The following is a 120346-nucleotide window of genomic DNA, read 5'->3' on the forward strand; positions in this document are numbered from 1 at the left end:
AAACCCGATTTTTTTAATTTTAAAATTAAATCTCGATACTCTTAAAATGAAAAATCGATTGTTAAATTTAACATATATTGTTAATTAGTTTCTTTGTTTGAAAAAGTACAAAGTTTAACGATAGATATTGTTAGAAAAATAAGTGATAACGGCGTCATATATTTATGTCTAAAGTTTTGAATTCCAATTAATATTTTCCGTATTATTAATAGAGAGGAAAAAAGGGTTTTTTTTCTTGTCTTATCAAAGAAATTCAAGACGTGTAGTTTTTTCACTCGTTTTGTCAAGAATTCACATTTTAAATAGCATAAACGAAAAATCATCGAGACTGAAATTTTCCAAATCTTTTACAATCGAAACAAGTAAACTAATGAAATGAGAAGAATAAACAATTATTTAAAGTAAAAAATGAAATATATATTTTTATTTAAAAAAATACAAAATTTTATGATAAGTGATAACCCCCGTCTTACATTTATGTCAAAATTTTGAATTCAAATCAATATTCTCCTTATTATAAAAAATGCAAAATTTCATTTTATCACATTTAAATAAAATTTTTTATTTCAGTCAAAGAAATCTAAGATAGATAAGCCACTTCACCTCCTAGATCGATTTCTGACCGTCAATGTACAGGAGACTAGAACTCACGAGTTTGACATTAAATATAACCGTTGTATTAAATTCATTGAATTGGCCCGCTGTACATCATATACGGTGATTATCGTAAAGGTGAGGGTCAAGAGGTTCATGAATAGATTGATAACGAAGAGTCACAAATCTTTGAATTCAAAACATTTTACAATTTAGAAGTACAAATTAATCGATTGAATCAATTTATTCGTTGCCGAGAAAGGCCAAAGTTGTTAAATCGATTTAGGTATTTGATAGTTTGACGAAGGAGGTTGCCTTGAAGGCGACGCCTTGGGTGCGTATAACGCAGCAAACGCAACCACCCACCAGGCCACCACCCCCACCCCAACCTATCTATCTTCTCTTGCGAAACCCACACGGTATCTAATGAGGAATGCAGCAGCGTGCACACTGCTCATCAACACACCCTTTCTCTTTCTTTCTTCTTTTTTGCTTTGTTTTCTTCTATTTTGTTTGGTTTTGGTACTGTTGAGAGAGAGAGAGAGAGAGAGGGAAAGTGATAGCTTTGGATTGTGATTTCTCATTTCTTCTTTTTACGCAAACAAAAATAAAAACAAAAAATAAAATAAAATTTTATCAACTTTAAAAATATCTAAACATATTTGCAAGTCTTCATCATGTCAATGGAATTTTTTTTAACTAAAGGGTGTGGGCATGGGGTCCCATGCTTGATTTTTCTAAGAAGAAAAACCTATACCCATTTTGTTGATTAATTAATCTGAGGTAAGTTTGGGTCGATGGGGATGATTCTGAAACGTATAGAATATGCTATACCAATGGGCATATCGATTTGTAATTTAATATGTTCTTTTTTTAAAAAATGATTTAATTTATAATTGTTAAATCAAAATATGTATTTTATATTAGAATCTGATAAGTGTCGTATATTGAATGATTAATTTTTTATATTTAATCAAATTCAATATAACGTATCGGCTTACTGCACAATTTGAGAGGTTAAGTTGCATGTTGAACTCATTGACATTATTCATTTGATTTGAGCCAATGGACCCCTAAGCTAACTTTTTGGCATCTTATTTCACAGTGATTGTCTTTATTAGGTACAAAGCATAACTAAAGAAACAAAAACAACATATACAATTGCATACATGGGCTCAAACATACTTGAAATATATCCTACAACAATAATAACTTAAGCTCGAAAGACAATTGTTCTTACAATTAAGATTAAATGAACCAAACATGTGATTAACTTGATAAATAAAAAGTGCAAAACCGATTAATAGCTTCAATTAACCAAAGCATGAGGATCGGTCAAACTATAAATACTCTACATGCCTGTTAATTGTATTTACAAAATTATATATATATATATATACACATGCATATATTAGGGTAACGATCATCACAAGTTTGGGAGATTGCCCTTTTAGCCCAGTTTGATTAGACTTGGAGCCCAAATGCTGACTTTCATCTTGGGTTAATCTTAGACCTTAAATCAAGAGCCCATTAACCTTATCAGATATGGAGAAAATTTCCTGCTCAAGCTCAATGAGCCCAAGGTGAAATTAGGCTAATTGCACATACCCCAACTTGAAAAAGATAACCATATTTTATGCTGGAGACAAAGGGATAAGGAGACAAAAGTCCTTCCCTAACACCTCATTTTTTTAGTATCTAACCTTATAAAATGAATATTATATATATATAATAATCCATAAAATAAAATAAATACAAATAGAGACATGAATTATAGACAAAAAAGAGTCAAACCCAACTGACAACAACTCCACCTACTCATCCTTTTCCATGTAATAAGAATAGATACAAAGAATTGCTAAATCTCAATCCCCCCCAACCCAGTCTGTACTGCTGAAAGTTCACCAAAGTCTTCCCCCCCTTTGCATGTTTTCCCATTGCTTCAGTACCCTGTTGGAAACTCACAGTTCCCATATCCTGCAATGCAAAGAAAGAAAAAAAAAAAGGAGGTTTTAATGGCAGGCAATGAATGAGATTAGCCCCACATTTTAATGGCTACAGATAGGCAATATTGGGACAAAAAGATGAGACAAGTTGCAGATATTTATGATGAATTTCTGCCCTAATTGTTCCCTAGTGTTCAATTTGCAACCAGGAAAGTTTTCCAACTTTCCCCAATGGGTATATATCCTAACTTTCTCTCAATTTTAAATGGGAAAAAACCCAAATCTACTTAGAGCTTAGGGTAGGCAAATGGGCATTATTCATTTGTACTACAAGATTAGCCAAATCAAGGTACAAGCCTAGAAATAATGTTGGTGATCATTTAAAATGGGACTAAAAATTCAAATGAACCATATGATATTTATTTTAGTTGTTGGATATGAAATTTATTATGGAGAGAAAAAGAATAAAAATACGTACTAGGAGGTTGCGAGACTACGTAAGCAGCACCGCCGAAGTCGCACGTGCCGGTCCCACGCGTCTTCTTTTGATAGTAACTATTGAAAGCATAGGAGGCATGTGCATCGAGGGTGTTAGGACTATAACATGTTGCACCTGGTTGAATAGGCTTGCAATCAGCCCCTCCCTCACCACAAGCATAGTCCAACGCCGCCTGCAGCGTCTTCTCGCCGGCATTCTTGTTGGCCACGCACCACGTCTGTCCTACCGACGTCTTCGACACCTCGCCGGTCGCCGGAACCTGACTCGTGTTCCCGTTGACCGGTGTTGACTGGCCACTTTCGAGCTCCTCTTTTGTTAGTGGTATGTTATATACCTTTTGTTCGTTAGGGTAAAATAACCCATAATTTCTTTCTGACGTAGGACCTGATTTCTGATTCTCATTGAACAAAGCAAACAGGTAAACGTTAAGTGGGTCCTGGGGCCTCAAAGGGGTCCCATTTCCACTCAAAACTCTTCGTACCAAGTTACCATTATACGACGCCGCATTGGCTTCGCTTGCACCAATTTCGTTCTCGTCTCCCATTGAGGGCCACCCTGTTTCAGTGACCACCATCTTCACGTCATCGTATTTGAGAGCCGACATGGCAGCGAAAACGGCGTCGATTTGAGCTTCGAAAAGGCTGTTGTACTTCAACCCGCTGCCGGAATCAACCACACCGGGGTTCCCCTTGAACAAAGCGTAGTCGAGTGAGATTTGATCGGAGTTAGCCGAGTATGCAAAGAAGGGATACGCATTGACCATGAGGTAGGAGTCGGTTTGTTTCAAGAAATCCAACATGGGTTTGATCACAGGTTCGACCAAGTCCGGTTTGAATGATCCGGCTGAAGAAGGGTATGAGTTTTGCAAGGCGCTGAGGGCTATGGGGGAAGAGATTTTGATGTTGGAATCCAAGTTGAATTTCACCAAGGAAGCATGAACGTTTTTCATGGCTGGTACGACGTAGCTTGTCGTGTTTTTGGGGTCGACGAAGACTTCGTTCCCGACAGCGATGGCTTCGATCTTCGTTGCCGGGTAGAACTTGGAGATGTTGGATTGAACCCAATTGTCAGCGAAGGACTGGTCGGCCGCGGCTGAGGCGAGAAGCTCGTTGGGAAGAGCAGCCATCACGCTGATCCCGGAGTTCGCCAAAGCTGTCAGGACCGTGGCGTCGGTGTCGTAGAGCTTCACTTTCTCTACCCCAATAGATTTCAAGAGTTCCACAACTTTGTCTGGCGAAGGCAAGTCGTTGGCCACACGACCATAATTAATCCCGATCGAACCAGCATCTGCAACAAAAAAAATGTATAACAAAACGTTAAAAGACAAAAGCAAGTTTCGAGTTTCCATGTTAGTGTTCAGAGACATGGAGAAACATGTCTTGTAAAGATGGAAAGTACTGTTTTTCGTTGGTACCTGAAAACCCTATGGCTGAAAGGAGAAGAACAAGAAGAGAGAAAGCCTGATAAGCCATGCTCTGAACCTGGAAGAAGCAGAGCATGAGAAGAAACAATGCCAGAAAATGGAGATTAGCAGAGAAATTAATTTCAGAGGTGGGGGGATTATCATGTAGTTATATAGAGGGAGTGGGTTAGTGGGAAACAAGAGAGTGGGGTCATGGGTTAACATGTGGGGGGGACCCACTTAGGGAGCTTGGCGTTAGCCAAAAAGTGGGTCGAAGCCCACCAACTCGACCGTTTTTCTTCACTGTTTCTTAGGTTTTGATTTTAGATTTGCAGTGGGACATCCCATCGTTGTCAAACACGTGTCCTCCATGGACATGGATCAGCCAATCAGTAGGTTCAAAATTGATGATCAAGAGATGCTTTCATTGTCTTTTATGTCGATGGATGATTGATGGCTGGAAATTTTGCTTAGGCTTCTGTTTCTTTTCCCTAAATTCGAACGTTGGGTTGGGGTTTGACAGCTAATTGTTGGTTTGGTTTATTCTTGGATCATAATTTATGCTTCAATTGGTTGCACATGTATTTGATATTCTTTTCATAATATCACACAGCATTAGAATATTTTATTATTAATATAAAAATAAATACGTGATGTAAAATTATAAGTAAAAAATAAAAAATTTCTATTCATATTTGATCGACAAAAATTCTTGACTTGATTCGATCTTTCATTTGATGTTCTTTTGGTAATATCATGCAACAACTAAATCTAGATACGTGATATAACAGGTTGGTCCCATATCTACTAAAACATTTGAGGTCCACTCTTCCATAGATCTTGCTCAAGTCTTTTTCTTAAATTGAGGGAGCATTTGTGATCTTAACATGTTGCTTCCTTAGCTAGAGACTTCACTTTCATTAAAACTAAATCATGTTTATATTTCACTTTACGTTATTTTCGATTTTGGTTAAAGTGTAAATACGCGATTAATGAAAAGTCTAACCAAAGTTTCATCATGTTTAAAATATGTGTTGGATGGTGTTTATGATAACCAAAAAAACTTGGGCAATCCCATACCAAAATCATAAATAATTATCTTAAAATACTAGGTAGGGAACAACATGATTCATTGTCCATTGATAAATAACCCCATTAGCAATTTTCTTATGGACTTTTGTCTCCATTATTAGGGTTCACACTTTCAACCCTTAGCTAACAAGTTTCTCATTCTGATTTGCTTGATTGAACCATTTTCTTTGGCAATATTTACAAATGATTATCAATATTTTATCATATTTGAATGAGAACAATGTAAAAATGAATGTAAAATTTTTTTTCCATCAATAGAATTGAACCTGTTGACTCAGAGAAATTGTTTTAGGCCTTTTAAAAGGAGATAAGTGCAATGAAGAGATATATGCAACTTGCAAGTAGCTATCCAAACTTCCAATGTGAAAATGTTCAAAGGCTTTGAAGTTGGATAACAACATCAGCACTCGAATGAAGAAAAGACAAGACTAAAGAAAAAGGCTGGTTATACGTATTAATCTTAAACCCTATTAATCATAATTTATACCCAAAATTGACCATTTACCCACTCACTCAACTTAATTAATTATTAATCAGATAATTAAATCTAATCAATTCCTTTCCTTCTTGAACTTGAAAACAATTATCAATAATAAAAGCTTGTGTGGTTTAGATAAAAACTGAATATACACCACAACAGTTCATTAAACCTTTTCAAAACAAGATAACTCTTGTTTTTTAGTACAAGGATTCGATTTAAAATCAATTGATGATAAGTATAGTGATCATTGTTATATTTAAATTCTTAATATTTTAATATAATTGATGTGTGATTTTTTATCATTATTCGCATGCAGGGACAACGAATTTATCACCAGAATAATTTATAAAAGAACCAACGAATAGAGATAACAACTGCTATAAAACTACGTTGAACTTTTTCGTGCAAACTTTCTCTTGCAAAGAATTTATTGTCAAAGAAATCTTTGGTCTGAAATCAATCTGGTCGCCTCACACTCACCTGCTTGGAGAACTTTGTAGAATTTGTCAATGGTGATATCATATTTTGAGATAGAGGGAGGCTCGTGCATGCTTGTTGGCCAGGGGATAGAGACAGGGAATCGATGGCATCACCAATTTGAAGCAGCTGTTGTTGACGAAGAAACAAAACAAAAAATTAACATTAAGATAGTGTTGGGAATTTGTATGTTGGGTCTCAAAGGGTCATTGGGTTCACATCTGTTCACCAGAAATCTCAGAGAATATCATGGCTACCGAGGTAAAATGTTAGTTCTATTTTATTTTATTTTGAGCACAAATCCTAATCAAAGGCAACACAAAAGATCCAAGTTATCATGCTCACCACCACTCATGTGCTAAAGTATATTCAACGTGGTAGTAGAGCAAAGTATCGATAGAATTTCATTTGGAGACGTCTTGGAAAGAAAAGATGAATAAAGAAAACGAATTCGTAGTTTAATACTGATAATGAATGAATGGGAATTAATTAATTTTAAGATATAAGTTTATTATATAAATTATAGGATATTTTACCATAAATTTAAAAGTGTAAGGATATTTTACCATAAATTATATACTACTAACTTAAAAGTCAAGGTAAGTAACATAATAAACCCAAATTCTATGTATAGGTAAGCAATGAAGTATTTGGAATTTAAAAGAAGTATGAACTACAATTTTCTTAATAGCTAAAGAATATAGCTTTTATGTAAGCAATTTGGACTTCACTCAAGGGCTAAAGGGAGGAGGAAATCAAGAACAAAACCTCACCAAAATTGAAGGAAAAGTCCAAAGTCCCAACCCATTAGATGCACCTTTCCTTAGTGTAAACGTTAGAATTTGGTGAATTTCAGTTGGGAAAAAAAGGACATGGAACCACAGATTTAATTTTTCCTTGACTTGTTTTGTTTGAAGGAGTGTCCTATCATCAAGTGACCCCTGTGACCTTTACCCTTTTGAGGCTTAATAAGAAAGAAAATTTTCATGTGCTTGGTTAGTTGGGGAGAGTTTTTTTAGTGTAGGAAAAGGGCAGGTGAGGATTGGGCAAGTTTTCCTTTTGGTCCCCAACATGCAAGGCTTTTTTGAATACCTGGCCTTGATTTTACGAGCTTTGATGATAACTTCAATGTGAATGAACAAGTCGGCAGGTTTCTGTTCACCAAGATTGTCTTCATGGGGGTTGGCTTTGTTGCTTAGGTCGGTAGCCCTTCTTTTCTATAAAAATCTTTTATAACGTCCAAAGTCCACATCTGCTCGTCTATAATTACAAAATTCTTCCTTATCCGATGTAAGATTTCATAACATTTACTTCCACCCGAATTCATAATTCCCTTATTACATATCGAGTCATGCTGCATACCCCATCCATTGACATTGAAATCGGGTTCAAATCCCCTTCAATTGAAAGCCTTAAGAAAGAGTACACTAGCAATTTGTTCTTTCTTAAGGGCTGTTGTTGGATGTGTAAATACCACCTCTTTCGACAAATAGTGTACTTAAAAGGCCTAAACAAAGTCCTACAAATTTCAATGTTTGTACAATTTGCTCCCATGAGAAGCAACCACAATTTTGGTGTATGGGAAATTTCTATGGTATTAAGAAAGCTTTTATTTGCCCCATTAATATTTGCTAGCCTAAGCACATCTCACTTGTTCTTGTGAAAGAAGGAAATTAAATGGAAGGATTGACATTTCTGATTTGACATATGTGAAAAGAAGGAAATTGTTGACTAAAGTTATTGCATATAGCTTTCATTGTTTTGAATTTTTTTTTGTGATTAATTTTTTTGTAAATTTATTTTTTTATACTCTATTAAATGGATTAATGTTGTCACTTTATAAATGTGTAAAATTTTTTTCGAAATAAATATTTTTAAAATTACTAGTAGTTATTGCTTAGATTTTTAAATCTAACTTATTAACAATGTGATAATATTTGATTCATTGATATGTGTAGAATTTATACACCGATACAGTGTCCAATATAATTTTTTTTTTATTCTCAAATTTACCCTCAAAAAGCTCAATTATGTCTAAAAATCCAAAATAGATTTTGGGCTAAGGATTGGGCTTGGGCTTTTGTTGTTTTAACGACTGAACTGAGTTTAAACTAGATTTGGACTCCAAGTCATAAAACCTTTCAAAACGACATCGTATGCTTGCAAGCATTAATCATAGTTATTTTTCATGCAAAATTATGAATTCATCATTAACAAAGAAATTACTGAAAATTGTGCAGTCAAAAAATAAATTTTAACTGCTTACTGTAGATTGCTATCTTGGAAGAACAATTCTTTGATTAGTCCCCAACATTATTTATGGACTGTTGACAATAATTCAAAACATTAATGAAAGAGATGCAAACCCAGGGAATCCTACTAATACAAAGACTTTTAGTTTAAGGGGACGCAACCTATATGTAACCAGAACATTCAACTGGACTTCAACTTATTATTGGTGGCTCATCACCCTCTGGGGGCTTAGGTACACCTGGAGGGAAAATACTAGGGAGGTCTATGAGGGTGATGCCCGGGTTGGTCTCTCAGGACAAGGAGGGTGAGGTGGGTGAGGTGGATGAGGAGGATGAGGCGGGTGAGGAGGGAATGGTCGTGGCGGTGGCCGTGGTGGTGGAGGCTCTGCATAGCCACACATCCCATACAGGCATCGGACTCTCCAAGGGCATCTGTTACCACATCTACCGCAGTTAAAGGGACTAAGGTTGGTATTGGTGCAGATCCCCCTGCAGCATTGCCGAGTAAAGGGACATCTAATCCCACACAAGCCGCAGTGAGCAACATCACTGGCAACATCAACACATTGGTCCCTGCAACATCGCATCCGAGCTGTGGCTGGATGTTTTCCCTGCTCACACACCCATGGCCTAAACCTGCACCCACCTGGTCTCGGCCTTGGGTTCGCTACATTCCTCATCAGCCAAGGTGATGAGCCACCCACAGTTGAATTTTGTTGCACCCATTTCGGTTTTGCATCAGTTTCTACCACCAAAAGTGGCAGCAGGATAGCAATAAAAGCATTGGCTAGTCGGTTCATCATGCAGATACACAAAAGTCAGTAGGAAGCTGTCAATATTTATATATCTAGGAAAAGGTGGTTAGTTGTTCATGTTTTTCTTACACTATTTTATGTATCAAGCAAGGTGTGTAAGGGCGTGAAGCAAGCTGTTTCCCTCATGCATAAAATAATAAGTAAATTGAAAGATTAAAAAAGGGGCTTCTTTTCCTGGTGAACAGGGTCTTTCATAGGCTAAACCTGGGGCTGAGTGCATCATTACAATTCCATGGACATAAAAGCATGTTTACAGCCTCCTAAACCCCCTGTCACATGCTTTTGCAGAGTTCGGCCGTGATTATTATCAATTGGTTTTTTGGTTTTAAGTTGAATGTCGTTCTTAAAAATTTAAGAGATGTTCATATAAAATGCATTTTGGAGAAGAAATATTCACTTTTCCATAACTAAAAACCAAAACCATGACATTTTCAGCTAGCAAACATAATTAATTACCCAACTTATACCTTTAAGGATCTCAAGCTTAAGTTCATATGTGAATAAATAATCTAATAATAGTAAACATAATTTATTCTTAATAACTGCATTAAGTCATGACATGGAACATTTAGAAAAATAGAAGTCCACTTTGGCAAGTGAAACAAAACCAGCAAATCAAATCGGGGCACAACATCAAATGCTAATATATGTGTATGTGAGGAGAGAAATATGAGAGGGGGACAAAGAAAGAAGAGAGGAAGCAAGGGAAGGGAGGGCAGGGGAAGAAGGAGAGAATAATTTGGCCAAGCAAATGGAGGAGAAAAGGCAACACAACTCAAGTGTGAGTCAACACAAGTTCCTTCAACAATGGTTGCACTTCTTTTTTGATCTCTTTCTTGGCCATTGTACCTTCAAGTCCAGCTTCCTCCTTCTTCTTCACCTCCAAGAGAGCAACAAGTCTACCCATTTTTGGTTTCTCTGGGTAATCCTGGCTCTCGGAAATTATCTCATGGTAGAGGATCACATTGCAGATAGTATGGATAAAAGGGTAGGCAATGCTAACAATTTTGGATTACAGAAGTTGCATTTCCATGGCAGTCAGACGTTTGAGTGGTACTTTTTTATTCATTCTAATGTTTTTCATTGCTCTTCCTATAACACTAGAATGAAAATTTTAATTTAATATATTCTGTAACATAAACTATAAATTATATATTCTCAATCGTCTACTTAAAAAAAAAAAATCAAGTATACAAGATATTGAATAAACTTTAATACTTTATTTAAATATGTATCTTTATTACAAAAATACCACAAAATTTTCATGGTTCAATAAATATTGATAAAATTTTGTGTATAATTATTATTTTTAATTAATTATTAACATGCTATTGATTTTCTCATTGAATTTTACCATAAAAAATTAATTATCTCGAAATTATATATTAAGAATTCTATTAGGATTAGTAATTCACGGTTATTTAAAATTCTATGATGAATATTCCTCTAATTTTCTTCTCCCACTATATTAATAGGTTTTCTTTTTCTTCTTTGGATTAGGACTTCATGGTTTTTAAGGAACAAGCTTTTTCTTTGGAATTTATTGAAGAAAATCCCTCCTCGGAAAAGCCAATGAACATGGTGGTTTCTGCATTGGGTAATTCTCGTTCTTCCTTAATTCTCTTTCATGTTAATGTGTTGATGCTAAATGGCTATTCTCAATGGGGGAAACTAATCGTTATCATGAACAGGTATTGAACAGAAGATGGAAGCTATGAATAAAAACGAAGGGGAAGAAAAGGAGGAATCATATTGCCTTTGCAATCTCCCTGATGATCTCTTGAGAATTATCTTGAGTTACTTATCAGTTCTCGATTACATCAACTTTCGTGCTGTTTGCAAGTGTTGGCGTCTAGCTTTCTCCAAGTTTGCTGCTGTTTTATCACAAGAAAAACCAGGAAGGGAGCTTCCATGTTTTCTGGTCTTGAAGAGAGAACATTCAGTAGACAAGTCAATAATGTCTGATTACCACCGCCCGGTATTACACACGACAGGCATGTTGGGGAGTTTGTGTTCTTCTTCTTCGTCCAGGCGTATTTACAGAACCAACATGCCAGAACTATGCGGAACAAGAATCCTGTTGTCCAAGTACGGATGGTTGCTGCTCTTCAGGTCTGGAGGGATCGATTCTTCAGAACTTTACTTCTTCAATCCCTTCTCCAGGGCAAAGATTCTACTCCCCTTTTTGGATGTATCAATGTTACTTAACCCTGTTTTCGCCATATCTGCTCCACCAACATCACCAGATTGCATGGTTTTCATCATAAGTTATGTGGAACCCAATCAAGATTACATTCATCTGTGCAGCCGAGGAGATTCTGCTTGGAACTGCGTCAGTGCTGGGCACAATGGTCCGGCTCTTAATGTAGTCTTCGCCAAGGGAATATGGTATTGCTTACATGCACTTGGAGATCTGGTTGCATATGATCCTGCTCACCTTTGTTACAATCTTCTTGACATAAAAGACTACTCTCCTGGTCATTTTACATTCGTTTCGTATCCTGTCAGTCGCGGGGAACAAATTTTTCTTCGCGTTCATGGCCTGCGGTGTTTCGAAGTTCCATTAGTGCATTATTCCGAACCATTGGTGGCTAAAGAAATAGTTTGCCAAGCTGATGGAAAGCTGAACTACCAGGATTGTGAGTACTTGTTCCGCACAGATGTCAAGGAAGCAATTGTTCAGGAAAAGGGTCTGGTCTCAGTTGATTCTTTCAATGTGGATGCATGGTGTGCCGGGCTTGATGCAGATGATGATGATGCTATAGAGTTCCGGTGGCATTGGTTTACAAACAAACGCACAGCGCTGTATCGTTTGCATGGAACAAGTTGCCATTACAACCATGATTGCTCGACATTTGTGATGTGGGTCGAACCTGTTTGGGTTCAACCTTCCCCCAACTTGAGCTGGAATCTCTGATTTTCTTATATGCAGTTCTGTCTTTGTCTTTGAAATCATTCTAACAAGAAATGAAACACATGCAATTATTTATAATATAATGAATTCTTGTTTTAAAGAGAAAAAGATTGCCAACCTAGCTACCTGTTCATCTGTTTGGGCAACCTGTAGGAAGAGGAATGCTTGATATTCTAAGCAAAAACATATATATATATATATATCTGTTATCTTGTTCGTTTCTTTATGGCTAATCTCAGTAGAAAACTCGAATGTCACCCAAGATGGAGGCTGAGGAAATAATTAAAACTGAAGAGAAGAAACCCTACTGTCTTTGCCGTCTCCCGGAAGATGTTCTGACAATTATATTGAGGTATTTATCAGTCCTTGATTACATCCAATTCCGTGCTGTTTCCAAGTGTTGGCGTCTGGCCTTCTCCAGTAGTGCTTCTTCTACTACATCACAACAACATCCAGAAAGAGAGCTTCCATGGTTTGTGGTCTTGAAGACAGAGCCAGTACTAGGGATGTTTCATTGGGTCTGCATGCCCGGTATTCCACACAGCAGGCTTGTTGGCGAACCTGTCTTCTAGCCTTGCTTACAGGATCCACATGCCAGAACTATGCCGAAACACGAATCCTGTTGTCCAAGTACGGGTAGCTGCTTCTTTTTGGTTCTGATCAAGGCAATAAATTCTTCTCCAAGGCCAAAATTGTGCTTCCCTTCATGGACGTAACCAAGTTACTTAGCCCTCTGTTTGACATATCTGCTCCACCTACATCACCAGATTGCATGGTTTTCATCGCACATTGTGTCAAGCGCTTACATGTTGGGATTGATCTGTGCAGAAAAGGAGAATCTAATTGGACTAGCTATGGAGGTGGGTGTGAAGGGGCCGATTATCAATGCAGTCTTTGCTAAGGGAATATTGTACTATTTGCATTCTAATGGACAACTTAACGCATTCGATGCTGTTCATCACAACTACATCCATATTGCTCATATACAAGGCCTTGGTTCTGACTTTTACACTTTCTCTAGACTCGTTTCATATACTTTCAAGCTTGGAGAATTAGTTCTTCTTCGCATTCATGCTTGTTTTGGGTGTTATGAAATTGCATTATCTTCTCCTCATGCATTGGTGGCGACAATAATAGACTGCATACGAGGATTCAGAATATTTGTTCCCCACAGATGTTAAAGAGGCTATTGAACGTGAAAGAGAAGTGACATCTGTTGATTCTTTTAATCCGGGTGCATGGTGCCTAGTGTATCGTTCTGGTGGCACTTTTGAGTGTAGGTGGCATCAATTTACAAGCGACCGAACAGTGTACTATGATTTGGAGGAACTAAGCTGTCATGTAAGAAACGAGTGCTCGACATTTTTGATGTGGTTTGATCCTCTTGGGGTTGAACCCTCTGACCCTCTCCTAACTTGACTTGGACTTGATTGCTCTGTGAAAAGCAATGTCAACTGTTATCAAGAGATCGAAACAAATGGAAAGAAGAAAATGGAATGCAAAGGGAAAGCACACACAGATAGATTGGCTGCCATAGAAAGTGCCCAAACCAGCCATTCGACCTTTTGTTAGCCCAAAATGGAGGACAAAATTCTTGGCCATATTATCTATTTTTTGAGAATTTCTTTGTTATGGAGTATGGAACCCAGTTCTCAACTTGTTTCATGGGCTAGGCATTTGGGTTTTATGGCAGTGTAGCCTTCTTCATTGCTTTTTGGGCCTTTTCTTATCATTTACTTGGATTCTAATCAGCCTTCATTTCTCACTCTCGTCCAATTCTTTCTTTCCTTATCCTTCTTCTTCCCAAACTACTTCCATTTCTTTTTCTGCCATGTACCTATTTGGAATATAGTATATGCTATGTAGTTTGATGGGTGTAGTTTCAATGATTTCCAAGTGAAAGTGCTACGCAATGCAAGAATTGCTATCCAAAAATTATCAAAGAGCTTATATATTTGTATCTCACTCGAACTTTAAACGAATTGTTAATTTCATATTCAAATTCGTTTCAAATTTGAATGTAAAATTTTTTAACCTTACATAATCAGTCAGATAAATCCAAATGCCCAAAAATTAAATACCCATTAATGCCACCTCTATTCCTTTTGTTTTGAAATCATCCTAACAAGAATCTTAATAAATAAGAAGGACAGACATGCACTAAGCCTACCTTTAAAGGATCTGAAGCTTAAGTTCACATTTAAATAAATAATCTAATAATAGTAAACATAACATGTTCTTAATAAATGCATGAAGTCATGACATGGAACATTTATAAAAGTAATATGTGAGGAGAGAAACATGAGAGAGGGACAAAGGGAGAAGAGAGGAAGGAAGGGAAGGGAGGGAAGGGGAAGAAGGAGAGAATAATCTGGCCAAGAAAATGGAGGAGAAAAGGCAACACAACTCAAGTCTAAGTCAACACAAGTTCCCTCAACAATGGTGCACTTCTCTTTTGATCTCTTTCTTGGCCATTGTACCTTCAAGTCAAGCTTTCGACTATGGCAAAGCCCTCTCTCAAAGCCTCCTCTACTTTGAATCCCAACGCTCCGGCCGGTTACCCTACAATCAAAGAGTCACCTGGCGCCACCATTCTGGCCTCACCGACGGCCTAGAACAAGGGGTAAGGATCCCATTTTCACCACCACCTCCATGTAGACTAAGAACCCAATGTTTCTTTAGCATCAAATTTTTCATTTTTTCCGTAAGAAAAATGGTTGGATTTCGCCATGTTAGCAAGTAGAGCTATTGTTTTACGTTGAGACATGATTGCAATGTATAAGGTATCTTGTTGTGTATGAAAAGGTGGACTTGGTGGGAGGGTACTACGACGCCGGAGACAATGTGAAGTTCGGCCTGCCGATGGCATTCACCATCACAATGCTGTCATGGGGTGTCATCGAATATGGAGATGAAATCGCGGGAGCCGGAGAGTATAGTCACGCGCTTGAGGCAATAAAATGGGGAACCGATTATTTCATCAAAGCTCACACGCGCCCAAATGTCTTGTGGGCTGAGGTAATAATAAGAACCAAGTACTCTTTGCACACACTTCCCTTGCAAATGCAAGTTTGTCAATTACTGTTGGCCATTGATGTAATTCCATGATGTTAACTATAGGTTGGCGATGGTGACACTGATCATTACTGTTGGCAGCGGCCGGAGGACATGACAACTTCCCGGCAAGCCTACAAGGTGGATGAAAACAACCCAGGGTCGGACATCGCCGGTGAGACGGCGGCGGCAATGGCGTCAGCCTCCATTGTGTTTAGGAAAACAAACCCACATTACTCTCACCTACTGTTGCAACATGCACAACAGGTAAGCTAAGTTTTAATCAAGTTGCCAAGTACAGGTTTGCACTATTCACCAAAACCACTATGCTTTGGTTACCATAACCAAAATTAAAGGAAGGGTTTTAACTAATCCCTCATTTCAATTAATTTCTTGCTTTAATTAATATATTTGAATGAACTAAAAAAAGGGTCTTCTTTTTTCTTTCTTTTTTTCTTGAATTTGGGGCAGTTGTTTGAGTTTGGAGACAAGTTTAGAGGGAAGTATGATGAAAGTAGTGTTAAGGTGGTGAAAGGATACTATCCGTCGGTGAGTGGGTTCAAAGATGAGCTGTTGTGGGCAGCTTTGTGGCTATACAAGGCCACCAACAAGGAGGATTATTTGAGGTATGCTTTGGAGATGGCAGATGAATTTGGTGGGATCACTTGGGCAATTACTGAGTTTAGCTGGGATGTCAAGTTTGCTGGTCTTCAGATCATTGCTTCTATGGTAACTATCTACACCTGTACGTGTACATACACATAAACACATAAACTTTTCGTGTACAAATATAAAATTTTCACATTTTGATTTAAAAGAATTGTTATAACATTGGGTTCAATGCTAAAATTGCTAACACTCACTGTTCCAATGTCAAATGTAATGTTGCCGCAGTTGCTGATGGAAGAGAGGCATAGGACGATGAAGCACAAGGATGTATTGGAACAGTATCGTTCAAAGGCTGAATATTATATCTGTGCTTGCCTTAACAAGAACAGCAATGTGACTGATAATGTGGAGCGCACCCCAAGAGGTTTATTGTACACCCGCCAGTGGAACAACATGCAATATGTGTCCAATGCAGCATTCCTTCTCAGTGTCTACTCTGATCATCTCCGAGCCTCGAATCAGCGGCTGAGATGCGACGTTGGCGAGGTGGGTCCGGAAGAAGTCTTTGCATTTGCTAAATCTCAGGTTGATTACATCTTGGGAGCTAATCCTATGGCCATGAGCTACTTGGTTGGGTATGGTTCGAGGTACCCTCAAAGGATGCACCACAGAGGGGGGTCCATCGAATCTTACAGAGAGAACAAGGGCTTTATTGGGTGCACTCAGGGGTATGATGATTGGTTTCAGAGAGATGATCCAAATCCTAATGTTGTTGTCGGGGCCCTGGTTGGTGGGCCAGATAAGATGGATCAGTTCAGTGATGATAGGAAGAATTTCATGCAGACAGAGGCCTGTACCTATAACACTGCAAGCCTGGTTGGGGTTTTGGCTAAAATGCATGGCCTGAAAGAGGACAGAGATTTTGACATTCCTTTAGTTGCTTCAAGCTAGGCCAAAAAGTGAGGTTCTTAGTTCTCACATTCTTATACAAACAGAAAAAGAAGAACAAAAAGAAGTTTAAACAGAATGAAAAAGAGAATTGATTTATTTATCAAGCTGAATAAAGGTTCCAATTTCCTCATTGAAGCACCTTTTTCCATGTGAAACTATATTTGAAATGTTTGTGCTAAGGCAAAAATAGACCCCTTTTTTCTTAATTTGAAGTGAAAGCATTGAACTTTATTCAGTCTTATCACAACCGAAACTTATAACGGGAAAGACTCGAACCTAATTGCACATGCATCAATCGTTGAGTCAAATGCAAATCAAATATAATGTTGATTATCCATGGATTTGGATGTATCTCGTTAGCTCTGCACCGACCAACATAGTTTGTCAATTTTTGTGGCTCATATTCATTGTCAAAAAAGTACCATAAGTCAACAAAGCCATTGGAGTGTCTTCTCTCTCTCTCTCTCTATATATATATAATATTAATTTTGGAACCATATGAATCAACCAATCTTATCCCTACTGCTGGTTTCCTTTAATCAAGGATGCAACTAGACTCCAAAACTGAAAAGCTCAACATCAATGTTCTCACAGCCAAATTTGCTATGTCATCGGCTACAAATTTGCCACATGAATGGTAAACCAGACAACAATCAAGCAAAGATTCAATGTCCCTGATAAATGAAACACAAGCAAAGACTTGACTCTGATTTTGAGCAAGGCACACGTGCCTTTTATGGTGTGTGTTTGTGCTTTTAAACAATTGTTAGATAGAGTTTGGACCTTTGCTAGAAAGTCAGGAACTGACCTTATCATGCATGCAGGCTTTTTATGTCAAACAGGAAAACAACAGACAACGTTTTTCCACTGGAAGGCTGATCTGAAGCAGACATGATCTTGCAGCCTGTAATAATGGTGTATCGAGGACAAAGCCCAAAGCCATTGATGAAGATATAGACAGCTCAAACAGCACAAATGAAAGTTAGTTATCAAGTTAAAAAGGTACCACAGTAAAGCGCCTCAAGTAAACCAAGTACTGATGCCATGTAAATATTCACCAAGTGTAAGACATAAAAACAAATCAGCAGCATCAAATAGAAGATGCTGTAACCGGATTGGGCTGTTTACGACCAAGGGAGATAAGCATGCTGCAGCAAACCAATGCTACCGAATAACTCTTTTCAGGGTAAGATGTTAAAATGTTATGGCCATTTTTGCCATTAATGTGTTTGAACAAAACACAAAGAGCCTAAGAGTAAAAGAATTCATCACCTAATATTCATAAGCTTAATCTCTGCCAAGCACTGATGATATTTTATTGCTTTGACTTGAACCAATCTCAAAAGCTTTACTGGTAAGTATGCAAAACAACAAGACATAAACACATAATTTCAAATATCTATGCGTTAAGAATCTATAAACAAAAGGAGTATAACTTATTATTAGTAAAGCACTTGCATATGAAAACAAACAAGTTCGATACACTGAAATTACATACTTCACCATTTCTACCACATTAATTTTTTGAAACAGGAACATATCCCTACCAAAAAAAGGTGGAAAACCTAGCATTGTAGTAATTCTAAGTCTACTTAGAGGAGTCAGTCGCAGAAGCTGGGAGATGACTAATGACAATAGGGGGCCGTAGAGCTTGGTGGTTGGCCTCGTTCTGTTTTCGTGCCTTAAACATTTCTTCTGTCTCAACCACAACCAATCTTTTCACCTAGCCATAAGGCACTTCAAATCAAAAACCAAACTTTAAACAGCACAATGCTAAAACTAATGTACCAGTATTTCTCTTATTCAAGTATACCAAACACTTTACAGAGGAAAAAGGAATCAAACAAAGGGTCTTATACCTGCTGAAGCATTCCCCTGACAGTGGGTGTGTTCCATCTCATGACAGTGCGGTTACATTTGCGCAGGCGTAGTGCCTCCAAGGTGCGCCTATGAAGCCTCCTAGTGCCCGGAATTCCCCTCACAAGGGTTATATAAAGGTTAGGGCTCCACGCAATGGGAACACTAGCTTTGAACTTATTGAAAGCACTCATTTCTTCCTCGCTATGCTAAGCGCTCCCTACAGAGCACCAAACCAACATCAACACAAAAAAAAAATTGTAATGACAAGAAGTTCAACCAAAAACAACAAGCATGTTAATATGATCTCCACAGTTCAGAATTCACACCCCCATTGAGATCAACATCATCACATTCCAAAATTTTTGGTATATGCAATCCAAAGCTTCAAACACTTACAAAGTAATCAATCAATTACAGTTTGACAAAGTACTAACTGATCAGAATTGCACAGACAATAAAAACGAAAATTAAACAAAACCCAGATCCCAAAACCTATAATTATACGCACCCAACCTTTAAAATCAATGACTGGTAAACAAAAAAAAAATCAGCTTAGTTCCTAACTCATATAACTTCGGTTAAAAACAGAAGAAAAAAATTGAAAATTCCTAAAATAGTTCAAATTTAAGGTGCCAAGTTGCAGAGTGATGAAGAAATGAATGGAAAAGAGTTACCTTTATGAAGAGGATGTGCTCAAAACCCAGTTGGGAAGCTGTGTGTTACAGTGTAGAACCCTAGAAGAATGGGGAAAGAGGAGGATTTTCATGGTTATGGACCGAGCTTTAGCTTTTCATTTTATTTTATTGGCCCAGCCCATTTCCGGCCTTCTCTTTTTCAGCTATTTTCCTCTCTTTTTAAATCATTTTTTCTTTTTTTAATTATAAGCACTATTTAACAAATGAATATTCATTTAATTAACAACATCAAATATAAAATAAATTGTCCAATTATTTTTTCCCATTTATTATTTTCATAAACAAAAATAATTGGAAGTTTTTTTCTCTTTTTCTTTTAATCTTTTGCTTGAATTTTGTCTTTTTTTTATTCAGATATCTCAATATGAAACAATTTTTCATTTTTAAACACTTAATACTCATATTTTTTTCATTATAAATCTATTTTCCATAAATTTTTTAATTAAATATATTATACAAATTCAATTTTATATAAAATACATTATAATAAAAAAAAATTCTTAATTTTTGTGAAAGTTAAAAAAAAACAAATATTTAGTCATTTTTTTAGTTTTTCTATTCATTTGCCTCCTTGGCCCCATGATCCCATTGAAGAAGACTTTGAAAGACACATTTTTTCACCTATTCAAATGCTCCACAAACTCTTACAAGTTACAAAACCATCATATTACTATATAGCTGCTTTAACTTAAGTGACCAGTCTTGTGGTAGTTAGCCCTTGGTACATGTTCCTTGTACCTACTCTTAACAGGATCAACCTTGTAATCACTGCTGAGGGCCTCTGCAGCGCCATCATGTATTTTCTCAAGTGTCTGGCTGGCGACCCGTTGGTCACCGGACTTCGCTTCCTCCTCTGCTCTACCCTTCTGCTTGGAAACTCTCTCGAACTTGCCTTCTGCTGCTCCTGCTTTCTCCTCTGCTACAGGGTCATTGTTCCGGGCTAAATGAAGAAAATCTTCGTGGTTTTCCTTACTATTGGCTTGGTGGCTATATCTCTGAGATTGATATATCAAGTTGAGACATCAGCTTCAACAAAATGGTAAATAAACAAAACATTAACAAGATGTTATAGCATCTAAATATGAGCTCATAATGACAATGGGTATTCACCAAGTATCGCCTATCTATTCCAATTACTTCAAGAATTAGATACATACCCTGTAATCAGGTTCAGGTTTGAGATGAGTTCGGATAACTTTACTTTGTAATCGAATTCGGGTTGGGACAAGTTTGGATAACAAAGTTAGCCCATAGGGCATATGGCACTTAATTAGATTTGTTATCCCATAGGGCCTTTGGCACTTAATTAGATATGGCATATGGCATATGGTACATAAACAAAACATTAACAAGATGTTATAGCATCTAAATTTTAGCTCCCAATAGGGATGACAATGGGTATTCACTAAGTATCCTAGGCCTATCTGTCCCAATTACTTCTAGAATTAGATACATACTCTGTAACCGGATTCAGGTTTGAGACGAGTTTGAGATAACTTTACCCTGTATTAAAGTTTGGGTTTGGGACGAGTTTGGATAACAAAGTTAGCCCATAGGCCGTATGGCACTTAATTTAATAGTTAACAAGATAAAGTAGTTGGTAATCCTGACAGGAAACCACACCAGCCATGGGCAAATGGTTCCAGCTGATGATGCGAAAACAAAGGAGAGTTAGCCATATGCTAAAGCCTCAAACAACATAGTCCAGGACTCACACATTCAAGTTGACATATATCTTGTCATGGAGATAGATATGTGTTACTAAGATCAGATTGTAGTGCTATGAATTCCCCATGACAGAAACTGTCATCTCTACCATTACATATAGAACAAGCAGATTTATCTCTCAAGTTCTACTCTTAAAACAAGATAAACCACTTGATTCTCTTGCATGTCCATCAGTTCCAGTACAAAATGAAAAGAAATGAAATCAAGCAAATTGCTAGGTCTATATCAAGCAAAAGAAAAAAGGAGAGAAAGTTCAATACATCAACTTGATGAAATTGCAGATGCGTGCAGTGGTTGAAGACTTGGAAAAGGAGAAAGAGATTGCTACCCTTACCCATGTTTAAGAAACTTCCCCCAGGGAGAAAATAATGGAAGTAATACTACAGAGGATTTAGCAGAACTGCATGTGTACTTTGTTGTTGTATCCACATGAACATGAACAGAGAGTGAAAGAGGTGGCCAAAGAGAGAAGATTGAAGCAGGTGAACGTGTCTCTTTAGGCAGGGCTTAGCTATGGCACGTGGTGGTGTAGGGGTCTGCCATGTAGATTCTGCGCATGCAAAAGTCAATGTTGCTAGGCTGTAGATTGATCCAGGAATAGGTGCTAAACCGAGTGTAGGAGAAACCGCCCGCATGTTATTATTTCAGTGGAACTCAAACTCGAGTTTAACTTGACAAAACTACCCTTGGTCGGTCAAACGTAGTTGAAGTGGAACTAAGCTGCTTCCAGTTTAGGGTTCCTCTTGTTCTTTTTGATTCTGTCTGTTCTTTGGGTCGTCGGAGCTCGAAAGATGGAACCAAACGGCGATGACGTGGCAAGAATCCGACGTGAAATCGAAGCCTTAAAGGACACGAAAGCCAGCATAGAACACAAGATTGCTGTCCTCGAAGCTCAGCTCCAGCAGCATCAAAGCGACGACGTTTGCAATGGTTCTTGTCCTCCAATCTCCGCCATCGATGCTAACCTGGCAAACGGATTGTCGGCGGATAGTGTTTACCGTTACAGCCGCCATCTTTTGCTCCCTTCTTTTGGAGTCGAAGGTAAATGAAAGAAGAAACAATTTCGCGCCTTTTTTTTTCTTTTAGATTTTTATGTTAATTTTGTTTAATTATGTAAAGTTTTGATTGATTATGGCTAATTAAGTGATTGAAGTGAAGAAAGTCAATAAATTTGTATGAGAAATTGGTTAAAGTGAATGCTTTTATGCTAAGCTGTATTCAAAGAAGGTTATTTGAAAAGAAATTGGCTTTTTCATTATGGGCAAGAGAAGAAATTTATGGGTTATTTTTGTTCTTTGTTTTTTGTTTAATTTGTTGACTAATTTAGTTTCTTTGTGTGGTTTGTAGCGCAATCAAATCTCTTGAAGTCTTCAATATTGGTCGTTGGAGCTGGAGGGTTGGGCTCGCCGGCTCTGTTATATCTTGCAGCTTGTGGTGTTGGTAAGAATAAGATGCTGCATTTTTTGGGGCATACCCGAGATTGCATTACTTCTTTTGGTGGCTGATCGAGATGGGATTAATTCGTTGTTCGTTTTCTTTGATTTTCTAGGTCGCTTGGGTATTGTCGATCACGACGTGGTTGAGCTTAATAATATGCATAGGCAGGTATAAGTTGTAGATTCTGCAGTTGAAAGTAGCTACTCATGTTATTATTTGTGGTGTAAAGGCACTGTTCCGGATCAGTAATATCCGGTTAAGTTCTAATCATGTTGTACTCATGAATCATTCGATTTCAATGTACGCACAGCAGATTTTTAGTCCTTTATTTTCCTAGATCCTCAAACTTTATAGTTCTAATTTTTTTCATCTATTAAAATCGAATGGTAACGCTAAGTTAAAGGGCTAAATTGCATGCAGGTACTCCCTTTGTTTTATTGATCCATTAATTTTGAGCTTCAATTGTTTTGATTGATCGATGTTTTTGCTCTGATGTATCATGCCTCCTTAGTTTTCTTCCCTGCCGTCTTGAATTGTGACCATGAATATTCTGCTACTCCCTTGTTTTTTATTATCTTTTATTTGCTGCACTTCAGGTTATTCACACTGAAGCATATATAGGTCAGCCAAAAGTGAAGTCTGCTGCTGCTGCTTGTTGCGCGTATGTTACAAATATGGGATCCAGTTCTGTTACAATAGCTTAAATATTAAGTTGCAGTGTTGAATAAAGCTTGTTACTTGTAGTCTCTTGTAATTTCTTCTGTGATTTAGTGTGCTTGCTTTTATCTAATATAGCATCGAATTTCAGGATCAACTCCACCATACAGATTGTTGAACACAAAGAAGCTTTGCGCACATCTAACGCTTTGGAAATTTTGAGCCAGTATCCTTGATGACATAGAAATGTTATTCTTTCAATTTTTTTTCGTCCTTTTATTGTTAGTTAATTCATGTGAGGGGTGATTTCCCTGACAGCTGACATTTCATAGATATGACATAATAATAGATGCAACCGACAATGCTCCTAGTCGTTACATGATCAGTGATTGCTGTGTTGTGCTAGGAAAGGTAAAGATTTGAGTGCTTTGTCCTCAATTCATTCAATATTTGTAGTGCTAATATGCTTCTCCAAGTAGTAAGCTTCTTCAGTTGATAATGCCACTGCATTTCTTTTTTGTGCATGCACACTCATTGACTCAAGTATTAATTGCTTCCATGTCTACATGCAGCCTCTAGTATCAGGTGCTGCACTAGGACTGGAAGGGCAGGTAAGCTATATAAGTCATACTCCGTAATTTATAGTGTATAAGTTTGCATCTGTTAAGTGTTTTTGAAACATCTATCTTGCTCAAACTTCAAAGCATAACTACATTGATTTCTTGTGTAGCTGACAGTTTACAATTACAAAGGAGGTCCTTGCTATCGATGCCTATTTCCAACTCCACCTCCTACAACTGCTTGTCAAAGATGCTCAGATAGTGGAGTCCTAGGAGTGGGTATGTTAAGATATCATTTCGATTTTCCAATCCATCTCTAAACTATTAGTCCATTATTCTGCAATATACTTGCAAATGATGAAAAGGAGGTTCAAAGAAACTTCTTCTATGTCAAATTAATTACTGGCAGTAAACCTGCTCTATTCTTTTCTTTTTTCAGATAGTTGTTGGTTTTACCTCATTAATTTGCATGTTTTTAGCTCCCATGCTTATTGATCTACATATTTTCAGTTCCTGGAATTATTGGCTGTCTTCAAGCGCTAGAAGCCATTAAAATAGCAAGTGCTGTTGGTGAACCTCTTTCAGGGCGGATGCTTCTATTTGATGCATTGTCAGCTCGAATTCGTATTGTATGATCCATGATCCGCCCATTGATTCCTCTTTTGGTGCCATTTGTTCTTTGCAATATTAATTCTGGATATATATTCTTTTCTGATAGCAAATATTCTTATTTCTTAGGTGAAAATAAGGGGCAGGTCATTGCAGTGTGAAGTTTGTGGAGAAAATACAACATTCAACCAACAGTATTTCAAAGATTTTGATTATGAGAAGTTCACTCAATCTCCATTGTCAACGGTAATTTTGCTCTGAAGTTTGTATTTTATTTGTCAAATTTTTGAGGTTTCGGCTTTTCTTCTTATGTTATCTCACTTTGCCTTCATGCTTCATGAAGTTCTATAATTACTTATAAATATTCATTCCAAGCATGAATTTGGATTAGCTGATGATACCAAAAACTTTTGTCACTTAACAAAGCATGTTATTTGGTGCTAGTACAATTTAATAACTTTGAAGATCCTACTGCATGCAGTCTCCCCCAAAGCTGAACCTGCTTGCAGCAGACTCTAGAATAACCAGTAAGGAGTACAAAGAGAGGATCACCAATGGAGAAGCACACGTTCTGGTCGATGTGCGACCAGAACACCACTACAGGATTGTTTCTATCCCTAATTCATTAAACATTCCACTTGCAAGCTTGGAGACTAGGTTGCCTGAAGTTTCATCTGCACTGAAGGAAGAGCAAGAGCACAATGGCACTGTATCAGGTGCTAACCTGTATGTGATCTGCAGAAGAGGTAATGATTCACAAAGGGCTGTGCAATGCCTCCACAAGATGGGTTTCGATTTAGCCAAGGATATTGTGGGGGGCTTGGAATCGTGGGCACATGATGTGGATCCCAACTTCCCTATGTATTAGTACCAAAGTTATACCTGCGACATGTTTGGTCCTTTGTTACCTATCTCATAAATTTGAATGCCAATTTTGCCAGTTATTAGAGTTTGGTTGTGTTATTATCTCTTAAATGTTCAGTGACTGTACATCACTTCATTAAATTCAAGTGAACCTTCTACATGCAAATTAAGACTCTTCATTTCCTTTCTGCCTGCAACTGGAGAAATCCCTGCAAGGCTGGTTCCATGGAATTACTTCGTCCTATTTTTTCACATTTTATTTGAAATTTTATGGGTTTTTTTTTTTTTGTTTCTTTTTAAATTTAAATAGCAAGATGCAGCCTATATTCAACCTCATTGTCATGCCAGCCAGGCTAATCCAAACAAACAGAATGTCAAACTATGGCAACAACAAAGCCGATCATTTTATGATCTTAACATTTGGAAACTAGCAAAAATACAAAAAATCTTTGGAAATTCAAGCCAAACTTTTCATTTTACTTGTCAAATGTTGTTCATAGATTCACATGAAGGAACCAAGCAAGCTGCGATAATAGATGGCAAAATTTGGAGGGGAAAAAATAGCACTTCCGTCACCACCCAACAAGTAATAGTTTTAAAAGAGCCATCCGGATATAAAGACCATTCTTTGCCTGTCTAAAATAGGCAGCCCTTGGATCTGCATCAACATCCACGGTGATCTCATCGAGCCTTGGGAGAGGATGCATGACCACAGCATGCTTCTGCATCACCTTTAGCACTTCCTTGTCCACTATATACTTACCTCGCGCTTCTTCGTAAAGATCAATTCTCTCTCCGAACCGTTCTCGTTGAATACGAGTTTGATACACCACATCACACTTAGAGGCCACTTCCATTAAGTCAGCACTTTCTTCCCACTCCACACCCATTGATGTCAAATAATCTTTAATGTCATCCTTTAAAAAGCAGGAATTACAAGTGAGAGAAAGTAATTGGGACTTCCCATTCACTAACTAACAGGTTAATTCAGCAATCTAATGAAAGGTAATCTAACTTTTATATTTGAAGTTTGAGCATAAATACAGGTCATGCATTGCTCATAAGCAGAGTTTGTCAAATACTAACCTTCATTTTAACAACATCAGGGGAGACAAAGTAGATCTTCACATCTTGGTACTTTGCCAGCAAGTAGGCAAGAGAACGAACTGTTCTTCCATTGGCGAGATCTCCTACAAGCCCAACTCTGATGCCATCCAGTTTTCCTATCTCTCTTTCTATGGTGTAGACATCTAAAAGGGCCTATACGACATCAAAAAGAAACAATCTTTGAACCTAAGAGTGCATGAAACTTGTTGGGGATAAAGATATCCTTCTGTCACATCTAAAGAAGCATACCAGAACATCACTAACGTCACAAACGGAGGTCATAAAATGCAAGAAGAGAGGGAATGAAAGAGGGTGGGTTGTTGAAGTGAGTGATGGCTCATTTTTTCTATAGCTTAGACATCATGTATTTACATTAAGCAAGAACAAAGTCGAAACTGCCCAATACAGAATTTACTTCAAAGTACCAGAAAAAGATAATGCTCAAGACAAACAATATCCTGAAATCACATAAGTTACACACTAAAGGACTGTTAGTTTTTCTTCTACAAATTTGTTTTTTCAGTATTCTATTCTTTCCCAGTCATAATATGTTTTACCACTGTTTGAAGGATTTAAAGGAGATCTTGTGAAATAATAAAATTACAAGTTTCCCACACTAAACAAAAGCTCTGAACACACCTGGGTGGGATGTTGTCCAGGACCATCACCAGCATTGATAATAGGAATGCCTGCAGTAGCTGCTGCTCTTCTAGCAGCACCGCTTTCAAAGTGTCGCATCACAATTATATCAGAGTACCCTTCAATCGTTCTTATAGTATCTGCAAATCAAGCTACTTGATTAAAAGAGCACCAGAATGGAACCACTTCTAAGAATCATAACGAAAAGGTAAAGAAAATTGCCTTCAAGTGTCTCTCCTTTTGCCGCTGACGAAAACTCTCGTGCATTTTCGGTTGTCAGAACTTCACCACCTAGCCGCTTCATGGCAGACTCAAATGAAAGTCTAGTTCTAGTTGAGGGCTCATAGAAAAGGGTGGCCATCAGGTAACCTTTGAGAATTTGACTTCCAGGCGATTTCTTCTCAATATTCTCCATCTCACGTGCAACTTCAAATATAGCATTTAGAATATCTCTATCAAATTGTTGAGCTTCAATCACATCATCAAGTTGAAACTTCTTCCCCACCAAAAATGTAGGTACATCCTCGACTTCCAACGCACAGCACTGCATCCCATTCCTTGAAAGCCTTTGGCTTTGATCCAATTTCAGAGATTTCTCACTGGTTAACAACCTTGAACAGGTAAAGTCAGCAGATAACTTAGCACTAACAGGGAGTCTATTAGGGAGACTTGAGAAATTGCACTTGAACACTTTATTGAAATTTATTGCTTTTGTAGCAAACGAGCCCCTATTCAGTGTGCATGTAGAAAATGATGATGAAGATGCCATTCTACTCGAATAAAAGCAGCTTCAGAGTCCCTGAAACAAAATATACCAATAGTTAAACCTATCTCTGATCAAATAACAACATAACTTCACAATAATTTCAACAGAAAACAGGAAAAAAAATTTATGAATCAAAAAGCATGAATTATGCAAATGAGAGTTTATTGGGTTTACTAAAAAACCAACAATCTCATTATGCTGAATCAAGATTAACACCTTTGAATAATCAAAACCAACCACAACAAAACAATCAAAACCCACCATTTTTATTAGCTTAGTAATACAGACCATGATTTTTTCCATAGTAAGCTTATGAATATCACAACTTTTCTTTTAACCAATCGTCAAAAGAAATACCCCCAGTAATCAAAATTCACATAACAACGCAGAAAAGAAAGTAATATACAAATCAAACATAAAAAAACAAAAGTAAATTTACAGAACCACTGACTCTCAGTTCAATATCCACTTCAAAATTTCCATTTTTTTCCCACTTTTTCTCATCAACCAAACAAACAAAAAGTACCCAATAACATAAAAACGGGTAAACATCACAGAACTTCTAAAGAGAAAGAGAAAGAAACAAGATTGAGAAGAAAGATACCTGGGAAATTTTCCAGGAATGGAGAGAGAAAGAAAAAGTTGGTGTTTGGATGCTGGGAAAAAGGAGAGAAAGATAGCGTTTTTTATTTTTGTTGTTGCCTTTTGAAGATATTAAATAGTGAAAAGTGATGAAAGTGAAAGGAAGAAGAAATGGGATCTTTGGGATGAGTGAAAACTCAGGGCTGAGTTTGTGTCTTGTTATGCGTCCTAAAACAATCTCAAGATCTTTGGCGGAAAATATGTACTTAAAAGAGTTTGTCTTCTGGGTCCGGGTGAAAATTAAGAGTTTGCAATGTGAGGCCAGTTCAAATGATCCGACGGTTGAGATTAAGTTGATCAGTAATTCTCACCTTCTTTTCTAATTTGTTTCTCACCTTCTTTTCTAATATATTTTGTTTATTTTTTATTTGAATTCTGTTCTTTGAATAAAATAATCAAACACCGATTACTGAATCAAATACTTTGAGGTTGCTCTTCTATGGACGCTAAAGCCAGTGACTAGGCAATACTTCCAGGCTGCTCTTCGATGGACGCTGAGGCCGGTGACTAGGCAGTCTAGGAGGGGAAGGCAATGGTGGTGGCCGAGGGGGTCATGGAAAAGGCCATGGTGGCAAAGGTTGTGCAAATGCAGACATGCCATAGAATTAGAAGCACAGGCTCCCCCAAGGAAATCTATTTCTGAATCTGCCACAGTTGAAGGGACTAATGTTTGTACTAATACAGAATCCCCAACAGCATTGCCAGCTAAATTGGCATCTAATCCCACATAAACCATGGTGATTAACATCAGAGGCAACATCAACACAATGGTTCCTACAGCACCACATTGGAGCTGTTGGTTGGATGCTGTCCCTGTCTGCATATCCATACCCTAAACCTGCATCCGGTTGGTCACGATGGTGAGGAAGATGATGATGAGCCAGCAGTTGCCCGTTGTGGCTGCTCTTTGGCTATGTTATCGGCTCCCTCCATCACAATTACTAACAGAGGTACTAGCAGCAATGTACAGATCAAACCATTGGCTAATCAGTTCATTTCATGATGCAGAAAACCAAAATGAACAAGGATACAAAAAGAAGATAAAAAGCAGTTCTGTTTTGCTGAAGCTTAAGGGCCTTGGGTGTTCATGCTGCTAAACTATCAAGGACTGGTCAGCGGATGGCCTTGCTTCGATTAGGTTTTAGATGCCCTTTGCTTTTAGAATGACAGGCTCTTTTCCTGAATGTAAAATGATTTTTCCAAATGCACTACAAGTACAAACCAGTAATTGATCAGTCAGGTAGTTTCAACTTTCAATCATAAACCAAATCACATGCATTAGCAAAGTTCAACTTGAGGCATTAACAAACTTGTAACCATCTGAAAGATTTCAGGTACATTCAAGACAGCATACACTAAACAGATAGTAGCAAAATGCATATTACAAAACATTACCAGCTTCCCACCAATCAAAGTTCCAAAGTATAGTACATGATTCAAAAGGTCCAAGAACTTGATGTGCAAAACTACAGATAGATAAAACTCAGGTATTAATCAGAGCAAAAGAGGAATTAAAAACTCAACTCATCCGAAACATGAAACAAGGATGAAGAAGTTAATCAACCACAGACCCAATGTACCATAATAGCAGCTATTCCCTTACTGGCATCAAGTCCTCACAAGTCATCAACACTGATAAATCAATTCATGGGAATATACGACTGGATAATATTCAACTACATTAACCTTCAAGTTCCAATCAATATATAAAATGCTAAGTATGCAACACTGAAAATGAGGAACGGATATCTGAGAATAAGAACTGTTGCATGCTATGTTATAGCCACAAAGCCTCAAAAGAATGGTGGAAACACTCAAACAACTCCGTAACCACTATTTTATCAAAACAGAACTGTTCTAAAATTCAACCATTTGTAAAAAGCAAAACAAATTCGCTTCATTTCACTAATGACACTCACATTTATTCCACAACATAAATATTTAAATCTAACAACAGATACCCAATCTTCCTTGGCATCCTTAGTTCATTTCTCATTGTTCTCTGTGTTCTCTGGCTTCTCCAGCCCATAACGACGGTTAAACTTAGCAATCTGTCCTAAACTTGCAGCCATTTGGCGTTTCGCCCTCAAGTGATAAACTTTATCAACACTATGTATTTTTGTCATCATAACATTTATCAATCGACCACTCTGGGTCACGTAAGATATCCATTGCATCTGAGGGTGCAATCCTTTCTTCATTTTCCACAAAACTACAATTCAAAAACAAGCTTATTAGAGTAGAACTATGAACACTAACAAAAAAAAAAATCAGTGTCCAAATTAAAAAGAATTAGACTCCTTGGCAACAAGAACTTGTCAAAAACAACACTGAAAATTCTCATTGCAAACATCTAATTGAGCAACTTTTTGATTATGAATATAATTATAAGAACAAAAAAAAAATGATATAGAACCCAAAAAAATGATCTTCTAACTCAGAATCAAAGGTAAATACACTGAAGTTAGATGGAATCACAGAAAAGAGGTTAATCAGATTATGATTTATAATTATTCAATGTCATTCAAGGTGCAAAAAGAAACCCAACAGCTTTCTGAACAAAACTTAACTGAAATCATATCCTAAGTCCTAACACTGTAAGAAGTTTACAACCCAGATTCTCAAGCTATCTTACTTATCTCATTATCCAAATTTGGGAATCTGGCTACTTGAAAATAAAGGGAAAAATTAAATTTTCAAGCAAGTCTCAAGCAAAATAAAAGCAAAGAAAAACATATTGGATTAACAAGAAAATTATGATTAAAAAGGGAAAAAGAAAGAACCGCACCTTAGGTGGTCTCTGCGGCGATGAGTGAACTCTATGGTGGCAACACCAGCGAAGCCGAAATGCGGCGGCGGAGCAAAACCGACTGGCAGTCGAGACAGGAAAGAGCAAGCAGGCCAACAATGTTTCGTGGGGAGAGACTGGATTTCGCACAAAATTGTAAATAAATATTTTTGGGCAGGGCCCAAATATATTTTACAGAGGCCCAATCCAAAATTTTTATTTATAAACAGCCCATGGCTCGTTTGAAGAAAGGAATGCAAAAAATAAAATGATATAATACTTTAAAAAGCTCCTCAATTATTTAAAAATTTTAAATAAATTTTTATTTTTTATTACATTCAATCAAATTCTTATACTTTTATTTTGAATCAAATAGGTTTTATAATTAGTGATAAACTAATTATCATTAGTTCAAAGGTAAAATACTTAAATCCTCTTAAATTTTAATCGAAATTTAAAATGGATCCATTAGTTTTCAAAATAAACACTTTATCTTAAAAAAATATATTTCGCTAAACACATAGGTTCAACCATTAGTTAATCATTAATATTTTCATTAATTTGATGACATAATAATATTAGAAAAACAATTTTACCTTTTATTACTTCAAAAAATAACCATACTATAAATTTTTTATTTTTGCAAAAAAAAAATCAGGGGAGCATCAACATGGGGTGGTTGGTCAACGAATGGGAACGTCCCGTCCAACCACATTGTTTGAGAAAAAAAAATGAAAGAAAGAAGAAATGTCATTTTAGTTTCTATTAATGGTGTTTACATTTTTAAAACAAAATATTCATTTCAAAAACTAATGAACTTGCGCAGAATCATAACTAAAAGTGAAGGGGTCTAGGTATTTTACCCTTAGTTAAAACTTATCTTTTTTAACTCAAATGACATTAAAATAAAAAGGTGAAAATATCAAATGACCTTATCATCATGATATATCAACATGTAATGTCATTATTCACTATAACATATCTACATATCACATCAACACTTTGTGACTGGGCTCCATCAGCTTCAGGAGTTTGTACTGTAGCATCAACGTATGAGGTGTTGCGGGAAGATTATCCAAATTACATAGGACAACAAAGCAGAAAATGGGCTATTGCGTGGAAATGGGATGACCCCCAACGGATTCGCACCTTTCTAGTGCAATGTCTTCATGGAAAGTTATTGACTAATTTAGAGCACTAGAGAAGGAACATGTGGTCTTCGGCTACTTGTGCATTATGCTCAGTATCAAATGAATTAGTATTACACCTCTTAAGAGATTGCCCACACTCAAAAGAGGTATGGTTGAAATTGGGGTCACGAATAGGCTATGGGAACTTCTTTGATTTACTTCTGTCAGATTGGTTGTTAACTAATCTAAAAAATTATAATGTTTGTGTTGATGGTATCCCCTGGGCTATTTTTATTTGGTTTTACTTGCTGATATATTTGGAAGTGGAGAAATGTGAAAGTTTTTAAAGGAAAGTTGATACCCATGGATAGGAAGTTATCGATGATAAAAGGCTTAGCTGTGGCATCATATCATGCTGTCCAAATTCCCTGCACACATAGTAGGCTGAATGAATATAAAAGAGAAATGCTGGTTGGATGGCAAAACCCTCCACAAGGTTGCGTGGTTGTAAACACTGATGGTGCATTACGTCATAATACAAACATGGCTGCTGCAGGTGGTGTTTTCGGGACTACAATGGATATTGGTTAGGTGGCTTTGCTGCAAAATTGGGGAAGTGTTCTTCCTATAGGGTCGAGTTATGGAGAGTCCTACATAGCCTTCGTATAGCAAAGGAGAAAGGATTTAGTAGGATATGGCTGCAGGTGGATAATAAAATCGTGGTTCAGGTAATTACCTCTAGTGCATTGCATCCATGTGCGAATTCTGATTTACTAAATGCTATTCATGGATTGTTACAACTCGATTGGGAGGTAAAAAATTTTCATATTTATCGAGAACGAAATATGGTAGCTGATGGTATGACCAACATTGGTTTTAATTTAGATAGTAACTTTATTCTGTTTGATGTACCACCTTCAGAAATTAGTTCAAGAATGTTCAATGATGTATTGGGAGTTTGTTTCCCAAAAATGGTTAGAAATTAATAAAAATTTCCTTTCATAAAAAAAAAAAAGTAAATAAGCTGTTTAGAAGATGGAAATCAAACTGTAACCCATGATTTTTGCTTTGAAAAAAGAACTAAAAATTGATGTTAGGTAAGAAATCGCATGATCCATGAAAGCCACGTGATATTTCTATGATTTAGACCCCACCTATGACCTAACTTGATGTGATAATAAATGTGTTTGTTACTTGTTTCTTTCATTTGTGACATGAAGAATAATAACAAAAGGTAGGTTCTTATCAACTATATTTATGTTTAAATTATTGATCCAACCTACCATTATCATACTTCAGGTGTCACCTTTATCATCTGATTTTTTTACTAATAATGGGGGAAAAATTTAAAAAAATATATATGGTTTGTTCATTCTTATCATATCATGATCCTACTGTGGTTTGGGATCCTTACATATCTGTGAACTTACATGTGCAGTGTAGGGTCCTTTGTAGTACAAAACCAGTTACCTAGCTCCGCAAGAGCCCTGCAGCAAACAGAAATGTACTACTAGCACATAATAACATGCATTTATAAGCTCATAACAGCAAACATTACATTGTATTTTACATGATCCAATAAAGTACATCATGAAGCCAATAAGCAGAGATAGCAGTTTACACAAAGTTGAATATCCTTTACATCAGTGGCAAACTAAGTTTGCTTATTTAGGCTACCAGTGCCATAATCCATAGAAGGTCTAACACAATCCAAGATACCAAACTGACATAATAGAAACAGAACCCGGAAGGAACAGGGTTTCTATTACTGAATGCCGATTCTCACTGCAGAACAAGGCATTCATGCGTCCCAGCCACCATAGGGCGGTGGGAGCTTTTGGTGATAGCATTCTCTATTTCAAGAGACTGGGTTTTAGTATCAGGCTCGTCTAGCAGAGTCTCAGCAATGGTTTCGCCAATGGCAATGGCTTCAAAGATAAGTGCATTCACCTCACGGAACCTCTCCTCAGAGAGAGAAACCTCTGCAAGGAGCCTCCAAGCATTTTCATCAGATGCCTCGTCGTAGTCCTTCCTCCTTTTTAACACCATATGACCACTAATTTCCCACACAGCTGGGTTCACCTGGGTGTCCAATAGCTCTGGACTCACTTCCCCAAGAGCTTGTTTCTCAGCATAACACTGTTTGTTCAATTCACAAATTGCAAATTCAATTGTAAGCACTAGCAGCATCATGGAGATAATAACAATGCGTCAATCATGGTTCTAGTTTGTTACCTGTGGAAGGAGAAAGATCCGCTTTCCACAGTCAGAGATGAGGACATTGTATGGTATGTTGTTATCTTGAAGGCAAATGCAGGCATCAGAGACTGTGTCAGACAAGTCCTGGATAGTGTTACCACCCTCAAAGACTAGGCCTCTGACTGGATACTTTAAAAGCTCTGAGATGATCACTCCATCACTCAAAGTGGTTATCTTCCTGGTGGGAGCTTTCTCAATGGGAAAGGGCACAGCCAAGTAGTAAGCCTGCAGCCATTGGAATAATTAAATCACCTTCTCTTTCCCGATTGTACATAACTATATCTAACAGATGTCATGGTGGCACAAAGTACATCAAGTACCAAATTGGGAAGTTAGGTACCTGGAAGTGCAGGTGGTTGATTGTAGCAAATGCACCCAAGCTGTTGTAACCCAATCTGAAGTACGGATTCCCAGCTTCAGCTGCCATACAAAGTGCAAGCAAGAAGCTCTGACGGTCGATCCTCTGGGGCAAGCATTCGAGAATTCGAGGGATCAACAGCACATGTCCATATTCGATAGGACTAACCTGTTGAATCGTATATAAACAATGTTAATCTTATGAGTCTAGCAGTCTTGCTCAACTAGTTATTCTATAGTTTGAAGTAGAACTAACATACATTTATGGCAACAACACTTGGAGAATTCTCCACATCGATTGGAGCATTTGGAAAGAACTGAACTTCACCATCTTCACTTGCTGCAAACTGGAAAAGCACCTCTTCTTGCCCGACTTTGGTGAAGTTGAATTTGTTCCCGTCAAAGGGCTGGAGGACCTTATCAACACGGAACTCAGTTGGCCTCTTCTTAAGGTGGCGCCCTTCATTCAGCTGGGCAATGAAGCCATATTCACCAGGAATCACCTAAACCAAGATAAACACAGAAAGTTTTGATGTTACCAACAACTCAATCAACCATAAAATTTCTGGGTTTTCACAATTTGCAGATAAACAAGTAAAGCAAGGGAATAGAAAAGGAGCCCAAAATCAGACCTTGGTTTCACAGGCAGTGACATCATATCGAAAGAGCCCTCTTTGCATGCGATCCTCCCACTACCATAAAACCATAAAGTATTTCTTAACCTCACAATTAGTAAACACAACAATTATTACCATAACAATGATCTTTAATCTTATTAACCACAAGCTTGATATCAAAATTTACCTCTCCAAGAACGAGTGAGTCAAGAAAAGCAACGGGAGGCTCTTTGTTCTCATTTCCACGCACCCCTTTTTCACTCTGGGTATTGGTCACCTTCTTGAAAGCATATAAAGGAAGCTTTGCTCCTGTAAACCAAAACCCAGTTCCAGTTACACCTCATTTTTATCAAAAACCACAAAACTTACTATATCTAACCAGAGAAGGTTACAAAGCAAATTCAACAAATACCTGGAATGCAACAGCTTCTAAGGCAATTCTTTCCACACCCACCGCTACGGCGAGCAGTCTCTTCCGCCTCATCCTTTTGGTAGTTCGAAAGAACGGTGGGAACCCTCTTAATCCTGAGCATCATCTTTGCTACTACTTCTTCCTTTTTCTTTCTTTATCCAATACAAATCAAATAAAGATAACCCACAAAGAACGACTACGTAGACGAACGAAAACAACAGCCTTCTTATTCTTCTTCTTACGAGCGATCTAAAACAGCTTTCTTCGATAGGATTCTTTGCTTTTTTTTTCTATATATATAGACTAAAAGCTATCTACACTAGACTGCTGAAACTCTTAAAAGACAAGACCGCCACCAGCAAGGAAGAGGAGATCGGAAGGACTACCGCCTTCAGAAGGCAAAGCTCCACGCCCGCCGTGCGGCGAAGGGTTGCTCTCGATCACACAACCCTTCCGTCGTACAGTTCGGACATGAATAAGAGGCCGAGAAACTTTGTATATAGCCGTGATGTCCACAATTTGTCTACCCTGGGTGTTACCCCCTAAACCAAAGCCCCAAGAAACCCTTTAAACTATTTCAACCAAAGACTCCCCTCTCTCCTCTCTCCCTCTCTCCAGCAGACCACTCTCACAATTGCTTTGCTTATGAAGAACAACAAAGAAGAAAAATAAAGCTTGAACCTGTTTTTCCCTGATTTTCTTTCTGGGTGGTGTGAAGCGAAAGAAGAGGGTGAGATATATAGATAAGAGGGGAGTGAAGGACAAGGCAGGAATTGGGTGGTTATGGTTGTGAGAAGTAGGTACAAAACAAAGCTAGTGGCCCTCGTGCCTTCTTAATTTTCAGAGCTTTGCTTTTGTGGGCTTAAAAGGACAAACGTCTTTGACAAAGAGCCATGAAAACGAGAGAGAGAGGGGGTATGCATGTGTAACACTGTAAGAGTTTTGTTGGGTTTTTCCTTCTTCACCCGTACGCCTAAAGGGTGGTGCGCGCCGGAGATGGGAAGCCTGGGGGCCCACCGGTCAGGCCGTACTGATTGGGCAAAAGGAGGATATTGCTTGAAGAAATTTATAGGCGTCTAATCTTAATAGAATACCTCTTAAAATAATATCCATAAAACTATTCCATTTTATATATTTTATTAATTTTAAAAATTTTATTTCTCAAACTAAACGTGTCATAAATTTATATATAATCTGAGTTCCGTTTCTTAATTCCATTTTCTATCTTATTTTTATTAATTATTTTGTTATTTTACATTTTATTCTGAAAATTTAAAATATCAATGAATTTATATTCAATTTGAGTTTCTGGGTTTTGTTTGTTTAATTAAAAATTTAAATCGATGAATTTAATTTGAATTTTTGAATTTTATTTGCTTAATTAAAAAGTTAAACGTTATCGATAAATTATAGTCTAATGATGTGAAAGAAAAGGTCCAAATCCCAATTTATTAGGAAAGGGGATGGCTAATTATAGTCTAAACCACAAACCGGTCGGTGCTGTTGTCCTCTTTCTTGACCATGCAATTTCTTTTGGTTGGTATGATTTTGAATTTTTATATATATAAATAAATTTATAAAAATGATTGATTTGACAATTAGAAGATTAAATGTCAAATTTGATGTCTCATACTGTTCTTTTAACCTATGGTTTGAAATCATTTTTTATTCCATAATAATTTAATTGGATTATGAATTGCCTTTTCTTCACCTTTTTTGACCAATTGTTGCTTTCCCTTCTAAAGAATTTATCCATTCATTTTTAACAATAAGAAACACGTGTTTCTTTTTACAAGTGCAAATTACTCTTTTATCGTTTAAAAGGAAAGAAACTTGGGGTAGTAAAATCATGATTTATTATTTTATATTTATATAATATTTTAATATATAAAATTATAATATTATATTATATAAATATATCACATCATTATTTATTATTTTCTATTAACAACATATCGTATTAACATCATATAGTATAAAAATTATTATTATTTGAATTAATTCTACCGTCTCTATTTAACTTTTACCAAATTTAAGATAAAAACTTTAATTTTTATGTAATATAGAAATAAAAAAAAAGATGGAAGAATATTATACTCTTATTCCATGAAGACTTATGGTGTCACGGCATTTTCCAAGCATTTTCATATGTCGTTTGTGGGTCCAATGTCCTAAGCAAGGGTACATACTAGGAAATTTCGTCTGAGTAAATGACAAAATTATCTTTCAATCTTACATAGATGTAAGCAATATTCTCTGTCTACCCCTTGTCCGTGACTATAGATATATGAAGATATTACATTTGGTATATCATTTAAGTGAAATTTATAAAAATTTTATTTTCGGTATAATGTGTGGTTGTTATTATAGCAGATTTAACGGTTAGGAATTTTTTTCATAAAATTAATGATAAAATTAAAATGTTTGTTGATTTATTGTACGAATATTATTATATTGAAATTTATTTTTTGGGTTTTTGACAATAGCTAAATTTAAAAATTCAATTAATAAAATTAAATTTACTATTAAAACAAATAAATAAATAAGTAGGAATTGCAATTTTGAGTTTTCAACTTTGTAACTAAATATATCTTTCTATTAAGTTTTGAATTTGAGTGTCAAAAAGGCAATTGATGGGTACGGCCAAAATTGATGTATGTGGGCCGATGAAAGGAATTGTGAGACCAATAATTTCTTTTAAGTAATTTTTTGAATTAATCAGTGGAGAAGAATAAAAGAAGAAAAAACTCAATTTGGGTTTTATAAAAAAAATTCAAAAAAATTTAAAGATGTTCAATTTCGCAAATGATTTACCAATAAATTCCACCCACATTTCTCGTAATTTCAATTTTAGTACACAGCATCATAAGTTTTTTTTTTTTAATTTCTCAATTAACTCCATATAAATAAGTTTTAATTGAAATTATATCGCTAATTTCATACTTAAAGGTAATTCAATAAATTTACCTAATAAAATTAATGATAAAGACTAACCTGAGAAAACTTGGAACCACGTGAGATATAAACGAAATGTACCGATGATTTAATAAGATATAGTTTCAAAAAAAGTTAATGTCATCCTAGTTTAAATGTTACTTTCTTTTGCTGATTTTAAGATGAACATGTCATATACTATTAAGGAAGGAAGGTGGATCCTATTTTCTTTCCCCACCATAATTGTAAGTCTTGCTTAATCAAGCATTTCCTATTTAGTGAAAGATTAAAATTACAACCCAAAAAATGTAAATTTTCTGTTTTTATATCTATAATGGAAAGTTTTTTCCTTAAAAACTCTCCTTATATATATTTATATATTAATATTTAATTCACATAGTCGAAACTGAATTAACTCAATCGCCATATACATCTAATAATTTTTTTGAAATTAAATTATCTTTTATCATAAGTTTTGATTAGCTTTTTTTACTTTTTGGACTTTCTTTTATAGGTTCCCATTTATTATTCACTTATTTATAACTTGTAGACAAAATCATATTCTTACAAGGCAAGATTCACCTTACAAATTGATTGAAAGCACAATCACCCTTTTTCAAAAGAATCTCAAGTGGTAGAAGAAAAAACAAAAGAAACCATTGGTGATAGGTTAGGCTAGGTCCCAAATTTTCATGGATTGCTTTTTCTAAGGAAAAAAAAAACAAAGGATGAGAGGAAAAACCACACGGGTTTATTAACTTGGATGGGATATTTTGGATGCTTCCAAGGAGAGATGCAAGTGTGACACCGCCATGACAATGATATTGGAAATTTCTTGCCCATTTAAATGTTTGCAGCATATAAGGCAAATTGAGCATTCTTTTGAAAGAAGAAAAATTAATGAAGGCAATGGTGGAGCGAAATTGGTGGAGGGGTGACGGTCGTCATTTTTTAGTTTTAATTTTTTTGTTATGTGTATAAAATTTGATATATATAACACATAATTTTATATAATTACCTTTAATCATTTTTTATGTAAGATTCTAAATTCATCATTGAATGAAAAGAGAATAAAAGTCACAAATGTAATGATTTAAATCATGTTTTTATAAGTAAAATAGAAAAATTCAATCAATCTTCATAATTATTAAAATAACAAAATTTCATTTTTTTTGATAATAAAAACTTAGATTATATGTATAAAGATAGATTATTTTAATCATTTTTTATTCTCACATCAACAGTAACACAACAATAACTCTGTTTGGTTATAATCAGGAGCGGTCTCCACCTGCGACAAAGAACGATAACTCTGTGCAGATAACAAGTTTCCCTAAAACCACTTTCCATCACCATCTTTTCTTTTATTTAACAAGTTTCCCTAAATCCGCCTTTCACCTTCCATTTTCTCTTTCATTTTTAGAATTAATAATTGGATTTGTGGAATCGATAATTGGAGATTAAAAGAAGAGCGCTTTCAACCTTCCACTCAGAGTTTTGACAAACAGAGATTTCTTAGACCAGTAAATAGAATGATCAATAACATTTTTTTGAATAATTAAAATTTTACTATCAAAAAAGCATGTATATTTTGTTAAAAAAATAATAAATTTAATTCACTAATTTTTAATATTTTTTAAAAATGAAAAAACATGAAAGTAAGTTTTCTTCAATAACTCAAAATGTAGTTAAATTATAATAATTTTTTTTGTTTTTCATAATATCAAAAACAAGAACATGATATCGTTGATTACTAATGTATACAGTATTAGTATATATAGGGTAATATTCACAAAATTCATATGCATCGTATAGTGATATTTTTTTTCATTTAACTTACATGGAGTAAATTGTGAGTGAGAAAATTAAAATGTAAATATCATGACATTATTATTTAAATATAAAATATGAATTTTATATATTTTCATTATATTTATTTTATTAATTAATAAACATTAGTAATATAATAATATAAACTTTAAGGACGTCGCTGGTTTCTCGATGGACGAAGTAATGACAGCCGCAGGTGCATCGGCAAGGTTTCGATCGGCGTCATCTCCGACGTCCATTGTCCCTTCCAACGTCCCTCTCCTCTCAGCTGTCCTTGCCTTTGCTCTCGCTCGGTTCCTCAATCTCTTCACCACCTGGTATTTTCCCCTTATCCTTTTTTTTTCCTCGTTATTTTTTTCTGTTTGATCGATTAAAAACGAGGTGAAAGAACAAAAACAGGACAACCCATTTCTTAAAATGCAGTTTTAACTTTGAATTATCATTTTTTTTTGTGTTGGTTGTGGGTTGGATTGGAATGGATAACTTTTAGTTTGCATAAAGGTATGAATGTTTTAATATCTTTTTTAATTGGTTTAGACTGTTATTTGTAGATTCATGAGTGATCAAAGTAAAGAAAAAATGTTTACTATAGGCTGCTAATAGATTGTAAATGACTAATTGTTCTATTAGGGATTTTTATTGACAGGTTAAAGATGAATGCAATGTTCTTTATATTGCTTTCCAGCCATTTTTGTATTGCCTTGACAGCATTGCTGCTTCACTTTTTGGATTAGCTCCAATGGAAATTGGAAATATTAAGTAATTGAGAATCATTAATGATTGTTGAAATACAAGTAATCTTCTGTCCTGACGTTTGCATCTTGCCTTTATGATCGGGATGACCTTATAATTTTAGAAAAAAATGTCTCATCTACTCATTTGTCAGTGTCAGTCTTTTTGTTCGTGTGCATTTTCTCGCTTTCAATATATTCTCTTAGACATGCTGGCTCAAGGAGAAGAGATAGGATACTAGAAGGATGTCAGACATTAGATGGGATACTAATGTTCTTATTCCTCTGCCCTGGTCCATGATAACATTAGAAGTTCTGCAGTTCTACGAACTTCTAAGTAACCTCTTATGACTACAGGTAGCTAATGTGATTTGTTTGATGGTGCTTTTCATTAGTACCTATTGACCCCTTTATGTTGTTTTAATTGATGATATAACCATGCATGTTTCTGCAGTTAATCAAATTGTGTGTGAGCTACCTCCTGAGCATCCTGTCTTCAATGTCTGACCCCTATGAGATTCACTTGGTCACACACCCCTTCAGCTATGAGGCTTTCAACAATATACATTGTGCTATGAAGCGTGGGATCTATCTGCTAGTTTGAAATGATGTTCATTAAAAAGAGGGGTGGGCTTTATATTATTGATGTTGTACGGTGAACAGATGATATAATTGTTTCAAACATAAGAACAAATGGTTATGGTCATCTGGTATAACTTGCTACATAGTGAATCTTGTTTGATCTAAAAGGAGTTTGATGTTGTTTCTTTGTTTACCTACCTTGTTCCTTTGATTTCGGGTTTAGGTTCTTTCCAGGTCCATATTAGGATGTATTGTAGCATTCCTCATGAGAACTTCAAGTTAGGATTCGACATGGAAAATTGCAGTTACTGATAATTATGTCGCGAGTGCTCATACTTATGCCAAGAAGAATCGGACAGGACGATTTCGTGACGTTCAACCAGTGTGGAAGTTCTAGTGTTGTAATTGCTTGGGATTTTTGCCTTGTAGCTTAAGCAATTGTAAATTATACTACCATACTTATTAGTTTCCCCTATCCTCTCAAGTCTAATGCCATGACAATGACATTGGAAATTTCTTGCCTACTTAAATTTTTGTAGCATATAATGCAAATTGAAAAGACAGAAAAAAGGTTAAGGAGGTCCTCAATTTTAATTTTATTATTATATTATATAAAATTTGAAATATATAGTACATAATTTTGTATGATTCGCTTTTAGACATTTTTTATTCAAAATTCTGAATTTGTAACTTTTTATTCAATTCTTATTTAAAACAAAATTCTAAATCTGTATAAATGTAATGATAGGAAAATTAAAATTCTGGATCCGTATAAATGTAATGATTTGGATCATGTATTTATGAGTGAAATAGGAAAATTTCACCCATCTTCATAATTATTAAAATAATAAAATTTCTTTTTTTGGTAATTTGATCTTAGATAGATTAAAAATATATTATTTTGTATTAATCATATAGTAATTAAAAATTTTCAATTAATATTATTATATGATTAAAAGAAAATTAAAAAAAGATCGAAATTGGTGAATTTTTTCAAGTTCTTGAGGAAACTATTAAAACGATTTAAGCAAGAGCAGAAAGCAAGATTTACTATTAAAAATATTAAAAATATTAAAATACTTTATTGTTAATTTTATTTGGTAAATTTATCAAAATATTTTTAAGTATGTAATTAAAATATAATTTTGAACAAAACTTATCAACATGGGGTTAATTGAGAAATAAAAAAAAACATACGATGCTGTATACGAAAAATTGAAATTATGGGAAGTGTGGGTGGAATTTATTGGTAAATCATTTGCAAAATTAAAAACAAATTATTCTCCACTCATTAATTCAAAATAGCGATTACTTATTTATTTATTTGTTTTAATTATACATTTAATTTCATTAATTAATTTTTTTAAATTTAGTTATTGTCAAAAACCAAAAAACAATTTTTTTTTTTGAGTAATGGCTAATCTAAGAAAAGTCAGAATCACGTGAGGTATAGATAAAGGTTTACTGTGGTTTAATAAGATATAGTTTGGTAAAAAGTTAATGTCATTGCTTTCTTTAGCTGATTTTTACATTAACATATCATACACTATTAAGAAGGAAGGTGGATGTTATTTTCCTTTCCTAGCATAATTATAAGTTTTGCTTAATCAAGGATTTTCTATGTAGTGAAAGATTAAAATTACAACAACAAAAATAAATTTTCTGTTTTTATATCTATAATAAAAAGTTTTTTCCTTAAAAACTTCTCTATATATATTTATATCATTCAGATAGTCAAAACTGAGTTAACTTGATTGAATTAACCCTAACATTATCTTGTGTGATTAGTTACGTAATAGAAAAAGATACATCTAATATATTTTTTTTAAATTAAATTATCTTTGATTAGCTTTTTCTATTTTTTGGACTTTCTTTTATAAAGTCATATGATTCACATTTAACATATTCTTATAAGGCAAGATTCACGTTACAAATTGATTAAAAGCAATCAAAACCATGAAAAAAGATTACAATAACTATTTTTCAAAAGAACTCAAGTGGTTGAACAACAAAACAAAAGGAACCATTGATGTTAGGTTAGGTGTAGAGGATGGGAAGTGAAAAACCACGTCGGTTTATTATTTTGGATGCTTCCAAGGAAAGATGCAAAGTCTAACACTGACAATGATATTGGAAATTTCTTGCCCATTTAAATTTGTGCAACATATGATGCAAATTTGACACCCTTTTGAAAAAAAAAAAATTTAATGGAGTCAACAGCCGAAGGAAAGAATCAGTTTAATGAACGCAACAGCCGAAGGAAAGAATTAATTTAATGAAGGCAACAGGGGAAGGAAAGAATGGAGAGGTGGCAGTTGCTGTTTTTTAAATTTATTATTTTTATTATTATATATAAAAATTTTGAGATATGTAATTTATAATCAATCTAATATGATTAATTTTCAATCATCTTTTATGTAAAATTTTAAATTCGTTGCTAAAGGAGAATAAAAATCACAAATGTAATAATTTGGATTATGTTTTTATAAATAAAAGAGAAAAATTTGATCTATTTTCTTAATTACTAAAATTATAAAATTTTATATAGTTTTCTGGTGATATAAAGATAAATTATTTTGATCGTTTTTTCATTTTCCAGTCACAATAACTCTCTCCTGTTTTAATCAAGAGTTGTCTTCACCTGTGGCAAAGTGCAGATAACAAGTTTCTCTAAAGGCATCTTCAATCTTTCATCTTCTCTTCAATTCTTAGAATGGATAATCAGAGAGAAAGAAAAGCATTTTCGACCTTTCACTCAGAATTTTAAGAGAAAGGGTCTTAGTTCATTTAATCTAATGATTAATAACAATTTTTTTGAATAATCAAAATTTTATTATTCAAAAAGCATGTATATATTGTTTAAAAAAATCAATAAATTTAATTCACTAATTTTTAATATTTTTAAAAATTTTAAAAAATAAGGTAAGTTTCCCCAATACCTCAAAATGCAGTTAACTTATAATATATATATATTTTTTCATAGTATTGAAAAAATGAATTAATCGATAATGTATAAATTATTAGTATATATAGTGTAATATTCACAAAATTCATATGCATCATATAGTTATATTTTTTTTCATTCAAATTACATGCAGTAAATTGTAAGTGAAAGAGAAAATTAAAATGCAAATATCATGATATTATTATTTAAATATAAAAAATATGAATTATATTTTCATTGTATTTATTTTATTAATTAATAAAAATTAATAATATAAAAATAATTAAAATTTATCCGAAACTCGCTTTAACGAAGGTTCTTTTCCTCTGCTGGTCCTACACGACATCGCTGGTTTTCCAATGGACGAAGTAATGACAGCCGCAGACGCCTCGGCAAGGTTTCGATCGGCGTCATCTCCGCCGTCTATTTTCCCTTCCAACGTCCCTCTCCTCTCCGCTTTCCTTGCCTTCGCTCTCGCTCAGTTCCTCAAGCTCTTCACCACCTGGTATTTTCCCCTTATCCCTTTTTATTATTTTTTCCTCATTTTTTTTCTGTTTAATCGATTAAAAAGGAGGTGAAAGAAGAAAAGCAGGACAACCCATCTCTTAAAAAGCAGTTTTAATTTTGAATTTTCATTTTTTTGTGTTGGTTGTTGGGTGTATTGGAATGGGTAAGTTTTAGTTTGGATAAAGGTATGAATGTTTTAATATTTTTTTAATTGTTTTGAACTGTTATTTGTAGATTAATGAGTGATCAAAGTAAAGAAAAAATGTTTATTATAGGCTGTTAATAGATTCTAAATGACTAACTGTTCTATAGGGATTTTTATTGACAGGTTAAAGATGAATGCAATGTTCTTTATATTGTTTTCCAGCTAATTTTGTATTTGCCCTGGCAGCATTGGTACTTCACTCTTTGGATTAGCTCCATATGGAAATTGGAAATAATAAGTAGTTGAGAATCATTAATGATTGTTGAAATACAAGTAATCTTTTGTCCGTACATTTGCATCTTGCTTTTATGATCAGAATGACGTTATATTTTTAGAAAAAAATGTCTCATCTACTCATTTGTTGTTGTCAGTCTTTTTGTTTGTGTGCCTTTTCTCTCTCAGTGTTTCAATATATTCTCTTAGACATGCAGGTTCAAGGAGAAGAGATGGGATACTAGAAGGATGCTTGGGTCAGGTGGAATGCCGTCATCTCATTCAGCAACCGTGACTGCTCTTGCAGTTGCCGTTGGTTTGCAAGAAGGAATCGGAGGATCAGCATTTGCTGTTGCACTTGTTTTGGCATGTGTTGTATGTACCTGCTAACCATGTCTATTTGCTATTATTAATACATTGCTGTTCTGGTTGCCTCGGTTAACATTTTCGGTTTCTTGGCAGGTGATGTATGATGCTACTGGAGTAAGACTCCACGCTGGTCGCCAAGCTGAAGTAAGCTTGTTTCTTATAATCTGTGTTACTGTATTTTTGTTAATGGATTGTCCTTCATTGTCAAGATTATTGGAAGCAATCTGCTCAAGTATGGTAAGAGACCATTGGTTCTCTGAAGTGTTCTATATGCCCCATTGAGTTCTAGCTTAGTGCTAGTCATCCACACCATTCAGTCTATATCTGGTCACTCTGTTAAATAGTTGCCATTGAATCCTTTTCTTTTCTCCGATTGATAGATCCTCCTCATTCTCTTACGTTAGTGTATGAATTGTGCGTATTTTTACAGAGTTGTTATTCATGCATTGACTATAAAATTTATCCATCTTTACAGAGTTGTTATTCATTGCATTTGTTATATATAAATTTATATATCTTTTGGTATTTAATACCAGATGTGTTTGGGGCATTCCATGCCATGCATGTGAGTCTTATCTGTATTTATTCCAGAATATAGCTGACATGGATAAAATTCCTTTTAAGTTTGCACAAATTTTATAAAAGGAGACATGGTATTTTAGGATAGTATGCATATGGATTCATCCATGAAAGAATCACTAATGTTCTTATTCCTGTGCCTTGTTCCATTATAACATTAGAAGTTCTGCAGTTCTACGAACTTCCAAGTAGCCTGTTACGCGGCTAGCTAATGTGATTTGTTCAATGGTGCTTTTTATCAGTACATACTGACCCCTTTATGTTGTTTTAATTGATGATATAATCATGCATGTTTCTGCAGTTACTCAATCAAATTGTATGTGAGCTACCTCCTGAGCATCCTGTCTCCAATGTCCGACCCCTACGAGATTCACTTGGTCACACTCCCCTTCAGGTATGAGGCTTTCAACAATAGAAATTGTGCTGTGAAACGTTGGATCTATCTGCTAGTTTGAAATGATGGTCATTAAAGAGAGGGGTGGGCTTTATATTATAGATGTCATACGGTGAACAGATGATATAATTGTTTCAAACATGAGAACAAATGGTTATGGTCATCTGGTATAACATGCTACACAGTGAATCTTGTTTGATCTAAAAGGAGTTTGATGTTGTTTCTTTGTTTACCTACCTTGTTCCTTTGACTTTGGGTTCAGGTTCTTGCCGGGTCCGTATTAGGATGCATTGTAGCATTCCTCATGAGAACTTCGAGTTAGGATTTGACATGGAAAGTTGCAGTTACTGATAATTATGTCGTGAGTGCTCATGCTTATGCTGAGAAGAATCAGACGAGACGATTTCGCACATTCAACCAGTGTGGAAGTTCTAGTATTGTAATTGCTTGGGATTTTTGCCTTGTAGCTTAAGCAATTGTAAATTATACTACCATACTTCATAGTTTGCATACCTTCTCCTTTCATTAATCTGTATATCATGTTCTAAGATTAGGTAGTGAAAAATTTCTAAATTAAATATATCAAATTTTATTTGTTGGGATATTTTCTTTCGAATTAACTTTTCTATCGTCTCTATCTTTGTTCGTTGTTACAATTTATCCTTGCATATTATCAAAATGTAAAAGCGGGATGTAAAACTTGTTCGAATCAATGGAATTAAATTCGTCAATGTAGGAAATTTTCTTATGCTTTCAAAAGCCGTGAGACGACTTTTCAAGATCGAACCTTCCACCCTTTCTTCTCTTTCTTAATTAGTCTCTTGATTTTCTCTACTAAAAAATTTTTTGAGCATAAATTATAATGAAAAAATATTTTTTACAGGGCAATCTAAATAATTGAAAATAAGAAATTTTTTAATAAAATACTTTTAATAGGAAATATTTTCTTATTAAAAAAAGGTTTTTTGCAAAAATGTCGTAAGTGCTCTTCAACGACGTCGTTTAATGCTGTCCACTCACTGTTTTCCACTCCAAATATTCAACAACACAAAAAGGAAAACCATTCCCCCTCTCTTTTTCAAATTTCTCTGCCTCATAATGGAGGAAGCGCTAAGCCCCAGGCAAAGGGCGCCAATGTTAAACCGTCTCCAGTCACCGACCAGTTCGTTCTTCTTAGGCTCCAACAACGACCAACTAGAACGTGCCCAGGCACGCGCCGCCGCACGTGCTGCCGCCGTCCGTCGCTGTCTCACCGTTGTCCCTCCCCCTACTCCTCCTCCTCCTTCAGAGACTTGCCTTAGCAAAGACCAGATCATCGAGTTGTTCCAAAACTGCATTAAACTCGCTAGCGAAAATGTAAACAATTTCATTTCTATTCATTTAATACATTCTCCAAAAGTTTCTTAATCGAAGATATCGATGCTACTTGTTTCCACTTATATATAAATTTTACTATTGATTGTTGTAAGTAAAGTTTTGATACTTGTTTGGCAGCCGACAAAATGATAGAAAAAAAGTATTAGTAATTAGTTTTTAACATTTGAGGATATTTAAATGTTAGCAGTAAAAAGTTGTTGCTCTTTTTCTTTTGGTGTAGAAAATAAACCAGAAGAATACTTGGGAATTGAAGCTTATCGATCATCTTAGCGAGATCATAAAAGTAGAAGCGGCTGAAGGTGATTCAGAGACTAATTTCCAAAAGGTTCAGATTACTTTATGCAAAGTGTTGTTAATAGCAGTCATGTTATATGATAATGATATGCAAACTTTTGTATTTTGAGTGCTGATGGAGTTTTTAATGGGCAGGCAAGTTGCACATTGGAAGCAGGGGTGAAAATTTACTCTTTCAGGGTCGATGCTGTGCATGCTGAGGCGTATAAGGTCCTTGGTGGTATCCATCGAGCTGGCCAAGAAGATGAACAAGGTATAAATTGTTTTGATTGTGTTTTAAGTGGAGTTCTTATTGGAAGATTCTTTGCATAGTTGTAATGTGTCCTGTTATGTTTGTTATAGTCAGTGCCTCCTAAATTTCCTTTTACTCTAGTTGGAGTTTGTAAACCCCGGTAAATTTTGTTTCCTATGTTTCTTGGTGTCCGTTTTGAAGGTACATGCTGCAACAATAATGAAAGAAGTAAATATTGAAGAATGCTACATCAACATTCTATTATGTGTATATTGTTTACAATTTAAACAAGCTTTGTTCTTGGTTATCTGGTTTAAGTTTTACCATCAGAAAAGGAGCTTTTAGTATTATTCTTTAAGAACTTATGGCGTTTTGTTGCACAGAGGGACCTTCGCTTTGGTCAGTTCCCTAATATGGTGCTTTGGTGACAGAGACTATCGTGGTGGGTGACAACACAAATAACAGGGAGGAGCGCAGTTGTAACAAGAAAGAGTCTGAGAGGAAGGTTGAATGGTGTTTTAGTTCATTGACTGAATTAACCAAGTGAACACAGATTGACCTAAGTGATTTGTGCAGATCTCGCCAGTATCAACACTGGAGTCTTCTTTTGAAGCTCTTAATGTCAAAAAGTTTGATGGTAAGTGTATCTCATATTTTCCCTCTGGTCATTGTTTTGTTTTCCTCCCTAATTTGTTGACTCTTTTCCTTTTTCCTGGTCTTGTAGTTGCATTCGCAGTGGATCCTCTATATCACCAAACATCTGCACAATTTGATGAAGGTGGAGCAAAAGGTCTTCTCTTGAATAATCTTGGTGTGTATGAAGGTTGTAGGGTACTTTTTGATTCTTTTAAAGTGCCTGGGAAGTGCCAATCAGGTGCACTTCACAACAATAACTTGGATATTATTGATATCTCATTTGCCAGAGGTGTGTTTCATTGCCTATAAAACATATTCCTACTCAATTTTCGTTTTTAGAAGTCGTGTGCCTAAAAGTTAGAAGTTGGACCTGATTTTCATATTCTTTTCTGCATGTTACATCCATTTGCAGAATCTGTTGAGAAGATGGTCACAAACATGCTTGCAAAGAATGAAATTTGTCCAACTTTAAAAGTCATTGTTTGCCATTTTGATGAAGATAATCAAAGGTCATCTGAGACATTTGATGTAGGCCAAAAATGTGATATCAGAGTAGACACAGCTAATGCTTATGAAGCTGAATCGGATGATACCTTACTTGAAAATTATGATGCTTGTATCTTTGATCATGATGAGGTGTCAAGTGGTGTTAATGAGGGCTCCAATTTTGATCGTACCATTCATGACCACCATGAGGTAGTTTTTCCTATCTTTTTTGTCACTTAAATAGTACATACCCTTTTCCTTGAATCTCTTCTCTTTGTTCTAGCCACTTAGTGAAACAAATAAGAAGATGACATGATAGATCACTCAAATCTGATTGGTTTATGATATAGGAGAATGATACTTATGCTTCTTACGAACCTGATGTTGGGGACAGATTTGAGGATATTGCCAAGTTTCTGTTCCCAGGGCTGGGATTTTCTTCAAACCAGAATGCATGGGCGGGTCCTAATCACTGGAAATATCAGAATTGCAAAGGTTGGTGTTACCAGGGAGGTGACATTATTCATTCCTCTTCTCAGCTACAGTCATCCATTAGTTTGCCTACCAGTCCAGTGTCTGTCTTGTAGGTTCAGAGGATAATCCTGCTACAAATGCTGAATCAACCTCAATTACCAAGAGACCAAAAAGCAAAAACCTGAAAGAAGTTGATGTTGATTTCACAAAAAGCTTGGACAAAGAAATGCCTGATATCTTTGCACCCCCCAAAAGTCCAACGCTTTTGCTGCTACCTGCAAATAGAGTACCATGTAATAACACACTTCCAGAAGATTGCCATTACCAACCTGAAAGTCTTGTCAAGTTGTTTCTTCTACCTAAAATTATGGTAATGTAGATTCAATAATTTTTTTCGTTTGCTTTTATTTTAAAAGAAGTAAAATGTATCCATTGAAGCTTAATTAATTACTCATCAGAAGGGCCAACCAATACCATCTGGCTGGTTTGGGCATCAAGCTCATCTAAGTCAGTCAACCTTATTTCAAGGACATAGATTGAGAGTTTAATCTAATTGAAAAACTCCATACTCAAACCTCAGGCTGCATATGGCTTTGGTTGACTTCAACATTCAATGTTGGCTGATGTTAAATTATCACTCTGATTTGGCAATTTTTTTAGTTCCTTGTTAGCCGTCAATTATTTGGGGATGATCAATGACTTATAAAAACTATTTTGACTCTAGTGTCTGGGCAAGAGAAGAAGAAAATGGTCAGGTATGATCTTTCTCTAGGAAACAGATGCTTGCTATCTTTTAGGATTTATTGATGTTAATTGTTATGATAAGTATATCTACTGTAATGAATTTGTGATATAGAAAATGTGTGAGCATATATTGCAGATAGAATGGTCCTATAGAAAACAGTATGTTGTGAACCAAGTTAAAGACTTTGATGACACAATGACTGACAGTCCTCTTCAAATTCCTATTGGCCGTAACATATTTGTAATTTTCAGTTCACTTCGTTGCTGTTAAAGCAACTTGTTGCATGCTTTGTGTTCTTTCATTTTATGTTTCATAAGCACTGTCTTGGTTTTCTTTACCAGATGATAGTGCATGTCAACAAAACAATGATTTTGATGAAGCACTGCCATCATGGGATAATAAGAGCTCGCTTGGTAGTCAGTTCAATGATGGATGTGTTTATGATGATGGGGGAAACTTGGATGAACTTGTCTCTCAGCCTCGCCAGGTTTGTATGGTCTTACAAATAGACCCCTTTTGGCCCTTTATTTGATTTTGAAATCAATCCTCACTATGTTCCAAGTGGTTTGTAAACTAGGCTGGTTTCTTTTATTTCAACTGTATTATATAATAAAAATGATTGTAATGGAGATGAAAGAAGTTTTCCCTAGAGATCAACAATGAGGAAATATGGTTTTAAATTTCGGTAACGGAATTATAGCTACCTTCACGAGCAGTATCATCTGTGTCCCTTATTGTATTGAAAAGAAAAAGAGAAAGAACTAAATAAGCCATCAGGAAGATGCAAATATTAACATTACTGAATAATAGACTTTCGCTATTACCTTTACTAGATCTTATGCACATAATCCCCTTTTTGAAAATTTCAGCTCTGTAAAATGAGTCAAGTTATTTGCTTTTCTTTTCTTTTTGTCCGTATTATTTTGCTTGCAACAAAATATCCAGGTGAAGTGTTTATGCAGCTTTTTTCTTGACCTCACTTTTGTAGGTAAATAAAATTGAAGTTCAGTATGACAAAACTTCTAAACAAGTTGATGTGCATGCATTAAAGGAGTCACTCTGGGATCACATGCAAGGATCTCTTGAAGTAGCTGAAGTGGTGAGCATTGTTTGTTCATTTTCATTATTGTCAAGTGTCAAGCTCAAAAGGTTGAAATAACATGCATAATTTTACAACAGATTCTTTTATTATCAACAGGTGGACAAAGATGCATTGTCTTTCAAACATGTGCTTGCTACATTTCCCTTCAATTGCCAAGCTGCAGCTACAGAGGATCTTTCGCCCCATTTGTGTTTCATTTGTCTGTTGCATTTAGCTAATGAGCATGGCTTAAGCATCCAAGATCATCCCAGTTTAGATGATCTCAGTATACATCTTCCTGCTTCATGGCAAAGCACAGATTCTGTGGCATAGGCTTCATCATAGCCTAGAGCTCATCTTTGGGTACATGAATTCATCAGGGGGTAGCATGGGTCTCTTTATGCCAAATTTTTTAGGCCTATATGCTATAAAGCAATGGAACTAGAACAAAAAAAAGAAAATGTAAGTAAAGCATTCTTGTATCATATTGTGATTGCTGCATGCTATTGTGTCATCTTATGTGCCTGACTTGTTTATACGTATTATGTGAATATAATCTTGAATTAAAGTTGCAAAACTCATTTTCTCCAAGTGATCAGTAAGGAATCCATGTAATCAGTCAAGTTATTTTGTTTCAAATAACATTTTTATCTGTTACATGTAGAAGATAGATCTACCTTATTGACGTTATGCAGACTCTTGAATCTGTCCAGGTACTGAAATCTGACTCTTATGAATAGAATGTGATAGTTGTGTGTTGTTTAAGCAACCTTCTCAGTCATCTTATATTGGAAATGGCATCTCTCGAATTTTCTACGATATCTGTATGTAGGATGATATAGATGGATACTACTGAATACAAATTTGAGAATACGACACGTGACTATTTTCAGTAGGATGAGGATTGTTCATTATTTAGGTTCAAGGTCCAGGTTCAACCACTCATTAGAAAGATGCCAAAGCAAATACTATCATTTTCTAGGAAGAGAAGATGGCAAAGCATACCTTAGCAAGTGCACATGGATTAGCTTTACAGTGTGATCATTTGCAGAAAGAGATTAGCTGTATCGGCCTGTGTTTATCGAAAAGAAAATCAGTATTAGTTGGCTTTTAGAATTGAGGATAAGGAATCTCTCTCTCCTTTTGCTGGCAAAAGTTGCTTCTTTTAAGATTTGCCTGTTTAAGGTTTATGATCTGTCTAAAGACTTAAAAGTTAATCCTACTCATGTATAGAATGGGGGAGAGAAATCCCAGTATAGATAACTTTTGGCTAAACGATTTTCATAGGTTTCTTAGGGAATGTTTGGCATTTAAAGATTTATTGACCTTGTTCATCCATAAAATTATTATTGTCATCATTGTTTATTCAGAAAAAGAAGATTCAAATTCAACTCTTTATATAACAGTTGTACGTGCTCATTATTAAACTAAATACCTAATACTCATGTTGACGGATCTGATGGGTTGTCGGATTGCGTTAGGGGGGATTGTTATAAAAGAAAAAGTAGAGACAACCTTTTCAAAAAATTATGGATATACTTAAGTAGAAATGGCAAAAGGATTGGCATATCTTGTTCTAGGCCACAGAAGAAGGCAACTTGAGAAAGTGAGAGAGAGAGGAATTCTTGGCTAACACTTTTCCCCTATTCACTTTTTTCTTGGGGTTCTTAGGAACCCAAAAGCAAAGTTGAACTTGATGACCTTTGCATGAAATCAAAGAGAGCTTTTATCATACACATGAAAAGGTACTATATTCTTTACATCATTATTCATAACTTAAGACTACATCCATCACGCCTAATTTGATTGAGATATTGCTTTGCCTCTATGAGATAGAGCATTGGGCTATTCTAATGAAGCAAAAAGGCCCAAAATTTTGGCCATATACATATATATATATATATATATATATATATATATATATATATATATATATATTTAAAGCTTTTTAAAGATGCGATTAAAGGACCACAAATGCACCAAGTTCAAGTTGGGGAGAGGGGGGGGGGGGCGAAGAGGGTAATATTCTTAAGGGGTCCAAAAATCCAATTTCAAGATCAAAGATCTGAAATGCAAGGACAAAGGCCCCAAAAGTGGGGCCCAAACTATATCTCCTAGAAGATGGGACCCACATTATTATTGGGCCCATTATTTGTCATCCTTATGCAATATCGATATAGAATAATTAAGGTAAAATACTTGGATTTTATTAAATTTTAATTAAAATTTTAGATGAATTTATTAGTTTTTAAAATAGATATTTTGTTTAAAAAATTTTGTTTTATTAGACACATAGGTTCAGTCGTTAATTAATTGTTAATATTTTTATTAATTTGATGATTTGATAATATTAAAAATATAATTATATTTTTTATTAATTTTAAAATTTATTATTATATATATATATTTTTAAAAATAAAATTCATATGCTCCCCAAGGAGGGAGCACTAGATCTAGTGCTTCCAAAGAGAGGGGAGCACCAATCGGTGCTCCCACCGATCCCTTGGGGAGCAATTGTTTTAGGGTGGTTGACCGATGACCAACCAATCACATTATTTGAGAAAAAAAATATTTTAATATTTTTTGTTAATGATATTTATATTTTTAAGTTTTTTTGTATATTTTAAAAATTAATAAATTCCTGTAAAATTTAAATTAAAATTTAAAAAACCTAAATATTTTACTCTAATATTTATATACTATCACTACTATATATAAACGTGTGAAGCTAAAAGCTTAAAATTTTTTCAAAATAAATAATTTTAGAATTGGGAGCATTTACCTTTTCGGATTTTAAACTTAAATTTATTAACGCATTGTTAATGTTCGGATCATTGATAATGTATAGGATTTGCATATTGGACATCGTTATCAAATATAAATATAAAAATATATAAAAAGGTGTAGTCAAATGAATTTGCTTTTCGCCGACCTTACCAAGCCTTTTATCCAATTGTGCTCGAATCATCTCCATCTTGCATGTCCTCTTGTCTCTTCATTTTTTGCTAGCTTTTAATTTTGCCATTTAGCTTTTGTGATAACCCAACTCTGGTTTTTCTATAGTTCTCACAATGATTGACTGAATTATTCACAAAGCTTCTAAATTTATATAACTATACATTCTTGATATAGTAAGTGGGATATGCGACGTTGGCACCACCAATTGTTATGGCTATTAATGGGTTTTAGGGAGAGAAATCCATGGAATTGTAGGAGCTGCCCCATCTTTATAAAATGCAAGAAAATTATAAGAAATTGGTGTTTGGTTCCTAAGAAACTGTAGGAAAATATATAAACGGCTGGGTTCGAGAGAAAAGTATTTGGTTTATTGATAGTATGTAAAGTTTAAATACCTCGACGGTATATCAAATACAAACTTATGCAGATTTGTGATTGAAATTTAAATTTTTGTAGATTAGACAGGGATTGAATCTTAGATCCTGCTCTAGGACCTAGGGAAAAAAAAGAGTTGTGAAAATTGATCATGATTAAAGTGACACTGGCTTTGTTTAATAGAATAAGGACTTTGCTTAATTTGTAATGGGTGATAGATAATTGGAAGTTACTATAAAAGCTTACATTCATCTGAATGTTCCCAATATTAATTAATTGAGAGCTGCACCTTTTTGCATCAATGGGGGACCCTGAAAATGAAATTTCAAGGTGACAATGTGATCAGAGAATTAAAAATGTCAATTTGACAAAGAAAAGGAAGGAAAATAAACAGGTTCTTGCCGTAGAGATATCTTTTGTACTTTGTGTCAACTGATAATTTATTTACAGATATGTAAACCATCACCATTAGTGAATGATAAACTCTAGCATTTGTGAATCTTCTCTCTTTCCCTGTTTTCTATATATATCTTCAAAAGCTTCTTCTTGGTCTCTACTTCTAGCTAATAGGTCTCTGATAGATCCCAAAGCTTTCAACCATTTCAATTTTCTAGGCCAAGTAGCCATGAACAAGTTCAAGAAGTCTCAGGTTCTGATACTGTCTCTAGTAGCTGCACTTCTTTTCATGGCACCACTTCTATCTTCATCCTTGAGGCCTACTTATCTCTACTTTGTCCTCAATCTCCTTATCATAGCACTAGGGGCCGAAGCCGGGCTGCTCTCAGTGTTTTCCAGGCCCGCTTATGTTGCAGCAAAACCAGTGACAGCCCAAGAAACTAAGGCTGTTGAAAGTAGTAAGGATGATCAAAAACTGGTTGCTCCTGCAAACAATGAGGAGAAGGCTAAGGTTGTTGAGAAATCTGCCTCTGAGAAGATTGTTGGGACTGTCAAGGTGGATAAAGTGAAGAAGTGTCCTTCCACCCCAAGCCTTTTCTTTATAGGCAGTGGGGAGGCTGAATCAGAAGCTGTTGATGAGGAGCATGAGGAGGAAGAAGAAGAGGTTGGAGGGCTTAGTGGCCCAGAGTTGTTTGCCAAGGCTGAGATTTTCATAGGCAACTTCTACAAGCAGTTGAAGATGCAGAGGGAAGAGTCTTGGAAGAGGATTCATGGATTTTATCAGAAAGCCTTTTGAGTGCATTACTCTTCATCATGCCATATCTACCATCAGTCTAGGATCATTGGTTTGGGGATAATTACATATGATTGGTCAGAAGGGGGGAACTAAATTAAGCCCATTTCCACAGTTCTTCCTTGTATTGGGTCTGTACAGAACAAGCATGTTTTCTCTCATTTTCCTGCTTGCCAAGCATGAAATTAGTCTTCTTAGGCACTTCGCACCAAATTTTACCTTGAGGTGTCATGAAACAAACAAAAGTTACACATAGCTGCAGGTTGTACACATACTAAAATTTCTGTATCAATATAGATATAATTTATGGATTTTGCCCCATATAGTATTTCAGTTCTTCTTCTTATATGCACATTGTATCATTAGTTTAATGAGAAAATGCTAAGAATATCCGCTCTTGAAATTTGATCTGTATCAAGTAAAATTGACCAGGGAAAGAGAGCTAGTACTGGTATAATTGCCTCAACAGCTTCCTAAGGTTCCATGGCTCATAATCTAAAAGCACATTTGTCTCAACTAACTGAAACTGATCCTTAATAAATAGCATCATGAATCCTTAGACACATTCAGGTATCATGGCAATCTCTGCAGAAAGTGGAAAGAGCCAGTTTATCTGACAGAACAGGATGTAAGAGACTGGTGCATTGGTCAAGTGGTCATTGAGTTTTTACAGGCCAAGAAGACTACATACAGTAGTCATTGACAAGCTTTCTGCGAAGTTTCAACTGAGTTTTCTGTAATAATCAATAGTATTTCATCCTTCTTTTTTTGTTTTCTTTTCCAAAGAATTTTTCAGGACTGCAAATTGATGTTCAACTAGACAGATGGCAGACTCTGCAAGTTACTGCAAAGCAATGTTCAAACTTTTGCATATCTTAGCTGGTGAAGTCACAAAACTTTCCACTATTCAACCCAATTCTGAAACAAATGACATTCAGATTGAAGATAAGCTTGTCCTAATCATAAGTTAATAATCATCCATGCTTCTGCTCCTTTTACCTTCCTGTTGCCTGTTTAGCAACTGCATACAGTGTATCATCCTGGGTCTTTTTTTTTCAGTGAAAACTCATTCTTCAAGGAGGAAAAAGTTATGTTGTGGAAGCAACAAGAGTTGATGTCAGCCAGACATATTAGTAGAAAACAAATGGTCAATTGCTAGTAATTGGTATCCTGGTGGCCAGATGCTTTCTCTGAAAAGAAGCTATTCAACCAGCTTTTGCTGATACCTAATACTTTCTCTTAGGATTTTATCTTTTTTGTATGTTCCAAAACTTCTGTAAATATAAATGTTAGAATCCCATTTTCACGTTCTGAATTATGTGGTGGGAAATAAGGACATTCAGCCTTATTATTCCTTTCAACTAGAAAATTTCCACTTGTTTCCTGTGGCCTGCTGGGGGGCGGCCTGGGGGGGGGGGGAGGGGTAGGGGGGGGTGTGGGGGTCCAAGTTGAGGCTGCTAGCATGAATCCTTATCTTAACTTTTCATTTCCCTGGTTCCCTTTGATATTCTTGTGGCATTTTCAGATGCAGACAGGCACTCCAAATCCCAACCTTGAGAAACAGGTTCATGGTTTTGCTCTAAAGTTCTGAAAGATATGAAATCCATTTTGCATCAGTGAAAACTCCCACCAGAACATGATCTCAATACATGGGAACCAAGTGGAAGTTGAATTGACAGAAAGTCTTTTGTTTGGTTTTCTTGAGCTGGGGATGTATCTATTGAATCATTGTCTCTTGAATAGTTGTGTTTTCCATTAAGGCCAAGCAGAAGATCAGATCATTGCCTGTTGAAAAAACCTGTCTCCTTTACACCCAGCTTTTGTTATTCAATGTAAAGGATAGGTCAGTTTCAGTCAAATCATGATGAAATTAAGGAGTCGATTGATGGTCATTAAGTTAATTGGGCACTGTTTTCTCATTTCTTAGAAAACGTTTATTGTTTTATAATGTGATGTGATTATTGAAAAGATATCATTATGATTTTTAATATATATGATCATAAAATTTGCTTGTTGGTTTGTCAAAGCAATGTTGTAAAATTGCCTCAAATTAAAAGTGAGTAAAATTGGATCGGACTAATGACTTAATTAAATCGAATATGATTTGGGTAAAATGGTTCGGTGCAATTAATTGATTCAAAATGTTTGATTCAATTAGTTTATTTAGTTGGTTTTCAATTTTAAAATTTTTAGATCAAATTAATTAAAAAATATATATTATATATAATAAATATTATTGTTAAATTTATAGAAAAAATATATTTTTAATATTAATTTTCATATATATTTTCTAATAATAAATAAAACTTATAAATTTTAATATTATAATTTTAAAAAAATGATAAAATTTTGACATTTTTATTCAAAATTAAATCAATCAAATTAATATGATGTTTGATCGGTTTGATCTTATTTTATATTTAATCGATTTTAATTTATTTTTTAAAAATATTTTATTCATTGATATTTAAACATGATGGACCGAACTGATCAAACCATCAATTGCTCACCCTTAGCTCAGGTTGCATTCCATCAATTCTTTTTGGGCCTCAGAGTGGAAGGTGTGGGCTTTACTCTACTTTAAGATTATAAATTGGAAAACCTTTTCCCCATCATCAGTAGCCCTCTTTTGACCCAATGATTCAATTGATCAAAAGCTGTATAGAGGAAGCCATTTTGGACCTTTTCAACCACCAACTAGGAAGAAATGATTTGGTTTGATCATATTCAAGGATTAGATAACTACTAATATGGTATGATTTGTCACATGCATAATTTTTTTTATTTTACAAACAATTATGTTAGAAGAGTGGGAACCATGAAATGAAAGCCTGTAAGTAGGCAGCAACCATCAGAAAAGAAGAAAAACCATAAGATAGTCTTTGTTTTATAACAATATAAAATCTTCATAAGCTTATGGTCAAATCAAGCACCAACCACCACAGAATAAAGAATACATACGTAGTTATATAACTTATTGTTCTTTGAGAACTTGTCCAGAGCATGATTCCGCATATGCAGCTGAAGTTTCCCTGTCAAATGGTGTTGATTACATAGAAAAATACAAATTCAAATCAGTATTCTATGATGATTGGGAGGTTAACAGCATGAAAGTTTGTTGAGGTTTTGTTTCTTCCTTGTTTCAAGGGGATTCATTGTTGGCGTACAGGTTTTGCCAGGTTGAGAAGAAGAAAGATGGAGAAGGAACCTAGAACAAGGGTGGTGAATTGTGCAACTCTGGCAGTCTGTTTAGTTTTGATTGTTCTGCTTTATGCTGCATTTTTTCCATCAAATGACACTGCATTTCAGTCATGTAATCATCTTTTTTTTTTAGCTATTCAGATGTTTTGTCCCATATTTTTGTTTGTTGTTTTGTTTATATGAAAAGCTAGGCTGATTTGAGCTCTTTGGAAATGAAGGGAAGGACAGGTTTTCGGATTCAAGAGGCAGTCTCAGCAGTGATAGGGTTGATGTTGATGCAGTTGATTCTCAGGAATTTCTGTTAAGAAGACTTGTTAGAGGTTTCTCTGTTAATCTCTATCATTCTTAGAATTTAATTTCTTCCTACCTTGCATGCCAATGTATTTGTGTTCAATGGAACAGGAGATGACAGGGTTCAGCTCGACTCCAATGGATTTTCCTGCCATACTGATGTTCATTCAGAAGTATGCCTTGTGGACAATCCAGTAAGGATTGATAACAAAGCATTAACAGTTTATGCACCATCTGATCAACCTCAAGTTAAGAGAATGGTTCAGCCATATGCAAGGAAAGAGGATGAAACTGCTATGAAACTTGTTACACCAGTTCAGATACTGTATGGAAACACCAACCCACCAGCTTGTGGATTCACCCACAATGTCACAGCGGTGGTCTTCTCCTCTAGAGGATTCACAGGAAACGTGTTTCATGAGTTCAATGAGATTGTCATCCCTTTATTCATCACTTGCCACCATTTCCAATCCCGCCTACAGTTTGTCATCACTGACTTCCAGCCTTGGTGGGTTCAAAAGTACAACAGGATTCTTTCTCACTTGTCTAGTTATGGGGTCATAAATCCTGAAGCAGATGGAAGTGTTCACTGCTTTCCAGGGGCTGTAATAGGGCTTAAGTATCATGACAATCTAGCCCTCAACACTACTGATATTCCAGGAGGTTATTCCATGTTTGATTTCAGGCAGTTCCTAAAGGAATCATACAATCTGAGAGTAAAGCATGTGTCTGAGATTGAGAAGCCAGTGCTGATGCTTATATCGCGCCGTGAAACAAGAAGGTTTTTGAATGAAGATGAAATGGTGGAAATGATGGAGGAACTAGGCTTTCAAGTCATAAGGGCAGAACCTGGCAGGATGTCTAACTTAGACAAGTTTGCTGGGGTAGTGAACTCCTGTAGTGTCATGGTTGGAGCTCATGGTGCTGGCCTAACAAATGAAATATTCTTGCCCACTGGTGCAGTGATGGTTCAGGTGGTGCCACTGGCAAACGAATGGGCTGCAGCCAACTACTTTGGAGAACCAGCAAAGGAAATGGGTGTCCAATACTTGGAGTACAAGATTGAACCAGAGGAAAGTTCTCTCTTTGACGCTTATGGCAGAGATCACCCTGTCATTACTGATCCAGAATCTGTTATCTCTAAGGGCTACTATGCTTTCAGGTCTGTGTATGTTGATGGCCAAGATCTAAAGATCAATTTAGAGAGATTTAAGAAGACCCTTATTGAAGCTAAGCAACTTCTTGGAAGCTCAACTCCCTTTGATCCATGAATGTTGATGTGATCATCTTCAAGACACAGCAAGAAGAGGCAGACAGAAAATGAATTCCAGCATCATGTACAAGGTCTCAAATTCATTTTCCACCCCCCCTCCCCCTTGAGGAAATAAACAGCATTTGTCCTTTTGGTATAGAGTCGGGGAAAAGCCAAAATAACATTAATACCCAGTTTAAATAGCATACAGTTCTGTTTTATTGATTCAAGAACCATCATTGCTCAGTTTCAGACCAACAGATTCATTATTCAAAGATAATACAAACTTGCCAGCTAAAGCTGCTGCCATGTCTATATCTTGCTGTTATAGTAAATCCATTTCAAGTTTTCTCAAGCCAACCTACAGCTTACAGCAATAGAGTTCACTAATATTACCCCATATATAGCAGATATGATCCTCCAAGCAAGCAGCAGAATCACATATTACCAGCTTCTTGTAGGAAACGGATCAAAAGGAAAGCTGCAGAGTTCCTGGCATCTTTTTCTGTAAGTTTTTCATCACCCACCATGCCGAGCACAACGTCTTCAATTTCAATTGCAACTGAATACGCATATTTCCTCTCATGTGAGGGACCTTCACCTTTCACTTTTCTGCAAGTTATAGCAACAAAAGGACTGAATTGACAGTAAAAGAAGAAAAGAAAAAGCAAGGGATAAACATATACATGAACGTTAAGATCAATCTTTTATCATAGTAAAGAGCTAATTCAACCAACTTGCTCTAATTTTTCCCATTTCCTTCAATGATTAACCAAACTTTTCTGCTGTTCTGGTCTGTTTTCTCATGTTTAGGCCTAGAAATGAATGGATACATTGGTGGGAAAACAGAACTTTGCCAAGACTTTCTCTTGGGTAAAAATGGAGTCCCTCAGTCCAACATTGATCACAATGTTGATCTTGTTACCCAATCTACATTCCTGGAAAATGTGACATACCAAAACCTGGAAATCTCCTCTCTCTCTCATTGTCTCATTGTTTCATATTCCTGAGAAAAGTGCCTTGTTTTCCTTGTTCCTACTGACCCCTAACCTCAAATGGCTAGCTGGGTTATTTCATGTAGCAATTCAGAATCTGAATTCAATGTCCATAACCAAGAATTATGTTCACGCGAAAGGGATTAAATTGTGCAAGAACAGGTTGATCAGGAAGAAATTCATGCCTGTAAACAGGTTTTTTCCACTTTCTCTTGCCACATAATCCATGCAACTCATTTTGTGCTCCTTTAATCTGAGAAGACAGGTCAGGTCCATCCTTTGGCAGTATGATTGCACCAATACCCAATAGATCTTTAAAGATCTGCCAAACATATCAAAAACACACAAAATTTTGCTTAAATCCTTTGGCTGCATGCATGATTTTACTCCACCAATGATGATTGTCATCATTGCGGTTAAAAGGGTCATTAAAGATCACAGAAATTAAAATAAAAATTTTAATTTTGAAATATTTTATATTAAAACAAAAACAAAAACAAAAACCAAGAAAATAATGATACAAGTAACCCTTAACCTACCGTCCACAGCTTGTCTAGATCAAAATTGACGTCCAAATAAACAGCACCTGCCAGAGCCTCTACAACATCAGCCAATATGTCTGGATTTTTAACTGTAATGTTATGGTCATCAGCTGCATCTTTCACTGCCCTTTCATACTCCCTTACCTTGTAAAATAAAATGATAAAGAAAAAACTTTAGAGCATAAACATGATTAATTGTCCGAATTAAGGTTCGAATATCCGATTTTTTTCATTATCCTTTTTCAATGAGGGTTCATGGTCCGGCTCTAATACTAATTGTCACATTATACGTGAATATCCAATTTTTTTTATTATCCTTTCTCAATGAAGGCTCATTATTCGACTTCAATATCACTTGTCGTGATGTATGCTAACTTGCAAGGTATTATTCGGTTTAATTAATTGAATCTCACGATTTTATCTCACAAAAAATATTTCTTACATTATAAAGATAATGTGAATATTTAAATAAGCTGTTCAACTCTAATATGCAGTCATATGTGAAATTCATAGTTCTCTTCCACCTTTCGGCGTATTAAAAAAAAATTAAATATTGGGTTTTCTTGTTAAATAAAAAAAAATAAACATAGAAAAAATGAAAAAAATAATAATAACAAAAAGAAAGAGAATAAGAGTTCCAATACATTGTCGTCAAGACTAGCAGTGTTGTATTTCCTGAGCAACCAGTAAAGGCCATGATCAGCCGCCACGCGCGCGAGCTTCGCGTTGCTTACGCACTTTTCTCGGAGTTTAGTGAGCTGGCCTGGGGTTAGCTTCAGCTGCCCCAAACGAAAGAAATGAGTAGCGACCGCCAAGCCGAGCGAGGCGTCGCCGATGAACTCTAGTCTTTCGAACGACACCGTATTGCTGAACGAAGAATGCGTCAGAGCTTCCTCGAGGAGGCGTTTGTTTTTGAACTTGTAGTTAAGGATCTTCTCCACGCCAGCGATCGCCGACGGGTCCATGGTGGCGGCCGAGGAAGAGGAACAAGAAGAAAAATAAGAGTAATAACATCTCTTGACATGACGGAAACATGAGCAACAGCAACGCCAAAAGACGTGCAAAAGGAAAGCCAGGACCGCCGTGGCAGCCATCAGTTTTAGCGCAGATGCTTCGGCGGAAACGCCGTCATGGGGTTGAACCAAGTGCTCGTTCATAGTGGAAACTACTGAACTACAGTGATGGAATAATGAGAATTTTGCTTTCAAGTGAAGCATTTCAAAAGTCTTAGCACAAAGACTTTTTAAAGACAAAACATTGGACTTCTGTCTTCCGATCACTTTGTCTAAACATCGTGTCATGTTTTTATTGGCATAATTTCGTAAAAATTATTTTTATCATCAAATTATTTGTTTTTACAATTAAAAACTAAAATTTTTAGTTAATAATATAAAACTTAACACATAATATAGAATTATGAAAAAAATATCGAACCGGATACCGAGCGGGTACAAAAACTTTTTATCTTGAATTTTCAGTAGTAAAAGATGTTCCTTTATGAAACGGAGAGACTTTTATTGAAGTTTAAGGAGAGAGAGAGAGCAAAAGGAAAAGGGCATTGTCTGCTTTGCCAGATGAAAAAGGAAGAAGGATTTAAAGTTTTAAACTTTGTTTAAAGTTCATTTTATGTATAGATTCAAGAATTCAACCTGAAAAATATGGAAGAAATTAACATTAAATTTGTGCTTGTAACTGGTTATGTTGATTTCTGTCTACAATGATCATTAGAAAGAAGAGGGAATCTCGATCTATCAAACCCGAAGCTCTGATTCCATGTTAGAAGAAATGAAAAATCTGGATTTATCGAACATCTTAACAATAATAAATAAAGCATGCATGAGAACTTGAAAGATTGTATTATTACAAGAATCATCATCCCTTGAGGGATTTCAGGAGAGAGAATTTGAAAATCAAGGTGACACTCACTACCTTGGAGGATTACCTGGTATCATTCTTAATCCTCAAAGACAATCTAATCAAGAACAACAACAAGTTTGTGTTCATGAGATTCTACAAAGGAATGTGTTTCCAGTTACAGCAAACAAGCAGAGATCATCATTGTTGGCTTTCTAAAGCCATCTATCCTGACAGTCATCTACATCTTGGTGAGCTTCAAATTAAGCTAGAGAGATGCAGATACATTTGAAGATTGAATCTTTTTCTTTATGGTTGGATGCTACAACATACAACAAGATTTTACCTCTTATTAGAGATATGATACAGATTGCGGTGAAGTGAGGAGAGGGCACAATCACAGATAGCCAGATTCTTGGAGGGCTCGAATCATGAAGGAAGCTGCAGAGTTCTCTGCTTCTTTTACTCTGGACTTTTCATCCCCTGTGATATATAGTGCACCATCTACAGTTGGAATTTTAACTGAAGATACAAATATCTTCTCATGCGGGCGACCTTCATCTTTCTCGAGTCTAAGAGTTGAAGCAACAAAAGCGAAAAAGGATTAGACCTTTTGAAACATGGAAGGAAAAAAGAGTGATGAAATTGACAAGAAGTGAGAATATTTTAACAAAAGCGAAGCATGGGATGAACATATGTATCAGAGATGGCAAACAATATGTGAACTTCGAACCTCACATTGTCATTCAAAATTGCATAGTGACAATTACAATACAGGCAACTTCTCTGAGTATCCTACATGAATTTCTATCTTGCAACCCAGAACCTTCAAAGATACCAGACACACTTATCTGGCTTTTTAAGTCGCCTCATGCCTGATCATAAGAAGTCATTAATGTTCAAAGAAAACCAGCAAAGGACTACTCTAAGATGCACTACAACATCGAGAAAGATTAATATTTGATACACTGTCAGGCCACCGAGAATTGCTTGTATCTTGCTTTGCAAATGCCTTCTAAACATCTATTTGTATATTGCTTGCATATGCACCCTAGTGCATATAAGGGATCTCTAAATGAGGATCTGCTAGAGATAACAATTCATTAAGGCAAGTTTATCCCAAAAAAAAATTCTCATAGATTTAAAAGGAAGTATAAGTTCATACTCATAAATAGGCTTAGGCCACTTTTTCTTGCCACAGAGCTCATGCAACTTCTGTTTTGCTCCATCAATCTCAAAAGACCCGTTAATCCCACCGATTCCAAATGGATTTACATCAACAGGCATGGATTGCAACAACTTATGCAAGGCTCCCCTTGCTGCATTAAGCTTTGCAATGTCCTTCTGCTCAGAAGAACCAGAAGCAACGAAACTTCCATCGACATAAACACTAGCAACATTTCTCAACCCTTTCTTCCAGTGCTTTATATCAACATGCTTCCCTTGCTTTTGGCAAAACTCAAACAACACCGTCACGGGTTGGGGCTGTTGCTGCAAATCCTCTAATGTCACTATAGGCTCCAATAAACCTCTAATGATCTGCAATACATACCCTAACAATTCCTTTAACCTCAACTTTCACAAACCCCTAAACGAGGAACGAGATGATCGAATCAAAAACAGTAAAGTACATACCACCCACAGTTTTGATAGATCAAAATTGACGTCAACATAAACAGCAGCTGCCACAGACTCTACAATATCAGCTAGGACCTTTGGTGCTTTCATGGATCCACCATATGACACTGGATCATCTTCTTGACTAACCACCTTAGCAAACTCCCTGACCTATACAATAACATAACAAGAACCCAATTATACTCATGAAACCAAATTCAAAGAATCACTGATCACATATTTAATAGAACAAAGAAACATCTTTACCAAATTCTCTAATGGCGAGATTATATTAACGGGAATTAAGTACATTAGAAAGATTACTTTACTCCTAATCAAATTCTCTCCTTTTCAACAGAATATACGCTAAGGCAAAGAAAAGGGAAATCACCTTATCCTCGAGACTAGTGGCATTGTGCCGTACGAACTGGAAAAGCCGGTGTTTGATGGCAACGCGGGCGAGTTTCTCGGTACTTATATTCGCTGCCCGGATCAACGAAAGCAGCCCAGGGTCAAGCTCCGGGTAAGCCAAGAAGACGTGGTTAGTGAGGGCCAGCCCCAGCGCAGCGTCGCCGACGAACTCGAGTCGTTGATACGACGTCGAATCGGAGTAAGAAGAGTGAGTCAACGCTTCTTCGAGGAGGCGTTTGTTTCGAAAACTGTAGTTGAGGATCCTCTCCACGGCCGCGATTGAGGCTTCCATGTCGGAAGAAGGCGAGGAGGAAGAGGAGGTGGTGGTGGTGGTGAAGTGGTTGTAGGAGATTGGCGGCGCATGCAAGTTTGCGTAACGGTGGGTGACGGTGTCGACGTGACCGAAGAATTGGTTCATCGGGGAAGAAGCAGAAAGACTTCCAATGTTGAAAGTGGCTTTCCCAGGAATATGCTCTGTCCCTTCTTGTCGCTGTCTTGCCTTAATAGTGAGAAAGAAGGCTGATGTAATATTAATAAGAAACTTCCTATAATTGGAAAGTTCTTTTAAACCCAATATCAATTAACTTTTTTCACTTACATAACATATAACTTGACGAGCTAACGTAATGACGTAATACCTTAGTTGATATACCTAATATGATATCATTCTACCTTTCAATATGCCGGGAATTGTTAAATTACACTTAAATTTAGAGAAAAATGCAAATTGTAAGGATAGAAAATGGTGAGACAAGTGCAGGCAAAATCTAGTGCTTCACCAATTTTAACTAGGATACTAAACAATGCATGTGTGTGTGCAGGCAAAATCTAGCGCTTCACCAATTTTAGCTAGGATACTAAACAATGCATGTGTATGTGTATATATACATACAAACAAATCCATTGCTGGTTGAATTGGAGCATTAGGACAAAAATGGAAAATGTTTCAGCTGAATTAAGGTTCCCAGATTGTTCAGTTTGATTGTTCCGACGACGTCGAAGGTAGTTCTTCTTACATTCCAGATCAACATGATCACGCTTCTAGGTAGTTAGTAGCCATGTGTTTCTGGGAATGGTTGCCAACATATAAACTTCAACTGCAACTTTTGCTGTTGGAACCAGTTCTGGTTCATTGAAATGCTGTTGAGTAAGCTTCTTTGAGAGTGCAAAATGTCCTCACATTCTTAAAATTCGACTCAGTTTATACACCTGCAAGTCGAAAAGCAAAGTAAGATTCAAAACTGGAAAGCTTGACCTGATATATAGCACCCATTAGAAAATTTGGCTGAACGAGAATTCTGTTAAATAGAGTTCGCATCTTCGCTTGTGCAAAGGTTGACAGCATTGCCAGGGTAAATTACAAGGTAGCCAAGCATAAGAGTGACCAACAGACCATGGTGGGAAGGTTCCTATGAATTCTAACAATTAGAACAACAGAGTAATTGCATCGAAGTTTACCAACCTGTGCAGTCCTACTAGGCAGTGGAACCTCTATGCAGTTTCGTAGACCGTCAACCCTGGAAATTTCAGACAATAGATGCAGTCAAAAGAAACATGCTAGCCAGAATGCAATGGAGTTAAAGTTAATTTTTACCACAAAATATGACAAGATATTCAGGGGAAGTTGATAACTACCTTCTGCTAATGGTTCGTTGAAGATATTGTTCCTCCTTTATGATCCCTTGACCTCCATATTTTCTTTCATCAGTGTTCAGTATGACCTGTATCGCCATTGAATATTTCAACTCTATTATAAATGCGTAGGAGGCTACTAAACTGTAACATTTCATGCTGCATTAGATAGGGAGTTCCTCCAAATGAACAGATTCTAATCTTAATCAAATGAAAGAAGTTATGTCCATTAGTTTAGATTTCTGAAACATCCTTATTGAACAACCTGCATTTCTGTACTTATGGCCATGCCCGGATGATGAAGAGAAATTAATCTACTTATGAACAAGAAATTTCATAACTGACCAACTTAAAAAGAAAAACATATACTTACCTGATACTCTCCAGCTTCATCCACACCCACACAATATCTTTCATAAGAAGTTGTGGGATGAAAGTTGAATATGAAGAGAAGAGGACCTCGTATGTAGGATATTACCTGTATATAATGGAACGACAAAATTAATAAGAAAATCATATGGTATTAATCTGTCAAACTAGCCGAGCGGAATATGAGCACTTGTATGTGCATACATGCATGCAGAGAGAGAGAGAGATTAAGACATCAAATGGGAAGACTGGTGCTATACCATATTAGTGTCATTCACATGGTGAATGTTGGGCAAACCTCTTGAAAGTACCCTTTCATTTTCGTCCAACTTCATCAGGTCCTAAAAGTTGGCAGAAAAAGTAAGATCCTGCAACCAATGCATTTTTAAATGCTTTTTTTTTATAGAATTTTGAAGCCAAAGCTAGACCATAATTTCTTGGTCAATAAACAAAAAGGACAACATAGCAATTAATGACAATATATTTACTATGCCGAACAACCATAAAGAGATGACTCATCAAATTAATGCATATGCCTAACAGTTCTAGCACTTTTTCAGATTCTTAAGTAGCAAGTAACATAAAGAAAACTGAGGTTAGAAAATGTGTGTGACAATAAAAAGGCTGTACTGCAGTGTAATAGAATTGATACCTTATCAAAGCAAAATAAATCACGATATACTCCTTCATTTTCTAGAAGATCCCAGCATCGGTTAGCTAGTGAAAACGAGAACTTGTTGCTTGGCATTGGGAACTCAACCCTCTAGTACATCAAAAGACCATTAATCACAAGAAACAAAGTCTTCATAGATAAGCAAATAGAAAATCACCCTCACCTTTGGATGCCCAAATTCGTTCCCCATAAAGTTCAGATAACCACAGCCACCAACTGTGAATGTAATCAGTTTGATCATCTGGTTTAAGGGAAAGAAAACTAATGAGTAATTAACAAAAAATCACAAAGTTTGTTACTAGAGATTGCACTTTCTGGAATGCATTAGAAAAACACATAAAAGTCACAAGAGTCCAAGTTGTAAGCTGATTTAGGCACTTTTTCCAGCTTTTACTAGCCAAAACCCCTTCAAGAATAATGCTTTGATGCATCTAACCAATATGTCTTACATTATTACAAAAACGGTTTTGCTCTACAGAATTGTCAAATTAATAAAATGAATATGAAAGGGCAACAAAGAAAGAGCCTGGTAGCGAAGAGTTAACATATAAAAAGGCAGAAACGTTGAATACCTTGTTTAGTGAAGATCCTCTAAGCAATAATTCCTCTGAGTGAGGAGCTTGTTCATTCCCTTGACCCAATAATATCTCTGCCAATGACTGCCCTCCAGATATGGACTGACAGAAAAGATAGTAATCATAGGATATCATCATTCCAATGTATTTATAACTCTAGATGTGAATAAAATTCTTGTCTGATTCCATCTCAAACAAAGCTTTCACTATATGACAAAAGATTAAAGTAGAAGGGTACTTGGCTGTGATTTTCGGCATAGATGAGCATTTTATCTGCATAATGTCTATTGCCTAGCAACGTGCTAATTATCTGCATCATAAAAACACTTAGCATTAATGCCAGCATAATAGATGGAAAAATTTATGTTATGAAAGATTAAAAAGCATTCCCTCCCTGCCTTGTATATCTCATCAACTAAAAATAAAGAGAAAAGAGAATTAATGGCAATAACAACATAATACTCAATGCTGAATCAATCTATACCAATCATGTAATACAACCTTGCTCATGCTCCACTCATGGTCAGGAGTGCTCTCAAGCAAAGACGACCACATCTCTGATGCAGAGAGATTGACATAATAATCAAATCCCAGTCCACCCTGAGAAGTTGGTTCACATAATCCAGGGTAAAACGTTGCCTGAGTATTAAAGCAGACAGAACTTTATTAAGTCCACAAAAGAAAAAAATAAAGCTCAATATGGAAAAGTTCTCAAGGTTAATAACAGTACCAACAAAAGTTTCATTTAATGTAAGCCCAGAACAGCCAGATGTTAAATTTAAAAAAAAAAAAAAAACAAGTTGATAGATGCAAATAGTGCTCAGACAAGAAGTTTGGTTTCCAAAGATAGTTAAAGAATGCAGTAAAAGTATTGGGTTTCTCGAGAAAAGAACAGCACAAAAATAAGACTTACATCTTCAGCAATTGTTATTATATTAGGATGAAGAGCATGCAGTATCTCATTTGCCAAAATGAGGTACATTAAAGCATCTTTGTCAACGTATTGATTGCAGTACCTGCAATAAAGTATGACTATTTTCAAATAATTCCTGCCAGAGTGAGGAAAAGATTACAGAATGAAAGATTAAATATTGACTTAAAAAACAGTATTAGACCACCTAAGGTTTTACTAAGATTCCTTCTCTTTTAGGTGCTTAATATAATTTTCCACAATGAATATATATAATGTTGTTGATTTAGCATCACTAGGATTGTGGAGCTGCCACCCCCTTCGTTGGGGTATCACCTCTTAAGGGATGATTTATGTGTCCAGTAGTTCTGTTGTTTAGCTTATCCTTCATCTTATGTACTAAAAATATATTCATTTGAGAGCAAAGCTACTTAGTCTAATGTGATACAAAATCAATTAAATTAGGCATTAGGGAAATGCTACAGTAAGAAACTAACTACTTTCTCCCTCTCAAAGGAGGTTGCTACAAAAGGAAACATTTTAGTAGATGCCTTACTCCTCCAAGTCACCAGTAAATGAAGCAAAGCCATTGTGTGTATACAGCATTGATGCAAGTGAATGGAACTGAAAACCATCAATCTTATACTCTGAAATCCACCTGCTCAAGGATTATCTCAACATCATTGCCATTATTGCCTTCCCAAAGGGGAACATAAGTTACTTCCCAAAAGATTACATTACAAATCATAAAACTGAAAAGGAAAAAATGGAAAAAAGATGTTCTGCACATGTACCAGTTCAAATTTGAGAGGAGAAAATGCAATACATCTAGATCGCCGTATTTAAACATTCGGGTGCCCCAGTGTCTGTGATGTCCTCGTTTACCTAATCAAGTGCAGAAAGTTGGGAATAAGGAAAGATACTGTACAAAATATAACAATTTATTTGTTAGTCAACTTGACCTCTTATGACATTTTTTAATAGAACAACAATAACATTAAGAAATATCAGCCAAAACAAAAGGCCAAATATTCCACTTATATGCATTAAATATACAGCACATGAGCATGTAAAGTCCCCTGCTATCCTGTATAGACTAAAGGCAACAGCAAGAACAGTTATCTCAACGAGTGGCTTGAATTTTTCATAAATCCTATGTTATTGACTTTTGTTGGTTATTTGATAGAACAATTGATCTACAACTTCCATTAAATGCTAGGTGATAATTAACATGTTATCATGTGCAACCTCAACTTAACAAAATATCCCATCACCTCAATAGAAATGTCAAATATCTAAGAATATTTGTTCTAGCTACTTCAGCATAGAAACCTCAACATAACACAATACCATTAGTGCACAAAAATGACAAAGCAAATGTAGGGATTCTGCATCAATAGAACAACTCCTTTATCTCAACTAGATGAACTATCTAGGGATAAAGCATGAAAAAGACAACAAAGTTTGCAAGTATTGTGTCTCCTATCAAACATCACAGGCTCAAATGCCAAGATATCTCAGACAAGCACCATACACACGAGTCTATTACATAAGGGAGATCAAGAGTCAAATACAAAACACAGATCAGTTGTTCAAAAAGGAAAAATAAAACATTTACCACTATGAAAGTAACAATCATTTGATCCATCAAAACGTGATAGTCCAACCATCTCATCTGCAGCTGAGTAGGAATGCACTATGTCTAAAAAGACCAGCAGACCTAGTCCTGTAGGAAGATGGTAATTGAAACGTGTATTGACCAAAAAAAATGAACCACAAAGAGGAAAAAGATAATTATATGCTGATATAAACAGTATGCATTCTTGATATAGTGTAGAAAAAGCTTCTGTGACTATGATGCCTAGCCTATGTGCATTTCTATTATACACAGGGCCTTATTCTAGTGTTATCCACTGTATCTAACTACATGTTATTTTTTCTCCAAACAAGCTGTAAGTTATGAACTATTCAGAAACTCAATTCTATTCTACCAGTTTAACTTATGACATTTGGAATCTCCCAACAAAAATGCTTAAATCCACACATTATTTAAATTTGTGTCAGTCTTAATACACTTTTTAGCATTATAATCCTCTTGAGATAATTGTAATGGATATGCAGCAGCTTAGATGCAGTTAGAGTAGCTATCTTTTAATGCTAAAGAAGGAACTTTTCACTTGCAAAGAAAATTGAAAATTTCAAAGTTAACTGTGGAAATGAGAAGTTTTGAAAAATAGTGACCATGTGCTTCATCAACCAAACACTTGAACTCCTCTGGTGTGCCATATCGGCTGCTAACAGCAAAAAAGTTAGTGACCTGCATCACCAAAGACATGCCAGATCAAATAACTATAAAATAAAGATGAGCACAACTAAGCTGGCAGAATATGTGGAAAATGGTAAGCATCAATCACAAGCATCTTTTAGCATGATGGGCTTGTAAGATAGAAAACACCTTGCTCTATCTTGTAATTTCTTGTGACCTAATCACAAGCAATAAAACTAAAACAAACAAGAAGAGCCCATTGTGATCATGGTTCAGCTTCCAATTGCTTGTAGCAAGTTCAACTGATCTATTTCTGACATTAAATTTTTACTGTCAATGTTGTAATCATCATTTTGCCTCCTTTTGATCTAAACATACAATATAATTGACAATCAAAGTCTGGAACAAGTTGCATATAATACTAGAAGCATGAAACAGACAGATTCTGAGTCTATAGTTCAAAGGTTTACAGCAATCAATTTATTGACATTTGAAATGAAAAAGTGGATACAGGTTTCCACAACTTAGAAACCTCACATGTAAATTAATAAAAATGTCAAATATTAGAAAAGAAAGATTAACTCACTCTATAACCAACACTGAAATAATCTTTATGTTCAACGATTCCAAAAAACTGGATTGCATTATATCCAGCTTCCTTTACGTGAGGAAGAACCTGCAGTGGAAAAACATAGAATAAAACAGAAGAAACGACAGCCAAATTACAGCAGTTAAGATGTATGAACAATGCAACAATTAGAGAGGCACCTTCTCTGTAAAATCATTGAAAGAAGATATTTTGGGCTCTGATCCACCAATTCCAACATGGCATTCGTAAATGCGCAAAGACTTTGGCACTTTTGGGGCTATGTTTTTCCACTTGTATATGCATTCAGGGGGTGGTTCCCAGTGAATTGCATAACCTTGTTGTCCCTCTGCATCTGAACATAGTCAATGGAGATCAGATGAAACACATTGGAACTGTTAGATGTTGCTTTGCCAGTCAATTTTTTATTAATCTTTCTAATACAAATGCAAATGGCTAAAAACATGTAAAAGTGAACAAGACAAAGTTGGAGCTGTTGCTCAAATGGAAACGATGCATAAATATGAAGCAGAAAATGACTGCCATCTCTGCGGGGTAATTACCTGGTTGTACAAAAGTAGCCCAAGCAGGTACCCGTTCCAAGGGCCCGTCAGGAGTATTGAAATACACCCTGTACTTGCTTCCATGAGGAATAGCTGGAGTGTACTTTTTCAACCACGCCTTCCTTCCTTTGCGTGTCTCTATCCAGTACGGTAAGGGAGGCTTCTTAGCTCGGAATTTCTCTTGCCATGCAGGATCAGCCACAATATTGAAAATATCATATTCTTTTCCATTATCAATTACATCAAATGGAGGTAAGTTACTAGATGGGTCATCTTTATGCTGTTTTTTCCATGCCTTATATCTGGTTTCTGCATCTGGTATTTCTTCAAACTCCTCCATGGTTTGAGGTCCGTTAGGGCCAAATATTCGCTCATACAACTTAGCTGGCAATTCAAAACGGTTCTTAATAAAGCGGTCCTCTCCAGGTTCCCAGTACTCATCATTTGCTTTCTTAAAAACGTCATCAATGGAAACACCACTATCTCCTTTATCGTAATCATCAATATAGTTATATTGCTGAAAATACAGTCCATCTGGTTCTTCTCCTTCCCTTAATTTATCTTCAATAATTATAAACCAGTATCCATAATCATCATGGCCAAAATGACCCTCCCTTGCAGCATTCTCTGTTGGTGACCACCCGTTGAAGTCGGCAACTAGTGCACAATAGCGGGCACCTGTTTCCAACATGCTCAATTTTTTTTAATTACCAACAATACAGAAATTGGCTGAGAGACAAATAGTGTGTAGGTTTCTTTACAGATATCTTTTATCTTATATTGATAGACATTCTTGGGAACATATATATTCAGCAACTAGCTATGAAGAGTCCCATCAGGTAATATACTTATTCAAGTAAATTGACTTTCAGCAAAGTTAGATTAGAATTATAAACGTTTTGAGAAGCTTACATAATCAAAGTAAATGTAAAATCAAGGTACAAGCTGAGCCAAAAACTTGGGTTTGAATTTGATAAGAATTTAAGCTTAGGCCAAACCTGGAGCCCAGTCCATAAAATCCACCCTATGCTCCTTGTGACGATGCATACCCAATATCTCAAATCCAGACGCCATTTCCTGAAGATTGAGGTGGCGTGTAAAGATTTCAGCTTTAAGATCCTTCAACGATTTATGCCTAGAAAACAGATTAAAAAGATAATAATAATAATAATAATAATAATAATAACATGTAAGAGACTATACATTCATAAACAGCAAAACTATACAGAAAAGCATAACTTGTTTTAGCTTAAAAAGAGATTATTAATTGAAAACAAACACCCCAAGCATTCCAAGTTCTTTCCTCATCAACTCTTTCCAGCTAAAAAACCATACTCTTTTTCCTTCACTTTCTTGTGAACCAAACAGAACATACAATGTCCCTTTTTTTTTTCTTCACTGGTCAAAACTTTTATTTCCAAACTAAAAAAAAAGCAATAAAACTTAGCTTTCCAACTTCTCTCCACTCTTTTTCTTTCACTTTCAAATCAATTCTTTTCAACTAAAAACCATACCTTTCACGAAGAAACTGAGCAAAGGCCTTGTGGGTAATTCCTAGTTTTGTCAAAAACCCAACTGGGTCGACTCCTTTCTCACTTTCGGCCACACTTTTCTTCCTCTTGGAGTAACTTCTTTGTTGGTTTTGTTGTTGTTGTGGGTCTATAGAAGAGCATTTTATCCTTATTTTTGTTCTTCTGGCGAAGAATACTATTTGAGGATTGTTTCGAGGTTGGAAATGGAGAATTGGGTTGTTTGGATAGATAGAAAACTTGGGTTGGAGAGAAAGTGAAGTCATTTCTGAGAAAAATTTGGGTTTTGACAGAGTGTCCTAGTGAGGTTTAAGATAAGAGAAGGCGGGTACCGAGTTAAGCCAGAGGTTTTTGAGTTGACTTGGGCAAAGAAATTCTTTCTCTATTTTTTAAAATAAATTATTAATTTTATCAAATAAAATTATCAAAATATTTTTAATTTAAAATTAATTAAAAAGTATTTTTATAATTTTATTAGATAAAAAAATACAAAATGCTCTAGAAAAAAAATATCAAATCTACGTGAAATAAGTTAAAATCACCGTAAATGTAAGTAGATTTAAATTTTTTTTTCACAAAGAAAAATAATTTTCTCATATTCCAAAAACTCCCCATAACTCTTCCAAAATGACATTTTAAAGCAGAAAATTTTACATTATAGTCATTTGAGTCCTTACAACATTCAAAAGATGGTACTATCTTCTTTCTATTAAATAAGACGTAGCAAAGCATTACCATTAAAAGAATAGTAGAGTTTGAATCATGAATCTTGATAACTTCTTTTACAATTCCCCACAGGAATAAGAATGGCAATAAAGTTATACTCCATTATATTTGCCAATATGTACAGAAGCTAGAATACAATCAAGAACAAGAGTATGAGAAGAGAAGAATTACATGGATTTGGCAAATTTTGTCAATTAAATGATTACACAAAGTATACATTGGTTATTCAAGCAACTACAACAAACTCTATGGCATCAATTCGGCAGCTTTTTTGAATAGTCCCGTGGTCCGAAGATGGTCGAGCCAACCCTCACGTTTGTACTGCCCATTTCAATCTGCAAGGACCACAGAGTGACATTCATAAGTGGCATAATCCACATACCGATTACTTTTCCAGAAGAAAATTTTACATATTGATGCTTCAATGTATTACTAAAAACAAAAAGAGATGATAATTCAAGCATTTCTAAAGAGTTCTCTATTCTGCTCTCGATGAAAGATTCAGACACTTAATTTCAAACCAGTTTCCACAATTTCCATGGACAAGATTTCTCAGCAACTATGACATGAGTGTTAATGGCTTCCGTCAACAAGCTTATGGAAAAGTATATTTATACAAATTTCATAACCAAAGTGAAAGAATTCAATTTTCCAAACCAAAGAAAGTTTGTTCGGTCCAATCTTAATGTATTCCTTACCGCTTGCTCAAAGTCGCCAGACATGCCCATCGACAGCTCACACTCATCCTCTGCCATTCCAAGTGCTTTACAAACCTCAACTCTACAGTTTGATAGTGTCTGTTCATCAGAAGATATAAAATAATGCCCAATAATGTTTATCTGACAAGGAAAAATACAAACGAGGAACAGAAGAAAGCATAATTCTGGTTCTAGAGTGCCAAAATAACCAACATTAACAGAACATAAAGATGTATGGAGTAATATATACTGGGAAAAACTATGATACTAATTAGTCTATGACATTTAATGACATCAATCGGATAAGTACTATTTGATAAAATAAATACTATTGTTATCTTATTGGAGAAAGCCTGCATCCTCCTTTTGAAAGCTCCAAAATCCATTACCCTGAAGTTCTCTGGTGTTGATGTGTAGTCTGGCATCCCTATCGTCATTAAGCCAGAAAAGTCCAAATTTGGACAGCGCAATTTAACATATTCTGCAAGCTGAATACAACCTGAAGGATCTATCCCTGATTTTGCTGCAACAGCATCACGGGAATCAACTGATTAGTCTATCAAATTTTATAGGAGGTTAACATACAGAAAACAAGATTGTAATCATTAAAAAGGATTATGCATTTCGCTGGATGTGCGACATGCATAATCCCAACAGGTTGTCAGTAAGCAGGTGAGCTTCATTCAGCTATATTACCATCTTGAAAGATTAACCATGACAGTTAAACACATAGTAAACTGAATGAGCGAAAAACCACTTGAAAGGGTCAAACACATCGAATTGAAGATTCAGATCTAAAATTAGAGGAATTCACTTGACTCACATGCTTCTCCACTTGTATTTACTTGTACGAAAACCTTCAGAGGGTTCCTCCCAAGGTTTGAAACTGCACGGTCAAGATGGTTTGCAATCTGTGAATTACAAAGACACAGCAAGACATTGTTTTTCTAAGTGAAGGTAATCTGATATGTTTCAGAAGTAAACACAACATGTTCATAACTCGGCCCTGTCAAGACCAAATACCTCACTTTCCCTTATACACACAAAAAATTTAGAAATAAGTTCATACCTCACATATTAAGCACAGATACAGGGCTAAGTCTTTACCTTCTCGTTATCTACACCCTCAAACAATGCTAGATTTGGCACTCCACCTGCATTTACAGAACCAACAAACTTAGGGAAAAAAAATCCAGAAAAGTCATTATAATCCTTAAAACGAAATAACACTAATAAGAGCTTCACCACACAATTAACAAGCAGGAGTCCTGATTAGTTATCACAATGTTTTATTATACACAAGGCACATCCAACTCGCACACGAACACTAGCCCCTCTCCCCTAAACCCCTAGACAAATCTCACATACATAAATACATAATCTCTAGTTCATACTTTCACATTTGAGCAACATGTGCAACAATAATCGGTCAAACACAAAAGTAGAAATGGGATCCCTGCTTCCTGTCTAAATGTGAGACCTTGATTTTCCTTGATATTCATTGACACACCATGAATTTAAAAGGGAAAAAATCCCTCGACCCCGGGTGTATCAAATAATAACACATAAATGAACTAGGCATAGCTACTTTGATAGTTTTAGACCAGATAACAAAGCAGTCAAAGCATTATCATTATCTTTCAAAATGGTATGCTCATCCACATTAAAATTTTATAAATAAATCCCAACCATAATACCCAGCTTGCAGAAGTAGTTCCACTTAAACTATATAGATAAATTACATAAAGATTGGAAATTTACCTTCAAAACTTCAAGAAATATATTTCAAATTAAGATTTTTAATATATTTAATTAAAAAAACCGGATTTTACATTGAAGCACTAAAATAAACAGCTTACAAAATTAATTACACTTAAACTAATAAAAAAAGAAAGTTACTTCAACAAAAGTTGGCAAATTTACCATACCGAGAAGCGTTTTAGCCTTGTTACTCTGTAAATGCCCAATGAAATGCCACTCAATATCCTCAGGCAGCTGCTAAAACAATAATAAATAAGTAAATAAATAAATGAAAACTTTTCTTTGTCGAGTGAATCCAGAGAGAAACCTGAGGGGCTTTCTGGACAATTTCTTGGACGTAATTCTCGCCGAAGCAGCGGTGACCGGCGTCATAAACTTGGCGGATGAGGGAGTCGGGTTTGGTCTTCGACACGGCCACGGTCCGAACCCGTTCGGGTCGCGTTCCCGCGCGCTCCGCTGCGTGTCGGACTCGGAGTAGGACCGAACGGAGGGCCGTCACAGCTGCTCCCTCCACAGCTGGAGCCGCCATTTTTGTTTTCTTAGCTTTTTCTTTTTAAATTTCAGTTTGAATTTCTTTTTTTATTTTTTTTATTTTTAAGGGCTTTTATAAGGGCAAATTGGGAAAAAAGAAATATAAATTTTCTTTTTCTTTTTCTTTTAATTATGGACAAGAGAAATTAGAAACATTGCTCAAATTGGTGGATGTGAATTAAATTAAGAATTTGCGGATTATATTAAAAATTTTCTATGAGGAATGCAAATACATTATATCGATTTCGTGTCTTTTTTCTTGTTCCGATTTTAAAATCATGTCATCTGTCTAAATTATTCAAAAATTGTGATTTTATTTTTATATGATAAAGTATTTTTATATGTAATTAAAAAATATTATATAAATTTTATATTCTTGTGTTTAAATATTTTTAAAAAATAAAATTCAACGAGAAGAAACACAAAATATTATATTAAATGTAAGTCTAAAAAATATTCAAAGGGTAAGATTGAAATTTGCCTTTCTCTCAAAAGTACAAAAACTTGCCATAAATAGTATTTTATACATGATTTTTTGTAATGGGAATTGCAGCATCATTTATCAAAATTTAATTTTTGATTGTTTAATTATAAATTTATTTCTTATATAAAAATATTAAATATTTATATTATAAAAATTTTTTAATTTTAATATAAAATATCCAAAAACAAAATTTTTATCTTAATTTTCGTAAAAATTAAAAATTATATATATATTATTTATAGAAGTAAAGAATATAATTTTGTAAGCCGACAGTTGAAACATTAAATGATTATAGGATCTTTCTTTCAGTGAATCAAAAATCAAAGGGGATTCATATGTAAATTAGTACAAACTTCTACTCTTCAAGCCAAGGCCAAAGATGAAGAACAGTATGAAATGGAAAGCAAACCCCAAAAAAAAGGAATTGAAATGACAGTTACAGTACTGAATCACTTGTTCTAACTCCCTGAAATTGGTTGTTTTGAGGTGTCTTGATCTGTTTGTGGCGAAGTTGCTGATCCCTTATTATCAGTTTTCTGCTGTGTCTGATCTGCTTGTGGTGAAGTTCCTGATCCCTGACCGGTTTTCTGGCGTGCCTGCCCCTTTCTTTGGTACAAGAATTTAGTCCAAGTGTAGACCTCAAGAGCCAAAACAACCATAGCCAAGAGCACAAGGATTCCATTGTATGCCCATTTCCAGGTTGTGTTATCAGGTTTTAGAATCTGTATCCCTTGGTATATGTTCACTGGGATCATGACAAGCAATGAATAGCCAAGAAAATGATGATAAACATTCCAGTGCTTTCTGTATTCATCATCCTTGGTTGGCTTTAACCGAAAGGCTAACATCTGCAAGAATTTTGAAAGGAAAAAACTGATCAGATTAGGTACTAAAAAACATGTGCATTTGTGGGGGGTGGTGAAATGAAAAAGCAAGGTGGTACTTGGGTTACTTGCAAGGTAGCAAATCCGAAAATGCAGATGCCTAGAACCCTGTGTGTATAGAAGGTGTAGTATTTGGACTCATGTCCAAGGAGCAGTCCAAGTCCCCAGCCAAAGCTTCCAAGAATGTAACCAAGAGCTTGGCAAGAGTAATGAAAGGTAAACCACCAAGATTCCAGTTTGAATGGGTATAACCTGAAGTACCTAGCAATGATAACTCCAATAGGCATTAATGTTCCCCACCCTATGATGTTCAGAATCCCATGTATCTATCAAGCAGCAGAAGAAAAAGAATCAATCAATGCAAGTTTGCTTCAGAGTTTGAAATCTCAATTGAATTAACTGCAGGAATATATATGAACATTAACAGGCATGAAAGATCATTCGGAAGGGCTTTTTGGAGCTTGCAGATGAAGCAACTAGCAATTTTTCATTCAGATTGCAGGCTCACAAACGAATGAAAAAGAAAAGAACCTTACGACAGAATTCAGAGAAACTTTTGATGCATGTCTTAGTAGCAAACACAATGATAATAACACATTTGCAATCTTGTGAATCTTCTTACCTTTCTTAGACGCCGCCTGTTGTGTCCAATGTTCTGACATTGCCCAGTATTCAAGTCCAAAATCTCTCTGCTATCAAAATTCTGAAGAGTTTTCGAATGCACCATAGGCTCAAAGCCTTCTGCAACATATCCAACTTGCCACACATGATTCAAGCGTGAAATGTTGTAACTTTCAGGAAGAATTAACGTGGCAGATATTGTGAAGAATCCAGTCCCGGTGATATGCTGTGCTGTCTTGTTTTGAACCCTCAAACCTATATCTGAAGGCTGGATTGAACAATACAGCTTTGTATCTTTAGTGATATTGTAGGTGTTAACAAATGGACTACTTCCATTCGGCGGCTTGATGGCTATGATCGCTCTGGTACCAACCATCTGAGGCAGATCAGGATTCACCCCCCAGGCCAGCCACCCTGCATCAGTGATCATCTTTGTGCCAATGAGAATGTTGACCTGCGTTTGGTTGTGACTAGTTCTGTAAAAGTTCCAAGCAAATTGAGCCTGTAAAGTTGTTAATTTCCTGCAGCTGGTGCTCTGTCTTTCATTCATCCCTACGTAGGCCTCGAGATGTAAGAAGTCATCACTACATAGATGGGAGGACTTGGAACCGAAAGCAGCATAGGGAAGATAGAACAAGGCCAATATGACAATTACAGGCAGAGTAGAAGACTGCATTTTTCTGAGGTGGGTTGGTAACCCTTCCTGCTTATTAAGCTATATATACACAGATTGACAAGTTAAAGCTCATAAATTATGATATTCCATTATTCCTCCTTTTTGGTTGCTTGGGTAGGCCGCAGTAGAATCTTGATGTTAAGTATGTAACCGTCTAAAAAACCTGAAGGACTAGTGTATCTTCAGTACAGTTTGGATTGGACAAAAAGGTTATTCCACTGCTATTGGAGTAGTGGGGCTGGGGGAATAAGCATAACCAGAACTTGAAGTTGCAAAGTGATGAGGTGGCCTTTTCTTTTCTTATCAGCACAGTAAACTACAGGACTCATGTTTCATGCCTTTACATTCCATATGCTTTTCCCCTTAAACTAAGAAATCCCATCACCCTTTGCTTTAATTACACACAAGAAACAAAGAATCTGTTACCCTTTGCTTTAATGGCCCCCTCAGTAATTTTTTATTTAATAATTAATATAAATAAAGAATAAAAACTCTCACATGGTTCACTTAATTTTAAAATTTTTTTGTTTTTTAATTTATATTTAATACTATTTGCTCATATGTTATAAATTTCTATAGATTTGTTTTTTCAATTTCTACGAACCATTAGTTATATATTTTTTTATTTTTGTTATGTTATATGTGAGTTTTATATTCTACTTATCATGTTCGTCTTTTTTCTGTTATTTGAATTTTATTTTTCATGATTTTAATTTTAAAAATTAATAAATTATTATATAATTCTCAAATATAAATTATAGTGTTACATTGTTGTTTAAAATTTTATCAATGTATGGTTTTTTTAATGAATCCTGGTTATGTAATAAGAAATTATCTTGAGTATATCTTTTTTATATGATTTACGTTTTATATTTAGTTGAAAAGAAATTACTTGAATATAGAGTTTTTAAATAATCTTAATTATATAAGAAGAAATTATTAATCTTGTATATCGTATTTAACTATTTATATTTTATGCATTATAGGTTTATATTTAGTATTATAAGTTTAGATAGAAATAAAATAAGAAATTAAATATTGAATGCATTAATTTTTTTTCAAATTTGATTAAAGTATGAGTAGATTGAAAACATTTAATAAATTCTTTAAAAGAATATATGCAAATTGTCCAAATAATTTTCTTACACTTGAGTCATTAAGTCCCAATGCTTCAACTCATGAACAAAAATAATGTAAATCAAAATGTCTAACACTCAATCTTAAAGAAATGGATTTTTTTCAATATATAATTTTAATTGATATATTTGAGTTTAGAAAATATAGTTGAGCATAACTGTCCTAAAAAACTATTATTAGTCTTTTTTTCTTAATTTACATATTATATAAAAATATTTTCTATTATCAATATTTTGATTATTGATTAAATTCAATATATTAATTTTTAAATTTTTAACCTTTACTCGTCTGTCTTTAACCCTCGACAAAAGTTGACTAACTCCGTCCCTGTTTCCTACCATCTAAAGGCCAAGAAAGCTTGTATGCATATGGGGTTTTTGGAATGAATAGTGCTGCTTACTTTGCTCTCCCCTCACCTTTTAACCTCCCATTTTTAGATCAAGATGGTTAGATGGGGTGTGTAAAACATTATTCTTCAAAACTGACAGTATCATTTACAAGTTTTGATAGGTGAGGTGTCATAGTAGAATCGTAAATCTTACATCGTCTGTGTATTAGAGTATGACTGGATATTTAAGTATTGAAATTTTTTTAAACTTATGATACGTCTTTTGTGATACAAAATCATGAAACTTAACGAATCAAAATAAATAATACCTTACACACCAAGACAATTTCTTATGCTAGGCTAGCCATGGCTTGCCCTTTGTTTTTTTGGTTTTACTTTTGCTTTTCCTTAATTCAACCAAATCAATGGTCATGACAGGGAAACTGTACTTTTATACCTGTTGAACCTTGGATCTCATTTTTACAAAGACTGATGCTGCAGGCCAGTGTGGGCTCTCTCAGACCTGAAACAAAATCCATGTGGACTCTCAATTCTATAAATGAATGTCATATCCTTCGCAGGATCTAGGAAGTTTGATAAACACATCTCCACCAGTGCAAACTAGCCAAATACCGGTGTTGTTTTCTGACCTGGTTGTATTTTGGTGTAGATTCACATGGCTTTTAGTTTCAAACTGCACCTAATTCTGGCAAAAAAAAAAGATTTTGCAGTTCAGAAATCTTGACGATTTCAGTAGTTTCAGGTAGCGCAATCTACTTTGAGATTGAAAAAGCTTTCAAATCTGAGTAACAAAACGAGTAAAAAGTCATGAATGGTTCATCACTTTGTTGATGCAGTCCACATGTAGAGTCAGCCTTTCCCTATGGTTCACATTTGTTTTGTATTTGAATTGATGAATGTGGACATTTTGCAAGCTTGGTCTTTGCTTTCTTTAACTTATTTTTTTATTTGAAGGCAGACCCTTCCACCCAGAGCATTCCCTATAAATACCCTTCTTCTAGTCACCCTACTCTCCATCCCAAACCTCTGTTTTAATCCTCTTCACAGTCTGTCAATTCTCTCTTCTTGCACACAATCTCCATGAAGTTCATAAAGCTACTCTTTGCATCGATTCTTGTCATGGTTCTAGTCCTAAGCATTGCAGCAACAGCAAGTCTAGACCAACAGGATGATACTAATAATAAGTCAGCAGCTGAAGAGGATGATAATGATGCTGAGACTAAACAACGTTTCATGTTAGATGAAACAGAAGGCCGATCTCTCTTGCAAAAGAAACGAACTCGAAGACTTACTTGCAACAAGTTCCCTAGGATTTGTCATGCTAGGGGGAGTCCTGGACCTCAATGCTGCAAGAAGAAATGTGTAAACATATTGATGGACCGGCTAAATTGCGGGAAGTGTGGGAAGAAGTGCAAGTACAATGAGATATGCTGCAAAGGAAAATGTGTTAATCCATCATTCAATAGGAAACATTGTGGTGGCTGCAACAATAGGTGCAGCAATGGAGAATTGTGTGTTTTTGGGTTGTGCAATTATGCTTAGAAGAATTTTTTTGTTGAATATCAGTTGGATTTGTTTGATTTGTAAAAGCTAGATGCAGTTCATTCAATCAGAAATATTGTTCTTTTGTTTTAATAGTTTCTGGCCATTTGAGTCAATCTGAGATATTTTTCTGGTGATTATAAGCTGCACAAACTGATCGAAATGAGGATCGAACAAAGTCCTAGCCAAGAAAAAGAATCAAAAACTGTGGCATCATGCCCTGCATAATGAGTAAGAGAAGCCATGCAGGCAATTACTAATCAAAACTGAAAAATGAAGGACTAGATTAAACTTTCAAGTGTGTAACTATCTCGAACAAGGATCGATGACTGTAATAAATTGTTCCAGGTTAGGGAATGCATGAAAGCTTTTCAAGTTCCATCAAAATGTCAGCCTCTTACAAGAATTCTTTCCAATGAAGGATTTCAGAGATTTTTCTTCTCAGGTTTTTCCTGATAAGTCCCCAATCCACTTCAGTTTACAGTTTCCATTATGACATAGTTCACTGCCAATCATTGGTCAGTGATGATCGATCATTCACCAGTACATTCAGATATCAATTATCTAATTATAAATCAAACAACAGAAATCTGACACTGATTTTTACAGTTTAAACCAAATTCTAGAAGTAATTGGGATATTGATAAACTCCAAATTTACTGAACTGAGAATGACATAACTACCATAACATGTCATTCATCAATATTCATACTGTCAATGGAACTCTTAATTAATAAGATCTCTTGATGCAACCTGTCAGTAGCTTAGAACTTCCCGGAGAATAAAATCTTCAAATTATAACTTTATTTGCAGCACTGAAATCGACCAAGATCTGCAAAAAATATACAATGCAGCAGAAGAGCACTGAGAGGAAATAAAAGTTGTTCAGGATCATGAACACTGCCTAAATTTTGAACACATAGACTTCTGTTCCCAATATAATATTCTGCAGATGACAGAAAACAAGTGAGCATTCGATCGTGTTGTCTATGTTTGAATAAACAAGAAGTTCTTTCAATGAAACAGCAAGAACTTTTTGCTTGTGTATGAACTTTTTCAGTGCTGCAGGTATGCTTTTGGACTATGTTAAATTATATTACTATTTGTTTATCCTGGTCTAGAGTTAGAGAATGAAGACCATGCTCCCTATAATCTTTGTTTATTATTTGAATTTGGGGAAGAGAAACAAATCAAAGCTGTCCTTGACCCTGCACATAGAATAAAATCTTTAACTTTTTATTTGTTTAATAGCAGTTGAATAATTTGGACCATTCCACTAAGAGTACTGTGTCACATGAAACACATAACATGTTTCAGCCCTCCAAAGTCTGCTATAAAACCCCCTTCTTCTCTACCAATTCCCACATCAGAGTTCTTCATTGCATCAAAAACCAGCATAAATCATTCTTCCTCGATCTTTCTGAAACTTTCATCGATGAATTTGAGAAAGCTGCTATTGAGATTCATCATGTTCCTAGCTCTAGTAGTCCTAGGTACTCATGCAATGCAACATGCACAACAACAACAAGAAGAAAATGAAATAAAATATGAAGTGCATGCTACAACCAATTCCTTCAACTTGCAATCAACTGAAACTGATGATCAATCTCCTACCTTAGGTGGAGCAGGTAGATTCCTCCTGCAAAAGGCGAGCACGTAGAATGACTTGCAACAAGTTTCCTAGGATTTGTCGAGCTAGAGGAAGCCCGGGGCCTTACTGTTGCAAGAAGAAGTGTGTTAATGTGTTGAAGGACAGGATGAACTGTGGAATGTGTGGGAAGAAATGTAGGTACAATGAAGTATGCTGCAATGGCAAATGTGCGAACCCTGCCTTCAGTAGAAACCATTGTGGGGGGTGCAACAATAGGTGCAAAAATGGAAGCCTTTGTGTTTTTGGACTTTGCAATTATGCTTAGCAATTAGGAACATAACATTAATCTCATTATTTCAATGATTCAAATTCTTTTTGTAAGAGAGAAGAAGATTGTTGTATTAATTTGCGCATTATTCTTTTCTTTAATCTACTAATATCAGTTCAAGCTTTGCTGAAATCCTATGTTCTTGGGATCAGGACAAATGATCACATGTTCTTAAGATTAAAATTTATGCTTTCTTTATTTTCTTTAAAAATGTTTATATTTCATGTTAAAAAGAAATATAAACCGTCACGAATTGCACACGAAACTCTTAATTCGGCCATCTTAATTTTGGATTAATTATGCATAGTTACACAGTCCATAATATAATTTAATAGAGGTAATTAAACACTTAAATCAGAAGGGAAAAAATAAAAAAGAAAAAACCCATTGAACAAGATGGAGAGTTGCATGTGCATGAGAATACATGTGAAGAACCATGTGATCTTAAGCGAAATTTAAGGTAAAACCCCATGGCCTTTTTATAGCCTCAGATCTGGTGTGAAGTGTGAACTGAGCTTTGTTACTCTTTCGTGCTTGAAGTTGAAGTAATATACAAAGCTCAAAAGCTGGCATTTGCTTGACCAAATATCCTTTAATAACAATTTTAACAAATTAGAGGCTTAATTATCGGCTAATTTTCTTTTATGAGTTACATTTTTTTATTCTTTTTCTCTTTTACCATCTAATGGGAGGATATATATATAGTGTATATAATTAATGCATCACGAACTTTGCAATAAAAAAAAATCTTCATTTTTCTTGTTCCTCCTTTTTTGTGTCAAAGATTAATGTTAAAATTGAAACTATCAACAAATATATNAATATAAAAATTTAATTATAAATATATATAATTCAAGTTACAATAGACTTTAGAGTTCAATTACATTGTATATATTTCAACACCAAAATCAAGAAAAATTAGATATATTATCGTATTGGCAATTTAATTAGTAAGATTGATTATAAAATTCCGAGCAACAATATATCAATAATTTTATTGGTATTCAAAATTAACTTACATTAACAGAATATTGTTGCAATGATAATATACATTAAAAATGAAATATATCCTCCCTTTCTCTCCCCTAACCCAAAAAAATATGTAAGGGTAGCAACATTAAGCAATTCCATAGAAATTTTGCTTATAATTTTTTCTTTATGTCATTACATTTGGACAAACAATTATAAAGAAAAATAATGAAACTTTATATTATAATTTTTAAATAACCACCGCAAAACGTTGATTTTTTTTTATTGTATATATGAATAAATTATCACGAACTTCACACGAACTCTTAACCCGATCATCTTAAATTGATCCGGCCGGCCGTTTTATTTCGGAATTATTTATGCATAGTTACACATTCCATAAACACAGTATTCGCCAGGCTTGCAACGGTGGTTGCAAGCCCCGCAATGCCTTTTGTCCATAGAAATGTAGACGCACTCTCCCCGGCAGCAAACCTGGGTGAACTTGCACTTATTCCTGCATGCACCGCAGTTGTGGCCGTCGGTGACCAAGTCGACGCATTTGTTGTTGCAGCAGGTGGTGTTGTTCCCACCTTGGACGTGGCAAACCTCTTGGTCCTTGCGGCAATGGTCAGCTGCCCTAGGGTTCCTAGCTTTATCCTGAAGGAAGCGACTTACCCTTTTGGAAGGCATCGGTTTCGGTTCATGCTGCGAGGAGGGTTGGAACGTGCTTGAAGAAGAACCACCGCCATTGATGAGGTTGGAAGCAGGCTGCTTCTCTTCAGTGACCACGATGCTTTTCATGGCCAAAGTGATGGTGATGGCAAAGGTTATGGCTATAGCGACAATGATTTTGGTAAGCTCCATTTCCTTCTTTGTGCTCTTTTGGGTTCTCGAAATGGGAGTTTCTGGTTCGTTTTGTTCTTGTTCTTGCTTTGGGTAGTGAAGGAAATGGAGATCAGAAGAATGGGTCTTGGATTCTTGGGGGGCTAAGCTTAGATTTGTGAAGGAAATGGGGGGGCTTGGACTTGGGCTTATAAGGGGAATAAAGGAGAGGGTTGACCAAAAGACGCGGGAAAAGAGGTAAAAGGTGGTGGGAGGGCTCTTTGGGATCAATGCATGGAGTGTGGTCGAATTCTAGAGCTTATAATTAATTAGAAAATCTAGGGTTTAGTTCTTAAGCAAGTCAAGTTCAAATATTGTTTGCATACATCCCAAAGTTAAATTCAATAAATGGGATAATTTTTTTTATGTTTCTTCTATTATTAACTCATTTCAGATAATTAAAATATCAAATTATATTGTACATATCTTTAAAAATCATCATTGTGTTTATTGAAAAATTTAAAAATTATCTTTTTTTTATAATTTTATTTGTTCCAAGAACTGAGACTTGAAGCTTAGAACCCCAACCCAATGGGAAGTCCACCGCTAAGGGTGGTGGGGCAGTGGTAGGGTGGTTGAACCATCTCAACGAAGCCGACTCAAGGTTTACAATGAAATAATTATATTGATAATGTTTATGTGATAATTTAAATTGTCAAAATCCAATGCATAACACGTTAGTTATGAATTCATCTTTCAAAAAAAAATTATGAGTTCATGAAATTTAATTACACAATATGTATAAATTTTTATCTGCTTCACAATTAAAGACGTACATCTTCGTATATAATTATCTCCAAAAACCCTAATTTACAATATTTCAATATTGTCTTGATGCATATGTATGGCCTTCTATAATTTTCTTCTTTCCTTTTTTTTTAATTATTATGAATTTTATAATCGATTATTTTATTTTGTTGTAAAAGCTTGAAGCATATGCTAGTTTCTATCATCACATGGTATCATAGAAGTCAAAAGGGCAAATTCTAGCCATCTTTCTTCGAATCTTGACTTCTTGTAAAGCTAGCTTTAGCTTGAGCAATCTCCATTGATGGACAGCAAAAGGTGTCCCCATATGCCTGACCTGAGGAAATTTAGCCATACTGTTAGGCAAAGCAAAGTTAGGGTTTGCCATTTGAGGAGAAGAAGAAGGAAAAATAAATAAAAAAAACAGACCCTAAACTCGCTGCCACTCAACGTGTTGGGGAAAAGCAATACCTAAGCTTTTTTAATTTCATTAATTTCATTGTCATGTACAATGAATTACTTTCATTAATTTTTTAATCTAATAAAAATTAATGCAAGTTAGCTAGCAATGAAGAATTAATCAATCCTACGTGTAAATGTTTATTGTGTAATAAGCTATTATAAATTATATTGTGGATGATATCAAACCGGTGTGCGCCAAATGGCATGATAGTGGAAAAAAATTTAAAAATATTTTTGGAATAAATTATTGAATCAAACCCATGGTAGTGCATAGTCGATTTTAGTTGGTGGAACGATTTGCCTTGTTAATATTTCTTAACATTATGGCTAGCTTCTTAAAGTGACTATGGTCGTTTAGGTCAATGAAGTTCGCGGTATTAACATGTCTTTGAAGCCCTTAGATGATGAATTTTATATTAATTTTACGGTTTTCCATGGCTCCTTCTAATTGTCTTGCATGAAAACATGCAAAAATTTATAAAAATTTTATATTTATTATTATTATAAAATGAAAAAAGGTGTTTAAAAGAAATACATGATGAGTTTTCACTATAGTAAATTTGGATTTTAACTATAATTATTTGATGCAGCGTGTATTTTTATACAACTTAAATTTTTAATTACATTTTTTCATCTTTAACGTAATAAATAAAGTGTAACCATTATTAGTACATGTAACTTTAACGGGTTCATTTTATTCACAATATTATAAAAAATTTATATGATGCAATTAAATCTAAAAAAATACATTCAAAGATCAAATTTGTTGTAGTAATTTTTTTTGGCCTATGAATTAACTTTACTTAGTTTTTATTAATTACTCATCACATGATAATTAACTTGCATTAGAGGTCAACAAGTACACATTGAAGTGTTTAATTAAGAATAAATAAAACACATTAATAACTTATTATAATATAATTAAAGTGATTATATATTTATCCAATGGCCATGTTAGGAATATTAATAAAAGAGTGTTAAATTTTTCCAAATTTCAATGTAATATTCATCATGGCCAAATTTCCATGCCCTTTAAACATGACAAATCCCATATCTAAAGGATGGTATTAATTTGTAGTATGAAATGTGCTGATATATTACTTCAAGAGAGGAAAGACTTGGATTTGATTTTGATGCTACCTCAAATTTTTTATATATAAACTTTATACATCATAATCCCATGATGTACACATGCTAACATTAAAATTAAATTATTGCCTCAATAAATTTAGGAAGATGTTGAAACATATAGTCACTTCAAATTCTTTTCAATATAGAGAGAAAAAAATGAAAAATATTATGACTTGAACATAAATATATGATCAATTTTTATTCAAATCTCACCTCATTTATGATCGCTTTTTCTCTTTGGAGCCGGAGATGAGATGGTGTTGGCTTAATAGCCCTCGATACCTAAATATCTTGTACAACTCTAAAATACTATTAAAAGGGTTTTCAACGTAACAGTTATTTTGAAATAAAGAGATTGCGAAGAAAAATGAAGTATTTTAGTTTAAAAAAATTAGTTATTGTTTCGGATATTGAAAAGTAACTTTATGAACTCAAATATTCTCATTACCAATAGAAAAGAGATGATTATGATGATCTTACATTTTTTTAGAACATGTCATATCAAACATAACAATCTTTTTTATCTTAATTAAAATCTCAAGAATGTGAATTACATTTCATGTATCAAATATCATTTAGGTGACGTTTGACGCCTCACCACTAGATGATTTTAACGGAATGTGATTATCTTATAAGGTGATTGCTAGGTAATAAATTGTTGGAAGGATAATATTATAATATTTAGCATATACGGGAAAGTACTTATTGAAATCTTTGTAAGGAATTTTTAGAGAGTTTGTATTCGCGTGTCGAATGACTAAGTCCAGTTCATTCTTTGTAAGAGGCTACAGGCCCAAATATGGCAAGACGCACAAAAAAGGGCTAAAGGCCTAAATAATTGCTTAAACGCCCAAAGGCCCATGCAAAGGAAGGGTATAAAACGGCACGCTTTGGCGGGATCGAATTATCAGAAAAGTTAATTTAAAGCAATAGAAACCGAAGGAGGGCTCAGGCAATAGCAAATGGAGTTCAAGCCTCGAAACTACGTCGCAGAAGCACAGTCCCACGCGCTCCGTCGCACAGGCGCCGATCTCCACCCTCTCTCCTCCCCTTCTCCTCGCTCTATCCTCCGCCAGGTCCAAATTCTCTTCTCTTTTTTTTTTAATTTTCCTTTTTTTTAACTCCTCATTTTTCTTATTTAATTATAGTTTTAAGAATTTATAATTGTAGGCTGATGATCACGTTGAAAGTAGCAATAGCGAGGAGTTCTTTGATCCGCTTAGAGCACCTAATTCCAAAGCATCGGCTGTGATCGTCGACGGACAAGATCTGGAGAGCATTTCTAGTGGGAATGAGGATTCTATCCAAGTTCAAATGAAGGAGTGGACCTCGTTTAAGAGATTCTTGATGCAGAGGTTTCCTGTTTCCAAAATGATTTCAGTCTCCTCTGTAAGCACATCTCATTTGCTTAGAATTTTATATTTCAATTTGGTAATCTATGACTTTAGATTGAGGTATGGCCATGCGTTTATTTAAGTAATTATGTGAACTTAATTATTCGATGAATTGTTATTCTATATACCAGTGGCGGAGTTTAAAACTCGAGAAGAGAGTTTATATGATTGTCACTTGTTTACTTAAGTAGTTAGATTAACTTTTTGGTTTTTTCATTCGTAGTTAAGTAGATAAGTGTCGAGTATATAAATCTGCTTGTGGAGTTTTTGGAATCCACCGCTAGTGTATAAGATAATAGTCTTAATTCAGTATTAATATTCTTATTTATAGTTAAATTGATAATGTGGCAAACATATGAACTTGGTTGTGGAGCTTTTAAACGCCAATGGCGGTCTGTTGTTTTGGTTAAGTAATTCCCTTTCATGTGTGTGTGATGGTTAGATGTTATACCACTTGATTTTTTTATTATTTTGGTCATGACTTTGAGACATTGTTTGTCTCACAGATGTCCAATACGATTGTGAGAAGTGGAAAAGGTACGAAAGTCTCTGTTCCTTTCTGTTTGTTTTGTTTATTCGTTAACTTATTGATGGTCAGATACCTTTAGGCTTTAGTAGTCAGCATGATGCTGTTACTGTATTTTTGGTTTGTTTATTTGCAATTTACTTGCACTATATTCTGATCGTAGCTATTTGATGACACAAATTTGTAGCATATGAGAAATCTTCAACTAGCATGCATCTGGAAGAACTGGATGATATAGAAAAATCTTCAGAAGAGGGTGCCAAGGCTATCACACGGCAGGAATATGTATCACGATTACATGAGCTGAAAGATGAAATAAATCGTGCTTGGCACGCTGAAGATCGTGTAACATCTTTGAAGTTGTCTATAAAGGTAAATTTCTCTTTTATGTTTGTGAAGTTGAGTTACTTGGCAACTTATATCAATCTGATGTGAAAATTAATTAAAGGTCAAGGCATGATATTCTTTTATCTTGCTTGTATATGGAATGGGTTACGTGGCTTTCAAATAACATTCTCCTTTCTGCAGGTTGCCAGGCTTCTAATGGATACATCAGTTTCAAATTTTTATCCAACGTTGTTCGTCCTTGCTACGGATGTATTGGACATGCTTGGGGACATGGTATGGGAACGCATAAGGCAGAAAGCTGAGTTTGCTGAAGATGGAACCAAACTTTGCTCCTTACCAGGTTGTCTGTCATTGTCTGTTTGAACATTCTTATACTCTATTTCTTAGTTGCTTTTCTATGTTCACTACACCAAGGACCAATAGAGTGGTGTTTTTAATTTTTAGTATAAAATTAGGGAACAATGCACTATAGTCATTTATCTTTGAGCAGGTGCAATCTCACTTTCAGCTTTTTTGATTGATTGTTGGTTTTAAACCTAGGTTTGCAGTAGATTGTTGCTATTTTCTTAACTGTAGCAACGGGATGCTTTAACTGAAACTTTTCTTTGGATTTAAAGCAGAGAACTTTGGAGCAAGTGATGTTTGTGTTGATGCCAAAGAAACTTGCTATAACTGGTTTTGCAAGGTTGGTTCCATCCGAGAACTTCTTCCACGCATGTGAGGTTCATTTCATATTCTCTTTTTTCTTTTAGTGCTTTAATAATTCTAAGAGATGCTGGTGATGCAAGGTTGTTTTTTTTTCATATTTCCATTTTTGCTTAATTTTATATTTTTTTGTTTCTGTTTTGCATTTACTTTTATCCTTTTCCTTTTCTCTTTGTATTATAATTGTAATAATAAGTTACCTTGTATTCCTCTCTGTATTTCAGTTATTTGGAGCTGGCTATTTTGCCTTGCTGGCGTTTTCTGATTGAACAACCAGCAGAGTCTCTTCAGCGCCTGGTTATGATGACAAGAGGGCTAGCAGATCCATTAGCATCTGCCTATTGTCGCCTGTATATTGCCTATCGTGCTCTGAAGTTTCCCATGTATGATACAGGTCGTTTTGTATTTTTATTTACACACAGACATTTGCTTATGTTGATAAATGGCTCCTTCATGCATGCATATTTGGCATATTGATTCTAGAATTGCCAGGTTATGTTAATCAGACCAAGGACATTCTATTGATTGGCTTTGGCTTAATCTGGTTTTGCTTCACGTATTCTAGTTCCAATTGATTTGTTGGCATGACTTGTTTGATACTGTCATTGCAGGATCTTTAATTACATGTGTTAATGACATCAAACTTGTATTTACACGGATATCATCAGCAAAGGAAACTGCACATGGATGTTTTGCTGACAGCAAGAGGTCACTTGTCGGTCTGATGGAACCAGCTATTGAGTTTATTATGAAATGCATATTCAATGATGCATCTCTGGTTAGTAATAGGGTTTCATGTGGCAATAATACTTTTCCCAAAGCATCTGCTTGTCTAGGTTTTAATTTCATTTTCATCAATAAAACTTACGCAGCAAATATCGTCACTGGCAGTTGTTTTTGTTTTATTAATGTCTAATAGAAGGCGTTCTGAACTAGTAAAAGTCAAAAGTTATTGAGCAGAACAGTGGAATGCTGATTTTGGATGTATGAAACTTGTCTATGAAATTTTTGATAATTGCTTCAAATTTACTGTTCTTGTTGCTATTAATTAGTGGCAATGTTAATCTATTCTGAATAGTTGCTGTTCCATGAATTAATTCTTCTTTACACTGATTTTACGATGTTTGCATTCTTTTGAAAGAGGCAGGTTGGCCAAGTACTTGTAGAGCTTGGACTAGGAAGAAGTCAGGAGGAACTGTTTGGTGGTTCTCCGTGTGTCTCAATTGTTCTTCATCACTTACTGAAGGAACTTCCAACTGATGTTGTCAGCTCTCATGCTGTGGATATCCTTCATCTTATTAAGTGCAGCAATGATTACTCCTATGATCAGGTAATTTTCTTATGATGAGGAGACTTGTGCCATAAGCCTTTGCATTTATTTTAGAGCAAACAGTTCTCTTTGTTGCCATCCTTCACTTTACTCTTTCCTCCTTTTTTGTTGTCTTAGATATGTAATATATGAATCTTTGCTGATAATCTTGCTTGTTGGAGCAGTGTTTGAATTACAGGTTGCTTGGACTCAGGCTGTGTGAACAGATCTCTGAGATTGGCACTGTTGATGCTGTTGTCAATGAAGTTATGCAGGTATATTCTGTTTCCTCACTCGATGTTTGTAATTTGTTTTACTTGTTATTTTACAATTCTTGTATCTTCCTTTATTTTCATAAACTAGTCTTAAATTTTTCTAACGTAGATTTTTACCTTTCTATTTCTCTATATCAAACACCTTTTGCCAATAAACCATGCATTTAGTATTGATTATGTTTATTTTCTTGGTGTATTTGTTTTTCACTGTAAAATGCATTGTCAGGTGGTTTCTCAATATGGGCTTGATGAGTACCTGAAGGTTGTGGAAGCTTATCTCGATATTCTTCTTCAAAATCAGATGGTAAGTCTGGAGGTGCTCTTTGCATATTTATGTTATTGATAGGCAGCATTTTCTTAGGCATTGTTTTTTAAGGCTTATTAAACTGTAAGTCCTTTTAGTGCTGATTTCCTTGGGAACTTCTTCCTGTGTGCTCCAAAATGGATTGGTTCTTTAATTGTGCCCTTTTCCTTATCAGTAATATCCTTCTCTCTTTGTGGCACAGATGAAGAAAGTTGGAACGGTTTTGTGTCAAATGGCCGCAAAAGTTCTCAGCACATTAAGAATTTAAAGAGAATTTTCCAATGCTGTACTTCCTAGAAAAATATGAATCTTCATTTCATTTTTCTGTTGCATCATTCAAAGTTAAGGGAAAAGTAGATGGGTATGCATTGGAATATGAGTTACGTGCAAAAAAGTTCCAACTCTGGCAAGATAATCAAAAGGGGAATGTAATGACCAATTTCACTTTTCATGATAGATGTAAATCATCAGTTGTAGCAGAACCATATTAAAAACACTTCATATAAGTCGTGTGTGACTTGGACTTGTATTATATGTGCTTGTCTATATCGTTTCTTTTCTTGTTTTAAACAGTTTTATATTTGGCATTCAGTTGTTATAATATATGTATTCTCTCCCAATCCATTGATTATGCTAGGATGGCCAACTAAAGACTATTTTGGAAGGGATTTTAAAGTTAGCATGTGGTAAAGTAATTGCTGAAGATGAACTAGCAGGCTTGCAATCCATCTTGGTGAAGCTTCTTTCTCATTTTAAGGACTTGGAAAATGTGTTTTCTTTGGTAATCTTCTGAACAGATTTCTACATTAGATATTCTTCAACCTTGGCTTGTTCCCCTTCCCCTTCCCTTCCATCAGCCTCCCTTAATACTTTAGTTTTACGTTTGTGTAGCATAACTTGGCTCAATTAGAGAACTATATTATCACATCACTAATGGAAGAGTGGCTGCAATTTGTTATTTTGTAGAACCATTTTCTTCAGATCTTAGATTTGATGCATGGGAGCTCTCGTAGCATTGTCAGTATGCATATACTTGATATGGCTACAAGGTATGGTTTGTCTTCTGATCCTAATTAATGTAGTTAAGCCCTTGTCTTTTTGTTACTGTTTATTACTGTCATGGGCTATCCCTCACTTGCCTTGATGCCATCGTAATCTGTGGCCAGTCAATGCCGGCATAAGACTATTGGACTGGTTTTCACCTGCTATTGACTTGTAACATAATATCTTAGTGAAAACCAAGGTAGCCAAACATGTGTGCCTGAGCACTTACCTGAATATTTTTGTTTGTTATTTTGAGTTGCTGAGCGCGTGCAATGGCTACATTGTGTGTTAAAAATAGCATCAGCACTCAGCACAGGGTCATATGTACATGAAGTAACTTGAGCTTTCTATTTTGCCAGAATGCAAAGCTTTTGAAATATCATCTTTATTTCACAGGTATTAACAATCGTAATTTCTCTCATAATGTGACATTCAAAGCAGTCCAATGGCATAAAATTCAAGAAACCTGGTTATGAAGACTGGCATTCATATGCTTTATAACAATTAGGTGGCTCCGTGGTATACCTAGGTGTGACCCACAGGCTGCATTGGTTTAGGTTTGAAGTTCAAAGCAGTCCAATGGCATAACATAAGTTTGTCAGTATGGGGGTTGTATAAACTTTGAAGTTTCATGAGTGTGTAGGTGTTATGGTAGTTTTTAACAACTAAACAAGATTTTGAAAACCTCATTAATGAGTATCTTCTGTTGATATCTGTTAACTTGCTTGTAGTTTGTGATCTGTATTCATTTTCCTTTTCTTTATTGGTGAACCATATTTGTATTGTGTCTGAAAAATTAGTCTCTCATCCAGATTGAGTTGTATTTATGCTTGTTTTGTTTGGCAGGAATGGTTATGTACGTGATCCAACAACCATACAGCTACTTTTTGAAATTTCACTGGCTCTACATGATGATACTGATCTTGCAAACATGAAAAATGACGATACTCAACAGCAAGCACGGCTAATTTCCCTTTTTGTCCGTATGGTGAGTCTTTGGTTTTTTTACCTGTTACATTCTTGTAGGTTGTTGGTTACTCTTGACTATTAATGTGATTTTTTGACATTGTCATTGCTCTACTTTTAGGTAGACCACGGGGCAGAGTATGAAGGACATTTAGCGTTTCTTGTGGAATGTCGTGGGGCCTTTGGCAGCATAATTGAACTTAAGGTATACAGTTATATTTCTATTTCTGATTTGATTTTGTTAATCATTTGAGTAACAGAGGTAATGTGTGGTCGAAGGATTCATGGTGAATCTGTTTGTTCATCCAAACTCACTTATCTGGATAATATGGCACATGAGATTGACAAGTAGTTGTAGCAGCAGTCAGCTCATTTTAAACAACTTGATGGAAGAATATTAAAGAATGAAAACTGTTGCACTGGTTTTCCTCAGACGGGGAGCTAGAATGTTGTCATGGCACTGGCTGTGATTCTTGCGTTTAATGTGTAGAAATAGTTACTACTTGTTCATGTATTTGTTAAAATATTATTCCATTATTTCACTAGTAAAGCAGATTCTTATTGATTTTGAGAAACTTCTCTTGGGCTTTATTCAGCATTTGATTTTCCACTAATTCTTGCAGGAATTTCTTGTTCACTCTAGTAATTGTTTAGCTACCAAAGCTCTGAAAGATGGGAAAACGCATCTTAGTTTTGTAAAGTCTTGCATAGCATTTAGTGAAGTCACAATTCCTTCTATTTTGGGTCATATCAAGCAATTACATCTTTATCTTGAGACTGCTGAGGTAATGTTTCCTTTCTCTAATAAAATATGTAATAGTCAACTTAACTATGAATCTGAGCTCATTCATATGGCTGTATATTAGGTTGCATTGTTAGGTGGTTTAGTTTCTCATTGTGATGGACTGATAGATTCAGCAATCAGCTGTTTACAGAGTTTTGATTGGATGGAAGGTAATTTTTTAGCATTCTTTCGATCTGACTTGCTGATTTTGTGCCTTTTCTCTTTAGGAAAAGAAATTATCTTCTTTCTCATTTAGATCACTTCTAGTTACTAGTTTTTTCGCTTTTGATGTAGTAATCATTTGAAATTTATGCAATTCATTAGTGATGTTGTATTTCCGCTTTAATAGGCTCTCGAGTGGCAGTGGATTCTGATAGGATTCTCTCCTTCATTCGGAAATTATGCAGCCTCTTGGTTATGGTTCCAGGTCATTCATTGATTTATTGTTTACTGAACATTCTATTAATATTACTAATTTCAACTAAAATATTACTTTAGTAAATGGATTTTGTCTGATTATTTTTACTTATTTAGGTAATCCTGAAGTAGGCATTTTGCATATTCCGAAGAGCATATTGTCACTCATTCATTCCCAGTCGTGGTAAGCCCTTCCATTACTTCTTAAATGCTAAAAAATTTTCTGACAAACAAATGTTCTTTTCAGTATTATTTGTTCTTTTATCTAATGTTCTTAGGCATTTTGTAGGTCACCAAGAATGAAGGCAAGAATATTCTGTGCAATAGTTTCTTTATCAGCTACACTTTCTCAAGGGAGGCTCCCATATCATGCAGTTCATCCGGAGGTCCCTCGACTTATCTTTTATTTAAAGGGTTTCAGTTTTTCAAAATTCCCTAACGTCAAAACCTTTTTATGATTCAGTCAGAATAAACAAAATAGTTGTCAAATTGATTTCTAATAAGACTATAATTTTTCTTTTTTTTGCAGATTCTGGGCAATGATTTGTTATTCTTTGGTGATTCATCTTACGTTCATGAACTTCTCTCATTGACTGAGTCTGTCCTTCAAAACCTTGTCGGTGTCATTGAACAAGAGCCTTCCCAGGTAAATATGTTTTTGAAAAATTACTGGTTTTTAATACATTGACCTTTTTTTTCTCTTTTCCATGGCTGACTTGTTATGCTGGAAGGCTGCCCGGGGAAGCATGTCACTCGAAGCTTGCAACTGCATAGCATCATCTTTCAAGGTAGGTTCCTCTACCCTAATCTTAGCTTGACCTTGTAGAAATCAAAGGAAATTCTTATTTCGCCTTCAATGTTGGTGTATGCAAGGCATGATACACTACTTCATGTTTTCTTTTAATTTGCAGCTAAACGAACATGTATTGCCCATCTGCTCGAAACTGATAGAAACTGCGAAATTGTGTTTGAGTCCTAATGACAAGTATCTCATGTCCACCATCAGTTTTCTGGACAAGAACTTGCCTATTGCAGCTGTCTCACCGGCTATTGCCATCTAATATGAAAAGGTGTTCATCGAAGGGATAGCAATAATGGCTACCTTTTAATCGGGTATTCACAAGTATCCGACTCAATTCTATAAGGTTCAAATATCCTATATTCGGGTTTGAAACGGGTACTGGTAAATAGCTTCAGGAAATACTCTTTGCATTCTCTGATTGTTAGATTCAGAACAGTTCTTCAAAGAAAAATTGTTGTATGGTTTATAGCTCGGTCATGTTTCTTAATGTTAACTCTCGCTCTTACAATTTGGACTCCTTTTTTAGTGACTAAAAATGAAATAAAGATTTATATTTGATGTATTGTTAATATATATACATATATATTATTTAATCAATTCAAAATGTTATATAAAATAAATATTTTAAAAATTATGAATATTTATTTTTAATGATTTTTGAATTTTTAAATCCATTTATTAATTATAATTGCATAAATAATCAAATATTAGTAACAATAAACTTTTCCAACATTCAAAAAATAATATATTTTTCACTTATTTTTAAATTAAAGAAAATTGCAATGAATTATTTATCTTAAATCTTGTGTTATTAATTTTTATATTCAAACACTTATTTTTTCTTTTTGAAAGTAAAAGGCAAATAAAGAAAATTTTAATTTCTTTGTTTTAAAAAAAGAAAAAGGAAAAAAACTCCAAGGACAAAAGTAATATATACAACAAATATAAGGGTTTTATTGCAAAATATTAACAAGCTTCTTCTTTAACCTTTGCGTTTTGGGCTAAAACAAGAAAGAAGCAAAACCCTTCTGCAGAAGCAAGATCCCTAATCTCTCTTCCTCTCTTCCCTTCTCTAAATCCAACGGTCCAGAACAAATTTCTATCGGGATTTCCGATGGATCTAGATGTCGTGGGCCGCCACGCTCTGCTCTTCGACGATGACGCCATGGCCTCGTTTGTCAACTCCGCGGCGGCTCTCGTCGACTGGAACTCGCTCTCCATCGATCGATACGACGTACGCCACCTCCTCTCCGGACCTCCTCCGCCACGAAAGAAACGGCGCCATCCTTCCCCTCCGACGCAAACCGCGGATGATAACTTGGAGTCCGAGCTCGATCGCGAACGTTACCTCGATTTGCCTCCTTCCTCTCCCTCGCCGTCCGATCAGCAAGGTGAGAAACGATACAAAGTTACCTCTTTTTTAAAAAAATTTAAGTTACTATTTAATCTATGCAATAATTTCATCGCTTCTACTTTTAATTATCAATATGAACTCTAATTCTGCAATTTTTATGAGATTTATTTTTTTCCTATTTTTGGTAATTAAAAAGTGTATTATTGTTATTATGGCAATCATTGGGCTTCGTTTGAATAATAAAAATTAAAAATTTAACCTTTTCTGGTACTTTATAGCTGTCTGCTCATTTTTAACCTAAAGCAATAACGCAAAAGCACGTTAATAGGAGTGGCAACGAAACGAGCCTTAACTTATGTTAGATTACATTTTATTTATCTTTAGTTACCTAAGGATGTTAGTAAAAAGGAAAAGAGCCTTATATTACTGTTGTTGTAAATTATGAGCAGAGTGGAATCTTTGCTTGTTTAGTTCTTTGACTTGTCACTATTGAGGATATTGTGCTTGAACATTGTTGGAAAATATCTCTAACGAAACAGATGAGCTTGAATCTTTAGATTGAGAGCTTGTTTTAACAAAATGGGGACATCTTTAGAACCATATGCGTTAAGTTACTCTGCTAGAGGAACTAATGTGGCTTTCTTGTTTATGTTGTTGAAAGCTGACTTAATTGGCTATAGGGTTCTAAGCCTAAATAGATGCTTAATGAGGGTTGTAAGCTGACTTAATGTTGTTGCTTTCCCATTGCATGAATCGTTAGGCTTTGTCAATTTGCTATTGTCTCTGTTTGCATTTTTCTTTTGGAAAAATTTTGTATTTTTTTTATCTGTTGTTTCTTTTGAAGACAGTATTGTGCTGAGTAATGGGTGATTCACTTTCTAGTTTGCATGAACATTATATATTTTGTACTGCTTTTCCAAGTTTGCAGGAAGGAATCTAGTTTGCAACAGTTTCGTGTTTCAGAGAGACAAGTAAGAATGATACTACCTTACTCTAGCGTATCCTAACTTTGTGTTTGCTGTTGATACTGTTTGCTATGTGTTTCTAAAACCATAATTGTGTAATGGCTGTACATAGAAATGATTTTGATTCTGGTTTATTTTGCTTCCAGATGGAGATAATGATGAGGAATGTGCGACTGCTGGTGGAGTCTATAATGCTGTTCCCTTTTCATATGGAAACACTGGTGATTTCAATGAGCAAAAGGATACTGATGCAGAGTCTAGTTTTCGGCCATCCTTTCCTGTGCCTGAAAGCTTACTTCAAAGCCTAGTAAGTACATACTCATCTTCGTACAATATATCTGTACTTCTTTTGTATAATCTAGATGTAATTGTTTGTTGATACTTATCCAATGTGGCTGCGTGATAGTTGAGTAAGGTGCATGTGGTATTCTAAGGCTTACAATGTCTAAGTTTCAGATGCTCGGAGCGCAGATGCAGTTCTTGTTTCCTTTTGATGTCATGACAAGGGGGCGTGCAGGTGGGATTAGGATGATAGAAATTCGTTACTTTTCAGGAATCTTATTCACTTGAGAGCAAATGGGATGATACATATCTTCCCAGAAGTTCTGTTTCTTGATCTTTGTGCTTATCTAAATATATGTGAGATTCTGTGGTGTTCTATTTTCATTTAATTCTTTGGTATTATTAGTAAGTTTCTAATCACTCTTGGGACTTCGCAACTGTTAAATTCTCATTATTGACTTGGAAACTTTTTTCTTTTTCTGTCTTTTCATCAGCCTTCTACAGAGAAAGTACACCAGATCATGGCAAGGACGGCTATGTTTGTGAGTAGATATGGCGGACAATCAGAGATTGTTTTGAGGGTCAAACAGGGAGACAACCCAACATTTGGCTTCTTGATGCCTGATCATCCACTTCACGCATACTTTAGATTTCTTGTTGATCACCAAGAACTTTTGAGCAGCAACTCTGTTGATGAAGAGAGCAAAGCTGACAGTGCACTTGATCAGGCGGGTCGTGTTAGAGGAGGTGGTGCATTATCTTTGCTTGGTACTGTATATGGTTCTGGAGAAGATGAGGAAGGTGCAACTGCAAATGCTAGCGAAGTTAAAAGAAAGGAATCTGTGGAAGCTGGGGTTGCTATTAATGAAACGTCATCTAATGGACCAGAACAGAAACAATTTTCTTCAAGTGTAAATAGGAAAGATGAGACAGTAACAAAGGATTCAGCTCCTTTAACTAAGGAAAAGGCTTCTCTGATAAAACGAAATCGTTCGATAACAACAATTAAGGCTGGAACTACAACTGGGGTGAAGAAAGAAAGTGATGCCTCTGCTGCTGAGAAATCGCGAGCTTCTTCTTTGCCAACCACGTCAAAGGTTGAATTGCCTGTTGTAGAGCCTCCATCTGATTTAAAGAGAGTGGTTGATAAAATTGTTGAGTTCATCCAGAAAAATGGTAGGCAGTTTGAAGCAGTTCTGGTTGAACAAGATGTTAGGCATGGCAGGTTTCCGTTCCTGTTGCAATCCAATCTATATCATCCTTATTATCTAAAAGTTCTTCAAAAAGCTGAAAAGGTTTGGTTCTCACTTTTTTACAATGTTCTGCATAAAGTTTCTGTTTTTCATGAGATTCTTTTTGGTAAGACATATTGTTGGGCTCTGGCTTGGCAGCAGATAAAAAAGGTTGAATATGATGTGGAATATTATATTGTTCCATATGTTTCCTTTTGTGCCAAAGTCTTGCTTCCTTTATCTATGTAGTTATCCCTTTGATTTTCTATCTATTTTTTCATTTTTATTTAATTGGTTTTATATTGCATATTCATTCACATCAGATGTTGTGATTTACCTCTGATCAAATCATGATAGTGAATTCTTTGGTTTTATCTTCAAAGCTGAGCTACAATAATTTGTCACTCTCTATTCTGCCAATGTTAAGATTCTCGTTTGTGTGCAGTCGAAGTTACCTGGTAAAGGATTCATTTCTGAGAAGCATGATTCATCCAGCCTTGGGGTAGAGAAGAAAGCTGCTTTATCCCGAGAAAGTGATAGTGTGCCTGTTGGATCTGACATACCGTATGATTATGATAGGAAAGAGAAGTTTAAAATGGTAATCAGCAAGTCAAAGAAGGATGGACAAGATCCACCTTCCAAAGCTACCCAGCCACCAATCGGAGTTAGTGTGGATGCAGCAGCAGCAGCTGCTATTCTTCAGGCTGCCACAAGAGGCATTAAGAATCCCAATTTAGAAATTCTATCTAAGACATCTTTAAATGGTAGCAGCCAGGCCCGTAGTAGTGAGGGTGGGCATGCCCCAAGTTTGGGTGGTCTCCTTTCATCTCAGCCTCAGAGTTCTAACCAGAAGCCAGGGCAGAAAGGGGAGCCAAGTGTTTCTGGTCCTGTTGCCAATGCTATTGCAAAGACAGCAGCTATTGCAGCTGCAAGTGAGGCTGATTCCTCTGAGGCGTGTTTGTCTAAAGAAGAAAAGTTGAAAGCTGAGAGATTGAAACGGGCAAAGATGTTTGCAGCCATGATAAAAAGTGGTGCTGCACCACTTAAAACTGAACCATTGCGTGGCTTATCTGCTGAACCACCAGAGTCGGGGGTTTCTGGTTCAGGTGTGGAGGGTGGAAGTCTTTTGGGAAAAGAAAGGGAAGGAAGCTCAGTTCCATTGGATGCTAATACTTCTGATAAGACTGAAAATCATGAAAAGATATATTCTGGCAGTGATCATTATGAACGGCGATCAAAGAGGAAGTATCGTTCGAGATCAAGCAGACATGAAGAAGATAGCAGACGGGAGGAGGAAGAAGAAGAAGAAGAAGAAAAAGAGAAAGGAAGGGATCACAAGCACTCAGGTAAAAAGCGGCATTCTCATCACTCTTCGCACCATAGCAGGGATAAACATAAGCATAGAAGAAGGCATTCATCTTCAAAGGATAGAGATTCTCGACATCGGCATAAGCACCATAGGGGCACTGATGATGAACAAGGTCATAACTCAGACAGCTCTGACAGTGACCATCATCATTCTCGACACAGACGGAAGCAAGATAATTCAGATGCTGAACGTCCGCGGTCAAGATTTGCATACGAGCATAACAATTCCTCTGAGGAAGATGAGCATCGACACTATCGACATCATCACAAGCATGACAGCTCCTCTGAGGATGAGGATCGACGCTCCCGACATCGGCATAAGCACCATAGGTCCTCTGACGATGAGCACCAACATCGAAGGAAGAGATCTCACTCGGGAAGAGAGGGAGAATTGGAGGAAGGAGAGATATGTGCAAAATCAGATCAATCTAAATTGAGTGAGGGCAATTGTGTCAGTCGGGAAACTTCAGCGGATATATCAAAACCAGATGCAGAAGGAAGAAGAGCTCCATCTCTGCCAGCCGAAACCACTGCGGTTTCCGATGATTTAAGAGCCAAAATTCGAGCTATGCTGATGGCAACCTTGTAATTTATAGTTGTCATGTCTGTTTTCCTTACCACAAGCATCTAACAGATCATTTCCCCTGAATTAAATGATGAGTTCCTGATCTCACTTTCCAGTTCTTTAATCAAATTCAAATTACTTGCAATATGATGTCATTAAATTGTTCCTTGGATTGCTCCTTGGACCTTTGGTGAGCATGATATCAGGGTGTGCTCTGAATACTCTTGAAAAAATCCAGAAAACCCGTATTTCTACTTGTGACAGGTAATATTTTTATTATTCAAACTCATAAGATATTCTAATCTCACTTAATCAAGTTAGATAATACAGAATGCTCAATTATAATCTATCCATTGTTATCTTAATTATTTGAACTAAACTACTAGATCGAGTTGGATAGTGCAGGATATTGGATTACAAAATATCCATTACTACCCCTAATTACTTGAACTAAACCAAGCAAACCCAATGCTAATCAACTCTGCTTACAATTCTTCATATAATTGAAGGTTTCAGAACATAAACCCTAGGTTTGTTGGAAAGTTGAATCTAGTGCTTAAGATAACCCCCAAAATTCCCCAATTTCTTGGGGAGAAATCTCAATCAATGGACATGAATTTCAGATGGTGGGAATTAAGCGTAGGCCAACATAGTCAAAAACTTATTTTGACTCTTCCAGGAAATTATTAAAACAAACTCCTTTGTCTCATCATAATTTAAATCAATCAAATCAATATTTCCCAATTATTTGGGAAATGGAATGGACTTTACCAAACACGTTTCTTTTCCATTTTTCATAATGGGAATTGAATTCCACCCTATTTGAGGACTGTAGACTCAATTAAAATAATAGTAGGGAGGAAAATGGGATTTCGCCTGAATTCAAGCACATAGAAAGCTTCAAAATGAAAGGAACTTTGGCTTGAATTTGAGCATGGGAATTCATTATTATTATTGTCAATCTACATATAGCTGTCACGGCAAGACATGAAAGGAGAAAACCCAATCTTTTTCACAATAGCCTAAGAAAAATTTGGTGAGCTGTCTTAGGAAAGTACCATTACAAGGTATAGGCCTAGCTGGGTTCTAAGTGATTGAATTTCAAGGTAATTTGCCAAAATTTTGGGAGATGAAAATTTTCACTTGTTCACACACTGTTTTTACAAGGGACTAATAGCAAATTCATGGCTATTATAGTTTGAATCCATTTTCCCAATCAAAGATTGAAAGTTGAATCCATTTTCCAGTCAATCTGATCAAGAAAAACTATGGGATTTTTTTGTCTTTTCTTCTCTGCCAATGTTCATCCTATTGCTACAAAGTCTGGCATATGAAAATTCACTTGTTCACACTTTCATTTTACAAGGGACTAATTGCAAATTCACGGCTATGATAGTTTGAAACCCATTTTCCCAATCCAAGATTGATAGTTGAATCCAATTTCCCAATCAATCTGATCAAGAAAATTATGGGTTTTTTTGTCTTTCCTTCTCTGCCAATGATCATCCTATTGCCACATATTTGGGAAATGAAATTCACTTGTTCACACTTTCATTTTACAAGGGACTACTTGCAAATTCATGGCTATAATAGTTTGAAATCCATTTTCCCAATCCAAGATTGATAGTTGAATCCTTTTTCCCAATCAAAGATTGATAATTGACTCCATTTTCCCAATCAAAGATTCACTGTTGAATCCAATTTCCCAATCAATCTGATCAAGAAAAATTATGGGTTCTTTTTGTCTTTCCTTCTCTGCCGATGTTTATCCCAAAATTTCAACCCTGGCATTGTCTCCCCCCTTTTTTTTTTATTTTTTTCCTTCACAGTCTGCCACCTTTCTTCTTTAAACTCATAATCCCAATCAAAGCTTTCCACGTTTTGGGTTGGCGGAAAGATCATTGCCAGGTTGAAAGAACAATAGTTTCAGTCAAAGTTTTTGATTATACCTCATTTCCCCATCATCAAATTTGAAAATGTTGACTGAATTAAATCAAATAGAAAATAAAAAAAGAAGAAGAAGAACCTGCTAAATCTTGATTGATTTCATATGAAAACAACATATAGTATATGATGTGATGAACTAGTCAAAGTCATACAAGATACCCAGAATTTCTTTTCTTTTTTTAATAATGTTAGAATAATTTTTGAAGTAGTTGTTCTATCACATTTATCATGAACAGCTTCATCTGTTCATAGCAGAAATAATGAAAGGGATATGGCTTGAAAGTACCCCAAAATGAGATAAGCATTTTACCTAACTTGTACCTCAACTTTTTAGTCCCAATTAGGCAGCAACCCTGTTGCCCATATAGTGTGGAAAATCATATGGAAAACTAGAAAAGGAAAAAAAAGGACAAAAAATGAAGAAAATTAGACCCAATCGAACATTTTGATTGAATTTCTAAAAACTCAATTAAACAGTTAAAGTTTTCAATATATTCCCCATACTGTAGATGAATTCGTCGTAATGCAATCGAACATTTTGTTTGAATTTCTAAAAACACAATTCAATAGTTGAAAATTTTCGATATATTTCTTGTACTACAATCAATGAATTTAAAATGTTGAATAAGAAATTGTTAAAGGATAATTATATTATATAAAGTTATATACCTAGCTATAATAATAAAAAAATTAAAAATTGAGAAGTGGTGATCGCCATCACGTGTTACCTCCTTGACACCGTCCCTAATTGTCGATGATTTGATCATCAACGAATTTGTCAAAGATGACGTCTTTCGTTAACAAGAATTATCGTTGATATTTAGTTAAATCAAAGGTATTTAAATCCTCAAATTTGCTTTGATTTATGTAGCAAGAATTGTGAACATTTCTTTTACTTAGGGAACCAAAAGAAGGGAAAAAAAAGGCAAAAGAAATCATCATTACCTCACTAATCTTTCCATGAGCCATGCATGCCAAGAGAGAAGCAAAAGAAAAAAAAAAACTTTGGCTTTGCAAACGTCAGTATAAGTTGGACTTTCTGGCCATGATTTCTCTTTATAATTATTTTCAACTCATAATTATTGATTACATCAAAAATTAAATAAACTTTCGTGTGGTATTGGCCCATGACTTCATTTTTTCAAACCTATTTTTTGGCATTTTCGTGTTTTTTTATACAAACCCAAAAATCTTATCCTCTCTATTTATTTATAAAGTATAATAACAACTCTCTAATCCTCAAATTAGCTTCATTTTCGTGTTTTTTTTTTTGGTATTGGACACTCTTCTTTCTAGTTAAATTAATGATATATATATATATATATAATTGACTTAAGCGTTTGAATTAATCGATTTAATCGTATTTATCTCTGAATTAATCAAATAATTCTAATCAAATTTATTCGACTTTTAATCAAAAATTACTCGCTTGTAGTACTTAATATTGTCCAAAAAGATATAGACCTTTTTTGAGATTATGTCAAATTAGATTACTTTACTTTTATACTTCTTTATAATTATAAGGGCACAAGACTTAGCTATATGAGTAAATTATGGTCAAAATAGGGTGCCTTTGATTATGGAAAGGTTAAAATCCCAATTAGCTACAAATTTTTTTATTGGGTTTTAGGGTTTCTTTTTTTTCAAGTTGGGAGACTAGGTTTTTTGTATAATTTTTAGCTGTAAAGTAATTAATAACTATGGCTTTGAATTAAACTTAATTAGCCACGTAATCCCTAATTATAACCAAATTAGGGTGAACCCCAAGTTTTCTTTTCCATGTTTTGACTTTAGTATTGATTGGCTGTAGCCATGCCCCAAGTCTATAGCCTTTAATTATTATTATTATTATTTATTTTGCCTTGCTATAATCAACAATACCATTCTTTCAATGACCTTTTGAGCAAGGCAGGCTTAATTAACTCTAAGCAAAGATGCATTGAGTGAGACAAAAGAAAATTAATCTCATAAATTGCAATCTATTTCATTCTTAATTCGATTGTTGGTTCATTCAAGTCCGTAATGTCTATGCGACTTAATTATCCATTTTAAATTTAAACACGTTTTGTTCGTGAATTCGGTTTGATAATTTTGAAAGAAAATTTATATTCATGAGCTTTGAAAATGAATTTAAGGTTGGTATATTTTGATAGAACCGTCTTCTATTTCTTGTTGGTTTAAAAACTATTGTATAGAGGGCGGTTTAGTCGCACTACAAAAAAATTGAGTTTTAATCACATTTCTTTAGATAACATATTTTTTTGTATAGTAAAATTTTTAAAAGTGCAATTATTTATATTTTTAATTTTACTTTTTTTACATTTAGTAGCAATATAAAAAAGTACAATCTTTACTAGTGTATGTAATTTTTATTGTTATATTTTATTCATAATACATATAAAAATTTATATAGTAAAGTTAGATTTACAAAAATGTTCAAAAAAACGTAAAAAATGAGTTATTAAAAATATTTTTAATAACAAATTTTAAAAATGTTTTATTTTAAGTCAAATTTGTTGTGATGTCATATTGATAGATTTTTTCGACTTTACCCTAATAAATCTAAAAAAAAAAAAGGTCTATCCATGCATTTGAAACCCATTAAAGCTAAAAAGTCTATTTTGATGACATATTTGAAACCACAAATTTAACTTAAAATATTTTAAAAGCCATTAAATGAGCATTTAAAAAAAAACGTATTCATTTTAAACTCTTTTTCGACTTTATTTTCTTGTCAATAAAGAAATAAATAAATAAATAAATACTTTCAACCCTGTAGTCAAAACTCGTCTATACCTTTTCGATGCAATTGAATTTTCTTCTTTCTTTTTTTTGTGGTTTTAGTTTAGGGAACTAAGTGTTTTGATCATCATAAATAGTAAAATTCCAAGGTAGTCGGGAATTTGGGGGTATTTCAACTTTGGAAGTCCAAGTTCAGCTCACGTGTTCCTATTAAGGCAAATTGACGGGGGGAAAAGTTTCTCAATTTGTCACATACTTTTACGTGACATTTCAACATTTTGGACTAAAAGCAAGTCTAAAAAGACACTTATCAAATAATGTGAGCACTAGAACTTTCGATCCATTTCTACCACAACTCAATCATCGAAAACTAATAATACGAGTAAGGAAATTGTACATTTTTGTCTTAATTCGGAATAATTAATTTATCTCAATTTTTTTTATATAATAAAAGAATAATGTATCCGAACATTTGATTCATTAAACGATACATGATCTCTTGTGTAGAAAGCAAAATTCGAATTCCCTTCTTCTAATTAAAAAAAAAATCTTCACATAGAAAATGTTCATGTAGAAGATCGGTTTCTAACATAAAGCACAAATTAAATACCGTGAATGGAAAGACTTTTCGATCAATTTTTATGACAAACTCAATCATCGAAAACCAATACTATGAGTAAGAAATTTGTGAATTCTTTTTTTTATACGGTAAAAGAACAATACATTTGAGTATTTGATTCATTAATTGGTACATGATCCTTACTTAAAGAGTAAAATTCAAATCTCATTTCTCTCAATTAAAAAAAAATGTTCACGTAGGAGATCAAAACTTTCGATCAATTTTTATGACAAATTCAATCATCGAAAACTAATAATATGAGTAAGAAAATTGTGCATTCTGTCTTAACCCGAAATAATCAATTTATCTCGAATTCTTTTTTTTTTATTACTTGAAAAAAGAATATTGTTCACGTAAAAAGGATGAGACAGACGTTCTTAATTTCTAATATAAAACACAGATTAAATAATATGAACAGAAGGACTTTCAATTATTTTTATGACAATATCAAAAACTAATAATACAAGTAAGAAAACTGTATGGTTTCGTCTTAACCCAAAATAACGAATTTATGCTAAATTCTTTTTAATGTTCACGTGGAAGATCAGACGTGATTAATTTCTAAACATAATAAAACACCAAAAAAAATAAATTAAATTAAATTCATTGCTTTAATTCTGTGGGCCTAACTTGTGAAAAAATGTTAGTTTCGTGTAAGACTAGAATTTGTATTCATGGGAAATTTGTTAACCTTTCATTTTCGATATAAAAAAAAATAATTAATTACCCAATCAATAAAAATACTGTCTAATTTTATAATTAAAGCATAGATTAGGGTTGGTTTATGATTTCTGGTTTTAATTCATCCATCGAAAGTCATTAAAATCATTAATTTCTTTTTCGTGTATATGCGAAAAAAAGTTCCTAAATTTGAATTTTTAAAGAAAATTATTAAAAAATTTACCATTTTTTATGTACATAAAGATTGGGATAATTTTTATCAATATTATTAATATTTTAATAATAAAAATAATTTACTCTAAAAATTAAAAATAATCAGTTTATTTTCACAAAGAAGAAAAAGGGGAAGGAGAAGAAGAAGAAATTGGCCATATTGGAAACAAACGCTCGCACGATCTAAAACGTGGACTGGTCAAACAAGATGTGGGGACCACATTCCTACTAAGAATCCTGTCCGTCCATATCGTTGACTGTGTCGCTGTTACCCTCACGTGGAATCATAATGCGGCCAATCAGGACGGTGCATTTTTGGAACCAGTCAAAGGGCAAACCACTCTTTTTTTTTTATTTCCCTTTTTTTTACAAGGTTAAAAACTTTCTAATTTAGGAGAACTTTACAAGTATCTAATTTCTATTAATACATATTTATTATTTATATATACACTTGATATAATTTATCTTTTTAATTTTTATTATTATATATGCATATTTATTTTTTTCGTTTAATCTAACATAAAGAGAGTCTTTCGATACAAAAAAGTTTATTGGTTAATGTAAAAGTACATTTCTTTTAAAATAAAAAGTTATATGATTTTGATTTTCAAATATATATATATATGATTGCTCGTGAAGGATATTATTATAATTCACTCAAATTTCAAAAAAAAATTCATATATTTCATATTAAAAAACTTGAACGATAAAACATTTTAGATTATGAAGTGTTTATTTATATCAATATTTTTTTCTTAAATAAAGAAAGGAAAAAATCCGAACATAACCTAATTATATATAAATTTATAAATTTAACTTTTTTCTATTACAAAAAAATATCATTCATTAATTATTAAATCAAAAACTCAAACCTAATATGAACCTAATTCGTAAATCTAATCTTGAAAATAGTCATGTGGGCACATATTCCATGATTCTTAAACTAGGGTAAAAGGACCTCTCCCTAGGGCCTTTTGTGCAAGTCTTTGCCCAAATCTCTCTCTCTCTTAACTTCTTCAAGACTCTATTTCTATTTCTATTTCTATTTCACAACTTTGTTGAAGACTCTTCTCCTAATGTCTCTCTCACAACTAAGAGAGCCATCATCAACTTGAGCCATGTGTATCCCTTGACGCACCATCTTACGTACCTCACTTTCTCTCTCTCTCTCTCTCTTTGAAAATAGTTCTTTACACCTCAGGGGGGGAGGGGGGAGAGAGAGAGAGAGATAGATCACTCCTTTCACATTTTGGTCTCAGTCCAAACCCCTTTTTAAATGCCGAGTCCATTGCACCCCTACCCTTTTACAAAAAAGACTTGAAAGAAACCCTCTCTATACTAGCTCTTTATCCCTTCTCCACCACTTCTTCTCTCCCCATTTCTGTATGGACGAAGGAGGAACGGGAGCAAGACGACTCTCCTTTGATCATACTGTTGATGCTGCAATTAGTGTCTTCAACCCCAAGCCATCCCTTTTCGGTGTCGGTCCTTTCAGAAGTTCTTGTAAACCTGATCCTGCAGCCAGGAAACAGGCAGCTTTCGATATGGAACAAGATGATCAACATGTTGAATCGTCTGATGGGATGAAACGAGTAGTCAACGAGATGGACTTTTTCGGCTCCGGTGGTAGATCTTCTTCGAAAGAAGAACCAAAGGCTGATGTGAAGATGGAGAGTGAACGTCAGGGATTGGTGCAGGAGAATGATGAACCAGCAGCAGCTGATGTAAATGTAAGGGGAATTTGTCATACCAAACTCATTTTTTTCATTAGCCTGCCTGTTGGGTATTTACTTAAAGCTTTTCTTTGCCTATTTTTAGACTGGTTTGAATCTCTTGACAACTAATATTGTAAGTGAGAAATCAGTTCCTGGTGACAGAACATCGCAGAATCTCAAAGATAAAGAAAGAGTAAATCAGGTAGGAGACTTGACAACATATATATAGCCGGACTTGTGAAGTTTTCGGATGCTAAACTTTGTAAAACTTTTCATGGTGCAGTTAGCAGATGTCCGAGCTGAATTGGAACGAATAAACGAAGAGAATCAACGTTTGAAAGTTACTCTTAATCAGGTGAACAGCAACTATTATGCTTTACAGATGCATCTTGTTTCACTGATGCAACGACAACAAAATCGAAGAGATGAAAGTTCAGAAGCTTCTGAGGTAAAACTGCAGCAGAATTACACCATAAACAACCTGAGTTCTATCTAGTTTTGATAGTTCTTACACTCACTAGTAACTGATAGATTGTATGTGGTTCTTTAATCTGCGTAGATGAATAGAACCACAGAAGAGAAAAGGCATGGAGAAGTTATTGTTGCAAGACAATTTATAGATCTGGGTCAATCTGCAAAGGTTGAAAAAGATGAGCTTTCAGAATCTTCTTCAGATGGTAGAGTCCAGGAGTTTTCAGGATCGCCAGGGAACACCATTGTTGAGTCTATGGAGAGAAGGAAAACGAACAGTAGTAGAAATTGTGAAACAGTCCCAATTGATCCCATCAGCAGGAAAGATTTAATGGACCCTGGACGGAATCAGAGAGAAGAAACCCCCGAAGGCCGACCTCATCCAGGATGGTTACAAAACAAAGTTCCCAAGTTCAATACCTCAAGGGATGTTGAACTAGCACAAGAGACCATGGCCATGATTAGAAAAGCTCGTGTCTCAGTTCGAGCTCGATCTGAAGCTTCAATGGTAAGTTTTTAGATTAGAAAAGAGAATCCTGTTTGATAATTACTTCTAACGAGTAACATACTAAAAGAAAGAAAGAAAAAGAAAAAACAAACTGCTTGAACTGCCCCACGTGCAAGAAAACATGCCTGTGAGCACACAATTTTAGGTTGGCACACCGCCTACTTTTGTTGAAGTAAGATATTAAGAAAGTCAGTCGGAAAAGTTGTAAACTTATACCATTTCAAGATCTTTACTTTACCTTTTCTTTTACTACTTCTCTTCGGTTGCAGAAAGTTACTTAATTTAGGCTTCTGATAATAACGGACTCTATGTGCATAGCCTTGTCATAAAGTATAGCCTTTTAGTTCTTTTCTATGGCAAAAAAGTCACCAAAATCAGGTTTCTAGGGATCATCAATTCTAGTATTCAATTATAGGAGGCTGCTTGTTTATCGGAATCAGTCTGATTCAAAGCTGTGTGTGGGTGCAGATTTCTGATGGATGTCAATGGAGAAAATATGGGCAGAAGATGGCAAAAGGAAACCCTTGCCCTCGAGCTTACTACCGTTGCACCATGGCAACAGGTTGTCCAGTTCGCAAACAAGTACATAACTACAAATCCTCTTTCTTCATATTTTTTGTTTTTTTCGACGATCTTGAGGTTTCTGGTGACTAAAGGAACCTTGTTTTTAATCGAATTCAACAGGTGCAAAGGTGTGCAGATGATCGAACCATCCTTAATACAACTTATGAAGGCAACCATAACCATCCACTCCCTCCAGCTGCCATGGCAATGGCATCAACAACATCAGCAGCAGCATCGATGCTACTTTCCGGATCAATGCCCAGCGCAGATGGGATGATGAACTCATCGACTATCCTTCCCAAAGGCATAATGCTTCCTTGCTCACCGAATTCGGTCACCCTTTCAGCTTCAGCTCCATTTCCTACTGTTACATTGGACCTGACTTACAACCCTAATCAAAGACCAACGAGCCAGCTTCTTGCCCCTTCCCCAAACATTCCTCACCTGCTTGGCCACCCCATTTACAACCAATCAAAACTTTTGGGTCTTTTCAGCTCTCAAGGAATCGAACATCATCCCCATTTAGCTCAAAATCAGATGCAGCCACCACATCCCATGGCTGATACAGTAAATGCCGCCACCGCTGCCATCACTGCCGATCCCAACTTCACTGCAGCTCTAGTTGCAGCCATTACTTCCATCATCGGCAATCCTCATCGAGACAACAGTGGTAATAACAATAGCCCAACTTCAAGAAACACAGGAGACAACAATACTTAAGAAAAAAAGAAAAGAAGAACGTAAGTTTGTAACCTTTTTTTTTACCTTCTCTTTTAGGAAAGTGGTAGAAGGTTTTATGTTTCTGCATGTATCTCGTTTCATGCAAAGGCCGACAAGAATTTTTTTTTTTGCATTAAATATATGTGATTTAATATTTGAATTACTAATATTAATCATTAGTCAGCTACAAAAATATGAATTAGCAATATATTTTTTTAAAGTCAAGTTTTCATTTCATTGAAGGTATGATTATGTAAATATCGGTTGAAGTCTAAAATCGTGTTCCAACATAGTAAAGACTCGTGTCGATAAATTAGTAATTTTTTTTTAAATTGGAAGAAAGAGAATTGAACTTTACTTTTAAGCAAAGATATCATTTATTAATCAATAAATCAAATGCTCGAGTACAATTAATAATATTTTAATAAGATTACTTGTTACATATGAAATTTTATAATAATATCTTCTTTTCTTTTCCTATTTAGTTTCTTTTGTTCTCTCTTTTTTTCTTCGTGTTATGTAGGATTTGAGTATATATTCAAATGCCTTAGTTTTGTGGGTAAGATTAAATTAAGAAAAAAGTTGCGTAATGACTCAAATTATATTTAATAAATTAATATATAGATATCTTAATTAATATGGTTAAAACCCATTATTCTCGATTAATAGCATGCACAAGTTTTGACATCGAATTTAGCAAATCATATTTATGTCTAAATTTTATACACACACACACACATGTACATATGTGATATAGAGGTTTTTGTTCATAATTAAAACTTATTACGGTACCCACACCTAACATCCTAAATTTTGAAATGGAGCAGTACTTTCTTCCTAAGTGATTTGAAATTCGAGCATTAGAGTTCAAGCTAGATAATTAAATTAATTTCATTACCATAATGCATACCTAGACTACAAAAAATCACACGTTATTCGGTAGAAAGTTCGTCGAAAATTCTCTCTTTTTAATGAATTTTCAATGAAAAAAATTCATTGAAAACCTTCAATAAATAATGTATTTTATCGAAAATCAAAAATTTTTGTCAATAATTGTGATGTGATCGATGTTGTTATCAAAGTTGATTGATGAATTATAGCTTGTTCTTGAATATTGTTTGAAACCTAAGCCATCAATCCTTGTTGAGTGAGAATGTTTTGAGTTATATTATGCAAAAAAAAAATTGTTGAAAAATCTGAGAAAAGTAAATGCAAGGTATACAATCAACCTCCCACACCTGAGACTATCAAAAGAATTTGCATGCCCTAAGGAAGAGGTACATGTACAGTCATGATAATAAGTAGTAGAGGGGGACCAAGAAATTGAGGTTTCAAGTCACACTCTTCAGCAGGTTAGGGCTTGAGAGAGAAGCTAGATGTACTGATGTAAATTTCTTACCTCCTAGCTAGGTTAGAGTTTGGGTAGATATTTCTGATTTGAAATGTAATTCTTTCTTTCAAATACAGTCAAACTTTTAACGGTAAAATATCTTATTAAAAAAAATAATTTAGATTTGACCTAATCGGATTTTTTTTTCACAAAGATACATGTCTAAACTTGTAACCCTTATAGTTAGGGTTAAAATGATAATTTTTTGCAAATGTTAAGGGTCAATACTAAATGTTGAAAACTTTAGACTAATAGTACATAACCAAATTCATAAGCTTTGATATCATAAAAAAAAACGTTCATAACTCTATGTATGAAATCAATTTGAATTGCTTTAATTCAATTAGTTTGATTCTCATGGCAAGTACTAGAGCTTTTTCCACACCAAAGACAAATTATCACCTAATTTGAGTTTGGTTGAATCAATTTATTTCTAGGATTAAGACTTAAATATAGACTTAATTAAACTTATGGAAAAATCAAAACCCAAAAGACGTGTACAATAATTGATTAGAGTTATATGGTCCTAAGATCACATTTAATAAGAATAACTCCATATATTGCAAATACAATCAAATTAGATATATGTACAATGTTAACTATGGAATTCAAAAGGGAAATTGGTCTTTTAATTTCAACATGACTACTCTCATAAAATATACATTTACTTTAAAGTAAAAAAAAAACAAAATATTAGTAAATATGTTGTCAAAACTTAAATATAATAATTGGGTTTTTTCTTAACAATTTAAAATTTTCAAAAAATTGATATCGGAACTTTCAAGTTTGAATCTTAAAAAACGTGCTTTTTCATTTTTAATATTTCTTTAAGAGTCTGTTATCAATTAGACTACACCCTTTTTTCTATACTTCTTTAATTCTTCTTTATACCCTTTTTTTCTACACTCGAATTCATGTGTAAACTCATTAATCATTCATATGGCTACACGTAACGTATTAAGTACTATATATGCATTGTTTCTTGATTGGCAAAAGCAAAAAAAACATTAAAAGATTAGCCTTATACAATAAGTTTTTTTTTTTCTATTCCAATTGACTTTACTAGCTAGAAATTGAATGCATTGGGAGCTCACAATTTAGCATTTAAAGATTTTCTCTTTCTCAATTTGACTTTACCTAAGCTAATTGCATTGGACTCATAATTAAAATTTAACAACATTAGGCAAATGGATTGTGCAGCTTTGGCAAACTGGGCTCAGTCTCAGGTTGATGGCAATGGCCGGCCTATTCCCATGTTAGGCTCTCTCTGGAATCTAGCCCAGCCTAATTAATTAAGCTTTTGCATTTAAGTCAAACAAGCCAAATTTTCATATATATATATATATTATAATTAAAAAAAATTCAAACTTTACTTTTAATAAAAAAATTCATATACCAACTAATGAATCAAATGCTCTTGGTGCATATATATATATATATATATATATATATATATATATATAGAGGATTAAGGCAAAGTACTATTGGTGGGTGGGATGAAAATCTACCAATTTAGATAATTTCAATGTTACTTCAACTATATACCATATATGACCAATTATTAAACTATATAGATCTTTTTCTTTCTTGTTTCTTTGTTAATTTTAGTTTTATGAATAATACCCAGAGTTGAAATAGTGTTTATTTTTCCGATCGTGCAATAAATATTTTCTCCTTTATGTTCCAAAATAATAAATCTTCTTTTCAAGGAAATTAAAAGATTTTAAGGAACTATACTAATAGCATTCCTTTTTTTTCTTCTTTTATTTTATTTTATTAATTTGAGTTTTATGAATAATACCCAGAGTCGAAATAGAATTTATTTTTCCGGCCCTGTAATAAATATTTTCTCCTTTATTATGCAAAATAATAAATCTTCTCCTCGAAAAAAATTCAAAGATTTTACGAAACTATACTAAAAGCACACCTTTTTTCTTGTTTTTTGTTTGTTAATTTGAGTTTTATGAATAATACTTAGAGTGGGAATAGTGTTTATTTTC

The 120346-nt window shown here is 35.0% G+C and overlaps 23 protein-coding genes and 1 long non-coding RNA gene across 38 annotated transcripts; 11 read left to right on the forward strand and 13 right to left on the reverse strand.

Annotated features, from left to right (window-relative positions):
- Positions 2339-4625, reverse strand: LOC18593437 (glucan endo-1,3-beta-glucosidase 12). Its single transcript, XM_018125243.1, has 3 exons — positions 4454-4625; positions 3019-4326; positions 2339-2571 (listed from the first exon to the last, which is right to left on the reverse strand). The coding sequence occupies exons 1-3, from the start codon at positions 4536-4538 to the stop codon at positions 2537-2539; spliced, it is 1428 nt and encodes a 475-aa protein (XP_017980732.1). The 5' UTR covers positions 4539-4625; the 3' UTR covers positions 2339-2536.
- On the reverse strand, positions 9007-10465 carry LOC18593438 (stigma-specific STIG1-like protein 4). The gene is made up of 2 exons (XM_018124165.1): positions 10408-10465; positions 9007-9488 (listed from the first exon to the last, which is right to left on the reverse strand). Exons 1-2 carry the CDS (start codon positions 10463-10465, stop codon positions 9007-9009), a joined length of 540 nt encoding a protein of 179 aa, XP_017979654.1.
- Positions 14815-17539, forward strand: LOC18593441 (endoglucanase 11). Its single transcript, XM_007020659.2, has 5 exons — positions 14815-15095; positions 15278-15490; positions 15593-15793; positions 15998-16255; positions 16421-17539. Exons 1-5 carry the CDS (start codon positions 14856-14858, stop codon positions 17084-17086), a joined length of 1578 nt encoding a protein of 525 aa, XP_007020721.2. The 5' UTR covers positions 14815-14855; the 3' UTR covers positions 17087-17539.
- On the reverse strand, positions 18502-19729 carry LOC18593442 (50S ribosomal protein L30). Its single transcript, XM_007020660.2, has 3 exons — positions 19621-19729; positions 18946-19163; positions 18502-18809 (listed from the first exon to the last, which is right to left on the reverse strand). The coding sequence occupies exons 2-3, from the start codon at positions 19135-19137 to the stop codon at positions 18675-18677; spliced, it is 327 nt and encodes a 108-aa protein (XP_007020722.1). The 5' UTR covers positions 19138-19163; positions 19621-19729; the 3' UTR covers positions 18502-18674.
- Positions 20197-21837, reverse strand: LOC18593443. 2 transcript variants are annotated; one of them, XR_001928752.1, is made up of 2 exons: positions 21704-21837; positions 20197-20636 (listed from the first exon to the last, which is right to left on the reverse strand). XR_001928752.1 is itself a non-coding variant. In XM_018124630.1 (2 exons), exons 1-2 carry the CDS (start codon positions 21705-21707, stop codon positions 20325-20327), a joined length of 390 nt encoding a protein of 129 aa, XP_017980119.1. In that variant the 5' UTR covers positions 21708-21816; the 3' UTR covers positions 20197-20324. The 2 variants fall into 2 exon arrangements, 1 of the variants encoding a protein (XP_017980119.1); XM_018124630.1 differs by having other exon boundaries at positions 21630-21816.
- LOC18593444 (adenylyltransferase and sulfurtransferase MOCS3) lies at positions 22067-25684 on the forward strand. Its single transcript, XM_007020663.2, has 11 exons — positions 22067-22410; positions 22717-22809; positions 22919-22974; positions 23403-23467; positions 23615-23689; positions 23796-23874; positions 24036-24074; positions 24194-24302; positions 24534-24652; positions 24762-24878; positions 25114-25684. The coding sequence occupies exons 1-11, from the start codon at positions 22161-22163 to the stop codon at positions 25498-25500; spliced, it is 1389 nt and encodes a 462-aa protein (XP_007020725.2). The 5' UTR covers positions 22067-22160; the 3' UTR covers positions 25501-25684.
- Positions 25821-28904, reverse strand: LOC18593445 (aspartate carbamoyltransferase, chloroplastic). Its single transcript, XM_007020664.2, has 5 exons — positions 28613-28904; positions 27465-28041; positions 27243-27382; positions 26583-26756; positions 25821-26413 (listed from the first exon to the last, which is right to left on the reverse strand). Exons 2-5 carry the CDS (start codon positions 28009-28011, stop codon positions 26069-26071), a joined length of 1206 nt encoding a protein of 401 aa, XP_007020726.2. The 5' UTR covers positions 28012-28041; positions 28613-28904; the 3' UTR covers positions 25821-26068.
- On the reverse strand, positions 30272-30860 carry LOC18593447. The gene has a single exon (XM_018124660.1). The coding sequence runs from the start codon at positions 30849-30851 to the stop codon at positions 30636-30638; it is 216 nt and encodes a 71-aa protein (XP_017980149.1). The 5' UTR covers positions 30852-30860; the 3' UTR covers positions 30272-30635.
- LOC18593449 (GDP-L-galactose phosphorylase 2) lies at positions 34074-37012 on the reverse strand. The gene is made up of 7 exons (XM_007020668.2): positions 36214-37012; positions 35989-36110; positions 35817-35876; positions 35445-35687; positions 35168-35353; positions 34804-35052; positions 34074-34707 (listed from the first exon to the last, which is right to left on the reverse strand). Exons 1-7 carry the CDS (start codon positions 36335-36337, stop codon positions 34351-34353), a joined length of 1341 nt encoding a protein of 446 aa, XP_007020730.1. The 5' UTR covers positions 36338-37012; the 3' UTR covers positions 34074-34350.
- On the forward strand, positions 41134-42866 carry LOC18593450. 2 transcript variants are annotated; one of them, XR_001928900.1, is made up of 3 exons: positions 41134-41294; positions 41864-42065; positions 42163-42866. It is a non-coding gene; the product is annotated as an uncharacterized LOC18593450 (long non-coding RNA). The 2 variants fall into 2 exon arrangements; XR_001928899.1 differs by having other exon boundaries at positions 41870-42065.
- On the forward strand, positions 45533-48105 carry LOC18593451 (uncharacterized membrane protein YuiD). Its single transcript, XM_007020670.2, has 5 exons — positions 45533-45739; positions 46378-46534; positions 46622-46672; positions 47409-47501; positions 47764-48105. Exons 1-5 carry the CDS (start codon positions 45594-45596, stop codon positions 47821-47823), a joined length of 507 nt encoding a protein of 168 aa, XP_007020732.1. The 5' UTR covers positions 45533-45593; the 3' UTR covers positions 47824-48105.
- LOC18593452 (condensin complex subunit 2) lies at positions 48581-53426 on the forward strand. The gene is made up of 13 exons (XM_018124111.1): positions 48581-48857; positions 49099-49203; positions 49308-49425; positions 49836-49909; positions 49981-50041; positions 50129-50329; positions 50453-50736; positions 50877-51021; positions 51114-51370; positions 51725-51755; positions 52087-52232; positions 52734-52844; positions 52944-53426. The coding sequence occupies exons 1-13, from the start codon at positions 48600-48602 to the stop codon at positions 53157-53159; spliced, it is 2007 nt and encodes a 668-aa protein (XP_017979600.1). The 5' UTR covers positions 48581-48599; the 3' UTR covers positions 53160-53426.
- On the forward strand, positions 56596-57669 carry LOC18593453. The gene has a single exon (XM_007020676.2). It carries the CDS (start codon positions 56635-56637, stop codon positions 57349-57351), a length of 717 nt encoding a protein of 238 aa, XP_007020738.2. The 5' UTR covers positions 56596-56634; the 3' UTR covers positions 57352-57669.
- LOC18593455 lies at positions 60185-62130 on the forward strand. Its single transcript, XM_018124722.1, has 3 exons — positions 60185-60661; positions 60768-60869; positions 60952-62130. The coding sequence occupies exons 1-3, from the start codon at positions 60544-60546 to the stop codon at positions 62109-62111; spliced, it is 1380 nt and encodes a 459-aa protein (XP_017980211.1). The 5' UTR covers positions 60185-60543; the 3' UTR covers positions 62112-62130.
- LOC18593456 (ribonuclease 3-like protein 2) lies at positions 62615-64930 on the reverse strand. The gene is made up of 3 exons (XM_007020680.2): positions 64274-64930; positions 63627-63773; positions 62615-62704 (listed from the first exon to the last, which is right to left on the reverse strand). Exons 1-3 carry the CDS (start codon positions 64928-64930, stop codon positions 62690-62692), a joined length of 819 nt encoding a protein of 272 aa, XP_007020742.2. The 3' UTR covers positions 62615-62689.
- On the reverse strand, positions 65449-68065 carry LOC18593457 (ribonuclease 3-like protein 2). 2 transcript variants are annotated; one of them, XR_001928794.1, is made up of 5 exons: positions 67492-68065; positions 67119-67271; positions 66649-67022; positions 66222-66566; positions 65449-66055 (listed from the first exon to the last, which is right to left on the reverse strand). XR_001928794.1 is itself a non-coding variant. In XM_007020681.2 (4 exons), exons 1-4 carry the CDS (start codon positions 67927-67929, stop codon positions 65881-65883), a joined length of 1140 nt encoding a protein of 379 aa, XP_007020743.2. In that variant the 5' UTR covers positions 67930-68065; the 3' UTR covers positions 65449-65880. The 2 variants fall into 2 exon arrangements, 1 of the variants encoding a protein (XP_007020743.2); XM_007020681.2 differs by lacking the exon at positions 66222-66566.
- LOC18593458 (1,4-alpha-glucan-branching enzyme 3, chloroplastic/amyloplastic) lies at positions 68341-76961 on the reverse strand. Of its 3 annotated transcripts, none has more exons than XM_018124719.1 (20): positions 76600-76959; positions 76084-76220; positions 75086-75763; positions 74705-74877; positions 74523-74612; positions 73912-73987; positions 73289-73396; positions 72465-72555; positions 72227-72328; positions 71674-71776; positions 71262-71399; positions 70999-71070; positions 70758-70862; positions 70349-70426; positions 70165-70275; positions 69773-69853; positions 69517-69621; positions 69147-69232; positions 68974-69028; positions 68341-68720 (listed from the first exon to the last, which is right to left on the reverse strand). In XM_018124719.1, the coding sequence occupies exons 1-20, from the start codon at positions 76878-76880 to the stop codon at positions 68688-68690; spliced, it is 2703 nt and encodes a 900-aa protein (XP_017980208.1). In that variant the 5' UTR covers positions 76881-76959; the 3' UTR covers positions 68341-68687. The 3 variants fall into 3 exon arrangements, with proteins under 3 accessions (XP_017980208.1, XP_017980210.1, XP_017980209.1); XM_018124721.1 differs by having other exon boundaries at positions 76084-76162; positions 76600-76686; XM_018124720.1 differs by lacking the exons at positions 68341-68720; positions 68974-69028; positions 69147-69232; positions 69517-69621 and having other exon boundaries at positions 69796-69880; positions 76600-76961.
- Positions 77352-80374, reverse strand: LOC18593459 (proline synthase co-transcribed bacterial homolog protein). Its single transcript, XM_018124071.1, has 7 exons — positions 80107-80374; positions 79967-80033; positions 79146-79192; positions 78862-78949; positions 78428-78561; positions 78039-78137; positions 77352-77675 (listed from the first exon to the last, which is right to left on the reverse strand). The coding sequence occupies exons 1-7, from the start codon at positions 80326-80328 to the stop codon at positions 77595-77597; spliced, it is 738 nt and encodes a 245-aa protein (XP_017979560.1). The 5' UTR covers positions 80329-80374; the 3' UTR covers positions 77352-77594.
- LOC18593460 (cytochrome b561 and DOMON domain-containing protein At4g12980) lies at positions 81088-82995 on the reverse strand. 3 transcript variants are annotated; one of them, XM_007020687.2, is made up of 3 exons: positions 82321-82995; positions 81767-82024; positions 81088-81662 (listed from the first exon to the last, which is right to left on the reverse strand). In XM_007020687.2, exons 1-3 carry the CDS (start codon positions 82993-82995, stop codon positions 81273-81275), a joined length of 1323 nt encoding a protein of 440 aa, XP_007020749.2. In that variant the 3' UTR covers positions 81088-81272. The 3 variants fall into 3 exon arrangements, with proteins under 3 accessions (XP_007020749.2, XP_007020750.2, XP_017980071.1); XM_007020688.2 differs by having other exon boundaries at positions 81758-82024; XM_018124582.1 differs by lacking the exon at positions 81767-82024.
- LOC18593461 (stigma-specific STIG1-like protein 1) lies at positions 85562-86023 on the forward strand. The gene has a single exon (XM_007020689.2). The coding sequence runs from the start codon at positions 85562-85564 to the stop codon at positions 86021-86023; it is 462 nt and encodes a 153-aa protein (XP_007020751.2).
- Positions 89290-89778, reverse strand: LOC18593462 (stigma-specific STIG1-like protein 1). The gene has a single exon (XM_007020690.2). It carries the CDS (start codon positions 89776-89778, stop codon positions 89290-89292), a length of 489 nt encoding a protein of 162 aa, XP_007020752.2.
- On the forward strand, positions 93062-101528 carry LOC18593463 (UPF0505 protein C16orf62 homolog). 4 transcript variants are annotated; one of them, XM_018125234.1, is made up of 23 exons: positions 93062-93212; positions 93307-93525; positions 94037-94067; positions 94244-94428; positions 94585-94747; positions 95022-95121; positions 95334-95503; positions 95721-95887; positions 96251-96439; positions 96604-96693; positions 96920-96997; positions 97635-97778; positions 97964-98046; positions 98888-99029; positions 99129-99212; positions 99631-99792; positions 99874-99961; positions 100141-100218; positions 100326-100392; positions 100498-100594; positions 100738-100854; positions 100940-100996; positions 101120-101528. In XM_018125234.1, exons 1-23 carry the CDS (start codon positions 93099-93101, stop codon positions 101267-101269), a joined length of 2775 nt encoding a protein of 924 aa, XP_017980723.1. In that variant the 5' UTR covers positions 93062-93098; the 3' UTR covers positions 101270-101528. The 4 variants fall into 4 exon arrangements, with proteins under 4 accessions (XP_017980723.1, XP_017980725.1, XP_007020754.2 ...); XM_018125236.1 differs by having other exon boundaries at positions 96257-96439; XM_007020692.2 differs by having other exon boundaries at positions 94585-94744; positions 95025-95121.
- Positions 102011-106941, forward strand: LOC18593464 (splicing factor, suppressor of white-apricot homolog). Of its 5 annotated transcripts, none has more exons than XM_018125100.1 (4): positions 102011-102401; positions 103476-103636; positions 104106-104906; positions 105289-106941. In XM_018125100.1, exons 1-4 carry the CDS (start codon positions 102125-102127, stop codon positions 106798-106800), a joined length of 2751 nt encoding a protein of 916 aa, XP_017980589.1. In that variant the 5' UTR covers positions 102011-102124; the 3' UTR covers positions 106801-106941. The 5 variants fall into 5 exon arrangements, with proteins under 5 accessions (XP_017980589.1, XP_017980590.1, XP_007020762.2 ...); XM_018125101.1 differs by having other exon boundaries at positions 102278-102401; positions 103476-103968; XM_007020700.2 differs by having other exon boundaries at positions 102278-102401; positions 103476-103846.
- On the forward strand, positions 114199-117164 carry LOC18593465 (probable WRKY transcription factor 31). Its single transcript, XM_007020704.2, has 6 exons — positions 114199-114708; positions 114797-114895; positions 114977-115141; positions 115253-115672; positions 116141-116254; positions 116357-117164. The coding sequence occupies exons 1-6, from the start codon at positions 114364-114366 to the stop codon at positions 116954-116956; spliced, it is 1743 nt and encodes a 580-aa protein (XP_007020766.2). The 5' UTR covers positions 114199-114363; the 3' UTR covers positions 116957-117164.

This window comes from Theobroma cacao, chromosome 7 (assembly GCF_000208745.1).
Source record: "Theobroma cacao cultivar B97-61/B2 chromosome 7, Criollo_cocoa_genome_V2, whole genome shotgun sequence".
In the NCBI taxonomy this organism is placed as follows: domain Eukaryota; kingdom Viridiplantae; phylum Streptophyta; class Magnoliopsida; order Malvales; family Malvaceae; genus Theobroma; species Theobroma cacao.

What these genes read in the sequence shown, in the direction of transcription:
- LOC18593437 (XM_018125243.1), bottom strand. Translation starts at nt 4,538, where the DNA reads ATGCTCTGCTTCTTCCAGGTTCAGAGCATGGCTTATCAGGCTTTCTCT. An exon ending in TTCAGCCATAGGGTTTTCAG is followed by an intron (nt 4,327 to 4,453) that starts GTACCAACGAAA and finishes TTTTTGTTGCAG; the next exon opens with ATGCTGGTTCGATCGGGATT. An exon ending in CGTAGTCTCGCAACCTCCTA is followed by an intron (nt 2,572 to 3,018) that starts GTACGTATTTTT and finishes TTTGCATTGCAG; the next exon opens with GATATGGGAACTGTGAGTTT.
- LOC18593438 (XM_018124165.1), bottom strand. Translation starts at nt 10,465, where the DNA reads ATGGGTAGACTTGTTGCTCTCTTGGAGGTGAAGAAGAAGGAGGAAGCT. An exon ending in GGAGGAAGCTGGACTTGAAG is followed by an intron (nt 9,489 to 10,407) that starts GTACAATGGCCA and finishes TTTTGGTGGTAG; the next exon opens with AAACTGATGCAAAACCGAAA.
- LOC18593441 (XM_007020659.2), top strand. Translation starts at nt 14,856, where the DNA reads ATGGAGGAGAAAAGGCAACACAACTCAAGTCTAAGTCAACACAAGTTC. An exon ending in CCGACGGCCTAGAACAAGGG is followed by an intron (nt 15,096 to 15,277) that starts GTAAGGATCCCA and finishes GTGTATGAAAAG; the next exon opens with GTGGACTTGGTGGGAGGGTA. An exon ending in TTCAGATCATTGCTTCTATG is followed by an intron (nt 16,256 to 16,420) that starts GTAACTATCTAC and finishes ATGTTGCCGCAG; the next exon opens with TTGCTGATGGAAGAGAGGCA.
- LOC18593442 (XM_007020660.2), bottom strand. Translation starts at nt 19,137, where the DNA reads ATGAGTGCTTTCAATAAGTTCAAAGCTAGTGTTCCCATTGCGTGGAGC. An exon ending in TCAGGGGAATGCTTCAGCAG is followed by an intron (nt 18,810 to 18,945) that starts GTATAAGACCCT and finishes CCTTATGGCTAG; the next exon opens with GTGAAAAGATTGGTTGTGGT.
- LOC18593443 (XM_018124630.1), bottom strand. Translation starts at nt 21,707, where the DNA reads ATGGGTAAGGGTAGCAATCTCTTTCTCCTTTTCCAAGTCTTCAACCAC. An exon ending in TGCAATTTCATCAAGTTGAT is followed by an intron (nt 20,637 to 21,629) that starts GTATTGAACTTT and finishes TATCAATCTCAG; the next exon opens with AGATATAGCCACCAAGCCAA.
- LOC18593444 (XM_007020663.2), top strand. Translation starts at nt 22,161, where the DNA reads ATGGAACCAAACGGCGATGACGTGGCAAGAATCCGACGTGAAATCGAA. An exon ending in GCTGTGTTGTGCTAGGAAAG is followed by an intron (nt 23,875 to 24,035) that starts GTAAAGATTTGA and finishes GTCTACATGCAG; the next exon opens with CCTCTAGTATCAGGTGCTGC. An exon ending in TGTCAGCTCGAATTCGTATT is followed by an intron (nt 24,653 to 24,761) that starts GTATGATCCATG and finishes CTTATTTCTTAG; the next exon opens with GTGAAAATAAGGGGCAGGTC.
- LOC18593445 (XM_007020664.2), bottom strand. Translation starts at nt 28,011, where the DNA reads ATGGCATCTTCATCATCATTTTCTACATGCACACTGAATAGGGGCTCG. An exon ending in AAAAGGAGAGACACTTGAAG is followed by an intron (nt 27,383 to 27,464) that starts GCAATTTTCTTT and finishes CTTGATTTGCAG; the next exon opens with ATACTATAAGAACGATTGAA. An exon ending in CTGGACAACATCCCACCCAG is followed by an intron (nt 26,757 to 27,242) that starts GTGTGTTCAGAG and finishes GATGTCGTATAG; the next exon opens with GCCCTTTTAGATGTCTACAC.
- LOC18593447 (XM_018124660.1), bottom strand. Translation starts at nt 30,851, where the DNA reads ATGAAGAAAGGATTGCACCCTCAGATGCAATGGATATCTTACGTGACC.
- LOC18593449 (XM_007020668.2), bottom strand. Translation starts at nt 36,337, where the DNA reads ATGATGCTCAGGATTAAGAGGGTTCCCACCGTTCTTTCGAACTACCAA. An exon ending in CAAGTGTTGTTGCCATAAAT is followed by an intron (nt 35,354 to 35,444) that starts GTATGTTAGTTC and finishes ACGATTCAACAG; the next exon opens with GTTAGTCCTATCGAATATGG. An exon ending in TCAACCACCTGCACTTCCAG is followed by an intron (nt 35,053 to 35,167) that starts GTACCTAACTTC and finishes CAATGGCTGCAG; the next exon opens with GCTTACTACTTGGCTGTGCC.
- LOC18593451 (XM_007020670.2), top strand. Translation starts at nt 45,594, where the DNA reads ATGGACGAAGTAATGACAGCCGCAGACGCCTCGGCAAGGTTTCGATCG. An exon ending in CACTTGTTTTGGCATGTGTT is followed by an intron (nt 46,535 to 46,621) that starts GTATGTACCTGC and finishes GTTTCTTGGCAG; the next exon opens with GTGATGTATGATGCTACTGG. An exon ending in ACGCTGGTCGCCAAGCTGAA is followed by an intron (nt 46,673 to 47,408) that starts GTAAGCTTGTTT and finishes ATGTTTCTGCAG; the next exon opens with TTACTCAATCAAATTGTATG.
- LOC18593452 (XM_018124111.1), top strand. Translation starts at nt 48,600, where the DNA reads ATGGAGGAAGCGCTAAGCCCCAGGCAAAGGGCGCCAATGTTAAACCGT. An exon ending in TGATATCTCATTTGCCAGAG is followed by an intron (nt 50,330 to 50,452) that starts GTGTGTTTCATT and finishes ATCCATTTGCAG; the next exon opens with AATCTGTTGAGAAGATGGTC. An exon ending in CTCTTGAAGTAGCTGAAGTG is followed by an intron (nt 52,845 to 52,943) that starts GTGAGCATTGTT and finishes TATTATCAACAG; the next exon opens with GTGGACAAAGATGCATTGTC.
- LOC18593453 (XM_007020676.2), top strand. Translation starts at nt 56,635, where the DNA reads ATGATAAACTCTAGCATTTGTGAATCTTCTCTCTTTCCCTGTTTTCTA.
- LOC18593455 (XM_018124722.1), top strand. Translation starts at nt 60,544, where the DNA reads ATGGAGAAGGAACCTAGAACAAGGGTGGTGAATTGTGCAACTCTGGCA. An exon ending in TGACACTGCATTTCAGTCAT is followed by an intron (nt 60,662 to 60,767) that starts GTAATCATCTTT and finishes TTGGAAATGAAG; the next exon opens with GGAAGGACAGGTTTTCGGAT. An exon ending in GTTAAGAAGACTTGTTAGAG is followed by an intron (nt 60,870 to 60,951) that starts GTTTCTCTGTTA and finishes TCAATGGAACAG; the next exon opens with GAGATGACAGGGTTCAGCTC.
- LOC18593456 (XM_007020680.2), bottom strand. Translation starts at nt 64,930, where the DNA reads ATGACACGATGTTTAGACAAAGTGATCGGAAGACAGAAGTCCAATGTT. An exon ending in CTGCTAGTCTTGACGACAAT is followed by an intron (nt 63,774 to 64,273) that starts GTATTGGAACTC and finishes TTATTTTACAAG; the next exon opens with GTAAGGGAGTATGAAAGGGC.
- LOC18593457 (XM_007020681.2), bottom strand. Translation starts at nt 67,929, where the DNA reads ATGAACCAATTCTTCGGTCACGTCGACACCGTCACCCACCGTTACGCA. An exon ending in ATCTATCAAAACTGTGGGTG is followed by an intron (nt 67,023 to 67,118) that starts GTATGTACTTTA and finishes TATGTATTGCAG; the next exon opens with ATCATTAGAGGTTTATTGGA. An exon ending in TGGCCTAAGCCTATTTATGA is followed by an intron (nt 66,056 to 66,648) that starts GTATGAACTTAT and finishes TTCAACTCTTAG; the next exon opens with ACTCGAGAAAGATGAAGGTC.
- LOC18593458 (XM_018124719.1), bottom strand. Translation starts at nt 76,880, where the DNA reads ATGACTTCACTTTCTCTCCAACCCAAGTTTTCTATCTATCCAAACAAC. An exon ending in TAATAACAATTGCTGAAGAT is followed by an intron (nt 71,400 to 71,673) that starts GTAAGTCTTATT and finishes TTTAATACTCAG; the next exon opens with GCAACGTTTTACCCTGGATT. An exon ending in CAACGAACCATTAGCAGAAG is followed by an intron (nt 69,029 to 69,146) that starts GTAGTTATCAAC and finishes TGAAATTTCCAG; the next exon opens with GGTTGACGGTCTACGAAACT.
- LOC18593459 (XM_018124071.1), bottom strand. Translation starts at nt 80,328, where the DNA reads ATGGCGGCTCCAGCTGTGGAGGGAGCAGCTGTGACGGCCCTCCGTTCG. An exon ending in TTGTCCAGAAAGCCCCTCAG is followed by an intron (nt 80,034 to 80,106) that starts GTTTCTCTCTGG and finishes TTGTTTTAGCAG; the next exon opens with CTGCCTGAGGATATTGAGTG. An exon ending in AGGGTGTAGATAACGAGAAG is followed by an intron (nt 78,950 to 79,145) that starts GTAAAGACTTAG and finishes TGTAATTCACAG; the next exon opens with ATTGCAAACCATCTTGACCG.
- LOC18593460 (XM_007020688.2), bottom strand. Translation starts at nt 82,995, where the DNA reads ATGCAGTCTTCTACTCTGCCTGTAATTGTCATATTGGCCTTGTTCTAT. An exon ending in ACAGGCGGCGTCTAAGAAAG is followed by an intron (nt 82,025 to 82,320) that starts GTAAGAAGATTC and finishes GCTGCTTGATAG; the next exon opens with ATACATGGGATTCTGAACAT. An exon ending in CTACCTTGCAAGTAACCCAA is followed by an intron (nt 81,663 to 81,757) that starts GTACCACCTTGC and finishes AAATTCTTGCAG; the next exon opens with ATGTTAGCCTTTCGGTTAAA.
- LOC18593461 (XM_007020689.2), top strand. Translation starts at nt 85,562, where the DNA reads ATGAAGTTCATAAAGCTACTCTTTGCATCGATTCTTGTCATGGTTCTA.
- LOC18593462 (XM_007020690.2), bottom strand. Translation starts at nt 89,778, where the DNA reads ATGGAGCTTACCAAAATCATTGTCGCTATAGCCATAACCTTTGCCATC.
- LOC18593463 (XM_018125234.1), top strand. Translation starts at nt 93,099, where the DNA reads ATGGAGTTCAAGCCTCGAAACTACGTCGCAGAAGCACAGTCCCACGCG. An exon ending in ATACTTGATATGGCTACAAG is followed by an intron (nt 98,047 to 98,887) that starts GTATGGTTTGTC and finishes TTTGTTTGGCAG; the next exon opens with GAATGGTTATGTACGTGATC. An exon ending in GCATAGCATCATCTTTCAAG is followed by an intron (nt 100,997 to 101,119) that starts GTAGGTTCCTCT and finishes TTTAATTTGCAG; the next exon opens with CTAAACGAACATGTATTGCC.
- LOC18593464 (XM_018125100.1), top strand. Translation starts at nt 102,125, where the DNA reads ATGGATCTAGATGTCGTGGGCCGCCACGCTCTGCTCTTCGACGATGAC. An exon ending in CTCGCCGTCCGATCAGCAAG is followed by an intron (nt 102,402 to 103,475) that starts GTGAGAAACGAT and finishes TTTTGCTTCCAG; the next exon opens with ATGGAGATAATGATGAGGAA. An exon ending in AAAGCTTACTTCAAAGCCTA is followed by an intron (nt 103,637 to 104,105) that starts GTAAGTACATAC and finishes TCTTTTCATCAG; the next exon opens with CCTTCTACAGAGAAAGTACA.
- LOC18593465 (XM_007020704.2), top strand. Translation starts at nt 114,364, where the DNA reads ATGGACGAAGGAGGAACGGGAGCAAGACGACTCTCCTTTGATCATACT. An exon ending in AAAGTTCAGAAGCTTCTGAG is followed by an intron (nt 115,142 to 115,252) that starts GTAAAACTGCAG and finishes TAATCTGCGTAG; the next exon opens with ATGAATAGAACCACAGAAGA. An exon ending in GTTGTCCAGTTCGCAAACAA is followed by an intron (nt 116,255 to 116,356) that starts GTACATAACTAC and finishes CGAATTCAACAG; the next exon opens with GTGCAAAGGTGTGCAGATGA.